At 46.9% G+C, this 144179-nt stretch overlaps 1 protein-coding gene across 1 annotated transcript; it reads left to right on the top strand.

The window, feature by feature from the left end:
- The first annotated feature begins 28076 nt into the window (after positions 1 to 28076).
- Positions 28077 to 129381, top strand: PCMTD1 (protein-L-isoaspartate (D-aspartate) O-methyltransferase domain containing 1). Its single transcript, XM_063923705.1, has 6 exons — positions 28077 to 28253; positions 61450 to 61880; positions 93864 to 93966; positions 108110 to 108281; positions 110109 to 110232; positions 128650 to 129381. Exons 2-6 carry the CDS (start codon positions 61574 to 61576, stop codon positions 129015 to 129017), a joined length of 1074 nt encoding a protein of 357 aa, XP_063779775.1. The 5' UTR covers positions 28077 to 28253; positions 61450 to 61573; the 3' UTR covers positions 129018 to 129381.
- The last annotated feature ends 14798 nt before the right edge of the window (positions 129382 to 144179 follow it).

The following is a 144179-nucleotide window of genomic DNA, read 5'->3' as shown; positions in this document are numbered from 1 at the left end:
ACAACCGCCATGCCGTCAAACGCAGCCGCGGTAAGTCTTGGAACAGGCAGGGCCCCTGTTGCAACAGGTCCTGTCTGAGAGGCAGAGGCCATGGGTCCTCTGTGAGCATTTCTTGCAGTTCCGGGTACCAAGGCCTTCGTGGCCAATCTGGAACAATGAGTATTGTTCTCACTCCTTTTCTTCTTACGATTCTCAGCACCTTGGGTATGAGAGGAAGAGGAGGAAACACATAGACCGATTGGAACACCCACGGTGTTACCAGGGCGTCCACAGCTATCACCTGAGGGTCTCTTGACCTGGCGCAATACCGTTGTAGCTTTTTGTTGAGACGGAACGCCATCATGTCTACCTGTGGCAGTTCCCATCGATTTGTAATCTGAATGAAGACTTCGTGATGAAGTCCCCACTCTCCCGGGTGAAGGTCGTGCCTGCTGAGGAAGTCTGCTTCCCAGTTGTCCACCCCCGGAATGAACACTGCTGACAGTGCTTGTACATGATTCTCCGCCCACCGAAGAATCCTGGTGGCTTCCGCCATCGCGACTCTGCTTCTTGTGCCACCCTGGCGGTTTACATGAGCCACCGCGGTGATGTTGTCTGACTGAATCAGCACCGGTTGGTTGCGAAGCAGGGGCTCCGCTTGACTCAGGGCGTTGAATATGGCCCATAGTTCGAGGATATTGATGTGCAGACAAGCCTCCTGACTTGACCACAACCCTTGGAAGTTTCTTCCCTGAGTGACTGCCCCCCACCCTCGGAGGCTCGCATCCGTAGTCACCAGGACCCAGTCCTGTATGCCGAACCTACAGCCCTCGAGAAGGTGAGCACTCTGTAGCCACCACAGAAGAGAGACCCTGGCCCTGGGGGACAGGGTGATCAGCCGATGCATCTGAAGATGCGATCCGGACCATTTGTCCAACAGATCCCATTGAAAGATCCTCGCATGGATCCTGCCGAAGGGAATGGCTTCGTACGATGCCACCATCTTTCCCAGGACTCGCGTGCAGTGATGCACCGACACCTGTTTTGGTTTTAAGAGGTCTCTGACTAGAGTCACAAGCTCTTGAGCCTTCTCCGTCGGGAGAAACACCTTCTTCTGGTCTGTGTCCAGAATCATGCCCAGAAAGGGCAGACGCGTCGTAGGAATCAGCTGCGACTTTGGGATATTCAGAATCCAGCCATGCTGTTGCAACACTTCCTGAGAGTGCGCTACGCTGATCTGCAACTGCTCCATCGACCTTGCCTTTATGAGGAGATCGTCCAAGTATGGGATAACTGTGATTCCTTGCTTTCTCAGGATCACCATCATTTCTGCCATTACCTTGGTAAATATTCTCGGTGCCGTGGAGAGCCCAAACGGCAACGTCTGGAATTGGTAATGACAGTCCTGTACCACAAATCTGAGGTACTCCTGATAAGGCGGATAAATGGGGACATGCAAGTAAGCATCCTTGATGTCCAGAGACACCATAAAATCCCCCTCTTCCAGGCTTGCAAAGACCGCTCTGAGCGATTCCATTTTGAACTTGAATCTTTTCAGATAAATGTTCAGGGACTTTAAATTTAATATAGGTCTGACCGAACCGTCCGGTTTCGGTACCACAAACATTGTGGAATAGTATCCCTTTCCCTGTTGAAGAAGGGGAACCTTTACCACCACCTGCTGGAGAAATAGCTTGTGAATTGCCGCTACCACTACTTCCCTTTCTATGGGGGAAGCTGGCAGGGCCGATTTTAGGTAACGTTGAGGGGGCATCACCTCGAATTCCAGCTTGTATCCCTGAGACACAATCTGTATAGCCTGGGATCCACCTGTGAGCGAACCCACTGGTGGCTGAAATGTCGGAGACGCGCCCCCACCGCTCCTGGCTCCACCCGTGGAGCCCCAGCGTCATGCGGTGGATTTAGTGGAAGCCGGCGAGGACTTCTGTTCCTGGGAACTAGCTGTAAGGTGCAGTTTTTTTACTCTACCCCTGCCTCTAGCAAGAAAGGAGGCACCTCTGACCTTCTTGCTTCTTTGTGCGCGAAAGGACTGCATTTGGTAATATGGTGCTTTCTTAGGTTGTGAGGGAATATATGGCAAAAAGTTTGACTTCCCAGCAGTAGCTGTGGAAACCAGGTCCGAGAGACCGTCCCCAAACAATTCCTCACCATTGTAAGGTAACACCTCCATGTGTTTTTTGGAGTCTGCATCACCTGTCCACTGCCGAGTCCACAGGACCCTCCTGGCAGAAATTGACATTGCATTAATTCTAGAGCCCAGTAGGCAAATGTCCCTCTGGGCATCCCTCATATATAGGACAGTGTCTTTGATATGCCCCAGGGTCAGCATAATGGTATCCCTGTCCAAGGTATCCATTTCCTCAGACAGATTATCTGTCCACGCTGCTACAGCACTACACATCCACGCCGACGCAATTGCCGGCCTCAGTAGAGTCCCTGAATGTGTATAAACAGATTTCAGGATACTTTCCTGTTTTCTATCTGCAGGATCCTTTAGGGTGGCCGTATCCTGCGACGGCAGGGCCACCTTCTTAGATAAGCGTGTGAGAGCTTTATCTACCCTAGGGGAGGATTCCCAGCGCACCCTGTCCTCTGGCGGGAAAGGGTACGCCATAAGTAACCTTTTGGAAATCAGGACTTTCTTATCTGGGGAATCCCACGCTCTTTCACATAACTCATTTAACTCATGTGAAGGGGGAAAAGTCACCTCTTGCTTTTTCTCCCCATACATATAAACCCTCTTGTCAGGGACAGGGTTTACCTCTGATATGTGTAAAACATTCTTCATCGTAACGTATAGCTTTTGTCATTTTTGGTTGCAATTTTGCATCATCGTCGTCGACACTGGAGTCAGAATCCGTGTCGACATCTGTGTCAACCATTTTGGATAGTGGGCGCTTTTGAGACCCTGAGGGCCTATGCGCTGTAGGATCAGGCATGGGTTGAGACCCTGACTGGCCCGATGTATCAGCTTTATCCAACCTTTTATGTAAGGAGTTTACATTATCATTTAACACCTTCCACATATCCATCCAATCAGGTGTCGGCACCGTCGGCGGCGACACATCAGTCAACTGCACTTGCTCTGCCTCCACATAGCCCTCTTCGTCAAACATGTCGACACACGCGTACCGACACACCACACACACAGGGGAAGCTCTAAATGAGGACAGGACCCCCACAAGGCCTTTTGGAGAGACAGAGAGAGAGTATGCCAGCACACACCTCAGCGCTATATAACCCAGGGATTACACAGTAACTTAGTGTTTACCCAGTAGCTGCTGTAATATTATTAATGCGCCTAAATTTATGTGCCCCCCCCCTCTCTTTTTTACCCTTCTACCGTGATTCTGTAGGGGAGAGCCTGGGGAGCTTCCTCTCAGCGGAGCTGTGGAAGGAAAATGGCGCTGGTGAGTGCTGAGGAAGAAGGCCCCGCCCCCTCAGTGGCGGGCTTCTGTCCCGCGATTGTTTTTGTAAAATAAATGGCGGGGGCTCATACATATAACAGTGTCCCACTGTCTATATGCAGCTTTTGCCAGGAGGTATCAATTGCTGCCCAGGGCGCCCCCCCCTGCGCCCTGCACCCTACAGTGACCGGAGTGTGTGGGTTAGTGTGGGCGCAATGGCGCACAGCTGCAGTGCTGTGCGCTACCTCATGTGAAGACAGGAGTCTTCTGCCGCCGATTTCGATGTCTTCTCCGCTTCTGCCGGCTTCTGTCTTCTGGCTTTGCGAGGGGGACTGCGGCGCGGCTCCGGGAACGGACGACAAGGTCAGGTCCTGTGTTCGATCCCTCTGGAGCTAATGGTGTCCAGTAGCCTAAGAAGCGCAACCTAGCCGCAGTTAGTAGGTTTGCTTCTCTCCCCTCAGTCCCACGTAGCAGAGAGTCTGTTGCCAGCAGAAGCTCTCTGAAAATAAAAAAAAACCTAACTAAAATACTTTCTTATTAGCAAGCTCAGGAGAGCTCACTAAAAGCACCCAGCTCTGTCCAGGCACAGATTCTAACTGAGGTCTGGAGGAGGGGCATAGAGGGAGGAGCCAGTGCACACCAGATAGTACTAAATCTTTCTTTAGAGTGCCCAGTCTCCTGCGGAGCCCGCTATTCCCCATGGTCCTTACGGAGTTCCCAGCATCCACTAGGACGTTAGAGAAAATAGGATTTTAATTACCTACCGGTAAATCCTTTTCTCGTAGTCCGTAGAGGATGCTGGGCGCCCACCCAGTGCTCTTTTTTCCTGCATTATTTTTCTTTTCTTCTTACACAAGTTATCACGTGTTAGTAAGTTTTTATACAGCAGTTGCTGTAACGTTATTCATGCTCGTTGGCATGTTTTATGTTGTATGCCATGTTGTGCGGCATCGTTGAACGGTGTGTGAGCTGGTGTGAATCTCGCCACTAGCTTAATATTATCCTTCTCTCGAAGTTGTCCGTCTCCTCGGGCACAGTTCCTATACTAAGGTCTGGAGGAGGGGAATAGAGGGAGGAGCCAGTTCACACTGATAAAAAGTCTTAAAGTGCTTAAGGCTCCTGCGGACCCATCTATACCCCATGGTACTAAATTGGACCCCAGCATCCTCTACGGACTACAAGAAAAGGATTTACCGGTAGGTACAGTATATTAAAATCCTATTTTCTGCTTGATCAAGGGGGGCGGCGGTCAGTATGCTGCGCCCTTGCCCCGCGATGGGTGGCCCCCAGCATGCGACCACAAGGATTTCAAATTCTTATACGTAGCAGAATTTGCAATCCTTACTGAATCGGGCCCAATGATCTCTATAGCTACATGTATTTTAAATAAGGTTTCTCGTGGCCACTTACAGAATATGGAACCTCTTGTAAAACACAATGGCCCTCATTCCGAGTTGATCGCTAAGAGTCATCGCATCGCAAATGTACGAAATGTAAGTATCTGCGCATGCGCAAATGCGTGATTACGCATGCGCGACGACATACGTACGACAACTGTGCAAAATTACTTAGGAAAAAAAAAGCCGTAACTGCCAAACGAAAACGAGGAGTGGCGTGGGCGTGGCGGAGGCGAGACTTCGCAATGCTCCGACATGGGCGTGAAAGTGGGCGTACTGTGTGGGAGTATGCAACTAGCACTGGGCGTGGTTTTCGCAAATAAACATTGTCGCTGTTAAAACTAACATAGGAAACCGTAGCAACATTCACGCAGCAGCAGAGTAGGTCTGCAGTTACTCTACATTTGCGAAGTACTGGTACAAGTGTGTATGCAGTAATTAGCAGTTAATTGGAGAGCACATTCATCTGATGTCCAATTACTTGTTAATTACTGAGCACATGAAAGTTACCAACCACCAATTGACTGAACACACATTACATGTTTATTCTACTCACATATTAATCTCACACACTGTCAAATAAGGTTGTTATTTGTGTTTACCTTGGTGTGTAAGCATTTTGTAGAAATGTTTTAATGTGTGTTAGACTACTAAATACAAACAAGTTACATTTTTAGATAAAGTTAGAGAATTCTGCTACATTCTTATCAATTAACCAACACCCACATAATGCAGCATACACTATGATTTAGTTTTAAAAGTCACAATAATATATGTTTATAATATCTGTCAATGTTTTCAATGATGTCATGTTGACCAAAGATATTTAATCAAGTTGTCGTGTCTGTTTTATTAATATGGTCATTAAAGTGTGGTGCAAAGCATACCTTTTTTTTTAAATTATTTATAATTTTAAGGAGAATTAGCAGATTGGTCATCAAGTGTCTATATGTTGACCTAATCTTTTGGTAACTAAGATTTTGCTAATGCATTACCTTCAAGAAATTGCACACATTTGTAATAATTTTTTTTTATTACGGTAATAATATTACACAACATTTAAACATGGCTCCACATGAGTCTCACAGGCAGAGATAGACCAAGCACCAAGCAGATGGCACTGACAATAATTATATAGCAGAACTCAGTACTCTGCAAATTTCTGCTTCTGACAAAAGTATCTTTTAAATGCATAAATTAAACATATTACACACCCTGCCACACACAAATTTGATACCAAATGAAAAAGAATTAGTATCCACCACACAAACACAACAATACACAGCACACTAGTGAGAGGAAGATGGCTCTGTTGTTTGTTCAAAGAAACTCACAGGCTACAATTCCTCCAAACAGAAAAAAGACATTTCACTAAGAGGGAGTGATCCATTCTGGCCACACAAGCCAACTCCAAAATAACATAGAGGCAACTACAAAAACATGGGTGCTGCCCATCTGGAGAGACATCACTTTCTTCTTTTTCTCCCCGCCTGAGGCTGATCTTCTTTGCTTGGTCTGCGGAGTGACCTTCGTTGGGCCTGCCCAGTGGCCTGTTCTTCCTGGGCAGGGGCAGGGGAGGGAGCCGATGTGGTTGGCTCTCTGCCACTGTGGGCAAGGGAGACAGCGATGGCCTGGAGCCCTTGCAAGATGTTATTTGCAAGGCTTTGGTTTGAGGAGGCCAGTTGTTCTTGGGCCTGCCTGATCTCTGCCAGACCTTGGCAGAGTTGAGCAACACCTTGCTCAACACAGGTTCGGATCTCAGTGAGCCGGACAGCTATCTGGCTTACCTCCCGGATGACCCCGTCTTGAAATGTGTTTAGGCTCTCACCATACCTAGCAATTTCAAGCAGGATCTCCGGGATAGCAGAGGGTTGGGTGGGGGGGCCAGTAGGAACCTGCATAGGTGGGTTTTGTTGGCCCACACTGCCAGACCCACTAGGTCCCTCCACCTCAGCCTCAACCACATAACCGGCCTGTGACTCAAACTGTTCACCACCCTGTGCTGTGTTTTGTGCCAAGCAAATAGAAGAATGTGTGGGGAAAAAGTTGGAGTATAAATTAGTAAAAGATTCTAAATACAGTTCAAATTACAGACAAATAAATGTGTAAACTTACCTTCCAAGTCATGTCCCGTCAGAATCTCAGGCAGGTCCGTGTCCATATGAGACACCCCTTGGCCCTCCTCATAACTGACACAGTCCATCGCCATCTCCTCCAAGTCAGTATACTCCACAGCGACAGGTGGTCCACCCCCTGTAGCCCTTGAGGCATTCCACTCCGCAGCCCTCTTTGCCTTCAGGCGGGATTTGAAGTCGGCCCACCTACATATGTATTGTGAAAGAGGGACAAAGTTGAGTATTATTATTGGTTGTAGAAAATATATAGCACACATGTTCTGCTTGTGTTTGCTAGACAGAACATGATATGTAACTATATTTTTTGATCAACTTAGCACAGAAAATGGATTGTCAAGATGCACTTACCGTCGTCTCACTTCCTGTGATGTTCTGACGACAGAGCCAACTTCATTCACAGATTTTGTGATGTCTCTCCAGATGCGTTCTTTTGAAGCAGCACCCATGTTTTTTGGCCCTCTATGTATTTTGGCCATGGCCTGCGTGACCAAGACACGCAACTCCCTCTTAGTGAATGCAGGCTGTCTTTTTTTCCGTCTGGAGGTAGCCTGTGAGGTTTCTTCTGGTTGGTCATCTCCATCTTCCTCCTCACTAGCAGCTTCTGTCTGCTGTGTTTGTGTGGCTAAAGTCAATTCTCCCTCAGTTTGCTCACTATGTGTGTGTGGCAGGGTATCCCCACTCAATTGTTGAGGTTCAGAAGCAGAAATTTGCAGAGTACTAGGTCCTGCCTCAACATCCGCAGAGGCGGATTCTAACAAGTGCCTTTGCCACTCTAAGCGTTGTTTCTGCAATGCCATCTGCTGCTCTGCAATGCGGTCTATCTCTGCTGCGATTTGCTCACGAGAAGCCATGTTTGTGATGACGTGTGTACGCCGAGGTGTGTGCGCTTATATACCTACGTGCGAATCGTTAATTCACACAGGTGTACACTATTAATCTGGTGAATGATTGCACTGCTTATTTAAGGGCCGAGTTTGCACGCTGTGAGTGTAGGTAGTTTGGAGTTTCATTTGTTTGTTGGCTTGTGCGTGAAGGTGCTAGTGGAATTTGCAGAGTGAGTAATTGTCAAGCATACCTTTGTCCTTTCGTTTGCGTTTGGAATATAGACAGTGTTGCATTTTTTATGCAATTTTTCGTTTGTGAGTATTGTGGAAATGTTATTGTTAATTTTTGGAAGTCAAAGTGTTTTATTAATGTTTTTTTGTTTAATTATTTAATCCCATATATATTTGGCAAGTCCATTTGTGAAAATAAACCTGTGCTTATTATTTGTGACTATCATTTGTGTTCTCTTGTAGGTGCTTGTTTTTGGGTCATATAACCCTTTGATATTTCTTTGGATTGGTGTGCTAGGGAACACCAAGTTTTCCTTTCTTTTTGAGCAGGTAAGTGTCCTTGGCCTGTATTGGTGGCTGTTTGTTTTAATGGTCTGTATGTTATTTGTGACTATCATTTGTGTTCTCTTGTAGGTGCTTGTTTTTGGGTCATATAACCCTTTGATATTTCTTTGGATTGGTGTGCTAGGGAACACCAAGTTTTCCTTTCTTTTTGAGCAGGTAAGTGTCCTTGGCCTGTATTGGTGGCTGTTTGTTTTAATGGTCTGTATGTTATTTGTGACTATCATTTGTGTTCTCTTGTAGGTGCTTGTTTTTGGGTCATATAACCCTTTGATATTTCTTTGGATTGGTGTGCTAGGGAACACCAAGTTTTCCTTTCTTTTTGAGCAGGTAAGTGTCCTTGGCCTGTATTGGTGGCTGTTTGTTTTAATGGTCTGTATGTTATTTGTGACTATCATTTGTGTTCTCTTGTAGGTGCTTGTTTTTGGGTCATATAACCCTTTGATATTTCTTTGGATTGGTGTGCTAGGGAACACCAAGTTTTCCTTTCTTTTTGAGCAGGTAAGTGTCCTTGGCCTGTATTGGTGGCTGTTTGTTTTAATGGTCTGTATGTTATTTGTGACTATCATTTGTGTTCTCTTGTAGGTGCTTGTTTTTGGGTCATATAACCCTTTGATATTTCTTTGGATTGGTGTGCTAGGGAACACCAAGTTTTCCTTTCTTTTTGAGCAGGTAAGTGTCCTTGGCCTGTATTGGTGGCTGTTTGTTTTAATGGTCTGTATGTTATTTGTGACTATCATTTGTGTTCTCTTGTAGGTGCTTGTTTTTGGGTCATATAACCCTTTGATATTTCTTTGGATTGGTGTGCTAGGGAACACCAAGTTTTCCTTTCTTTTTGAGCAGGTAAGTGTCCTTGGCCTGTATTGGTGGCTGTTTGTTTTAATGGTCTGTATGTTATTTGTGACTATCATTTGTGTTCTCTTGTAGGTGCTTGTTTTTGGGTCATATAACCCTTTGATATTTCTTTGGATTGGTGTGCTAGGGAACACCAAGTTTTCCTTTCTTTTTGAGCAGGTAAGTGTCCTTGGCCTGTGTTGGTGCCTGTTTGTGTTTTTTAAAATTGTTGAGCTTATGTTTTTTTTCCTTTTGGCTAAACCAAATTTTTTTTTACCAGGATTGATCTGCAAAGTAGTGTTTGTCTTTCCTGGTCTAGCTACTAAATGCCTATTTTTTTTTGTTTGTGGTTTTTTATTGGTGTTTGTGAAGTTTTTTATGCAGAGAAATGTACCCAAAAATTTTTTTTGGGAATTGTAAAAATAACATATGTATTTTTAATTAAATTTGTTCTTTATTTTTTATTTGCAAAATTGTTTTACATTTTGGACATGAATTCAACACAGAAAAAATGTACGCTCCTGCAGTAAGTTGACACCACATTTGTAAAAACATTTTATTGTAGTATATTTGTCAAACTTTAGTTTTGTATTCTTCATCTTTGTTTTTTTTGTTTTTTAAAAAGTGTGTGATGTCAATATATATTGCAGCAGAAGCCCTACCTCCCCAACCCACGCCAGCACTCCCACCCCAACCGCAAGCCCCACAACCACAGCCGGCTCCTCATCAACCAAGGCAACGGAGGCGTGCTAGGCCACCAATTTTCCGAACCCGTGTCCTACTTTTTGGGATGCCAGATGATGTGGTGGTGCGTAGATACCGGCTGCCACCACATCTAATCCTAGACACTCTCTCCATAATAGAGAGTGATCTGGAGTCTGAAATTCGGTATCCTACAGCAATACCACCATTGACACAATTCCTTGCAGTGTTACATTTTTTGGCTACAGCCTCATATCAGCATGTTGTGGGAGACCTGGTTGGCATGTCGCAGGGCCAGTTCAGTAAGGTCCTGCGGCGTGTCTGCCAGGCTTTCCTAAAGCGGGTGAAGCAGTTCATTGATATGCCTTTGGATGTTGGTGCCCTAGATGTGGTGAAGCGGCAATTTGCGGAAGGTGGTAGTCGCTTCCCACATGTTATTGGGGTTGTGGATGGCACACATGTTGCTATTCAGCCACCAAGACATAATGAAGAAATTTATAGAAACAGGAAACTGTTTCATTCTCTGAATGTAATGGTTGTTTGTGGGCCATCCCTCCAGATCCTTTCCCTGAATGCAAAGTTTACTGGAAGTTCCCATGATGCATATGTCATTAGACAATCAGGGATATGGCAGAGATTAAGATCAAGTCAACGAGCAGACATGTGGTTATTGGGTGAGTTTTTGCTTTAATTTTTTAAACAAACAAAAATAACTTGACAAATATACTATTTTGAAATATTGGATTATCTACCAACAGGAGACCGTGGATATCCTTGCACCCCCTGGCTCATGACTCCTTACCGTAATCCCAGGCCAGGACCACAGATGGCATTTAACTCCGCGCTTACTGCCACTAGGCAGCTGGTGGAGCGCACAATTGGTGTCCTTAAAGGGCGGTTTCGTGTGCTCCACCGCACTGGTGGCGACATCATGTATTCGCCGGAGATGGCAAGTAAAATAGTGGTCCTGTGCGCAATACTACATAATATCGCGGTAAGGAGTAGTGTAGAGCTTCCTCAGGCAGAGGAATTGCCTGATGAGGAGCCAGGGGTTGGTCCACGCTTCGGTGGGGGGAGTGTGACACGGAGGGGGAGCCAAGTGAGGGCAAGAATTGTTGCAGAATATTTCAGGTATAGTGTTTTTATATTTTATATTTGCACAAATAATACAACACAGTATGCTTATGTTTTTTAAACCATGATTGCATTTTGTATGATCTTGTAAAGTGATTGGGTAAGGCTTTTGTTGTGTTGGAATGGGTAATTGTTTTTTTTAACAAAAACCAAAAACACGTTAAGCTTACAATGTTTATTTAGAAATTTAAATACTGTAATGTTAATAAATAGTGTCCTTATTTATTTTATATCCTCAAATCCTGATTATGTAACCAAACACACAAACAAATGATACTCAATGTTTCACACTTTGTGACTGTCCAGCTGAATGATCACACGAACTGTGGTGAGTACACAGATATGTATAGTAATTTTATCTAAAGTCTGTGTCTCTGTGTGTGTTTTGTTTTCTTAAATTTGTGTTCAAAACATTTTCGCTTCTGCTAATGCGAATTTCCGCTCGTGCCAAATAACACTCTGCTCTTCACAGCATTGCAAAGATCAATAAAGTTATTAGAAATGACAACATAGATTTTTGACCAATCACATGCTAACAGACACTATAAATATATGCCCAAATAAGGAAAACGCCATTGCCATGATGCGTGCAGCACCGTTCACCAGGCGGGAGCTCCGCGTGCTGGTTGCGGTGATGGACCGCCGCGTAGGCCGCGTTGGGCGCTTCATCCCCAATCGGGTGAAGCGCGAGGCCTACGCGGAGGTCCGCCGCCTGCTGCGGACTCGCGTCCGCAGCAGGCGGACAATCATCCAGCTTGAAAGGAGGTGGAGTGATCTCCGTAGGCGGACTCCCGATTTGTTGGCGGAGATCCGCCAGCAAATTCGTGCGCTGCATACACGAAGTAAGTTACCTTACATAAGTTTTTAGTCCTAAATTGTGCTAATGTGTGATTTTCCAAGTTTTGGGCTTCCGGAATTTATGTAACAATTGTTCAATACAATGAGCACTGCAGGGGAAGCATATGTAACATGTGCAGAGAGAGTAAGTTTTGGGTGGGGTGTGTTAAATCAGGTACAAAAATTTGCATTGCTAAAATAAAGCAGCATGTATTTACCCAGCCCATAATTTAAAAAACATACAAAATCTAACTCTCTCGGCACATGTTATATCTGCCACCCCTGCACTGCACATGCTTTTGGCCAATTGCAAACTAAATTCCTGCTGTAATCCCCTTGGATTTGCAGACATTTTACAGTAAGTGGTAGGCTAATTGCAACCTGCAGTGCCCTTTTATGGAAATTAGGACACTGTGTGTGGTTAGGTAAAACAGTACTGACTGTAGCAAAGTAACACCAAACAAGTGCATGTTTACAAAAAATAAGAAGCAGGCAGGAAAATATTCCAAAATACTTGATCAGTGCTGGCTATCTAATAAGGTGCCTTGAATAGTAATCTGGTGATGTTGCCTAGACCAATCACTATGACTCAATTGCCTAGATTAAGGAATGAGCTTCAAAGTAAAAGTTTGGACTCATTTTTTTTTGCTGTGGCCAACATGAAGAGGATCTTAACATGTTTGCTTTTCTTTGAAACAAAACAAAGAATTTAACAATGAACAGAACATTGAGAAAACAAATTGATTACTATGTAATTTCTCATGTTTAAACAATTTGTACAATATTATCATTCTAGGACAACAACAACGGCAAAACTCCCCACCCCCTTCCCCTTCTCACTCCCCCTCCCCTTCTCACTCCCCCTCCCCTTCTCACTCCCCCTCCCCTTCACAGTCCCCCTCAGCTTCCCAGTCCCCCTCAGCTTCCCAGTCCCCCTCAGCTTCCCAGTCCACCTCAGCTTCCCAGTCCACCTCATCTTCCCAGTCCCCCTCATCTTCCCAGGCCCCATCAGCTTCCCTGGCCCACTCCACTTTCCATTCCCCTTCTCACCACACCTCTCCATCTCTTTCTGGGACCCCTTCTCCTCCTTCCCATACCCCTTCTCCTTCAAATTCAACATCCCAATCTGAACCCCCCTCACCCTCTATTGCTTTAACTTTTTCTCCGCCCCCCTCGCCCTCTCAATCAGACCCCCCCTCTGAAATTGGCAAACAAATCCAGCCTCCTTCCCCCATCCAGCCTCCTGCCCCAATCCCTCCTCCTTCCCCAATCCCTCCTCCTTCCCCAATCCCTCCTCCTTCCCCCATCCAGCCGCCTTCCCCCATCCAGCCAACATCCCCACCCAGTGAATGGGCAGAGGAAGCCCCTGCAGACCGTTCCGGGAGTCTGGATGTTGCCGTGGAAAGTAAGTTTATTTAAATTTATAAAAAAATGATTACCCACTTACACTTACAATGCCAAAACATGCAGTGTTGTAGTGTTTGAATTCTTGGACCCTGGACAAATATTTGAAAATTTCAGCATGGTGTACATGTTGCCTTTACATATTTGTGAGTGTCATTATATGTACAGTGTGTATGTGTGCAATGTTTTGTGTGTCCACTCTAGGTTGACACTCATTAGGTAGCCAGGGTTGGCAGGACAACAGGGTTTATATGTGTTATTTTGTATGGTAAACAGTTAGACCTGAGTGGACTTTAGTATGTTGTTGGGCTTTTACACTTGGGCCTGTGTAGTCTGAATATTTACACTTACAAATCACATGCTTCACTTTGTTATGCAGCCTAATGACACACTGATTTGTTGTGTGAAAGTGACATTCTCAAAATTACTAATTGTTCTAGTCAAACCGGTTTGCACTTATTTAGTAAGGGCAGCTTTCATGGAGTGTGGGAATGCTATGATATGTTGGCCTTCTGAAGATGTTGATATGCAGTGTGAGGAGGCAGGACCAAACCCCTTTAAAATAATCTAAAAACATAAAAAAGGTAATGAATGCCAACATGGTGTAACAGTGACGAAGATAGAACATAACTTTAACATGGGATGTCGCCCATAACAACCAATACAAAAAATCTTTAGAATTGTGGAACCACTTCTACAAGATATTAATTATTTTTTGGCTTGTTTGCTATGGGCAACGCTACTTCTTAAAATGAACTCACATAGTAGCAAATGTAGCCCATGGTCTTTAAAATTGGACTAAGTAACCAAAAAAGACTGAGCAGGCTTGCCTTTTTTTAAGCTAATGATTGTACCATAAAACAGTCATGATGTATCAACTTTGCCATTAAGCAGGCCTGTCCAAACTGCGCAACTGCAACTGTTGATAAACTACACATCCCAGCATGCCCTTACACAGGTTTGGCATTCCCTGGCCCCAAAACTGAGTCAACGCATGCTGGTATATGTAGTTTCACACAAGCAGGAGGAATGCAGTTTGGACCTGCATGCATTAAAGTGTGCTTTGTGCCTTGCTTGGATAATAAGCAATGTGAGTAAGTTATTAATGTTTATGTTATCTCTTAATTTCAGATGTTGCCGTTGGAGATCCAACATCAATACAGTACATTTGTACACATATGAGGCAGCATCTCCAGGCCTTGTTGGAACTTGTTGGGGACCTGGAAAAGTTATGTTAAATTTTATTTAGACAACAAAAAAAAACAAAAAAAAAAACAAACAAAAAAAAAAAACTTTGTTAAAAAAATAAAAAAAACATTCTTATACTTTTGCGGCTCCTTATTATTTATTAATGCAATAAAGGAACACCAGATTGCATAACAAACATTTCTTACCTTAAACATTTCAAACATCTAACGTAACTTATTTTAAAAGACCAACTAAAACATGTTATTGGCAAAATAAACATGCAAACACCTTCATTCACAAACAAAAACTCAACTTTAATAAATTCAGAAAACACATTAGAACAAGCACATTGCAAACATCTATATTTATATTAAACATGTTAATAAAAGGAGGCTCTTTTATGGCTACAAAGTGTTCTTCAGGTATTTAAACAAATACTTAATTGATCATGAACATTTCCATTCATTCAATAATTGTATTTGTGATTGATGAGGGCTTGTGGACTTTTAATTGGAAGGTGTTAGTCCACGAAATAGTAAAAAAACAAATTCTGCTGCGTTTCTCTGCAAAAGTGAGCACTTTAACAGAAAAATGTGTAAATCTACTACAACTTAGTATTTTTACGAATAAGTATGTGTTAATGCGATGGGTTCGCATTGCTGCGACGATTTTGCATTGCTGCGATGTCATTTGGCGTACGCCCACTTTGTGTAATAATACGTGCGAATTAGCAAAAATAAGTTGGGGGCGGATGTTCGCACATTTACTACATTAACGCAACTTTAATAATAAGTTGTGCGAACGAAAAACTTAGCGATCAACTCGGAATGAGGGCCCATACACCAACAAATCCTGAAAAATATCAGTGTCTTTTCTTCAACAAGTAGATCTTACAAACTTTGGGGCTCATTTACATTTGAATGTAAGTCATTTTCATGACACGCCTCTCAGATGTAGCGGTATGTGTCCGCGATTATAGGGGTTACTTTCACAATCTCCATGAAATGCTTTTTCAAAGTTATCTGTCAATTTTATCATACTTTGATAAATACTGCATGTGATCCCAATAACTGGAATCTACAACCAATCCCCACCCCCTAGAATGCCAAGCAATAAAATACCTTAAACAAGCAAGGCATACCACATAGCTAACAACTGGGTCTATACATTTCAAAACTAAAGAAAGCACATCACAATGTGATACTGTACTATGCAGCAATGTTTCAATTTGCATTACCTAGGCTGGCCTATAGTAGTATAAGGCAGGAGAATATGTTGGGAGCTGTAGACAAATTACCTAGGAGTTTCAGGCTGGCCTACTGAAGGGGTTGCAGTTAAAATACCAGCTGTCGGGATCTTGATGTTCAGGATACCAACGCAGAAGTCCCGGCGAAACAGGGCTTTTCCAACTCCTGGGTGTCTACGACACCCACAGAGCGGGAATAGATTCTGTGGTAAGCGCAGTGATCCACCGAGCACGCATGGTGACTCTTAGCGCTCGCCCCATTACCGGCATTCTGACGGACGGAATGCCACTGTCGGGATTTTGACAGCAGGCATCCCCTCCACTGGTAAATAGTGTGTATTCCTACAGAAGTATAAGACAGCAGAATAAGTTGGGACAAATTGCTTACTCTCCTGACCCCCCCCCCGGAAAGGCAGGCAAGTCTACCAACATTTGTGCCACCCCAGACCTAGCCGCCCACCTTGCGAGTAAAGTGGGTGGTCTGGGTGGCCGATGACGCGATTCTTGCTGAATCGTGTCATACTAGCCACGCCCCCTTGCTTTATAATGCTGGTAATCTCGGCATTATACAGCAGGACATGGCTTCAGTGACGTGTATCAGCAACCATGCCCCAGTACTGCCCCTTGTCTCCACTCCACCCCCTGTGACACGTCATTGTCCCCGCACCGCCCCACTCACTGAGCCGCCCTGGCTGGTCTTTCCCGCAGAGAGCAGCCAGGAAGTTGGCAAGTACTGTATTCAGAGGCGTAACTAGGGTTTTTGGAGCCAGTGCAAGATGAAGCGTGCACCTCCCCCTTCCCCTCTCCCCCCCCAAAAAAAGATAATACCCATAAAATCAACCATGTGAAAAAATGGGCGTGGCCACACACCAGAAGGGTCGTGGCCACGCACCAGAAGGATCATGGCCACGCATCAGAAGGGACCATGACTATAACCTACCCCCTGTGTTGCCTCTCAGCACACTATCTCCTCCCCCTGCGTCATCTCTCAGCACACTATCACCTACAGTACCCCTTGTGTCATCTCTCAGCACAATATCACCTACCCATTGTGTCATCTCTCAGCACACCTTCATTCAATTTTTGCACATTACGGCAGTAGAGTTCCCTTTTTACACAGTACGCAGGCAGAGTCCCCTTTTTACACAGTACGCAGGCAGAGTCCCCTTTTAACACAGTACACAAAGTGCCAGATACACATTGACCCACAGTGCCAAATACAAATTGCCCCACAGTGCCAGATACACATTGCCCCACAGTGCCAGATACACATAGCCCCACAGTGCCAGATACATATTACCCCACAGTGCCAGATACACATAGCCCCACAGTGCCAGATACACATTGCCCCACAGTGCCAGATACACATTGCCCCACAGTGCCAGATACACATTGCCCCACAGTGCCAGATACACATAGCCCCACAGTGCCAGATACACATTGCCCCAAAATGCTAGATATACATAGCCCCATAGTGCCAGATACACAGTGCTTCGTCCCCGCTCACTGCTGCTATCTGCTATGTGAGGGGAGGAAAGTGCAGCGCAGCACCTCTCCTGCCCCCCAATGCTTCATTAAGTCCGGTCTCCGGCGGTGGGTATCTTGACGGTTCATTAGCCAATTAGAGCTCGTGGACCGGCAGCCAATCAGGAGCCGGTCTGCGAGCTCTGATTGGCTAACAAACCAAACCAATGAGACTCGCCCCGCCGCCGCCGCTGGAGACCAGACACTGAGCATCATTGAGGGGCAGGAGAGGCGCTGCACTCTCCTCCCCTCACATAGCAGCGGGATGGGGGACGGCCCGGGGGCAGCGCAATAGTAGCGGGGGCGAGTGGGCATGATGCCCTCACCGCCCGTGGTGCCCCCCTCTGCTGAGCGTGCCCTGCTCGACCCCCCTTAGTTACACCTCTGACTGTATGTGTTGGGAGGTGTAGCCAAATTACCTAGGAGTTTCAGGCTGGTCTACAGAAGTATAAGGCAGCAGAATATGTTGGGAGCTGTAGTCAAATTACCTGTAGATGACAAGAAGAGAAGAGGCATTAATTCACAATCGATATCAGCTGAAGATAAATGAATGCTGGAAGAACGCTGCAGTTATGTGTCAATTTTATCACACATTTCGATAATATATGCACAGCCTACCGGCTTTGCACAGCCTACAGGATGGAATTTAAAACTTAAAAGGATGTGGGATTCTCGAGGGAGGGGGCCTGTGGCCCATGCCCCCTATGCCTAAAGTCTCCAACCCTTAATCTGGCTCTAGTCCTAATTTGAAGTCACTGTCCTGCCTTCCTGTGTAGTTACTGAGATAAACTAAATAACATACAAAGCAGAGCAGCAGTGAACATGGGATGCGCATGCCAGTCTTGATGTGTGCAGCATTCAAGGGGCTAGGGAGTTGTACTTAGGAGGGCCCTGTAATACACAGTTATGCCAGCTAATATCTGCATTAATACTGGACCATGTATGATGCATACTCAGTGGCGCACCCAGAAACCCCCCCCCCTCCATCAAAAAAAAAAAAATTATATTTTTTTGTTGCATTTTGCGAGCCGAATATTATTAATGGCTGTCTAGCTGCCTCTGCAGCCTGCTGTCTTCCTGGTGGCACTTGTATGTGCTTAATAAAAGTTTACTTTATTTTAACTATAGTACATATATATCCATGTGCATACATATATACACATGTATATACATACATATAAACACACACACATATGATATATATACATGTGTATATATACGTGTACTGTATGTACATATACTGTATATATATATATATATATATATATGCATGTTTAATATGGTGTGTGTGTGTGTGTGTGTGTGTGTGTGTGTGTGTGTGTGTTGGTATATATACGTGTAGATATGTATTGCAAATATTCCGGCGGCACTCAAGCAGTCTGGACAAGAAGGTAAATGCTGAGATCTTTATTAGACCATCCAACGGCGTTTCGGGGTTTTACCCCGTCGTCAGGGACAAAGTGTTCACAATAAACACAACACAGAATACACTTATATACATACACCGACATCTGAGACTAATTACAATTAAAATCAACAGTTCTCTCTCTCTCTGTGTAGATATGTATATATAATATAAAAAATAAGGTGGAGAGCCATACTGTTTCTAGACACTTTACATCGCACCATCACTCCAACCCTGAGGACCTCACATTTAAAGCGATTGAGCATGTGCGTCTGGGAGAGAGAGGAGGAGACCTCGCGAACAAACTCTCGAGAAGGGAGATGTACTGGATATTCCAGCTACAGACCCTGCAACCCATGGGTCTGAACGAGAGCTATGAAATCGCACCCTTTTTATGAGGTGCTGTATCCTCCATTATTCCCATCACCTCATTTGCTACGTTGTTTCTTCTTTTTGCACATCCCTCCTCACCACTCACTCCCCTTAGATCTCTGTGTCATACCAATAAAATAATTTAACACATCAGGAGTCGTGTGTTTATGTGCGATCGGGTCCATGTGATAAGATGTTTACCGTTAAGTACAGTCAAACCACACTGGTACGCCAAATCTCGTTCGATCTTGGAAGCTAAGCAGTGTTTGGGCCTGATCAGTACCAGGGAGGGGGACTGCCTGGGAATATCAGGTACTGTAAGGACTGACAAATAACGTCGAGCTAACCAGGGACCTAATCATTACCACACGGTATTAACCAGGTGACTCCTGTAAGACTCACCATTTAGGTCAAAACACTAGTGTAAAACCCTTAAAATATCACTGGTGCACTGTTCTAATCGCTCACAGTGTATATATTATGTGTTCCCACCACATATGTTCCTCTCACCGCGAGACTGCAACTACCTGCAACCTTTTTCCACCCATTTAAATTTCTGACACCAGTTATCTATAGTTATGAATCTGACGTGACCTTACACACTAAGATCTATGTGTGTCACCTTCTTCCTCTTTATATACATTTCTATATTTATATATATGTCCTTATATGTACAAAATTTTCAGTTTATTAGTTTATTTGTTTATTCCCTTTTAGTACTGGTTCTCAGCTTGTTTTATCTGTTATATACCCTGAAAATACCAGTGCATAGCTTTCACCATATCCTTTCTGCTTTTTACATGGTCCTGTTGTCATGGATACCGATGCAATGTGAATCTGGGTCTCCAAGGACTCCTTAAAGATGGCCACCATTCTCCTGTATTTCCTATGGAGCCTGTCATCAACAACATGGCCGCCGCAGTATCTAATACTAAGGGACATATAGAGCATGGAGACCTGGACCAGAACTGTTATCAACTGAACAGACTACAGGCACCTGCGCAATGAACGGCTGGCGCCGCCGGCGCATGCGCACTAATGTAACCGGAAGTGGGGCGGAAATACCCGGAGTCACGTGACGCGTCCCCTCAGTCACCGGAAGTGTGGCGGAAGTGCCGCAAATCAATACAAATAAACAGTTCTGGACGTTCCTAACGCTACTACAGTCCTGTAACCACTAGTTTTCCACATATATAATATTATATTACCCTCTATAGCCTTAGGCTATGTCCCAAATAAGTGACTTTGATGTTCTATGTAGTATATATTTTAATTACATCACATGACTAATTATGACATCACCAACCCTGAGCCTGTCCATCAGGGGTATAAATAGGCATAGTATCTCATTCTGTCCTCACCCTTTGAAGAAGTCAGCTGTGACGAAACGCGTTTGGCTCCCTGTGGTGACTCCCTTGCCTATTTTAAAAGCTAAGTTAGAAGTCCTTACTTTTTACTAAGACCTTTTATGCTTATAAGATTTTATCAGTGTTTTCATGTTTTGATCCGCTTTTATGTGATATTAAAGCTTGTTTGTATTATTACATAGTTTTTGGCTTTTAAATCTATCTTTTTACCTACTGCATTTTAAACAACACCTGTCGCCGGTACCCTTATTCCCCCACTTTCAGATACAAAATATATATATATTTATATATATATATATACACACACACACACACACACACACACACACACACACACACACACACACACACATACACACTAGTTTTACGGACCCATCATATACTGGGTCACCACAGTCCCACCCCCGTGCTTCGCTCCACCCAGTTCTGGAAACCCCCCCATTGCAAATCCTGCGTTTGCCACTGATACTGTACATTTCCTGGTTGTGTAATATAGTATAAAGTCTGCCTCTAGAAAAGGGGAGTGTATATCAATGACGCATTACATCAGAGGCAAATGTTCATGACGACAAGCCAATAATAGGGAGGTGTAGCATAGCCGACAGTGCAGCAAAAAAAGTAGGAAGTTCAGTGAACCCAAATGCTTCAACACTATCGAGCTAATGCAGAGTTGGACAGGCACAAAGAAACTCTGCAAACAGGCGTGCCTTTAACATTGCATCAGCCTCAAAATGTTCCGGTTTACAGTAGGAACATCTTGATAGCAGCTGATTAGGGTTTTATGTAGTCCCAGGAAGTCTGTTTTCTACATTCAAACTAGGGACCCTATTCACCATCAGTCGCGGTTTCTGCAATCTTAGCAGAAACTGCAACTGAAAAAATCTTAGCTGGGGCCACCCAATGCACGGCAAGACCGCCCAGCAGGGCTGGTCCTAGAGCTTGCGGCACCCAGGGCAAAAGTTTCCATTGGCATCCCCCTCCATGTAAAATAAGGTTAGCGTGCACTGAAGAAATAGGGGCGTGGCTTCACGGGGAAGGGGCATGGCCACAGAATAGTACCAGTTCACATTACACTGCAAAGTAGTGTCCGTCAGTCACATTACACCACACAGTAGTACCCTTATACACATTACGCCAGGTAGAGCCCCTTATACAAAACAGGAAAAACAAAAACACATGAAAAAAAAATCTTGATTCATGCCCTTTACATTATTTGTAATTTTTTCCTTCCTATAGTAATGCCCCTTACACATTATGCCACACACTGTAATGCCCATTACACATTATTCAACACACCGTAATACCCATTCCACGTTATGCCACACACTGTAACATCCATTACACGTTATGCCACACACCATAACGTCAATTACACGTTATACCACATTGTAATGCCTGTTACAACTTATGCTACACACCGTAACACATATTACACATTATGCCACACACCGTAATGCCCATTACACATTATGCCACACACCGTATTGCCTCTTACACATTGTGCCACACACTATAATGCCCATAACTTATGCCACACACTGTAATGCCCATTACATCTTATGCCACAAACCGTAATGCGTATTACATGTTATGCCACAAACCATAATGCCCATGTAATGGGCATTATGGTGTATGATGTAATGTGTAATGGACGTTACATCACACACCATAATGCCCATTACATGTTACGCCACACATTATGCCATACACCGTAATGCCCATTACACATTATGCCACATACAGGTATGCCCCTAACACCATTTTATGCCCCCCACACAATAATGTCCTTTACAAATTATGCCCCACGGTAATGCCCATTACACATTATTCAACACACCGTAATACCCATTCCACGTTATGCCACACACTGTAACGTCCATTACACATTATGCCACACATCGTAACATCAATTACACGTTATACCACACTGTAATGCCTGTTACAACTTATGCTACACACCGTAACCCATATTACACATTATGCCACACACCGTAATGCCCGTTACACATTATGCCACACACCGTATTGCCTCTTACACATTATCCCACACACTATAATGCCCATAACTTATGCCACACACTGTAATGCCCATTACATCTTATGCCACACACCGTAATGCATATTACATGTTATGCCACAAACCATAATGCCCATGTAATGGGCATTATGGTGTATGATGTAATGTGTAATGGACGTTACATCACACACCATAATGCCCATTACATGTTACGCCACACATTATGCCATACACCGTAATGCCCATTACACATTATGCCACATACAGGTATTCCCCTGACACCATTTTATGCCCCCCACACAATAATGTCCTTTACAAACTATGCCCCACGGTAAGGCTTCTAATTATTTTTAAATTACTTGCTTGTTTTCAGGGGTCTCATTCTTATTGCCAGGGGTCTCATGCTCATTCTCAGGGGTTTATGCTTGTTCCCAGGGGTCTCATGCTTGTTGCCGAGGTTTTCATGCTCATTGCCAGGGGTTTTATGCTCGCTGCCAGGGGTCTCATGCTCACTGCCAGGGGTCTCATGCTCATTTCCAGGGGTCCTATGTTTGTTGCCAAAGGTTTCATGGTCATTGCCAAGGGAATTACACTCACTGCCAGGGGTCTCATGCTCACTGGCAGGGATCTCATGCTCGTTGCCATGGGGTTGCCACCCGCCCACCCACTGCAGTAGGTGCTGTGGGCTGAGTAAGAGCCCGCTGCATCCGATACTTTAGAGGGAAACACTCAGACGCTAGAGGTCCTACTTGACCTCTAGCGTCTGTCTCCCTTCTCTGCTCAAGACGCTAGAGGTTATGTAGTTTCCTTCAATGGTATTGGCTGCAGCGGGCACCCATGCAGCCCGCGGCACCTGCAGCAGCTGGTATGCAGAGTGCGGGCGCATGCTGTGTGATTATTGCCGTGCCCTCAGGCAGCAGCACCCCAGGTGACAGCTCCTGCCGCACAGCATGAGGTCTACCCCACTATACAATCGCAATCTCATTGCGAACACACAGCAATTAGATTGCGATCACATGAAACTATGGACAACTCCTGCCTGTGCAGCCTAGCTGCAAAGGCAGGTGCTCCGCCGCCGTTTTTTTTTATCGGAGCAGCTGCCTGTGACGGCACGCAGCCACCCCAAAATGGCTCCGACCCTGTTTTAATTGTCTTGCCCCACGAATGCCTCTGCCTGTCAGTTTCTATGCAATGCGCTTGCATTGGCTGACCCACACAAGCCCAGATCGGGACCTGTGTGTGCGTGATGGATGGGAAACTGGCATAATGTGATCGATGATGAATGAAGGCCTAATTTTGGTTCAATATTCACTTCACGAAAAAAATCAGCTTTCAAATTGCAATTTGCTTTAATTCACTCCATTTAGCAGGTCCCAGCTCCAATTTGCCCTGCATACTTCTTATAAGCTACCTTTAATCTCAGTGGGTGCAGCAGCAATACAGTGTGAAAAGATATTATTTTCTAGCTTTGGTTTATAAAACAGGCACAACTTGAAAAATATTGGCAACCATATTCTGTACTTCACATCTCCGTTCTATACAAGACATCAATTCTGAAATGAGGCAGATTCAACAAAACTGAAAGCTATAGTTTCTAGAGCTATCATTTTCCTAACTATCCCCTTGTGATTTTTACCTCTGTCCATAACTTTCAGCAGTGATAGTGGTAACAGCTTGGTAGTACATCTTCAATCTTATCTGAAGACCTTCAGAATGGGGCAAGAGTAAATATTCATCCTCATTATCCACTGAGTATGACTATAAGTTGGCATTACTAAGATCTCATCATGCTCACTCTCCAACCATTGGGATTAGTTATGGGAACTCTTCTGTCATTTTAGTTGTAATTTATTTTCATCACTGCTTGGACCTAATATATTGGGGGTAATTCAGAGCTGATCATAGATGTGCGAAAAAACGCACATCTACGATCTACTTCTTTGACATGCGTGGGGACGCCCAGCACATGGCAAGTCCGCCCTGCATGCCTGGTCTTGTCCCCCACGGTAGACAGGCGGAAGCGTTCCATGACGGTGATGCTTTTGCATGTTTCGAGTAGCCCTCTACGTACGCAGACTAGCTGCAAAGGCAGACAGCTACGCGCTATGTTTTTGGTCGCATCGGCTGCGTGTGACATCACGCAGCCGACGCGACCTGCCCCAGCAACAGTCCGGACATGCCTCCGTTATCCGGACTGTGCACATTAAACGGCGCGTCGATGCCTCCAGGTCTTAAACTGCATTCTGCAAAGAACGCAGTTTAGGATCTTGCACATGCGCATACCCGCGTACACACATGTGCAGATGTGCAAAAATCACTTCATAGCGATTTTAACACATCAGCAACGGGGTCTGCATTAGGCCCATTGTCCACAAAGGGGCTGATGCAATGTAAGCAGGGCTACCATCAGAAATACAACCACGGCTCTGTCCCTCCGTGGCTGCATGCCAATGCGCAGGAAGGCAGCTGACCTGACTCCTGATGACTGCAGCCATCCAGGACCTATATCAGTCCGGGCCCTGGACTGGAGTCCCACCGTGAGGTTTGTTGCCTAATAGTGAATACATATTTCGCAAGCAAAATTAATTATTAAAATATAGGCATGAGTGTATGTGACATATGCCTGGCAGCTGGTGGTGACCTGCATACAGTGGTGGCACCGGGATCAGAGACACAGAGTGCGGCTAACAGCCTCCTTCCAGCGCACATCAAAGGTGTGCGTACCCAAAATGGGGGTGTAGCCTTGCAGAAAGAGGGTGTGGTCTCACATGAAGTGGGCATGGCCTCAGGGGAATTTTACCATTTATATTACTCTGGGTGCGTGCCCTGCATTCTTTGAGATGCTGGGCTGCCCCTGGAGACTCTGCCTACACTGCCAGCTGCTCCTCACTCCCCCCGTCACTGCCCCCCCCCCCGCCCCTCGCCGCCGGGTCGCCCCTCAGCCTTGTCAGGCAGCTCGGCGGCGGGTCTTTATATGTGTAGGGCCCATTAGATTTGGGTGGGGTGTGTACAAACTGAAATCTAAATTGCAGTGTAAAAATAAAGCAGCCAGTATTTACCCTGCACAGAAACAATATAACCCACCCAAATCTAATAGGCCCTACACACATGCCGATTTGTTTGAAAGATATGAACGATCTCGTTCATAAATGAACGAGAACTCGTTCATATCTTTCAGTGTGGAGGCTCCAGCGATGAACGATGCGCGGCCCCGCGCTCGTTCATCGCTGGTCCCCCGTCGGCTGTACATGCAGGCCAATATGGACGATCTCGTCCATATTTGCCTGCAGTTCTATGGAGCCGGGTGACGGGGGGAGTGAAGAAACTTAACTCCCCCCGTCACTGCCCCCCCGCCGCCGGGACGTCCGTCGGCCGTATCCACCGTCGGGCAGCTCGGCGGCGGATCGGCATGTCTGTAGGGCCCTTTACTCTCTCTGCAAATGTTATATCTGGCCCACATGCAGTGCACATGGTTTTGCCCAACTGCCAACAAATATGCTGCTGCGATCAACTCTGAATTACCCTCCAAGTCTGCAATGGGTGTCTAAGCAAAAATAGTTGATAAAGGGGATGATAGTCACCAACTATTCCAGGTCAACCCTAAATGGAAAATCGTAAGGTCCGCCTGTAGAGCATACTTGCTTGCAATTCTGAATAAGGCCCAATACAACAATCTATAAGGAATGAGTGTTGTATGCTCCTGTTATAATGTTCATGACGTGTGACATTTTTTATTCCTTGCTGACTGGCTTCTTTATGTTCTATGCAGTGTGATTGGCCTGATCCAGTCATTTGAGGGTTAATCTGGTCCAGATTCTGATTTAATGCATCAGGTTGAATTACACAAGTGATGATTAGATTTACCCACCTTGTTGAAGCAATAATTACAAACACTTAACCCTTAAAACGCTCCTGCAGCGGTCAGATCGGGCGGTCGCATCTTATGTGCAGTTTAATATTTCATATGCCTGACTTCCCAATTCCACAGAAGAACTGAAGTATTTCTAGCTCTCTTTGTATGGGGGGGGGGTCACACTGATTGAATAAACACTCCAGGGATGGGATTGTTTGATCCAGTGGTTCCCAAACATTTTTGAATCAGGTCGCCCTATTTTTTTTTCACGGCACCCCTAGGCAAAAAGTTTCTTATTGAGAAACTTTGAAAGAAATATTAAATTAAATAAATTGTGTAAATAGTTTAAGTTATGTGGAGAGGGTCAGGATTTGCTTCTGTTTGTCCATATATTTTATGATTGGCAGCCACAAGCACAGATTTTGCCTATTACAGTGACCATAAATAATTTAAATTGGTCCTGGACCACCAACTCAGGGCACCCCTGCAAGTGTCCTGAGGCACCCCAGGGTGACACGGCACACAGTTTGAGAACCTCTGGTTTAATCCGATCAGCCAAGTGATCTGCACAGTGTGTACCCAGCATAAGAGTATTGCTACAGCACGGGTTCCATGTGACAGCGTACAATAATTGCTGACATTTGAAAATATTTTTCATGGACACATTGCTGCCAAGTTTGTGCATCTAAGCACATGTGCATACTGCATTGGCAGACTCTGGGGGTCTGCAATCCCCATCGTTTCACACTTAATGAATGTGATTATGGGACTCACAATATTTATCAAAGCTATCTGCCCTGCCCTGTTAATCATACGGAAACTGCAGTTTCTGATGAACAGTCCCGAAATGAGTTTCCAAATTGGTGCAAATAAAATGTTAGATCGCTGTTTAATAAATAAATAATCTCCTATAAATAATCTAAATGCCCCCATTCACTAGTATGATGTGGCCCTTTTCTACACAATTTCGACCAATCGGGCCGAAAAATCGTGTGAAAAGTATGAAATCGTGTGTCATTAACTTCCGATTCCGATTCGATGCACGGTCCCGTGCGTATCGGATCGGATTCGGAGATTGTCACTGCTGCACCAAGGATACATCGTATCTCGGAGCAGTGAATGGGATTCATGCAAAACATTGTATGCAGAATGATCTCATACGATGTATCATATGCAATATAGCTGCCGCCGGGGAGTTGCCGAGGTATCGCATGCAATACCTCGACTTAATGTATGGCCACCTTTACTTTAATGCATTTGAAGTACTTATTTTCAAGAAACTGTAACTGTGATACCGCCAGGAGGAATTTAGGGGCAGATGTATTAAGCCTGGACAAGTGATAAAGCAGTGATAAGTACAAGTGCCCCAATATTACAGTTGATCAATTATGAAAATTGGAAACTACAGTACCTCTAAGGATGAATTTTAAAAAAACACAGTTGGCAACCACGGCTTATTTGCTGGAAGCTGAAAAGTACAATACCCATAGCAACTAATCAGCAAATATCTGCTGATACATTGCTTTGTAGTGTTGTCCAGATACTGTAAATGCCTGATGGGGTTAGAGCACATTGTATCCAATATTAGAACTTATGTTACATGCGTTTGGCTTGCCCAAGAGGGCCCTGTGGTCCCTAGTTACACACATGTTGTACTGTACATGTACATGTGCTGCCAGGTGACATGTACATACATAGAACGAGTGCACCACTCAGACACCGCTAAATACTACGTCACTACAGATACAGACAGACTCCTAGAGATACGTTATATAAAGCCCCTGCCAACCCGCTGACGTCACCGCAACCAGCCGCGGCTCTGATTGGACAGCACGGTAGCCGGTCACGTTGCCACACTGTTTACATCCTCTCAGCTGTTCCCCACCGCCTCCTCCCAGAATGCACCGCACACATCACAACAAATAACGAGTCTGGGCTGCACGCACAGGCCTCTCCGGTACCGGGCTCCCCTCTCCCCGCCCCGCACCAGGACACGGCGCGCTGTACACTGCTGCCCGGCCTCTCTCTCTCATGGTGAGTTGTTGGGGGAGGCAGCTGCTCTAGCTGGCTCGGTGCCGATGTAGGAATATAAGGAGGTGTCTATTCTGCCCCATCGCCCTCGCCCAGTGACCAGAGGCTGATGCCCGGGCTATGGCGCTGTTATATAGCCTGCTTGGTGTCTGTAGTGCGGGCACAGGGCTCCCTGTGGGCCGCTCTGGCCTGGTCTGTCGTCTGCATTACATTCACGCGTCTCTCTCCGCACAGATTCCCGACTGTTAAAGTAGTAAGAGGAAAGTCGCTGCGACTTCTCGGCCACTTGCCTTCCTGGCTGCGTTACTGTCGCCCGCACCTGTGTTTGTGATGGGCAGATATATCGCAGTGACCCCACTGATCCGGCATGTAGTGTACACCGGGCGCTAGTACCTGTGGCCCATATACAGGAGGTGCGGGACTCCCTGAGCTAGGCTCTGACAGCTGAGCACAGACTAAGCAGCTGCCTTTTGTCTGAGTGAAAAGCAGAACAGTGAGTGGAGGATGGGCGACTGCAGGAGCGCCACCTACTGGCAGAATAGCCATAGGGAATGTGCCTTGTATCTTGCAGTGTCTAGTCTTTCACAACTACATAAATGATGCTTTGTCATGCTGGAAGGTGAACACTAGCCTGTATTAGCAGGTAAAGGAGCTCCCTGTGACTGTCTGCTACCCTCAGGTGAGCCCTGCCTGCATCCCTGCTGCAAGATTCTATAGAAGCCTTCTGGCGACCTATATTATGCACCGCTGAGGGTGGTGTGACCTGCGGTATCCTGAACTTGTTCCAGATTTGTTTCATAGAGCTGACATAGGTGGTCATTCCGAGTTGCTAGCTACTTTTAGCAGCAATGCAAACGCAAAACCGCTGCCCTCTGGGAGTGTATCTTAGCATAGTAGAATTGCTAACAAAAGATTAGCAACTCTGCTATTAAGTATTTCCTTGCAGTTTCTGAGTAGCTTCAGACTTACTCCTAGATTGCAATCACCTCAGTCTGTTTAGTTCCTGGTTTGACGTCACAAACACGTCCAGCCAGCCACTCCCCCGTTTCTCCAGCCACTCCTGCGTTTTCTGCTGGCACGCCTGCGTTTTTTAGCACACTCCCGGAAAACGCTCAGTTACCACCCAGAAACACCCACTTCCTGTCAATCATTCTCTGATGAACAGAGCGACTGAAAAGCTTTGTTCGCCCGTGAGTAAAATAGTATAGTTTTGTGTGAAATTGCTTAGCGCGTGCTTCCTGCGGTGCATGCGCAGAACTGCCGGATTTTAGCCTATTAGCAATTCTGCTAAAAATAGCAGCGAGTGAACAACTCTGAATGACCACCATAGTTTCTTCATTTACACACCACAGTACACTTAAGAATATGCCAAAGTAGGGACACAGGGCTGACTCGGTGGCACGCAATTCTAAATGCCAGCGAATCTCATAATTTTTATATTTTAGCAACTTAGATCAATTACAAGCAGTTATGAATTGATCGCATCCCGGTCGCTATGAGAGATATGGCTGAAGGGGCATTATTAGCTGGCAAGAAGGCATTCACATGTAAGATACAGATCTCAAGGGTGTGTGTTGTAGTCGTGTACACAGAGGTGAATGGGAGCAGATGCAAAGGTCCATCCCATTTCATTCAGATCTGCACTGAGGATGGTAGCGTCTAGTTTACCTTCATGGAGATGACCTTTCCCATAACCCCCTGGGTCCATGTCACAATCTATTTGGAATAGTAAAGTGTGGCGAGCGGAGCGAGACACCGAGCCCGAAGCGTGGCAAACGTCGAATGCTGCATAGAAATTTTTTTTTGCCCCAAACGAACGGAGAACGAAGAAAACATTTAGGAGCTGTAAGGGCGGAAGTTCTCTCCTGCCCTCTCGTTTTGTCACTTCCAGGTCCTGAGCACGAAGGTAACATAGACACAACCCACTGAGGATGGGGCTGGTGCAGATGCAGGTGATGTTGATGACAGCAGCTCTTGCAAGTGGAGGGCTGGGGGCGGAAAGGTCTCGCATATATCTGACTCAGAACACAGGCGGATGGGATTTCCTAACGCTGGAAGCATCAAGAATTGCAACCGCATTATGTGTGGCTCAGACTTTGGTACATACTGGGACGATGGGTACCCAGCCAAAATGTTGGCCCAGCGGGCTGAAATATTGGATCCTGGGTACACTGTGATGTAATGAAGGCCGGAGCGACATATTGCTCCTTCCTTCATTACACATGCTTTAGTCACTAGCATTATTGCCCAGTTGGCTGTGCAGCAGGGCCTAGTGGGTGACGTTGTAAGCGGGCACCTGCAAATCGGGCATATACACTGAGTGATATGAACAATTTGTTGTTCAGATTCATCCGGAAACTACAAATCTGGTCGATATCGTCTCAGTGGGTAGCCGGCATTACTGTATCTCAAACTACGCTTCTACACCTGACGCTACATATTGCCACAAGTAGTTAAATTAAAGTATCATATTTTTCAGTTACCAAAGACTTTCCAAGATTTGGTAAAACATGTTGGTAAATATTGATTCCATTTTATTTGACATATAGGGCCAGATTTAATGAAGTCCGAGTTTGCTGGAGGTGCAGGACCCTGGCCGATGTCTTTAAAGTGGCAATCATGTTCAAGGCAAATCATGCCTTGTACATGATTGACGCTTTAAAAAAAATGCCAGCGTTTTGCCGGGAACCCGCACCTCGGACTTCATTACACCCGGCTCATAATCTTTGCAAAATGATATTGACTTCTGAAAGATCTAAAATAAGATGCATTTACTTAAGTGCACTGAGTAAAGTGCATAGGTCTCCCATGTGTTCTGTTTTTCTAATATCGGTACCTTTTTTTGCTTCCCAAAATTTTTACTAAGACTTGTTTTTTTGTAATGTGAAGTCCTTATAAATCCACATTTAAGTTCACTACTACCCAAAGTGATGAACTGTTTTACTCTCTAAATGGCTACAGAATGGGGGTGTGAGTGGAAGCCACTGAGAAGCAGCAGAGATTGGGACTTTTGATTGGTCCTTGCACTTAAGGCCCGTACACACTGGTCGATGTATCGGCCGTTCTCTTGAACCGCCGATACATCGCGGGACCGTCGGCCAGTGTGTACGGGCGATACGTCTGTGAACTCCGTTGTTCACAGACGTATCGCGTCGGCCGCGCAGCACAGCCGACAGCCAATATATCTAACGATATATTGGCGCGTCGCTGTGTGTGTACGGGGCGGTCGTCCGACCGCCCGTACACATGCTGCGGCGGCCGGCGGTGATTGACAGGTGAACTGGGCGGGCGCGAGCGCCCGTCCGCCCAGTTAATGACGTCAGTCCCCCGACGGATCGGGCTGTGTGTATGCACAGCACACTGCCCGATCCGTACATAGATATATCTGCAGATCAATTGATCTGCAGATATATCTAATAGTGTGTACCCACCTTTACTCTCCACATGCAACAGTCATGGTTTTCAGCCATTACTATGAGACTAACCACAGATGCCTGGTGAAGTAACTGCTGCATAGAGAAGACTCCAGGTATATTATAAACCTCCAGGTAGCAATATACAGTAGTTTTAACAAGACAACTTAAAAAGAGTCCCTATACATTTTTAAGAGAAAAATGGGGTGCATCATATTGCCTGAGCAGATTTGGGGTCTCAGGTTTCACATTTTTAATTCAAGTTTATGGGAGGTCTCATTCTTGTCATTGTAGATGGAGGCCATTGATGGTTCAATGTTTTGATGTGAGAAATAGGGGGAAATGTGTGGTCAATCACTATATTCATTATAAGGTGGCTTTTTTTTTTTTTTTTTTAACCAAACATACCCTTATATGGAGCAAAGTTAATTCATCCAATTTGTTAAAGTGGTTAGACACTGCAGAAATGGTATGAACATTGTGGATCCATACATGAGATGGAAAAACAGTTTTTATACAAAAGTTCCATTTATAATCTGTGTTCATATTTAATTAGTTTAATAAAAGTATTATTTAACGCTAAACTGATATACAGTACTTGGTGGCTCAATAAGTAAGGTAATGACCTCTTGTGTGTAGTGTTCTTTATTGCTGCTTCCCTCATGGCCATTATACTGCGCTTCATATCAGTCATACTGTCACAACATCTGTTGTAAGATGGCATGAGCCTGCCACTCACAGTCATACTGCACAGCATATTAAAGAAGGGCCCCCGCCACACCGCAGAGGCCACATAAGCCCAGCACAATTGTGCCCATATGCCAGGCCCCCCTCCCAGAGGCAGGAGATATGAGTGCCCCCCCCAGTGGTAAAATGTTTGTTGAGGCGTGTCAGTGGCGTACCTACTGTGGGTGCTAGAGGAGGGACTCCACCACACCCCAGTGGTTACAGGCTATCAGCACATTATTACATGATGCCAGAAATCTTAGCAGCAGCCCTCCAGCAGCCCTGGCACCCTCCCTAATCCAGCAGTTATGCCATGGAGGTGAAGCTGAGGGTCGGCCTTCCGTTTCCGGCACAATCCCCCTAGTATGAAATAGAGAACATTAAACACGTGAGGAGTCTAGTTGCCTTACTAATTGATCCACCCTCGTACACTTCCTGATAAACTACCTTCTGAGCAGCAAGTTTGTATTACTAGACATTTACAGAACACATTTATGAGTTGCTGAGTCTGCTATGAAACCTAATTTTTTACTGGGTGTTTTCATTTATGTAAATTTGCTAGTATCCCTTTAATGTAATATACATATACACTTACATACACATATTTCCATAAGGCTAACTGTAGTTTAAGTGATTTTAGTTATTACTTTAAGCTAATACACATAGCAGACTAGTGTGTCAGCTCGCTTCTGGTATCCAATGCTATGTTTCCTCCAAATACTTCTTTTGTTTCTACCAAACTTTGATGACTAGTTTTCCCTGATGGACGTTGTTTGTACTTTTGCAATAAAAGCTGCTTCATTGTATTTCTAAGTAGTGGTACAAAGTGCTGTCTTTGTTTTCATGTCATACGTTATCTGCAGTTATGTGCATAGCTGTATGGTTTGATGAAGAGTGTAATTGTCAGTCACAGCTAGGGCCTTCTGTATAGCTGGGCGTCCAGTTAAGTAGGTCAAAGAAGATCTGGTAAGTCTGCCAGTACAGGGGTGTGAAGGTGTTTTTTGAAGGCAGGACAAATTAATGCCACAGTGTGGTATTTTTGTACTTTGCTATATAAACTTTGTGACAGGGACAGTTTCTATATAGAAAATAACCTTTCCCTGATTTTACGCATTATTTATGTATTTTTAGATGCTGTCACTGTTTTATACAGATTTATATCCATATTGTAATTATGTAGAGATGGGTGGTATCTTGCCCTGGGTTTGCTGAGGAGACAGGTTTAGTAAGCATGAGAAAAGATGAGCACTTTAGAGAGAACTCATTATTCTAGTTTGTATTATACAAGAATGAACAGACGGTAAGGTTTGGTACACACTTGGCGATATGCACGCAATATATCGTCCAGTGTTCACTATATTGTCAACGATGCGTGCTCTCGTGGGTCGTTAACGATGTACCTTGAAATCTAAAGATATTGTAAAAGACTAGTGGGTCCATGCCAGCACTAACGAGACGTAAACGACTGGGGGAATCTTGCACGATGTCACATCTGATGTGCCCTCGGCAAGTGTGTACCCAGCCTAAGCCTTATTTTATAATTTACAAAATATTCTTTTTGGCATTAGCATAGGCTTTTAACACGTTACTGAACTATTTATTGCTTCAGCTTCCAAAAAATAGACATTTATGTGCTCTGTGTATGAAGGCAGATATGAAGGAAAGACTGGAAATTTCCACACTTTCCTCCTTATTTGTCTTTTGGTAACCTTTGTTTGCTATAAACTGGTGCGTGGCCCAGAATGGTAACCAAAGTGGTGGTTTTGTTGGTTTATGGCATACTCTAGCCATCGACCAACTGATACTTGCCTGCGACACATTTAGGAGTAGGTAGCAATACAAAGTTACACTAATTAAATGGAGGTAATATAGCAATTAATGTTTCTACTAAATGATCAATTAAATTATATTTCTCTGACGTCCTAGTGGATGCTGGGGACTCCGTAAGGACCATGGGGAATAGACGGGCTCCGCAGGAGACTGGGCACTCTATAGAAAGATTTAGGACTATCTGGTGTGCACTGGCTCCTCCCCCCCTGACCCTCCTCCAAGCCTCAGTTAGATTTCTGTGCCCGGCTGAGCTGGATGCACACTAGGGGCTCTCCTGAGCTCCTAGCAGAAAGTATAGTTTAGGTTTTTTATTTTCAGTGAGACCTGCTGGCAACAGGCTCACTGCAACGAGGGACTAAGGGGAGAAGAAGCGAACCTACCTAAGTGGTGGTAGCTTGGGCTTCTTAGGCTACTGGACACCATTAGCTCCAGAGGGATCGAACACAGGACCCGACCTCGTCGTCCGTTCCCGGAGCCGCGCCGCCGTCCCCCTTACAGAGCCAGAAACAAGAAGGTGGTCCGGAAAATCGGCGGCTGAAGACTTCTGTCTTCTCCAAGGTAGCGCACAGCACTGCAGCTGTGCGCCATTGCTCCTCATGCACACCACACACTGCGGTCGCTGATGGGTGCAGGGCGCTGGGGGGGTGGGGGGGGTGGGGGGGGGCCCTGAGCAGCAATAATAACACCTTGGCTGGCAAAACTAACACCATATATAGCCCCAGAGGCTATATAGGTGTATATTAACCCTTGCCAGAAACGATAAAATAGCGGGAGAAAGCCAGCCGAAAAAGGGGCGGAGCCAACTCCCTCAGCACACTTGCGCCATTATTCCCTCACAGTTCCGCTGGAAGGAAGCTCCCTGGCTCTCCCCTGCAGTCCTGCACTACAGAAAGGGTAAAAAAGAGAGGGGGGGCACAATTTAGGCGCAGTGTATATGTGTATATATATATATAGGCAGCTATAGGGGAAAACACTCTGTATAGTGATATCCCTGTGTTATATAGCGCCCTGGTGTGTGCTGGCATACTCTCCCTCTGTCTCCCCAAAGGGCTTTGTGGGGTCCTGTCCTCTGTAAGAGCATTCCCTGTGTGTCTGCTGTGTGTCGGTACTGCTGTGTCGACATGTATGATGAGGATAATGATGTGGAGGCGGAGCAAATGCCTGTGAATGTGATGTCACCCCCTGCGGGGTCGACACCAGTGTGGATGGACTTATGGAAGGAATTACGTGACAGTGTCAGATCCTTACATAAAAGGTTTGACGACATAGGACAGCCGGCTACTCAGCTTGTGCCTGTCCAAGCGTCTCAAATGTCATCAGGGGCTGTAAAACGCCCGCTACCTCAGATGACAGATACAGATGTCGACACGGATACCGACTCCAGTGTCGACGATGATGAGACGAGTGTACCCTCCAATAGATCCACCCGTTATATGATTGAGGCTATGAAAAATGTATTACACATTTCTGATGATACCCCAGGTTCCACAAAAAAAGGGTATTATGTTTGGTGAGAAAAAACTACCAGTAGTTTTTCCTGCATCTGACGAACTAAATGAGGTGTGGACTTCCCCAGATAAGAAATTGATCATTTCTAAACGGTTAATGGCTGCGTACCCTTTCCCGCCAGAGGATAGGTCACGCTGGGAAACACCCCCTAGGGTAGATAAAGTGCTGACACGCTTATCAAAGAAGGTGGCACTACCGTCTCCGGATACGGCCGCCCTAAAAGAACCTGCTGATAGAAAGCAGGAAAGTACCCTAAAAGCTATATACACACACACTGGCATTATATTGAGACCCGCTATTGCATCAGCTTGGATGTGCAGTGCTGCTGCTGCGTGGTCAGACTCCCTGTCGGAAAACATTGATACCATGGATAGGGACAATATTTTGCTAACGATTGACCATATAAAAGACGCGGTCTTATACATGCGTAATGCACAGAGGGATATTTGCCGGCTGGCATCAAAAATAAGCGCTATGTCCATTGCCGCCAGACGGGGGTTATGGACTAGGCAATGGGCAGGTGATGCCGACTCCAAGCGACACATGGAAGTTTTACCCTATAAAGGGGTGGAACTTTTTGGGGAAGGTCTTTCAGACCTCGTTTCCACAGCTACTGCTGGGAAATCGACCTTTTTGCCACAGGCTACCCCACAGCAAAAGAAGGCACCGTATTATCAAGTACAGTCCTTTCGGCCCCAGAAAAATAAGCGGGCTAGAGGCTCATCCTTTCTGCCGAGGGGCAGAGGAAGGGGGAAAAAGCTGCAGCACACAGCTAGTTCCCAGGAGCAGAAGTCCTCCCCTGCGTCCGGTAAGTCCACAGCATGACGCTGGGGCTGCTCAGGTGGAATCGGGAACGGTGGGGGCACGTCTCAGGTTTTTCAGCACACAGTGGGCTCTCTCACAAGTGGATCCCTGGGTCCTTCAAGTAGTATCTCAGGGGTACAGGCTGGAATTCGAGACGTCTCCCCCCCGCCGTTAACTAAAATCTGCCTTGCCGGCAACTCCCTCTGCCAGGGAGGCAGTGTTGGTGGCTATTCAAAAACTGTATTCACAGAAGGTGATTGTCAAGGTACCCCTCCTTCAGCAAGGAAAGGGTTACTACTCCACAATGTTTGTGGTACCGAAACCGGACGGTTCGGTGAGACCCATCTTATATTTAAAAGCCTTGAACACTTATATCAAAAGGTTCAAGTTCAAGATGGAATCGCTCAGGGCGGTTATTGCGAGCCTGGAGGAGGGGGATTACATGGTATCCCTGGACATCAAGGATGCGTACCTGCATGTCCCCATTTACCCTCCGCACCAGGAGTACCTCAGATTTGTGGTACAGGACTGTCACTATCCGTTCCAGACGCTGCCGTTTGGGTTATCCACGGCACCGAGGGTCTTTACCAAGGTAATGGCCAAAATGATGATACTCCTTCGCAAGAAGGGAGTTTTAATTATCCCATACTTGGACGATCTCCTGATAAAGGCGAGGTCCAAAGAACAGTTGATAGTGGGGGTGGCACTTTCTCAGGAAGTGCTACAACAGCACGGCTGGATTCTAAACATTCCAAAGTCACAGCTGGTCCCGACGACACGTCTTCTGTTCCTGGGAATGATTCTGGACACAGACCAGAAAAGAGTGTTTCTTCCACTGGAAAAAGCCGAGGAATTGTCATCTCTGGTCAGAGACATCCTAAAACCAGGAAAAGTGTCGGTACATCAATGCACACGAGTCCTGGGAAAAATGGTAGCTTCATACGAAGCAATTCCATTCGGAAGGTTCCACGCAAGGACGTTCCAGTGGGACCTGTTGGACAAATGGTCCGGGTCCCATCTCCAGATGCAATAGCGGATAACCCTATCGGCCAGAACCAGGGTGTCGCTGCTGTGGTGGCTGCAGAGGGCTCATCTACTAGAGGGCCGCAGATTCGGAATACAGGACTGGGTCCTGGTGACCACGGATGCCAGCCTTCGGGGCTGGGGGGCAGTCACAAAGGGAAGAAATTTCCAAGGACTGTGGTCAAATCAGGAGATTTCTCTTCACATAAATATCCTGGAGCTAAGGGCCATTTACAATGCCCTAAGCCAGGCAAGACCCCTGCTTCAAAACCAGCCGGTACTGATCCAGTCAGACAACATCACGGCGGTCGCCCATGTAAACAGACAGGGTGGCACGAGAAGCAGGATGGCGATGGCAGAAGCCACAAGGATTCTCAGATGGGCAGAGAATCATGTGTTAGCACTGACGGCAGTGTTCATTCCGGGAGTGGACAACTGGGAAGCAGACTTCCTCAGCAGGCACGACCTCCACCCGGGAGAATGGGGACTTCATCCAGAAGTCTTCCAAATGCTGGTCAACCGGTGGGAAAAACCACAGGTAGACATGATGGCGTCCCGCCTCAACAAGAAGTTGAAAAGATATTGCGCCCGGACAAGAGACCCTCAGGCGATAGCGGTGGACGCTCTAGTGACACCATGGGTGTACCAGTCGGTTTATGTGTTTCCTCCTCTACCTCTCATACCCAAGGTACTGAGAATAATAAGAAGGCGAGGAGTGAAAACCATACTCGTGGTTCCGGATTGGCCAAGAAGAGCTTGGTACCCGGAACTTCAAGAGATGCTTACAGAGGACCCTTGGCCTCTGCTGCTCAGACAAGACCTGCTGCAGCAGGGACCCTGTCTGTTCCAAGACTTACCGCGGCTGCGTTTGATGGCATGGCGGTTGAACACCGGATCCTGAAGGAAAAGGGTATTCCGGAGGTAGTCATCCCTACCCTGATCAAAGCCAGGAAGGATGTCACCGCAAGACATTATCACCGCATTTGGCGAAAATATGTTGCTTGGTGTGAGGCCATGAAGGCCCCGACGGAGGAATTTCAACTGGGTCGATTCCTGCACTTCCTGCAAGCAGGGGTGACGTTGGGCCTCAAATTGGGGTCCATAAAGGTCCAGATTTCGGCTCTGTCGATTTTCTTCCAAAAAGAACTGGCTTCACTGCCCGAAGTTCAGACTTTTGTCAAAGGAGTACTGCATATTCAGCCTCCTTTTATGCCCCCAGTGGCAACTTGGGATCTCAATGTGGTTTTGGCATTCCTGAAATCACATTGGTTCGAACCACTTAAGACTGTGGATTTAAAATATCTCACGTGGAAAGTGGTCATGCTGTTGGCCCTGGCGTCGGCCAGGCGGGTTTCAGAATTGGTGGCTTTGTCTTGTAAAAGCCCTTATCTGATTTTCCATATGGATAGGGCAGAATTGAGGACTCGTCCACAGTTTCTCCCAAAGGTGGTCTCAGCTTTTCACTTGAACCAACCTATTGTGGTGCCTGCGGCTACTAGGGACTTGGAGGATTCCAAGTTGCTGGACGTAGTCAGGGCCCTAAAAATTTATATTTCCAGGACGGCTGGAGTCAGAAAGACTGACTCGCTGTTTATCCTGTATGCACCCACCAAGCTGGGTGCTCCTGCTTCTAAGCAGTCTATTGCGTGCTGGATTTGTAGCACTATTCAGCTTGCGCATTCTGCGGTAGGCTTACCGCAGCCTAAATCTGTAAAAGCCCATTCCTCACGGAAGGTGGGCTCATCTTGGGCGGCTGCCCGAGGGGTCTCGGCTTTACAACTTTGCCGAGCAGCTACTTGGTCGGGGGCAAACACGTTTGCAAAATTCTACAAATTTGATACCCTGGCTGAGGAGGACCTGGAATTCTCTCATTTGGTGCTGCAGAGTCATCCGCACTCTCCCGCCCGTTTGGGAGCTTTGGTATAATCCCCATGGTCCTTACGGAGTCCCCAGCATCCACTAGGACGTCAGAGAAAATAAGAATTTACTCACCGGTAATTCTATTTCTCGTAGTCCGTAGTGGATGCTGGGCGCCCATCCCAAGTGCGGATTGTCTGCAATACCTGTACATAGTTATTGTTACAAATATCGGGTTTTGTTGTGAGCCATCTCTTCAGAGGCTCCATTTGTTATCATACTGTTAACCGGGGTTCCTATCACGTGTTACATGGTGTGATTGGTGTGGCTGGTATGAGTCTTACCCGGGATTCAAAAATCCTTCCTTATTGTGTCAGCTCTTCCGGGCACAGTTCCTAACTGAGGCTTGGAGGAGGGTCATGGGGGGAGGAGCCAGTGCACACCAGATAGTCCTAAATCTTTCTATAGAGTGCCCAGTCTCCTGCGGAGCCCGTCTATTCCCCATGGTCCTTACGGAGTCCCCAGCATCCACTACGGACTACGAGAAATAGAATTACCGGTGAGTAAATTCTTATTTTTTTCCACCAAAAGGAGTGCAGTAAATGTAAAAATGTACATGCAGAGAAGCAGAAATCCCAGAGGGAGGTACCTTTTAGAATGTGAGTCTCTGTAGGTACACCTTAGGAAATTGACACCTGATTATATTTAAAGGAAGTATGGTAAAGATTGGGTGAGTTCTGTTCATGATTTCTCTAGTCTTCTGGGAGTATACAGTTTTAGGACAACCCAATTTCTCTTACGTCCTAGAGGATGCTGGGGTCCATATTAGTACCATGGGGTTTAGACTGGTCCGCCAGGAGCCATTGGCACTTTAAGAGTTTAAGAGTGTGGGCTGGCTCCTCCCTCTATGACCCTCCTACCAGACTCAGTTTAGAAAATGTTCCCGGAGGAGCCGGTCACAGCTAGCGGAGCTCTACAGAGTTCTTTTAGGAAAAGTTGTATTTTCTTTATTTCAGAGTTTATTTTTTTACAGGGAGGCTGCTGACGACAGCCTCCCTGCAGCGTGGGACTGAGGGGGGGGGGGGGGGGGGGGACTGTTGGGGGGCAGTGTCCGCCCTGCGGGGTCTTGAGCCACTGCCCCCGCTGACTGGACGTTGAGCTCCAGAGGGGTCTGATCGCGCCCCGCCGCAGGGCAACGCTCGCCCCTGCAGCCAGCCGCCACCCCCTCAGGGAGCTGAAGTGGGGCGAGTGAGTCACTGTGTCCCCCCTTGCAAGCAGGGGGACAGTGTGAAGAAGGCGGCTAGAGGGTAGGAGCGCGGTCTTAACCGCGCTCCTGGAAGGCTCAGCGGTACGGCGCAGGGGTGGGGGACCCTGGGTCAACTCCGGACCCCACACTGACCACAAGCAGCCTGTCTGGGTCTGTGGATCCAGGCCAGCATAAATTCCTCCGGCCAGTATAATCTTCATTGACACAGCGACATTGAGGGGGCGGAGCTTCTCAGAGTGGACCCAGCAGCGTTCAGCGCCATTTTCCAGCCTGCAACTCACTGCCAGTGGATGCCAGGTCCCTCCTGAACGACTCCAGCTATCTGTACGGTACCAGGGGGTTGTGGAAAGGGGGGGGGGGGGGAGGAGACTGTGTTAAGGCTGTGTCACCTATTAAGGGACACAGTCAGCGCGGGTTTAGGGTCTCCGTATACTCTAACAGCGCTGTGTGTGGGTTGGCTCCAATCTCTGTGTCTCTGCCATTCTTGGGGGGAAACTCTGTCTGCCCAGTACCCTGTGTGTTTGTGGGGTGTTTGAGGGTGTGTGACAACATGTCTAGGGACACTGCTTTATATGCTGCAGAGGATTTGTCTTCCCAGGAAGTCTCCGTTGCATGTAATCAGGATTGCACTGTTTTAGCACAGATCCCAGCTAGAGAGCCAGAATGGTTAGTCTCTCTAAGGGGGACTATTTCTCAGATTTCCGATAGGGTTGCTAGGACAGAGCATGCCACTCAGGTCCTCCAGTCCTCTATGGTTGTATGGTCTGATACTGCCTCATCGGGGTCCCATGCGGTGCGTTCTCACAAACGTGCACTTGCAATTATGCAGGATGACACAGACACAGACTCTTGACGCTGCAGAGGTGACGGGGATGTGTTGAGGAGGACAGCATCACTTGCCAAGGAGGTGCAGTTGATGATTGAGGCTGTTAGGGATGTTTTAGACATTTCGGACATTGCTCCGGAACAGGTGGAGGAGGCCTTCTTTACATATAATAAGAAGCCCCCCCTCACCTTCCCAGCATCCAAAGAATTAAATGCTATCTTTGAAAAGGCATGGGAAACTCTGGAAAAGAAATTCCAGATTCCCAAGAGTGTCTTGGTGGCTTTTCCCTTCCCAGAGGAAGATAGGAAGAGATGGGAGTCCCCGCCGATAGTTGACGCCTCTGTCTCCAGGCTGTCCAAACAGGTGGTATTACTGGTCCCGGGATCTACCGCGTTAAAGGACCCGGCAGATCGCAAGGTGGGTGCTACACTGAAATCCATTTACACGGCTTCAGGGGCTATATTGCGACATACTATAGCCTGTGCTTGGATTGCTAAAGCTATTGCCAGGTGGTCAATCACTCTGCAGGAGGAATCGACTACGTTGGACAAAGGTGACGTTGATTTATTTTTACGTAATATGCAGGATTCTGCAGGGTTCCTGGTGGATTCCATGAAAGACCTGGGTTCCATGGCTGCGGGGATCTCCTCCATGTCTGTCTCGGCTTGCAGGGGTCTCTGGCTGCGCAACTGGTCTGCGGACGCGGAATCCAGGAAGTGTGTGGAGGGCCTACCATACAAAGGTCAGGCTCTTTTTGGGGAGGCGCTGGATGCGTGGATTGCCACGACTACCGCGGGTAAGTCTCCTTTTCTCCCCTCAGCTGCACTGGCTACGAAGAAGCCTTTTTCATTTACCACGTCACAGTCCTTTCGGCCTGTGAGGCCTAGAAAGAATAAGCCTTCAAACATCTTCTTCAGAGGTAGTCATGCCAAAGGAATGAAGCCTGCTCCCACAGGTTCCCAGACCCAGAAGCCCGCATCTGATACCCCTAAGTCCTCCGCATGACGGTGGACAGCTAGGCCTGGAGGAGGGTCAGGTGGGGGCAAGGCTCTGGCAGTTCAGCCACGTCTGGGTGTCGTCGGGTCTGGACCCCTGGGTACTGGATATAGTGTCCAGAGGGTACAGACTGGAGTTTCAAGATCCCCCGCCTCACCGTTTCTTCAAGTCAGGCTTGCCAGCCCTGCTGGCAGACAGGACAATTCTTCTGGAGGCCATCAGAAAAATTGGTGGTATCAGAGGTCATTGTTCCTGTCCCACTTCAGCAGTGGAACAAGGGTTATTATTTGAACCTTTTTGTGTTACCAAAACCGGATGGTTCGGTACGGCCTATTCTAAACTTAGTCTTTGAACCTTTATCTCAGGGAGTTCAAATTTAAGATGGAATCTCTGAGAGCTGTCATCTCAGGACTGACGGAGGGGGAGTTCCTGGTGTCTCTGGACATCAAGGATGCTTATCTCAACATTCCCATTTGGGCGCCGCATCAAGCATGTCTCAGGTTTGCACTGATGGACGATCACTATCGGTTCCAGGCGCTGCCGTTTGGTCTCTCCACAGCACCGAGGATCTTCACCAAGGTGATGGCGGAGATGATGGTTCTCCTCCGCAAACGGGGTGAACATAATTCCATATCTGGATGATCTCCTGATCAAGGCGTCGTCCAGGGAGAGGTTGTTGCGGTCCATTGCGCTCACGAAACAACTGCTCAGGAGGAACGGTTGGATCCTAAACCTTCCAAAGTCTCATCTGGAACCGACAAGGCGGCTGTCTTTCCTGGGAATGATCCTCGACATGGAAGTGCAGAGGGTATTTCTCCCAGTGGAGAAAGCGTTGGTGATTCAAGCAATGGTCCGGGATGTCCTAGAGCCTACCCGGGTATCTGTTCATCAATGCATATGCCTTCTGGGGAAGATGGTTGCCGCCTACGAGGCTCTGCAGTACGACAGGTTTCATGCTCGACGTTTTCAGCTGGACCTATTGGACCAGTGGTCGGGCTCTCACCTACACATGCACAAGAGGATACTCCTGTTTCCAAAAGCCAGGATTTCACTCCTCTGGTGGCTACAACTTCCTCACCTTCTGGAAGGCCGAAGGTTCGGAATTCAGGACTGGATCCTTTTAACCACAGATGCAAGTCTAAGAGGTTGGGGAGCAGTCGCTCTAGGGGAAACCCTCCAAGGAAGGTGGTCGAATCAAGAATCTCTTCTCCCAATAAACATCCTGGAGCTACAACATCCTTCTGCAAGCAGCACACCTTCTACAGGATCGGGCTGCTCAGGTACAGTCGGACAACGTGACCACATTAGCCTACATAAACCGACAAGGTGGAATGAAGAGCAGGACTGCCATGTCAGAGGTGTCAAGAATCCTCCTCTGGGCAGAAAGGCACGCTGTAGCGATGTCTGCAATCTTCATTCCGGGAGTAGACAACTGGGAAGCAGACTTCCTCAGCAGACACGATCTCCATACAGGGGAGTGGGGCCTCCATCCGGAGGTGTTCAAGGAGGTAACCGGTTGGTAGGGGGTTCCTCACATAGACATGATGGCCTCCCACCTCAACAAGAAGCTGGGGAGGTACTGTTCCAGGTCGAGGGACCCGCAGGCAGTGGCGGTGGACGCACTGGTAACACCGTGGGCGTTCACGTCAGTGTATGTGTTCCCTCCACTTCCTCTGATTCCAAAGGTCCTTCGGCTGGTAAGAAGAACTAAGGTTCTGGCAATCCTCATTGCTCCGGACTGGCCAAGGAGGGCTTGGTATGCGGATCTACTGGATCTTCTGCTGAAAGATCCAAGGCCCTTACCTCTCCGGGAGGATCTGCTGCTGCAGGGGCCGTTCGCCTATCAAGACTTACCACGGTTATGTTTGACTGTATGGCGGTTGAACGCCAGATCTTAGCTTGGAAAGGTATTCCGAGTGAGGTCATTCCTACCCTGATTCAGGCTAGGAAGTGGGTGACGTCTAAACATTACCACCGTATTTGGAAGAAATATGTTTCTTGGTGTGAAGCCAGGAAGTTTCCTGCGGTGGAGTTTCAACTTGGACGTTTTCCCCTTTTCCTGCAGGCGGGAGTGGATATGGGCCTGAGATTGGGATCCATCAAGGTCCAAATCTCTGCTTTGTCCATCTTCTTCTTTCAAAAACAATTGGCTGTCCTCACGGAGGTTCAGACCTTTTTGAAAGGGGTTCTGCACATCCAGCCTCCCTTTGTGGCGCCAAAGGCACCCTGGGATCTAGATGTGGTATTGCAGTTCCTACAATCAGCATGGTTTTGAGCCTCTACTGGAGGCTGACATCAAGTTTCTCACGTGGAAGACGGTCACTCTGTTGGCCTTGGCTTCTGCCCGACGCATGTCCGAATTGGGGGCTTTATCTTGCAAAAGTCCTTATCTGATCTTCCATGAAGACAGGGCGGAACTTAAGAATCGTCCACAGTTCCTGCCTAAGGTTGTATCTGCTTTCCATATCAACCAACCTATTGTGGTGCCAGTGGCTACTGACTCCTCAATTGCTTTAAAGGCCTTGGTTGTTGTACGGGCTTTGAAGATCTATGTGAAGAGGACTGCTCGTCATAGGAAATCTGACTCTCTATTTGTCCTCTACGATCCCAAGAAAATTGGGTGTTCTGCTTCTAAGCAATCGATTTCGCGCTGGATCAGGTTCACTGTCCAGCATGCGTATTCTACGGCAAGATTGCTGTGTCCAAAATCGGTTAAGGCCCATTCTACTCGTAAAGTGGGTTCTTCCTGGGTGGCTGCCCGGGGTGTCTCGGCCTTACAGCTGGGCCGAGCTGCTACATTGTCTGGTTCGAACACGTTTGCCAAGTTTTACAAGTTCGATACTCTGGCCTCTGATGAACTCAAGTTTGGTCAGGCAGTATTGCAGGAGCCTCTGCACTCTCCCTCACGTACTGGGAGCTTTGGTGCATCCCCATGGTACTAATATGGACCCCAGCATCCTCTAGGACACAGGTTCTCAAACTCGGTACTCAGGACCCCACACGGTTCATGTTTTGCTGGTCACCTGTAGATTTTTTTTTTAAATGTGACAGCTGGTGATACACAGTGCAGCTGCCGGGTGACATGGAACACGTGAACCGTGTGGGGTCCTGAGGACTGAGTTTGAGAACCACTGCTCTAGGATGTAAGAGAAAATAGGATTTGAATTACCTGCCGGTAAATCCTTTTCTCGTAGTCCGTAGAGGATGCTGGGCACACGCCCAGCGCTCCGTTTTCCTGCATTGGTTTTATGGTTCAGTGTTACCTGGTTACTAGGTAAGTTCTGCATTATTTATGTTTCAGCTGTTGCTGAGTTGTTCCAGCATGTTGGCCGGATTCGCATGTTTGTGTGAGCTGGTATGAATCTCTCCACTATCTGTGTAATTCCTTCTCTCGAAGTATGTCGTCTCTTCTGGCACAGTTTGTAGACTGAGTCTGGGAGGAGGGTCATAGAGGGAGGAGCCAACCCACACTCTTAAACTCTTAAAGTGCCAATGGCTCCTGGTGGACCCGTCTACACCCCATGGTACTAATATGGACCCCAGCATCCTCTACGGACTACGAGAAAAGGATTTACCGGCAGGTAATTCAAATCTTATTTTGTCCAGTTTACTGTATATTGAAAGGTAAGCAATTCAAGTCATGTGAATAACCTAAAATGGTACAAAGGTACGTGGTAAACTGCTAGAGTTTAAAAGTTTAGGGGTAGCAAAAATTGAAAAATGATTGTCAGTGTAAAAAAAAAAAAATCCTTTTTCAGGAAACAAGTAAAGCTTTCCTTCAGTAGTGGACTACTGAAAATTGGAAGAAGGTTTTATGGATTACATAGTATCTGAGGTTGAAAAAAGACAATTGTCCATCGAGTTCAACCTAATTTGTGGTGTTCTATGCATGATGATTTGACTAAAATTTCTGACTGATGCTGCTGTCAGCCATTGCATTTTATCCCTATTTATAGTAACTATAATGCATGACTATGCACCATACCCCTGGATATCCTTATCCAATGATGAGACAAAAGGATGGTATTGTGATTAATAGAAAAACAACCTATGTTTCTCTTACGTCCTGGAGGATACTGGGAATCCATTTAGTACCATGGTGTATAGACGGGTCCACTAGGAGCCGTGGGCACTTTAAGAATTTGATAGTGTGCACTGGCTCCTCCCTCTATGCCCCTCCTATCATACTCTGTTTAGAAAATGTACCCGGAGGAGTTGGTCACGCTTATGGAAGCTCCTGAAGAGTGTTCTGCATTTATTTTACTGTATATGTTATTTTCAAGCAGCCTGCCTGCTTCGTGGTACTTAGGGTAGGGGGGGACGGCCCAACCTCTTGAAGGGTTAATGGTCCCGTTCCCCGCTGATGGGACACTAGCTCCTGAGGGAACTATTCGCAAGCCCCACCACGGTGAGCGTACATTCCCGCAGCACGCCGCCACCCCAAACAGAGCCAGTAGAGTGGTGAGTACTAAGCCGGTGTCCCGGTTAGCGGGTCGCCTGCCATTATGGCGGCATTAGGGTACAGAGACGCTCAGCTTCTGAGGGGCGAACTGAGTCTCAGTACACTGTACACAGTACTCACACTGGCAAACACAGACTTAAAACAGCTCTGACGCCATTTTAAGCACTAGATTACCTCAGCCAGTATAAAAAGAGGAAAGACCGCCTATGGAGGGGGCGGGGCTTCACTATGAGCTGATCCAGCACTCACCAGCGCCATTTTCCCTCTGCAGTGGACACAGACGCTGACTGACAGGGACATGCAGCTCCTCCAGAGGGACTCCAGATTACCTCATTGGTACCAGGGGGTCATAGCAGGGGAGGAGCGATTATTAGTGTACTAAATCCCCCATCTGGGGAGTTAGTCTGTGACCCGGCTAAGCTTGGCATTAGCGATAAGGGCACTGTGTGCTGGCTCCATAATATCTCTGTCTCCCTGGAAGGGCTCTTTGTGGGTTAATTGTGCTTTTAACCTTTTCCTGTGTGTGTGTGTGTGTGTGTGTGTGTGTGTGCTCTCACATTTACATTCTGTCAGGCAAAGAGTGTGTTTCATGTACGGCAGACTGTTCCTCTTCCCCAGGGGGCTCACTACTGTGTACTCAGTGTAGTGCACCTTCCCAGGCTAGCTGGGCTGAACCAGCATGGCTGGATTCCATTGAAAGCAGGGCTGGCCAAATCGGTCTTTGAGATCTACCAACAGGTCATGTTTTGTAGGCCTCCTGGAGATCTGTAGATTTGTCAGTTAGGAATGTATGGAGCACATCTTAATTAGTAATGACTACACCTGTGCACCAGCTAGGTGGTCTGGAAAATGTGAACTGTTGGTAGATCTCGAGGACTGGTTTGGCGAGCCCTGAATTAAAGGAATAATGTCCACTATTTCTACTAAATTGTCCCGCAATGAGAAAGAGACGCAATACTTAAGTTAGTCTGTTGATGAGTTTATGAACCGAAAATCAGTCCCCATACCAGCGTCTCAGACCCCTACCATTTGTCCGCAAAAAACGTACTCTGGCCCAAATCCTGCAGTCTGACTCTGATGAAGGGTCAGACATGGAAGAGGGGGAGGTGGACTCAGAGGGAGGGGGGGGGGGGATGCTGCTCTGTCACAAGGAATAGAGGCTCTTCTACAAGCTATCAGAGACGTTCTGCAAATTCCTGATAAGGTGACAGAGGGGTGTGAGGAATCATATTTTAAGGTAAAAAATAAATCTTCAGTCACTTTTCCTGTGTCAAAGGAGCGGAATACCCTGTTTGAAGAACCGTGGGTTAATCCTGATAGGAAATTTCAAATCCCTAAAAGGTTACTCTCATCCTTTTCCTCCTGAGGATAGGAAAAAATGGGAAAATCCACCGATAGTGGATGCATCAGTATCTAGGCTGTCATGGAAAATAGTATTGCCTGTCCCTGGTGCAGCCTCCCTGAAAGACACGGCTGATCGTAGAATTGAGACCACACTCAAATCCTTGTACACAGCTGCTGGGGTGGCCCAGAGACCCACTATAGCATGTGCGTGGATCACTAAAGCCATTGCTAAATGGTCAGGTAACCTAATTGAGGGGTTAGATTCCTTATCTAATGGGGAGATTGTTTTACTCCTGCAACATATACAGGATTCTGCGAACTCTATGGTGGAAGCTATAAAAGAAATAGGCTTGCTTAATGCATGCACCACTGCTATGGCCGTGTCAACACACAGGGGCATGTGGCTACGCCAGTGGACCGCTGATGCAGACTCCAGGAAAGGCGTTGAAGGCCTACTATTTACAGGAGAGGCCTTATTTGGAGATAAACTGGATAAATGGATCTCCAAAGCTACTGCGGGTAAGTCCACATAACCTCCTTACGCAGCTCCCCCAGCCAGGAAGGCCTACTCCGCTTCCAATTTGCAGTCCTTTCGGACAGACAAATTTAAGGGCAAAACCGGAGGTTCTTCTACATCCACCAGAGGTGCTAGATGTTAACCATGCAAACCAGCAACTGCCGGTTCTCATGAACAGAGTTCAAGCTCTGCTTCCTCAAAGCCTTCAGTATGACGGTGGACCGCTATGCCTGGAATACTGGCGGGAGAGAGCCCGGACAAAATTCTTCAGTCACATCTGGACAAGTTCATGCCAGGATCCCTGGGTCATAAATCTTATTTTCCAGTGCTGCAAACTGGAGTTCCAAGAGCTCCCACCTCACAGATTCTTCAAATTTAGGCTTACCAGTTTCACTGGAGACAAGTATAACTTTACAGGACGCCATTCAGAAACTTGTGCAGACTCAGGTCATTGTTCCTGTTCCACCTCATCTGCAAAACAAGGGGTATTATTCCAACTTGTTTGTAGTACCAAAACCGGACGGTTTGGTAAGACCAATTTTGAACCTCAAGTCGAACCCGTACTTATGAGTGTTCAAATTCAAGATGGAGTCTCTGAGAGCCAGGATCTCGGGTCTGGAGGAAGGGGAATTCCTAGTGTCTCTCTGGATATCAAGGATGCGTACCTTTTACATTCCCATCAGGCTCATCTACGGTTTGCACTGCAGGACTATCACTACCAGTTCCAGGCCCTGCCATTTGGTCTCTCCACGGCACCGAGGGTGTTCACCAGGGTGGTGGCAGAGATGAGGTTTCTCCTCCGCAAACCGGGAGTGAACATAATTCCGTACCTGGACGATCTTCTGATAAAGGCGCTGTCCAGGTAGAGCTTGTTGGACAGCATTTCCCTCTCAACCCAACTATTCCGGGATCACGGGTGGATTCTGAACCTTCCAAAATCTCAACCTAGAGCAAACATGGAGGCTTCCATTCCTGGGGATGATACTGGACACAGAGTTGCAGAAGGTGTTCCTTCCATTGAAAAAGGCATTGGTAATCCAGTCGATGGCTCAGGATGTCCTGCAGCCAATCCGGATATCGGTGCAGCTATGCATTCGCCTTCTGAGGAAAATAGTAGCCTCTTAAGAGGCGCTTCAGTACTGGAGGTTTCACGCAAGATCTTTCCAACTCGATCTGTTGGACAAATGGTCCGGATCGCATCTTCACATGCACCAGAGGTTCCGTCTGTCGCCAAGAGCCAGGATTTCTCTTCTATGGTGGCTTCAGACTTGTCACCTAATTGAGGGTCGACAGTTCGGGATTCAGAATTAGAATCTGCTAACCACAGACGCAAGCCTCAGAGGTTGGGGAGCAGTCACCCAGGGGGTGCAGTTTCAGGGAAGATGGTCAAGTCAGGAAGTTGTCCTTCCAGTCAACATTCTGGAACTCAGGGCTATATGCAACACCCTTCTGCAGGCCTCATATCATCTTTGAGATCAGGCCATTCAGGTCCAGTCGAACTATAACGGCGGTAACGTACATAAACCGATAGGGCGGAACGAAAAGTAGAGCAACAATGTCAGAAGGGACAATAATTCTCCTCTGTGGCGTTGTCAGCGGTCTTCATTACGGTATTAGACAGCTGGAAAGCAGACTTCCTCAGCAGACATGACCTGCACCCGAGGGGGTTGGGCCTTCAACCGGAAGTGTTCAGGTGCTTGACACGTCGGTGGGGATATACACAAATCGACATGATGGCCTCTCGTCTCAACAAGAAGCTCAAGCGGTTTTGTTCCAGGTTGAGATACCCACAGGCAGTGGCGGTGGACGCTCTGGTGACACTCCACGGGTCTATCAGATGGTGTACGTGTTTCCTCTACTTCCTCTGATCCCAAGAATTCTCAAAAGAATAAAAAGGGAAAAGGTTCAAGCAATACTCATTGCTCCGGACTGGCCAAGAAGGGCCTGGTACGCGGACCTTCTGGAGATGCTACTTGAAGATCCGTGGCCTCTACCTCTTCGCAAGGATATTCTGCAACAGGGCCTTTTCGTCTATCAAGACTTACTGTGGCTACATTTGACGGCATGGAAGTTGAACAGCTGATTCTAGCCTGGAAAGAAATCCCGGACAGGGTCATCCCGACTATGATCCAAGCCAGAAAGGGGGTAACGTCTAAACATTACCACCGTATTTGGAAGAAATACGTCTCTTGGAGAGCAGAAAATTTGCTGCAGTGGAATTTCATCTGGGACGTTGACTGCTTTTTCTGCATTCGGGTGTGGATGTGGCCTACGTCTGGGCCCCATAAAAGTCCAGATTCCGGCCTTATCTATTTTCTTTCAGAAACAATTGGCTTCTCTCCCTGAGGTCCAGACGTTCTTGAAAGGTGTTCTGCACATCCAACCTCTCACGGCAGCTTGGGATCTCAATTTGGTGCTGCTGTTCCTCCAATCGGACTGGTTTCAAACGTTATAGGAGGTAGACTTAAAATATTTTACGTGGAAGGCCGTCACACTGTTGGCCTTGGCTTCAGCAAGACGTTTGTCGAAGCTGGGGGCGTTGTCTCACAAGAGCCCCCTATTTAATTTTCCATGAAGGCAGAGCTGAACTCGGAACTCGTCAGCAATTTCTTCCTAAAGTGGTGTCTGCGTTTCACATCACCAACCTATTGTGTATCCGGTTGTTACCGACACGTCTGCTACTTCAAAGTTTTTGGACGTTGGGAGGGCTTTGAAGGTGTGTATGTAAAGCGAAAAGCTCGTCACAGAAATTCTGACTCACTGTTTGTTCTTTATGACCCCAATAAAATTGGGTGTCCTGCTTCGAAGCAGTCCATTGCATGCTGGATCAGGTTCACTATCCAGCATGCTTATTCCACGGCAGGATTGCCGGTTCCAAGATCTGTACAGACCCACTCTACTATGTCGGTGGGTTCTTCTTGGGCGGCTGCCCGGGGTGTCTCTGCTTTACAGCTCTGCCGAGCAGCTACTTGGTCAGGTTCGAACATGTTTACTAAGTTCTACAAGTTCGATACTTTGGCCAAACTGAAGGTCCTCAGAGGCCAATCAGTTCTGCAGGAACCTTTGTACTCTCCCACCCGGTTTGGTACTTCCCCATGGTACGAAATGGATTCCCAGTATCCTCTAGGATGTAAGAGAAAATAGGATTTAATTACCTACCGGTAAATCCTTTTCTCGTAGTCCGTAGAGGATACTGGGCGCCCGCCCAGTGTTTCATACTTCCTGCAGTGTTACTTGGTTAAGTATTGTTGTTTGGTTCAGCTGTTGCTGTTCCTGGTTTCAAGTTTGGGTAGCATGGCTTTCCTCTTGTTTGTGTGTGCTGGTTCGGAATCTCACCACTATACTTTTTATATCCTTCTCCTCAAAGTATGTCCGTCTCCTCGGGCACAGTTTCCTAGACTGAGTCTGGTAGGAGGGGTATAGAGGCAGGCGCCAGCGCACATTATTCATTTCTTAAAGTGCCCATGGCTCCTAGTGTACCCGTCTATACCCCATGGTACAAAATGGATTCCCAGTATCCTCTACGAACTACGAGAAAAGGATTTACCGGTAGGTAATTAAAATCCTATTTTTTCTATTAAGGGCATTGCCCTTTTTAAATTTTGGGCTTCAACACATCAGGATGCAGCTGCTTGTCTTAATACATGAATGCATGTGACACCAGCTGTCAAACATGGAAGTGGAAGTGTGATGGGATCCAGCAAGAGAGTCCAAAACCAAGTGGTGACTAGTACACAGTGATTGTCACCGTCAACCAAAAGTGTAACCACAGCATTTTGCAGCACTATGCAAAACCCCCTAGTGTACACTTACGTGAATACAGGTTATACTACAGCAAGATAATGACCCAAAACACACCTCCAGGCTATATTAGAACCTTACCTTTTGAGGTTTAGAGCAAAACAGTAGGCTTCAAATCATGGAACAGCCAGCAAGTGTGGTTATATGCGATTGCTCCGCACTCACTGTTTATTTTTGGTAACAGCCTTATAGGGCTGTGCATAAACCACCGTGAGTCCAGGGAGAGATTAGCCCGCAAGTTAATTGAATTCACCCCATGATGTCAGGGGAGGGAGCAGATGTAAGCCAGATGTCATAGACTTGGAATTACGTAGTGTAAGGTCATTAAATAGTAGTGTGTGAGATTGTAATCAAACTGATATGACATTGGGGGTCATTCTGACCTGATCGCTCGCTGCAGTTTATCGCAGCGATCAGGTCAGAACTGCGCATGCGCCGGCGCCACAGTGCACCGGCGCATGGCTGACAACTGATGGCTGTTGTTGCCTAGCGATTGCCTCTGCCTGATTGACTGACAGGCAGAGGCGGTAACTGGGCCGGAGGGGGTGGCACGGCGGCGTTTGGCCGCCATTTTGTGGGCGCGGTCTGGCCAATGCAGGCGTGGGTGGACCGTGCGGGGGGCGGACCACGGCGGCTGCGTGACGTCACACGCTACCGCTGCGAGCCGGGTAGCGACTAGCTCCCTAAAAAAAAATATTTAGGAATAATTTGTGCGCAATATTCCAGCAGCTGGTAATGTCTCAAAGATCCTAGAGGTTTCCTTCACCCCTCACCAACACAGTGCACAACAGAAAAAGATAATGGAAACTGAGGCTTAACTAGCGGTTCTTATTCCCGCTGATGCTTGTTTTCCACAAACTTCCGTCACTCACAGGTGCGCTGGCCGGGAGCTACTCTTTGAAGTACAAAAGCATCGCCGCTGTGTGATGCTTTTGTACTTCAGCGACGGGGCAGGGACTGACATGCGGGGCGAGCTAGCCCTGTGCTGTGCATCCCCCTGCATGTCAGTGTGGCTGATCATAGCTGTGCTAAATTTAGCACAGCTACGATCAACTCGGAATGACCACCATTGTGCGCTTGTCTTTCATCATACCAAAAAACTGATTGCGCAGGCCCTGTCTTGCTGGAGTGGCCTAACAGCGTTTTGGGCTGCTGCGGCCAACAAATATACCCGTTTGCAGTAAACTTGCCTACTTTTGAGAAATCATTTTGGGCAGATTGTGAATGCCTCTCCTATGAGTGCATTGTTAAAGTGGATGTGTATTGCTGCACTGGAGCATTGTTCAGTAAGATCTGCTTGTTGATGAAAAGACACTGATACATTTCAGGGCTTGATCTTGTATTGTGTTCTACTCGCATATAAAACCTTATTTAAATGTAAACTTGCTGATCCTGAATATATTCTCCTTTCAGGGTAATGAATGTTGCAGACATATGCTCTTGCAGTAACTTAGAAGATCACACTAGTTTAGGACTTCACTCCACTTCTGGTCCATTCCACTGTCTCATACAGGATATTTGTTCAAGTTTTACTAAATATTTTTGTTTAAACTTAACACAAGGAAGTTTTTATTTTAAAAAGATGGATGTAATATAAAAGTGCCAGACTAGGCTTAGTTTTTGGTAGGAAAAAAAAGAAATATCCATTATACCCAGCACAATATCACAAAATTTAGTTGTCACATATAGGACAAGCCAAGTCCCCCCCCCCCCCCACCCCCCCCATCGTTTTGAAAACTTCTACTTGATAATTCAGGTCAACAATTTGAATTAGGAGCCTGTGTTATTTTTTTCTGAAAACCTATGAGACTGAACTATAATTTTTTTTTTTTTAACCTCAACCTATAGTATGTTGAAAACGCAAAAGATACACAGCTAGAGTTTTTGTCGCGTATGGGAAATTTATATTCCTTTTCATGGAATGGGCCCTTCTCTTATTGCAAAGGCTCATATGGAAAATCAAATATTAGAAAGCAGAAGTGCAGTAATTGCAGTGTTTTTTTTAATTTTATTTTTTTCTGGCCAAGAAAAGCATGGTTTCATCCTGCAGTAAAGATGTGGAAGTTTTAGTTCTTCTGCTCCTGGGGGTTCACTAGTGTGTACTCAGTGTAGTGTCCCTTCTCAGACAAATGGGGCGGAGCCAGCATGGCTGGGCTCCATTAGGGGAATAATCTCCACCATCTCTATTAAAATATCTCGGAATGAGAAAGAGACGCAATACTTAAAGTCTGTGGCTGAGTTTATGCAAAATGACTCAGTGCTCAGACCAGTATCTCAGTCCTCTGCCATTTGTCCATAAAAACAGATGCATAATGACTCTGATAATGATGAGTCAGAAGTGGAGGAAGGGGAAGTGGACATAGACGCAGGGGTGGGTACCCTGTCCCAAGGTATTGAGGCGCTCATAGACGCCATCAGGGTGTCACGATCCGGGTATCTGGACGCCATTACTTGCCTTTTAGATGCCTTCTGAAGCTGGCTCAGCGTTCCAGGGCCGGATCTCATCTGTGTTCCTGATGTCCACACTTTGCATATCCCTCCTGTCACTCTGAGACGCTGTCACAGCGGCGCCATGTTTGAACCTAGTGTGGCGTCTTCCGTCCTCCGCGGCCTCCGCCGCCGTTCCTGTGTTCCAGTATGCAGGTTGTCAGAGTGGTGCCCCATGTCTGCCGCGGCCTCCGCTGTCATCCATGTGTCTCAGTGTGCAGTTGTCAGTTTGGCGTCTCCTGTCCTCCGCGGCCGGCGCCGCCATTGCTGCTATGTTTCCACATGGTTTTCAAAACCAACTTTCCCTCCAAGTACTAACATGGGCGCAGCCATGTTTGTTCCAGTCACATGTTCAGTCTCCACCAATCTGCTGCACTGTGAACCTGCATGATTGGCTAGCCAATGCCTGCCCTGCAGCAGGTATAAGTATCCTGTGCCTGAACTAGGAAATGGTCAGTGCTTTGAATGTCAAACCTTGTTCCAGTGTCTCTCTCCTGTGGTTGTTTCTCCAGGTTCCAGCTCCTGTCTCCAGCATCCACTACGAGACCCGCACCTGCCTTCCATCCTGCGGTGCAGCCTGACTCTGCAGCCCTCCGTGGCTATTCCAGCTTCCAGCTATTAACCCATCTGCTTCCAGCGGTCAGCTTCCAGCAGTATCCAGTTCCTTTAAAGTGCCGGTGTTATTCCAGCGGATCCCTACTTACCAGCAGTATCCAATCCACTACCACCGGTAACCTCTTTTCAACTCTTCTGTTTCCACGCTCCCTAACATCTTCCAGCATCCACTCCGTGTCTTCATCACCTGTCTGGTTCCATCCAGCATCCACTCCGTGTCTTCATCACCTGTCTGGTTCCATCCAGCATCCACTCCGTGTCTTCATCACCTGGCTGATTCCATTCAGCATCCACTCCGTGTCTCTACCACCTGGCTGGTTCCATCCAATATCTACAACAGTCTGTTCAAGTTACCAACTACATCTATACTTCTACTGGCGTGTTCCTCGGCTATCTTCACTACTACAGCCAGGCCTGGTAAGGTTATTCCATCAAAGGACTTTAACATCTATTCCTCAACCTACCAGTGCTCTGTGATACCTCCCATGGTTAAAGTGATCCAGGAACTGTTTTATATGCCATTTGGTTTTATCAACTGTGAATACTGTTGTTTATACACGGAGTCTGTTAATAAAACATTTTATTGACTTTTAACCTGGTTGTCATGGTCACACCTTCGGGTAATCCTTCTACACTTACATGTCCAGGGGTCTGATTAAACCTTCCAAGTTTAATTTCATTTCAGCCCCTACAACTGAGGCTTCCTCTTGTCAGCCTAAATCCTCAGTTGTGACACAGGGAAGTCCTGAATGTTCCTGATAAGGTGACAGAGGTATGTGAGGAATCTTGCTTTAATGTACAGCAAAAATCATCAGCCACTTTCCTTTGTCAAAGGAATTAAATACCCTGTTTGAACGACTATGGGTTAATCCAGTTAAAAAATTCCAAATTCCCAAGTGGTTATTGTAATATTTTCCCTCTGAGGATAAGAAAAAATGGAAAAATCCACCGATAGGGGATATATCAGTCCCCAGGCTCTCACGTAAAATTGTTTTACCTGTTCCTGGTGCAGCCTCCCTAAAGGATACTGCTGATCGTAAGATTGAGACTACCCTCAAATCTTTGTATACAGCTGCAGGGGTGGCTCAAAGACCCACTATAGCATGTGGGTGGATTACACATTGCACAATGTTCTGGTAATTTAATGGAGGGTTTAGACACCTTAACTCGAGAGGAAATTATTTGACTCCTGCAACACATACAAGACTGCGAACTTTATGGTTGAAGCCATTAAGAAGAAAGGTTTGCTTAATGCACACACCACAGCTATGGCTGGGTCGACATGCAGGGGATTATGGCTATGTAGGTGGACTGCTGACGCGGACTCCAAAAAAGGTGCGGAAGGCCTGCCTTTCTCAGGTGAGGCCTTATTTGGCGAAGAACTTAATTAGTGGATTTCACAAGCTACTGCGGGTAAATCTACCTATCTTCCTTCTGCAGCTCTGCTGTCTAGAAAGGCCTACTCAGGACAACTTACAGTCCTTTCTGATGGCAAAGTTTTGGTGCAGGGCCAGAGTTTCCTCTAGTGCCGCCAGAGGTGCTAGAGGAAAACCACGCAGACCAACCTCTGTTGGTTATCAGGAACAGAGCTCCAGCTCTGTTGCCTCGAAGCCTTCCGCATGACGGGGGTGCCAACATGCCTGGAAGAAAGGAAGGTGGGAGCCCGGCTAAAATTCTTCAGTCACGCCTGGACGAGATCTTGCCAGGCTCCCTGGGTCATAGACCTAATATCCCAGGGCTGCAGGCTGGAGTTCCAGGATCTCCCACCTCACAGATTCTTCAAATCAGGCTTACCAACTTCACAGGACACAAGTATAACCTTACAAGAAGCCATTTAGAAACTGTTACTGACTCAGGTCATTTTTCCAGTTCCACCTCATCTACAAAACTATTCCAGCTTGTTTGTAGTTGCGAAACCGGATGGTTCAGTAAGACCGATTCTAAATCTCAAGTCATTGAAGCCATACTTACGAGTGTTCAAGTTTGAGATGGAGTCTCTAAAGAGCGGCGCTACGGTTTGCACTGCAGGACTGTCACTACCAGTTTCAGGCCCTGCCTTTTGGTCTCTCCATGGCACTGAGGGGTGAAGGTGATGGCAGAGATGAGGATGCTACTCCGCAAACTTGGAGTGAACATAATTCCTTACCTGGACGATCTTCTGATAAAGACTATGTCCAGGGAACAGTTGTTGGAGAACATTGGTCTCACAACCAGATTACTCCTGGACCATGGGTGGATTCTAGACCTGCCAAAATCTCACCTAGTACCAATGCAGAAGCTCAATTTCCTGGCAATGATCCTGGACACAAAGTCTCAGAAGGTGTTCCTTCCCTCGGAAAAAGGCAATGGTAATGGTTCTGGCTGTCTTGAAGCCGACCAGAATCTCAGTACATCGGTGCATCAGTCTTGAACATGGTGGCCTCTTATGAGGCAATTCAGTATGGAAGGTATCATGCAAGGCCCTTCCTGCTGGATCTGTTGGACAAATGGCCCGGACCGCATCTACACATGCATCAGAGGATTCGTCTGGGCCAAAGGACAGGATCTCTCTCCTGTGGTAGTTACAAACTTTTCACCTGGTGAAGGGTCGGAGGTCCGGGATTCAGAATTGGATTCTGTTAACTACTGACGCAAGCCTCAGAGGTTGGGGAGCAGTCACCCAGGGGGTGCAGTTTCAAGGAAGGTTGTCAAGTCATGACGTCATCCTTCCCATAAACATCCTGGAGCTCAGGGCAATCTACAATGTGCTTCTACAGGCCTCTTCTTCAGAATCGGGCCATTCAGGTTCATTCGGATAATGTGACGTACATAAACCGACAAGGCGGAAAGAAAAGCAGAGCGGCAATGTCAGAAGTGTCCAGGATCCTTCTCTAGGTGGAAAACCACGCTGTGGCGTTGTCGGCAAACTTCGTTCCAGGAGTAGTCAGCTGGCAATTGACATGATGGCCTCTCGTCTAAACAAGAAGATAAGGCGATATTGTTCCAGGTCGAGGGTCCCACAGGCTATGGTGGTTGACACACTGACAACTAAGTGGTTATACCAACTGGTATACTTATTTCCTCCAATTTCTCTGATACCAAGAGTTCTCAAAAGAATAAAGGGAAAGAGTTCAAGCAATCCTGATTGCTCCGGAGTGGCCAAGAAGGGCCTAGTTTGCAGATCTTCTAATGAAGCTAAGCGAAGATCTGTAGCCTCTATCTCTTTGAGAGGACCTTCTGCAACAATTCCCGTTCGTTTATCAAGATTTACCACTGAAGTTGAGCGGCTGATTCTAGGCCAGAAAGGGATTCCCGACAAGTTCATCCCAACTATTATCCAAGCCGGGAAGGTGGTAACATCGAAACATTACCATCGTAGTTGGAAGAATTATGTCCCTTGGTGTGTGAGTAAGATATTCGGTGGTGGAAATTCATCTGAGATGTTTACTGCTGTTCCTGCAGTCGGCTGTGGACATGGGTCTGCGCCTAGGTTTCATAAAAGTTCAGATTTCGGCCTTGTCTGTTTTCTTTCAGAAACCATTTTCTTCTCTACCGGAAGTACAATTGTTCTTGAAGGGCATCCTTCATATCCAACTTCCCTTTGTGCCTCTTACAGCACCTTGGGATCTCCAGTTGGTTCTGCGGTTTCTTCAAACAGGACTGGTTTAAACCTTTACTGGAGGTTGAAGGATAGTGTCTTACGTGGAAGACGTCACGCTTTTGGCCTTGCAGGGACTGGAGTCACAGGTGTGGACAGAGAGGTTGGCCCACCCATGGCTACTGCAACAGCCTATGCAACAACAGTGCAGCCTGCCTATTTTGTCAGTCCTGGGCTCAACAATTTCTGATGGCAGCCCTGATTGTGCCATGCACACGGTCATTAAACACCCCACCCCAGTACACTAGTCCAGGGGTTCTCAACCCCCAGTCCTCAAGTACCGCCAACAGTTCATGCTCTATGTATGTATTTATTTAGTCATGCACAGGTGATTTAATCTATTTTGGTGGGTCAGTAATTATCCCACCTGCTTCCACAGACAAAAATAAAACATGACTTGTTGGGGAAAACATGGGTTGAGGGCACTTCACTGCATAAAACACTATGAAGTCTAGGGAATGGGGAATATCTCTCCCATCCTGGTTTGCATAAACATTTATCAAATGGGAAGTCTCCTCTATCAAATTATGTGAACCTTTAGAGTCCGACAATATCACTGTGCACTACAGAAATACTGGTAGAGCCATATGAGGACACGTAATGTGCACAATCTTCCTCATGCTGGCACCTGCAAACCAGGGACGTGCGGTGAGCTAAACTACAAACCTACAGAAAAGTTTCCTCTTAGTAAATATTGTCTGGTGTTCAATCAAATTATTGCTGCTCTGATTTAATGCGGTAGGTTGTCTATTTTGATAAATCTTTTATGCTTTGTTTTGCTACTATATTTTATCTACACATTTCTTGAGTTCCATTAAAACTAGTCAAAAGAAAAAAACTATTACAATTTTCAAGTTCAGATGATATTATGAAACCTATGTCTTTAATCTTGCTGCTTTGAAAGGTGGCTTAATGCTGATGCAAGAACCACAAAGTATTGTTAAACGCTGGATTTGCCTATTACATTGACAAATAGTTTGAATTGGTCCTGAACCACCAACCTGAGGCACCCCTGCAAGTGTCCCACGGCACCCTAGGGTGCCACGGCACACAATTTGAGAACCACTGAGTTAAGGTGTTAAATAGCATTTCCTAGTCTGCATTAACTCCTTTCCCTTACCATTTCCTCATTATTTAATGACATCTCTGCAAGTAGATGTGTTAACCACATCATGATTGTTAAAACTAATATTGTAATTTTATCTTTTAATATTTACAGATGTACAAAAGTTAAAAAACATGGTTAGTGTGCATTTAAAACTTGATTAGAAATTTAGTATTAAATCAAATGGTAACACACGTGGTTTGCTAGGAGATGATCATTTTGACCCAGCTCAATGGTACGCCCTCTTCTAAAGCGTTAACATATAGCATATTTTTTCTAAATTTCATTTAAAATGTAATAGTACTTAAATGTCTTAATAGATGGGTCTGAGTCCATCTCCTCACATGCTGGGGGCCGCCCAGCATGTGTAGTGCCGCCTCATGATGCATCCGCAATTAAATTGTGGACGCATCGAACTAAGGTTGCCCCCCAGGCTGCGCTGTCCAGTGGCCCACCACAATTTGTTTTTAAAATCGGAGCGGCTGTTTGCGACGTCACGCAGCCACCCTGAAAATGCTCCCGGAATGCCCTAGTTCAGCTCGCCATGCCCTCACCCGCTGCTGCCCCGTGAACGCCCACAGCTGTCACACACACTGTATGCAACGTGTAAGGTCACGCACTGTGGCCAGTGCGTGTGTGCAGACCACCCGAATGTAGCCGCTTCATACAGACACGCAGCTGTGTTTGGGTCTTAATGACACCCTAGGTATGGGGTCTGTGCTGGTATGGATAAAAAAACTTTTGCAACTTTATGAATATTCCTTGTTAACATGTATTAGCTTTTGAGCTGGCTGTTTGAAATTTGTCATTAGCATATGCTTTGTACTGATTTTTCTCCGCACACTATTCAAATCATATATGTAAAAACATGAATTTATGTTTACAGTTCTGTGAGTAAGGTTTTTCCCCTCTGTTATAGTATGATGCTGGTCTATTTATGTCGGTGAAACTCAAATCTTTTCATTCTGTTTCCTCCTCAGGATAGATATGGCAGGTGAACTGACGACCTGCTAGAAGGGCACAGACGCAAGTTGGTGATCTTTTGTTACTTTCCATTTTCCTTAGCGAATGTATTTTCAAATAAATTAAAACTATTCACGTATCATGGGAGGAGCAGTGAGCGCTGGGGAAGACAATGATGATTTAATTGATAATCTAAAGGAGGCACAATATATACGTACTGAAAAGGTAGAACAGGCATTCCGAGCAATTGATCGAGGGGAGTATTACCTGGAAGGATACAGGGACAATGCTTATAAAGACCTGGCTTGGAAACATGGGAATATACATTTGTCTGCACCTTGCATCTATTCTGAAGTTATGGAGGCACTAAAACTTCAACCGGGATTGTCTTTCCTTAATCTTGGAAGTGGAACCGGATATTTAAGTACAATGGTGGGCTTAATTTTAGGTAAATGATTTGTTTTTCTTAAAATATATAAATCCGTAATGATGCTGTGATAATTGTTTTTTGGTTATAAGCTATTTTTCAAAATCCCTATACAGCATTTTATAGAAGCTGCTTCATAAACTGTAGTCTAATTATGTTGCTGAAAGAAGAAAAATCTGCTTTTTAAAATGTTATATTGTTTTGATTAATAATGAAACCATATTTAAAGGAAATTATAGTAAGTGTTTGCATACTAACTTAATAACGAAGAGCTGTAGGTAGTACAGTAATTGGAAATTTTACTGGCATGTTAAAACTACAATAGACCATAGCAATCATGAAGTAAACACATCTCAATGCTTTATAACAATGACTGACAGGCTGACATACTTCAAGGGCTGTATGTGCTTTGTAAGCAATACATTAAAAATCACATTTAGTGTATCTGAAGATATGCCATATCCCTTTCAAATAAGTCCCACATGTGGCAAAAAAACATTCAGGTTTCACCACATAGACGGTCTGATTCCCACTTACTCAAAGTCAGCAGAGCCCACACAATGCCCAAACGCAGCCATATGAATTTAGAAACTTATTTACCCTCAAACCTCTCGTATCTACCACTTGACATTAACTCAAAACCAATGATTGTCAGACGCCACGTACAATCTCTGTCATGCCTGAGATTTGGATCTAGCTTGGGTAGGCATGGGGTACTGAAGCGGGAGCACAAGGTGTGTGGATAGCTGAAGACGTGTATATAACTGAAAATAGCTTAATTGTACAGGAAACTGGAACCAGATGGTGGCTGGACTGGAACCAGATGGTGACTTGAGTAGAACCGGACTAATAATTAGAGCCAGAATACTAACTGGAGCCGAACTGGAACCAGAATAGTAACTGGAGCCAGACTGCAACAGGGAGATAACTGGACTGTACCCGGGACAGTAACCGGAACAGGCAGGTGACTAGAAGCAAGTCTTTTAACAGGACAGACTGGAATATAGTGGTAACTGGAGATTAGCATTAACCAGACTGGAACTGGAATTGAGCGGACTGGGTCCATACAGATACAGAGTACCAGGGAGCTCAGCACAAAGCTGTAACTTCAACAGAAGCGATGTTGTACTAGCGTTTTGAGCCAGTCAGGAAGTGGACCTTATAGGGCTGAGCATTAGGTTATTGGATGCTGTGGTCAGCTGGTATTAGAGCAGCGTCTAGATTGGCTATGGAGAGTCAGCTGGCTGAATCCAACATGGCTGTGTCCAGGATACAGAGTGAAGTGGAGCTCTGTGAAGAGAATCACTCATACACTAAATGCTGAGAGCACTGTGCAGGGACAGCATGTACAGACTTCACTGACAGCTAGGCACAATGGGTAGTGAGACCAGCTGCTGAACACAGGATCCTGCAGATTAGCCACCTCAGTGAGTACTCCCCTGTGTGAGTAATCAGGAGTTTCAGCAGCAAGTAACACAGACTGCAGCTTGTATTCTGAACAGACGTCTCGGGTAATGAACTTGGCAAAGCAGAACATACTTGGAACTGGTGTGCTGGCCTTAACCCAGCATGCAGGATAGACTGAACTGCAGGAGTGATGGCAGAGGTAAGTCACAAGACATGAGGAATTTAGTCAGGATTGTGATAATCTCCTCCTATCCTCCAGTATTAAATTCATCATCCTCTGAGTTATGCAATCGGATCCAGTTCTAAGTCAATAACCTTTGGGCAATGGGTGAAGCTTAGTGAAGAATAAAAGTAAAGTGCTTTAGCTAAAAAGGTCATAAACCAGGAGGGATCGGGGGGCTGCAGGGGAAGGCCTATCTTCCTGTTTTCAATCACTATTAATATACTAATTTAATAATGTTTTTTATTTACATAGAACTTTTTTTTTTTAAAGGACACATTGCTTTTAATTTTCACAATATTAACCATGTTCCATACCAGGTCCGGCAGCGCTGGGGTCCTGGTCGGCAGTGGAAAAGGAGTCTCCGGCGCCCACTGCTGAGGCCACAGATTTGTCCTCAGGCTGTAGCTTTTTTTTTTTTTTTTTCAGGGGGGGACTACGGTTCCCATAGGGACACATGGCGTTCTGTGAAAATTTAAAGGGATAGACCAGTCAAACGTGACATCACATTCGGCGCACGTTTTCAATCTCCTCCCTATAAAAGGGATTCGCTGAGCACTGAACAATGCAAGAGTATAGGCTCTAATACCGTACTTCAGTGTTTAGCCTTGTGCGTCCAGAGTTGTGCTTGTGCATCTAATTCCTGGATCCTGCCTTCCCCGTGCTCCTTTCCCGGTTTCGCCATCCCATTTGTGCCCTTGACTCCATACCTGTTCCTTACTTATCCGTCCAGTTCCAACCCTGTTTGTTGTCAGTTGCCTGCGTGTTAAACACCCCGTGGCATATTTCTACACTAGCCCCAGTGTATATCAGCCCCGTAATTAGGAACCCAGACAGAGGGACACAACCTTTGGGTCGCCGCAGCGAAGCCCAAACCTTCTTGACGGGGTCTCTGATAAACACCCCCGGCACGGTAGAGACTGTCCTTTGTACAGGTTTGGCAAATCCTACAGTATGAGTTGCTCCTCGGATCCATGTGCGTATTTGTTATAGTAGGGAGCCACTTTAGGTGCACTTCAGTAGTCAAAGTAGGTGAATAAAACGTGTAATATAAATGTCATTGTACCCACAGAATAATTTCTCCCCATCCACAAAATTACAAGGCAAGGCACCCTTCTTGGATGCACTGTAAAGATTACAATGAGTGGGATGAGCAACACACAGAGCTGTGATTACACTTTGGGGATATACAAGATACATACAGGCTAAAAAGCTGTATTGGGTACACTACATAGATCACAGTGGGTGCCATGAGCAATGCATGGAGATGTAGTCAGTTTACCGGCTGTCGGGATCCTGCCGTTCAGGATGCCACCACCAGAATCCTGACCTGTGGCGAGCGCTGCAAGTCCCTAGGCCCGATACACCGCGAGCTCGCTTTCGGGATTTTCAGCAGATGGAATGCCGCTGTCAGTATAGTGACAGCCGGCATCCTGTCAACCGGGATTTCGTATGTATCCCAAATTAACATAGTTACAATTAAAAATACACAAACAGGTTGCCCAGCTTGATCCACAGTTTGTTCATCACTCCCATAAGAGTACCAGGTGAGGCAGCCCTCTGGCCCAATACATACTGTAGGATTACAAAGGGTTTGGTAAGCAGTAAGTGGAGATACTGTATGATAAACTGTCACAACTGAGGGTTTAGGTTGACAGGAGGAAGCCTCAGTTGTAGGGGCTGAAATGAAATTAAACTTGGGAGGTTTAATCAGACCCCTGGGCATGTAAGTGTAGAAGGATTACCCGAAGGTGTGACCATGACAACCAGGTTAAAAGTTAATAAAAGTTTTATTAACAGACTCCGTGTAGAAACAACAGTATTCACAGTTGATAAAAGCAAATGGCAAATAATACAGTTCCTGGATCACTTATAACCATGAGAGGTATCACAGAGCACTGGTAGGTGGAGGAATAGATGTTAAAGTCCTTTGATGGAATAACCTTACCAGGCTTGGCTGTAGTAGTGAAGATAGCCGAGGAACACGCCAGTAGAAGTATAGATGTAGTTGGTAACTTGAACAGACTGTTGTAGATACTGGATGGAATCAGCCAGGTGGTAGAGACACGGAGTAGATGCTGAATGGAACCAGCCAGGTGATGAAGACACGGAGTGGATGCTGGGTGGAACCAGCCAGGTGATGAAGACATGGAGTGGATGCTGGATGGAACCAGCCAGGTGATGAAGACACGGAGTGGATACTGTAAGATGCTAGGGAGCGTAGAAACAGAAGAGTTGACAAGAGGTTACCGGTGGTAGTGGATACTGCTGGGAAGTAGGGATCTGCTGGAATAACACCGGCACTTTAAGGAAACTGGATACTACTGGAAGCAGATAGGTTAATAGCTGGAAGCTGGAATAGCCACGAGGGCTGCAGAGTCAGGCTGCACCGCAGGATGGAAGGCAGGTGCGGGTCTCGTAGTGGCTGCTGGAGACAGGAGCTGGAACCTGGAGAAACAACCACAGGAGAGAGAGACTGGAACAAGGTTTGACATTCAAAGCACTGACCATTTCCTGGTTCAGGCACAGGATACTTATACCTGCTGCAAGGCAGGCATTGGCTGGCCAACCATGCAGATTCACAGTGCAGCGGATTGGTGGAGATTGAACATGTGATTGGAACAAACATGGCTGCGCCCATGTTAGTACTGGAGGGAAAGTTGGTTTGGAAAACCATGTGGAAACATAGCAGCAATGGCGGCGCCGGCCGCGGAGGACAGGAGACGCCAAACTGACAACTGCACACTGAGACACATGGACGACAACGGAGGCCGCGGCAGGCATGGGGCACCACTCTGACAACCTCATACTGGAACACAGGAGCGGCGGCGGAGGCCGCGGAGGACGGGAGACGCCACACTAGGTTCAAACATGGCGCCATTTTGACAGCATCTCAGAGTGACAGGAGGGATATGCAGAGTGTGGACATCAGGAACACAGATGAGATCCGGCCCTGGAACGCTGAGCCAGCTTCAGAAGGCATCTAAAAGGCAAGTAATGGTGTCCAGATACCCGGATCGTGACATAAAGCTTGCACTACAACATATGAAATTGTAGGTACCGCAGGTAATATACGATGTACAAACCACATTAAATTCGTGATACACAGCTGGTGAGTTAGCCATCTTGGTCCCACAGGATGCTTATGGGGCCAGGCATTTTGCAGATGAAATCCTGGGCAGGCTGGGTATCAAGAGGAGATAATCTCTTTACTAATATGCTGCTTTATTAAATTGTTTTAAACATTTTGATTAAAATCAATAGCAGACCTAAAACGTGTATTTGCAGAATACAACTCAACCCATACAGGCTAATTTGAATAAATGGCTGCAAAGGGCAATTCCCTGGATTATGTATAGGGGAGACCATTACAGTACACATGCAAGGGCTTGTGGCTACGCCAGTGGACTGCGGATGCAGACTCCAGGAAAGGCGTGGAAAGCCTGCCTTTCACAGGTGAAGCCCTTTTTGGAGATGAACTGGATACCTGGATATCCAAGGCTACGGCGGGTAAGTCTACATACCTTCCTTCCACAGCTCTCCCAGCTAGAAAATCCTACTGCTCCAACTCTGCAGTCCTTTCGGACAGCGAAGTTTAAAAACAAACCCAAAGTTTCCTTTTACGGCCTTCAAAGGCAATAGAGGTAAACCCAGAAAACCAGCAACTGCAGGTTCACAGGAACAGAACCCCGGTTCTGCTTCCTCTAAGACAAGAACAAAAGAAAAGGAGAGAAGACTTTTGGTTGGTGCACTCTTAGAAGAAAGACGTATGTCAGTGTGTATATAGTAGAGATCGTAAAATATAACTTTTCTCTAACGTCCTAAGTGGATGCTGGCGACTCCGTAAGGACCATGGGGAATAGCGGCTCCGCAGGAGACTGGGCACATCTAAAGAAAGCTTTAGGACTATCTGGTGTGCACTGGCTCCTCCCCCTATGACCCTCCTCCAAGCCTCAGTTAGATCTTTGTGCCCGAACGAGAAGGGTGCACACTAGGGGCTCTCCTGAGCTTCTTAGTGAAAGTTTTAGTTTAGGTTTTTTATTTTCAGTGAGACCTGCTGGCAACAGGCTCACTGCATCGAGGGACTAAGGGGAGAAGAAGCGAACTCACCTGCATGCAGAGTGGATTGGGCTTCTTAGGCTACTGGACATTAGCTCCAGAGGGACGATCACAGGCCCAGCCTGGATGGGTCCCAGAGCCGCGCCACCGGCCCCCTTACAGAGCCAGAAGGCAGAAGAGGTCCGGAAAATCGGCGGCAGAAGACGTCCTGTCTTCTACAAGGTAGCGCACAGCACTGCAGCTGTGCGCCATTGCTCTCAGCACACTTCACACTCCGGTCACTGAGGGTGCAGGGCGCTGGGGGGGGCGCCCTGAGACGCAATAAAAAACACCTTGGATGGCAAAAAAATGCATCACATATAGCTCCTGGGCTATATGGATGCATTTAACCCCTGCCAGAATACGTAGAAAAACGGGAGATAAGGCCGCCGAAAAGGGGGCGGAGCCTATCTCCTCAGCACACTGGCGCCATTTTCCCTCACAGCTCTGTTGGAGGGAAGCTCCCTGTCTCTCCCCTGCAGTCACTACACTACAGAAAGGGTTAAAAAAGAGAGGGGGGGCACAAATTACGCGCAGTATTAAACATACAGCAGCTATAAAGGGAAAAACACTTATATAAGGTTATCCCTGTATATATATATATATATATATATATATATATATAGCGCTCTGGTGTGTGCTGGCAAACTCTCCCTCTGTCTCCCCAAAGGGCTAGTGGGGTCCTGTCCTCTATCAGAGCATTCCCTGTGTGTGTGCTGTATGTCGGTACGTTTGTGTCGACATGTATGAGGAGAAAAATGATGTGGAGACGGAGCAGATTGCCTGTAATAGTGATGTCACCCCCTAGGGGGTCGACACCTGAGTGGATGAACTGTTGGAAGAATACGTGACAGTGTCAGCTCTGTATAAAAGACAGTGGTTGACATGAGACAGCCGGCTACTCAGCTTGTGCCTGTCCAGACGTCTCATAGGCCGTCAGGGGCTCTAAAGCGCCCGTTACCTCAGATGGCAGATATAGACGCCGACACGGATACTGACTCCAGTGTCGACGGTGAAGAGACAAATGTAACTTCCAGTAGGGCCACACGTTACATGATTGAGGCAATGAAAAATGTTTTACACATTTCTGAAATACGAGTACCACCAAAAAGGGGTATTATGTTCGGTGAGGAAAAACTACCTGTAGTTTTCCTGAATCTGAGAAATTAAATGAGGTGTGTGATGATGCGTGGTTTCCCCCCGATAACAACTGATAATTTCTAAAATGTTATTGGCATTATATCCTTTCCCGCCAGAGGTTAGGGTGCGTTGGGAAACACCCCCTAGGGTGGATAAAGCGCTCACACGCTTGTAAGGGCTCTACCCTCTCCTGAGATGGCCGCCCTTAAGGATCCTGCTGATAGAGAGCAGGAGGGTATCCTAAAATGTATTTACACACATACTGGTGTTATACTGCGACCAGCAATCGCCTCAGCCTGGATGTGCAGTGCTGGCTTGGCGTGGTCGGATTCCCTGACTGAAAATATTGATACCCTAGATAGGGACAGTATATTTTTGCCTATAGAGCATTTAAAAGATGCATTCTATATATGCGTGATGCACAGCGGAATATTTGCCGACTGGCATCAAGTTTAAGTGTGTTGTCCATTTCTACCAGTAGAGGGTTATGGACACGTCAGTGGTCAGGTGATGCGTATTCCAAACGGCATTTGGAAGTATTGCCTTATTAAGGGGAGGAGTTATTTGGGGTCTGTCTTTCAGACCTGGTGGCCACGGCAACAGCTGGGAAATCCACGTTTGTACCCCAGGTCGCCTCTCAACATGAGAAGACGCCGTATTATCAGGCGCAGTCTTTTCGTGGACAAGCGGGCAAAAGGTTTCTCATTTCTGCCCCGTGACAGAGGGAGAGGAAAAAGGCTGCAGAAATCAGCCAGTTCCCAGGAACAGAAACCCTCTCCCGCCTCTGCCAAGCCCTCAGTATGACGCTGGGGCTTTACAAGCAGAATCAGGCACGGTGGGGGGCCCGTCTCAATGAATTTCAGCGCGCAGTGGGCTTACTCGCAAGTAGACCCCTGGATCCTTCAGGTGATATCTCAGGGGTGCAAATTAGAATTCGAGACGTCTCCCCCTCGCCGTTTCCTAAAGTCGGCTTTACCGATGTCTCCTTCTGACAGGGAGACAGTTTTGGAAGCCATTCACAAGCTGTATTCCCAGCAGGTGATAATCAAGGTACCCCTCCTGCAACAGGGTACGGGGTATTATTCCACACTGTTGTGGTACCGAAGCCGGACGGCTCGGTGAGACCGATTCTAAATCTAAAATCTTTGAACACTTACATACAGAGGTTCAAATTCAAGATTGAGTCACTCAGAGCAGTGATTGCGAACCTGGAAGAAGGGGACTACATGATGTCTCGGGACATCAAGGATGCTTACCTTCATGTCAAAATTTACCCTTCTCACCAAGGGTACCTCAGGTTTATGGTACAGAACTGTCACTATCAGTTCAGACGCTGCCGTATGGATGGTCCACGGCACCCCGGGTCTTTACCAAGGTAATGGCCGAAATGATGATATTCCTTCGAAGGAAGGGAATTTTAGTTATCCCTTACTTGGACGATTCCCTGATAAGGGTAAGATCCAGGGAACAGTTGGAGGTCGGTGTAGCACTATCGCAGGTAGTGTTGCGGCAGCACGATTGGATTCTCAATATTCCAAAATCGCAGCTGGTTCCGACGACTTGTCTTCTGTTCCTAGGGATGATCCTGGACACAGTCCAGAAAAAGGTGTTTCTCCCGGAGGAGAAAGCCAGGGAGTTATCCGAGCTAGTCAGGAACCTCCTAAAACCGAACAAAGTCTCAGTACATCAATGCACAAGGGTTCTGGGTAAAATGGTGGCTTCCTACGAAGCAATCCTATTCGGCAGATTCCACGCAAGAACTTTCCAGTGGGACCTGCTGGACAAATGGTCCGGGTTGCATCTTCAGATGCATCAGCGGATAACCCTGTCACCAAGGACAAGGGTGTCCCTCCTGTGGTGGTTGCAGAGTGCTCATCTTCTAGAGGGCCGCAGATTCGGCATTCAGGACTGGGTCCTGATGACCACGGATGCCAGCCTGCGAGGCTGGGGAGCAGTCACACAGGGAAGGAATATCCAGGGCTTATGGTCAAGCCTGGAGACATCACTTCACATAAATATCCTGAAGCTAAGGGCCATTTACAATGCTCTAAGCTTAGCAAGACCTCTGCTTCAAGGTCAGCCGGTGTTGATCCAGTTGGACAACATCACGGCAGTCACCCACGTAAACAGACAGGGTGGCACAAGAAGCAGGAGGGCAATGGCAGAAGCTGCAAGGATTCTTCGCTGGGCGGAAAATCATGTGATAGCACTGTCAGCAGTATTCATTCCGGGAGTGGACAACTGGGAAGCAGACTTCCTCAGCACGACCTCCACCCGGGAGAGCGGAGACTTCACCCAGAAGTCTTCCACATGATTATAAACCGTTGGGAAAAACTCGACAGGTATTGCGCCAGGTCAAGGGACCCTCAGGCAATAGCTGTAGACGCTCTGGTAACACCGTGGGTGTACCAGTCAGTGTATGTGCTCCCTCCTCTGCCTCTCATACCCAAGGTACTGAGATTGATAAGATGGAGAGGAGTAAGCACTATATTCGTGGCTCCGGATTGGCCAAGAAGGACTTGGTAACCGGAACTTCAAGAGATGCTCACGGAGGATCCGTGGCCTCTAACTCTAAGAAGGGACCTGCTCCAGCAAGGACCCTGTCTGTTCCAAGACTTACCGCGGCTGCGTTTGACGGCATGGCGGTTGAACGCCGGATCCTGAAGGAAAAAAGGCATTCCGGATGAAGTCATCCCTATCCTGATCAAAGCCAGGAAGGATGTAACCGCAAAACATTATCACCGCATTTGGCGAAAATATGTTGCGTGGTGCGAGGCCAGTAAGGCCAGACGGAGGAAATTTCAACTGGGTCGATTCCTACATTTCCTGCAAACAGGAGTGTCTATGGGCCTGAAATTGGGGTCCATTAAGGTTCAAATTTCGGCCTGTCAATTTTCTTCCAAAAAGAACTAGCTTCAGTCCCTGAAGTTCAGACGTTTGTAAAAGGGGTACTGCATATACAGCCTCCTTTTGTGCCTCCAGTGGCACTTTGGGATCTCAATGTAGTTTTTGGGTTCCAAAAGTCACATTGGTTTGAACCACTTAAATCTGTGGAGTTAAGATATCTCACATGGAAAGTGGTCATGCTGTTGGCCCTGGCCTGGGCCAGGCGCGTGTCAGAATTGGCGGCTTTATCCTGTAAAAGCCCTTATCTGATTTTCCATTCGGACAGGGCGGAATTGAGGACTCGTCCTCAGTTTCTCCCTAAGGTGGTTTCAGCGTTTCACCTGAACCAACCTATTGTGGTGCCTGCGGCTACTAGGGACTTGGAGGACTCCAAGTTGCTAGACGTTGTCAGGGCCCTGAAAATATGTTTCCAGGACGGCTGGAGTCAGGAAAACTGACTCGCTGTTTATCCTGTATGCACCCAACAAGCTGGGTGCTCCTGCTTCTAAGCAGACTATTGCTCGTTGGATTTGTAGTACAATTCAGCTTGCACATTCTGTGGCAGGCCTGCCACAGCCAAAAATCTGTAAATGCCCACTCCACAAGGAAGGTGGGCTCATCTTGGGCGGCTGCCCGAGGGGTCTCGGCTTTACAACTTTGCCGAGCAGCTACTTGGTCAGGAGCAAATACGTTTGTAAAATTCTACAAAATTGATACCCTGGCTGAGGAGGACCTGGAGTTCTCTCATTTGGTGCTGCAGAGTCATCCGCACTCTCCCGCCCGTTTGGGAGCTTTGGTATAATCCCCATGGTCCTTACGGAGTCCCCAGCATCCACTTAGGTCGTTAGAGAAAATAAGAATTTACTTACCGATAATTCTATTTCTCGTAGTCCGTAGTGGATGCTGGGCGCCCATCCCAAGTGCGGATTGTCTGCAATACTGGTACATAGTTATTGTTACCAAAAAATCGGGTTATTGCTGTAGTGAGCCATCTTTTCTAGAGGCTCCTCTGTTATCATGCTGTTAACTGGGTTCAGATCACAAGTTGTACAGTGTGATTGGTGTGGCTGGTATGAGTCTTACCCGGGATTCAAAATCCTTCCTTATTGTGTACGCTCGTCCGGGCACAGTATCCTAACTGAGGCTTGGAGGAGGGTCATAGGGGGAGGAGCCAGTGCACACCAGATAGTCCTAAAGCTTTCTTTAGATGTGCCCAGTCTCCTGCGGAGCCGCTATTCCCCATGGTCCTTACGGAGTCCCCAGCATCCACTACGGACTACGAGAAATAGAATTATCGGTAAGTAAATTCTTATTTTATTATTAACAATAAAATATAGTCCCTTAATAAGAAGAAAATGAATTAGTTATAAATTAACCAGTTACTGATGAATGTCAGTGTGAAAAAAAGGGGGCAGCAGTGGTGACTGTAATGAAATCCCCTAGTGAAAGTCCTCAAATTGATTGTATGCGCAACCAATATATACTATATCTTGTTTTAATGCTTCGCCACTATCCCAGATATACTGAGTCAGAGTCGGTACTAATCACCCGCACCTTACAATCCCTCTCTACAATTCCAGTTATTCTTTTCCCTCACTCCCCTCTTTTCCTTTTTTCTTTTCTAATACCTACTTATGGTACTAACCCAATGTCTCACCGATTTACCCCTAGCTCACTCACTATCATTCCAGCTTCTCCAGATTCACCACCCCTTTGAGGGTTTTAGTATTTTTCGTATTTAGCTAAATTTTTGGGATTTATTACAATCTACAATTAGCTATAGATGCTCAAGGGTGCCTCCACAGGCACCAATATAAGAATATATCCTTTTTTCTAAAACCTGTTCCCATTCTCTGTACACATAGGTTATAGGTATCCTAGGGTGCCCCCTCAGGCACCAATATAATAAGTAACCCTTTTTCTATAATCTGTTTCCAATCTCTGGGTATATAGCAACCCTACTGTCCCCTGGTCTGGTTAATTTATAACTAATTAACTGGTTAATTTATAACTAATTTTCTTCTTATTAAGGGACTATATTTTATTGTTAATAATTTATAAAAAGTTATAATTTACGATCTCTACTATATACCCATTGACATACGTCTTTCTTCTAAGAGTGCACCAACCAAAAGTAGTCTTTTTTTTTCTTTTCTTTTTGTTTCATATCTTCAATTGATTACTGACTTTTTTGGTGCACCACCAGCAGACTGAACCAATGAGCAATCAGGCATACAATTTGTGAATGCTGGTTTCATTCTATTACCTGTATCCAATTTTGACTGATGCGGAGTCATCCCTGCTTTCCTCTAAGACAGGCCTGTCCAAACTGGGGTGTGGCCACTGAAAGTGCCGCACAGTGCCAGTTACATTGCACCACAGTGCCAGTTACATTGTCCCACAGTGCCAGTTACACAACTCTCCTCCCCCCCCCCCCCCCCGTCAGTCACTCACTCACCACTGCTATGTGAGGGGAGGAGAGCGCAGCGCAGGGCCTCTCCTGCCCCTCACCGCTCCATGTCTCCGGCGGCTGTGTGGCGCCGGTTCGCTAGCCAATCAGGAGCCGGTCCGCAAGCTCTGATTGGCTAACGCCGCCGGAGACCGGACACAGCGTCGGTGAGGGGAGGGAGAGACGCTGCGCTCTCCTCCCCTCACATTTCGGCGTGACAGGGGCGAGTGGGGCATGATGCCCTGGCCGCCGCCGACGCCCCCATCTCCTGGGCCTGCCAAGGCGCCCAGGGCACGTGCCCCACTCGCCCTACCCTAGTTACGTCTCTAGTCTGGTAGGAGGGGCATTGAGGGGGGAGCCAGCCTACACTACCAAATTCTTAAAGTGCCCATGGCTCCTAGTGGACCAGTCTATACCCTATGGTACTATTGTGGACCCCAGTATCCTCCTACGGACTACGAGAATAGGATTTACCGGTAGGTAATTAAAATCCTATTATATCTCACTTCTCATCATGTTGACATATTTTTGTCTGATGCCAGAAGCAATTTTACCATCATCTCAGACTTTCACAGGGACTCGCACTAATAAGGTGTAAGATATAAACCTATGTGGTTTCTTGGTATTTGCAGACTCGCAGTCCCTATAGTAGATGCTTATTTTGATTATGTTACACAGCCATCAGGAGCAGTTTTAAGTGTGGGTAAGCAGGTGATTGCCTGGTGTGCCGCGGCCTGTGGGCCTGTCCCCAACCCGCACACCGGCTGCAGCAGGAGCCGTGGGCTGCGTGGGCACCTGCTGCAGCCGACACCAAAGAGGGAGACAGATGCTAGAGGTTCTACTTGACCTCTAGCATCTGGAGGAGAGCAACGGAGACAGACGCTAGAGGTCATTTATTACCTCTAGCGTCGGAAAGCTCAGGAAATGCTGGCGGCAGGAGAAGATGCAGAAATGCATTTTCTCCCATGTAAACCCCTAGCAATGAGCATGGAACCCACAGCATGAAACCTTTGGTATTGAGCAGGAAACCCCTGGCATTGAGCTTGGAACCCAGAGCATGAAACGCCTGATAACGAGCTTAAAACCCTTGGTAACGAGCATTAAACCCCTGGCAACGAGAAAGTAATTTAAAAGTAATTAGAATCCTTTATGCGGGGCATAATTTGTAGGGGACCTTATTGTGTGTGGAGAAAAAATTGTGTCTGGCATAACTGTATGTGGCATAATGTCTAATGGGCATTACAGTGTATGGCATAATGTGTAGTGGGTGTTACTGTGTGTGGCATAACGTGTAATGGGCATTACGGTGTGGAATAATGTGTAAGCGGCATCACGGTGTGTTGCATAATGTGTAAGAGGCATTATTATAAGGAGGGAAAATGCCAAAAATTGTAAAGGGCATGAATCAGGGTTTTGTGGTGGTTGTTGGTTTTTTTTTTTTTCCCTCTTACGTCCTAGAGGATGCTGGGGACTCCGTAAGGACCATGGGGTATAGACGGGCTCCGCAGGAGATAGGGCACCTAAAAAGAACTTTGATTATGAGTGTGCACTGGCTCCTTCCTCTATGCCCCTCCTCCAGACCTCAGTTAGATTCTGTGCCCAGAGGAGAAAGGGTACACTGCATAGAGCTCTCCAGAGTTTTCTGTTTTAAAAGAATTTTGTTAGTTTTTTTATTTTCAGGGAGTCCTGTTGGCAACAGGCTCCCTGCATCGTGGGACTGAGGAGAGAGAAGCAGGGCTGGCTTTTACGGTTGGGCTCTGTTTCTAGGCTACTGGTCACCATTAGCTCCAGAGGGTGCCGGAACACAGGTGTCACCTGGGGTTCGTCCCGGAGCCGCGCCGCGCCGCCGTCCTCACAGATGCCGAAGATAGAAGCCGGGTGAGTATGAGAAGGCAGAAGACATCAGGCGGCAGAAGACATCAGATCTTCATGAGGTAAGGCGCGCAGCAGTAAGCTGCGCGCCATTGCTCCCACTATACACACACAGAGCAGCACTGAAGGGTGCAGGGCGCTGGGGGGGCGCCCTGGGCAGCAATATTCCTCACTTCTGGGCATGTTAAGATGGATTAGGCTGCGGAGGCAAGAATCCCCCGCCATTTTAATTAAAAAAGCACTGGGATCGAAGCCCGCCGTCGGGTGGGCGGGGCTTGATCCTCAGCACTAACCAGCGCCATTTTCTCCACAGAAGCTGCATGCTGAACGCTGGCTCCCTGGTCTCTCCCCAGCTGAACTTCACAGGCTGGAAAAAAGAGGAGGGGGGCACATTGGCGACGCAGTGAGTGGGAATTGGAATATTATTATATAAAAAAGCGCTATCTGGTCATATTTTTCCACAGTGTTATTAAGTGCTGGCATACCCTCTCTCTGTCTCTTCTAAGGGCCTGGTTGGGGTTTTGTCCCCTTGTAGGTTAATCCCTGTGTATGTGGGGTGTCGGTACGTGGTGTCGACATGTCTGAAGCGGAAGGCTTCTCCAAGGAGGAGGTGGAGCAAATGAGTGGTGTGTCCCCGTCTGTTGTGCCGACTCCGGAATGGATGGACATGTGGCATATGTTGAATGCAAGTGTGGCATCTTTACATAAAATGCTTGATAAGGCTGAATTAGGGGGGGACATCAGGGGGTCAATCCTCTGATTGGACCGACTCACAAGGCCCGTCGGGGTCTCAAAAGCGTCCCTTAACACAAGACACTACTACCGACACGGATTCTGATTCCAGTGTCGACTATGACGAAGTAAAATTGCACCCTAGGGTGACTAAAACCATTCAGTGTATGATTGTGGCAATAAGGGATGTGTTGCATATTGAGGATGAACTCTCGGTCCCCGACACAAGGGTACACATGTTTAAGGGAAAGAAACATATTATTAATTTTCCCACATCTCATGAATTAAATGATTTCTTTGGAAAAGCTTGGGAGACTCCGGAAAAGAGACCGCAGATCCCCAAAAGAATTTATATGGCATACCCCTTCCCTAAGCAGGACAGGGAGATTTGGGAATCACCCCCCACTGTGGACAAGGCCCTGACGCGCTTGTCCAAGAAAGTGGCGCTGTCTCCTGACACAGCGGCCCTTAAGGACCCTGCAGATCGCAGGCAAGAAACTACCTTAAAGTGTATTTATTCTCATACAATTGCGTCGGCATGGGTGTGTAGCGCAATTGCAGCTTGGACAGATGAGCTGACAGATCAATTTGATAATATGGATAAGGATACTATATTCTTAACTCTAGCCCATATTAAAGATGCAGTCTTATTTATGAGGGACTGCTAGCTTCTAGGGCCAATGCCATGTCTATCTCGGCGAGAAGATCCTTATGGACTCGCCAATGGACGGGTGATGCGGATTCCAAAAAACATATGGAAGTACTACCCTATAAGGGTGAGGTATTGTTTGGGGATGGGCTGACGGACCTGGTTTCCACAGCTACAGCAGGTAAATCAAATTTTTTACCATATATTCCCCAACAGCAAAAAAAAGTAACACCCTATCAGATGCAGTCCTTTCGGTCGCACAAGTCCAGAAGAGGTCGGGGATCCTCTTTCCTCGCCAGAGGTAAGGGCAGAGGCAAAAGAGCACCTGCTTCAGCAGGCGCCCAGGACCAAAAGTCCTCCCCGGCTGCTCCAAAACCCACAGCATGACGCTGGGGCTCCCCTGTGGGAGTCCGCACCGGTGGGGGCACGTCTTCGACTTTTCAGTCAGACCTGGGTCAGATCAGACCTGAATCCCTGGGTGTTGGAAATAGTTTCCCAGGGTTACAAACTGGAATTCGAGGAGGTGCCCCCGCGCCAATTTTTCAAATCGGCCCTACCAGCTTCCACATCGGAAAGGGATGTAGTGTTAGCTGCAATTCAAACGCTGTGTATACAGCAAGTGATAATCAAGGTTCCCCTGCACCAGCAGGGAAGAGGTTACTACTCAACCCTATTTGTGATCCCGAAACCGGACGGTTCGGTCAGACCTATTTTGAATCTGAAATCCCTAAACCTGTACATAAAAAGATTCAAATTCAAAATGGAATCACTCAGAGCGATAACAGCCAACATGGAGGAGGGGGAGTTTATGGTGTCTCTGGACATAAAGGATGCTTACCTTCATGTCCCCGTATATGCCCCCCATCAGGAATACCTGAGATTCGCTGTACAGGATTGTCATTAGCAATTTCAGACGTTGCCGTTTGGACTTTCCACGGCCCCGAGGATTTTCGCCAAGATAATGGCGGAAATGATGGTGGTCCTGCGCAAGCATGGAGTCACAATTATCCCATACTTGGACGATCTCCTGATAAAAGCGAGATCAAGGGAGAAATTGCTGAGCAGTGTGGTGCTCTCTCTGAGAGTGCTCCAGCAACACGGTTGGATTTTAAATCTACCGAAGTCACAGTTGATTGTGACAACTCGACTACCGTTCCTAGGTATGATACTGGATACGGAACAAATGAAGGTCTTCCTCCCAATAGAGAAAGCCCAGGACATCCAGAACATGGTCAGAGACCTGCTAAAACCGAAAAGGGTGTCAGTTCACCAATGAACTCGAGTTCTGGGAAAAATGGTGGCGGCCTACGAGGCCATTCCCTTCGGAAGGTTCCATGCAAGGACTTTTCAATGGGACCTTCTGGACAAGTGGTCCGGGTACCATCTGCACTTAAATCGGAATATAACTCTGTCCCCAGGGGCCAGAGTGTCTCTCCTGTGGTGGTTGCAAAGTGCTCACCTGCTGGAGGGTCGCCGGTTCGGAATTCAGGACTGGATCCTGGTTACCACGGACGTGAGCCTCCGAGGATGGGGAGCGGTCACACAGGGAAACATTTTTCAGGGACTTTGGTCAGACCATGAGTCCTGTCTACACATCAATGTGTTGGAACTCAGGGCCATTTACAACGGCCTTCGACAAGCGGAGAGTCTTCTTCGAAACCTACCGGTTCTGATTCAATCAGACAATGTCACAGCAGTGGCTCATGTGAACCGCCAAGGCGGGACAAGAAGCAGAGTCGCGATGGCGGAAGCCACCAGGATTCTTTGCTGGGCGGAAAATCATGTAAGCGCTCTGTCGGCTGTCTTCATTCCGTGAGTGGACAACTGGGAAGCAGACTTCCTCAGCAGACACGATCTCCATCCAGGAGAGTGGGGACTTCATCAAGAAGTCTTTGAAGACATAACACGTCTTTGGGGAACTCCTCAAATAGACATGATGGCGTCACGCCTCAACAAAAAGCTTCGGAGGTATTGTGCCAGGTCTCGGGACCCTCAGGCAGTGGCAGTAGACGCTCTGATAACACCGTGGGTGTTCAAATCGGTCTACGTGTTTCCTCCTATTCCTCTCATCACAAAAGTGTTGAGGATCATAAGGCAAAGAAGAGTACAGACGATACTCGTTGTCCCAGACAGACTGGCCTCGAAGGGCCTGGTACTCAGATCTACAAGAGATGCTCACAGGAGATCCCTGGCCTCTTCCTCTGAGGGAAGACCTGTTGCAACAGGGCCCTGTGTATTTCAGGACTTACCGCGGTTAAGTTTGACGGCATGGCGGTTGACCGCCGAATCCTAGCGAAAAAGGGGATTCCGGAAGAGGTCATTCCTACTTTAATAAAGGCTAGGAAGGAGGTGACAGTTAAGCATTATCACCGTATCTGGCGAAAGTATGTGTCTTGGTGTGAGACCAAGAATGCACCTACGGAAGATTTTCATCTGGGTCGTTTTCTCCACTTCCTACAGACAGGAGTGGATATGGGCCTGAAATTAGGCTCTGTTAAGGTACAGATTTCGTCCCTCGATTTTCTTTCAGAATGAATTGGCTTCTCTTCCAAAAGTCCAGATGTTTGTAAAGGGAGTGCTACACATCCAGCCTCCTTTTGTGCCTCCAGTGGCACCGTGGGACCTCAACGTGGGGTTGCAGTTCCTAAAATCACACTGGTTTGAACCGCTTAACAAGGTTGAGTTGAAATTTCTTACTTGGAAGGTGGTCATGTTGTTGGCCTTGGCATCAGCAAGGCGAGTATCATAATTGGCGGCTTTGTCACACAAAAGCCCCTACTTGATTTTTCATGTGGATCGAGCTGAATTGAGGACACGTCCGCAATTTTTGCCTAAGGTGATTTCTTCATTCCATGTGAATCAACCTATTGTGGTGCCTGTGGCTACAAGTGACCTGGAGGATTCCAGATTCCTGGACGTAGTCAGGGCCTTAAAGATTTATGTAGCCAGGACGGCTAGAATTAGGAAAACAGAGGCTCTGTTTGTCCTGTATGCGGCCAATAAGATTGGCGCACCTGCTTCGAAGCAGACTATTGCTCGCTGGATCTGTAATACGATTCAGCAGGCTCACTCTACGGCTGGATTGCCAGTACCAAATTCGGTTAAGGCCCATTCCACTAGGAAGGTGGGCTCTTCTAGGGCGGCTGCCCGAGGCATCTCGGCATTACAACTTTGCCGAGCGGCGACTTGGTCGGGGTCAAACACTTTTGCTAAATTCTACAAGTTTGATACCCTGGCTGATGAGGACCTAGCGTTTGCTCAGTCGGTGCTGCAGAGTCATACGCACTCTCCTGCCCGATTTGGATGCTTTGGTATAAACCCCATGGTCCTTACGGAGTCCCCAGCATCCTCTAGGACGTAAGAGAAAATAAGATTTTAAACCTACCGGTAAATCTATTTCTCCTAGTCCGTAGAGGATGCTGGGCGCCCGTCCCAGTGCGGAAACTCTGCAAGACTTGTATATAGTTGTTGCTTACATAAGGGTTATGTTACAGTTGAAATTGATCTTGGACCGTTACTGTTGTTGTTCATACGGTTAACTGGTTATGCATGATCCAGGTTACATGGTATGATTGGTGTGGGCTGGTATGAATCTTGCCCTTGGATTTCTAAATCCTGCCTTGTATTGTCCATCTCCTCTGGGCACAGTTCTCTAACTGAGGTCTGGAGGAGGGGCATAGAGGGAGGAGCCAGTGCACACCCATAGTCAAAGTTCTTTTTAGGTGCCCTATCTCCTGCGGAGCCCGTCTATACCCCATGGTCCTTACGGACGGAGTCCCCAGCATCCTCTAAGGACTAGGAGAAATAGATTTACCGGTAGGTTTAAAATCTTATTTCTCTGACGTCCTAGTGGATGCTGGGTACTCCGTAAGGACCATGGGGAATAGACGGGCTCCGCAGGAGACTGGGCACTCTAAAAGAAAGATTATGTACTATCTGGTGTGCACTGGCTCCTCCCTCTATGCCCCTCCTCCAGACCTCAGTTAGAATCTGTGCCCGGCTCGAGCTGGTTGCACACTAGGGGCTCTCCTGAGCTTCTAGTAAATAAGTATTTGTTAGGTTTTTTATTTTCAGTGAGATCTGCTGGCAACAGACTCACTGCTACGAGGGACTTAGGGGAGAGAAGCGAACCTACCTGCTTGCAGCTAGCTTGGGCTTCTAGGCTACTGGACACCATTAGCTCCAGAGGGATCGAACACAGGCCCAGCCTCGGTCGTCCGGTCCCGGAGCCGCGCCGCCGTCCCCCTTGCAGAGCCAGAAGCAAGAAGAACATCCTGGAAATCGGCGGCTGAAGACTCCGGTCTTCATTAAGGTAGCGCACAGCACTGCAGCTGTGCGCCATTGCTCCCTATGCACACCACATACTCCGGTCACTGATGGGTGCAGGGCGCTGGGGGGGGGCGCCCTGGGCTGCAATTAGAGTACCTTACATTGGCAAACAGCACATAATATAGTCTAAAAACTCTATATGTGCAAAAATCCCCTGCCATAATATAAATATAAGAGCGGGAGAAGTCCGCCGAGAAGGGGGCGGGGCTATCTCCCTCAGCACACTGGCGCCATTTCCTCTTCACAGCTCCGCTGGAAGACAGCTCCCCAGGCTCTCCCCTGCAGTTTCCAGGCTCAAGGGGTAAAAAAGAGAGGGGGGGCACTAAATTTAGGCGCAAACTGTATATGTAAAGCAGCTATAGGGAAAAATCACTTTGTGTTAGTGTAAATCCCTGATTATATAGCGCTGTGGTGTGTGCTGGCATACTCTCTCTCTGTCTCCCCAAAGGACTTTGTGGGGTCCTGTCCTCAGTCAGAGCATTCCCTGTGTGTGTGCGGTGTGTCGGTACGGCTGTGTCGACATGTTTGATGAGGAGGCTTATGTGGAGGCGGAGCAGGTGCCGATAAGTGTGATGTCAGCCCCTGCGGGGTCGACACCAGAGTGGATGGATATGTGGAAGGTTTTACACGACAGTGTCAACTCCTTGCATAAAAGGTTCGATGACATAACAGCTGTGGGACAGCCGGCTTCTCAGCCAGTGCCTGCCCAGGCGTCTCAAAGGCCATCAGGAGCTCAAAAACGCCTGCTACCGCAGATGGCAGACACAGATGTCGACACAGAGTCTGACTCCAGTGTCGACGAGGACGAGACTAATGTACATTCCACTAGGGCCATCCGTTGCATGATTACGGCAATGAAAAATGTGTTGCACATTTCTGACATTAACCCAGGTACCACTAAAAAGGGTATTATGTTTGGGGAGAAAAAGCAACCAGTGGTTTTTCCCCCATCAGATGAGTTGAATGAAGTGTGTGAAGAAGCGTGGGCTTCCCCCGATAAGAAACTAGTGATTTCTAAAAAGTTACTGATGGCGTACCCTTTCCCGCCAGAGGACAGGTTACGTTGGGAGACATCCCCGAGGGTGGATAAGGCGCTCACACGCTTGTCAAAAAAGGTGGCACTGCCGTCTCAGGATACGGCCGCCTTAAAGGAGCCTGCGGATAGAAAGCAGGAGGCTATCCTGAAGTCTGTATATACACACTCAGGTACTATACTGAGACCTGCAATTTCTTCAGCTTGGATGTGTAGTGCTGCAGCAGCTTGGTCCGATACCCTGTCAGAAAATATTGATACCCTCGACAGGGATACGATTTTGCTAACCATAGAGCATATTAAAGACGTAGTCTTATATATGAGAGATGCACAGAGGGATATTTGCCGGCTGGCATCTAGAATTAATGCAATGTCCATTTCTGCCAGGAGAGTATTATGGACTCGGCAGTGGACAGGTGATGCGGATTCTAAAAGGCACATGGAGGTTTTGCCTTACAAGGGTGAGGAATTGTTTGGGGATGGTCTCTCTGACCTCGTTTCCACAGCAACAGCTGGGAAGTCGACATTTTTACCTCAGGTTCCCTCACAGCCTAAGAAAGCACCGTATTATCAGGTTCAGTCCTTTCGGCCCCAGAAAGGCAAGCGGGTTAAAGGCGCGTCCTTTCTGCCCAGAGGCAGGGGTAGAGGGAAAAAGCTGCACCATACAGCCAGTTCCCAAGAACAAAAATCCTCCCGTGCTTCCACTAAGTCCACCACATGACGCTGGGGCTCCACTGGTGGAGCCAGGTGCGGTGGGGGCCCGTCTCCGGAACTTTAGCGACCGGTGGGTTCGCTCACAGGTGGATCTCTGGGTTCTACAAGTGGTATCTCAGGGATACAAGCTGGAATTCGAGACGTCTCCCCCTCGCCGTTACCTCAAATCAGCCTTGCCAGCTACTCCCCAGGACAGGGAGGTAGTACTGGCGGCAATTCACAAGCTGTACCTCCAGCAGGTGATAATAAAAGTTCCCCTCCTTCAACAGGGACGGGGTTACTATTCCACAATGTTTGTGGTACCGAAACCAGACGGTTCGGTGAGACCCATTCTAAATTTGAAATCCTTGAACACTTATATAAGGAAGTTCAAGTTCAAAATGGAATCGCTCAGGGCGGTTATTGCAAGCCTGGAAGAGGGGGATTACATGGTATCACTGGACATCAAGGATGCTTACCTACATGTCCCCATTTACCCACCTCACCAGGTGTACCTCCGTTTTGTGGTACAGGACTGCCATTACCAATTCCAGACGTTGCCGTTTGGTCTGTCCACGGCACAGAGGGTATTTACCAAAGTAATGGCCGAAATGATGATACTCCTTCGAAAGAAGGGAGTTATAATTATCCCGTACTTGGACGATCTCCTTATAAAGGCGAGGTCCAGGGAGCAGTTGTTGGTCGGAGTAGCACTATCTCAGGAAGTGCTGCAACAGCACGGCTGGATTCTGAATATCCCGAAGTCGCAGCTGGTTCCTACGACGCGTCTGCTGTTCCTGGGTATGATTCTGGACACCGAACAGAAGAAGGTGTTTCTCCCGGAGGAGAAGGCCAAGGAGTTGTCTTCTCTGGTCAGAGACCTCCTAAAACCAAAACAGGTGTCGGTGCATCACTGCACGCGAGTCCTGGGAAAGATGGTAGCTTCTTACGAGGCAATTCCATTCGGCAGATTCCATGCACGGATCTTTCAGTGGGATCTGTTAGACAAGTGGTCCGGATCGCATCTTCAGATGCATCGGCTGATCACCCTGTCCCCGAGGGCCAGGGTGTCTCTGCTGTGGTGGCTGCAGAGTGCTCATCTACTCGAGGGCCGCAGATTCGGCATACAGGACTGGGTCCTGGTGACCACGGATGCAAGCCTCCGAGGTTGGGGGGCAGTCACTCAGGGAAGAAACTTCCAAGGACAATGGTCGAGTCAGGAAGCTTCCCTACACATAAATATTCTGGAACTAAGGGCTATTTACAATGCCCCAAGTCAGGCAAGACCCCTGCTTCAAAACCAGCCGGTGCTGATTCAGTCAGACAACATCACGGCGGTCGCCCATGTAAACCGATAGGGCGGCACAAGAAGCAGGATGGCAATGGCAGAAGCCACAAGGATTCTCCGATGGGCGGAAAATCACGTGATAGCACTGTCAGCAGTGTTCATTCCGGGAGTGGACAACTGGGAAGCAGACTTCCTCAGCAGGCACGACCTCCACCCGGGAGAGTGGGGACTTCATCCAGAAGTCTTCCAACTGATTGTAAATCGTTGGGAAAGGCCACAGGTGGACATGATGGCGCCCCGCCTCAACAAAAAGCTAAAAAGATATTGCGCCAGGTCAAGGGACCCTCAGGCGATAGCTGTGGACGCTCTAGTGACACCGTGGGTGTACCAGTCGGTTTATGTGTTCCCTCCTCTTCCTCTCATACCAAAGGTACTGAGGATAATAAGAAAGAGAGGAGTAAGAACTATACTCATCGTTCCGGATTGGCCAAGAAGGACTTGGTACCCGGAACTACAAGAAATGATCTCAGAGGACCCTTGGCCTCTGCCTCTCAGACAGGACCTGCTACAGCAGGGGCCCTGTCTGTTCCAAGACTTACCGCGGCTGCGTTTGACGGCATGGCGGTTGAACGCCGGATCCTGATGGAAAAGGGCATTCCGGTTGAAGTCATTCCTACGCTGATAAAAGCTAGGAAGGATGTGACAGCAAAACATTATCACCGCATATGGCGAAAATATGTTGCTTGGTGTGAGGCTATGAAGGCCCCAACAGAAGAATTTCAGCTGGGTCGATTTCTGCACTTCCTACAGTCAGGAGTGACTATGGGCCTAAAATTGGGATCCATTAAAGTCCAGATTTTGGCCCTGTCTATTTTCTTTCAAAAAGAACTGGCTTCACTGCCTGAAGTTCAGACGTTTGTTAAGGGAGTGCTGCATATTCAGCCCCCGTTTGTGCCCCCAGTGGCACCTTGGGATCTCAACGTTGTGTTGGATTTCCTAAAATCACATTGGTTTGAGCCACTTCAGACCGTGGAGTTGAAATATCTCGCGTGGAAAGTGGTCATGCTTTTGGCCTTGGCTTTGGCTAGGCGTGTGTCAGAATTGGCGGCTTTGTCTTGTAAAAGCCCCTATCTGATCTTCCATATGGACAGGGCAGAATTGAGGACTCGTCCTCAATTTCTCCCTAAGGTGGTATCAGCGTTTCATTTGAACCAACCTATTGTGGTGCCTGCGGCTACTCGGGACTTGGAGGCTTCCAAGTTGTTGGACGTAGTCCGGGCCCTGAAAATCTATGTTTCCAGGACGGCTAGAGTCAGAAAGACCGACTCGCTGTTTATCCTGCAGGCACCCAACAAGCTGGGTGCTCCTGCTTCTAAGCTGACTATTGCTCGTTGGATCTGTTGCACGATTCAACTTGCACATTCTGTGGCTGGACTGCCGCATCCTAAATCAGTCAAAGCCCATTCCACGAGGAAGGTGGGCTCTTCTTGGGCGGCTGCCCGAGGGGTCTCTGCTTTACAACTTTGCTGAGCTGCTGCCTGGTCGGGATCAAACACGTTAGCAGAATTCTACAAGTTTGATACCCTGGCTGAGGAGGACTTTGAGTTTGCTCATTCGGTGCTGCAGAGTCATCCGCACTCTCCCGCCCGTTTGGGAGCTTTGGTATAATCCCCATGGTCCTTACGGAGTACCCAGCATCCACTAGGACGTCAGAGAAAATAAGAATTTACTCACCGGTAATTCTATTTCTCGTAGTCCGTAGTGGAAGCTGGGAGCCCGTCCCAAGTGCGGATTGTCTGCAATACTTGTATATAGTTATTGCTTAACTAAAGGGTTATTGTTATGAGCCATCTGTTCAGTGAGGCTCAGTTGTTATTCATACTGTTAACTGGGTATAGTTATCACGAGTTGTACGGTGTGATTGGTGTGGCTGGTATGAGTCTTACCCTGGATTCCAAATCCTTTCCTTGTAGTGTCAGCTCTTCCGGGCACAGTTTCCCTAACTGAGGTCTGGAGGAGGGGCATAGAGGGAGGAGCCAGTGCACACCAGATAGTACCTAATCTTTTTTTTAGAGTGCCCAGTCTCCTGCGGAGCCCGTCTATTCCCCATGGTCCTTATGGAGTCCCCAGCATCCACTACGGACTACGAGAAATAGAATTACCGGTGAGTAAATTTTTTTTTTTTTTCTACTGTGGCGTAATATGTTGACACACATCTGTGTAGTGTTTTGTGAATTGGTACTATGCAGTGGCCACGCCCCTTCCCCATGAAGCTACGCCCCTATTCTTTGCCGCGCACTAACCCCATTTTGCATGGGGAACGGTGGTTGGGTGGGGGGGCCTTGGGCAAAGGAAACTGCCAGCCATGCATTCCACAAAGTATCATAGTTTAGAGCTCCATTTACTTGTTTCCACATCTGTAATTTGAGCTCTTCTTAAAAAATGTGCAGCCTTGTATTCACCGTATAGATGCATCCAGATCAAAAATATGACCCTCTTCTGCAAAACTAACTTATTTCAAGAACTATTTTATTAAAAAGGAGTGTTTGTTTGCACACCCTGACTGACTACTTTTATTTTGTTTTTTTATTTTTCCTATTTGATTATGGGGTATGTTCAATTGAAGTCGAAAGCTGCCATCTGTCGAAAAGACTGCAGTTTTCGCCTTTTTTTTCGGTCGTAAGGGGTTGAGGAATTTGACTTGTCGAAAAGCACGTGTATTGGCGGAATAGCTGCCGATCCGCGTGCTGTTTTCGACCATCTCAATTCGACTTTAAAAAAAAAGTCGAAATGAGATGCGGGAGCAGAGCTTGCGGGCAGCCAGACGGGGAGCTTGCGGGCAGCCAGACGGGGAGAGCAGCGCCGGAGGATGTCATAGCCGCCGCCCACAACAGCGGCCACCCTGCTCCAGCAAGCGAGACCTCGCTTGCTGGAGCCGGGTGGACGCTGCCATGAGCGGCGGCTGTTATGCGGTGACGGGGAGAGGCAGAGAGAGGGGGGGGCAGATGGGGGAGAGCAGCGATACAGCAACGGCTATTATAGCCGCTGCTGTAGCGTGGCTCTCCCCCGTCTAAGCTCCCACGTTTCAGTTCGACTTTTTTTAAAGTCGAATTGAGAATGCATTGAATAGCCAAGGTCGGATCCATTTCGACAAATGAATGTCGGAATGGATCCGACTTCAATTGAATATACTCCTGTGTCTTCTCTTGTCAAATTTTTTTTTTTTTTTTTATTATTTTGTGAGCTTACCGATAACAGAAATTATGTATCAAGACCGTTAATATTTGGCAAGGGATATGATATATAAAAAGTTGTTGTTGATTATTATTATTGTTATTTATTATTGTTATTATTGTTATTATTGTTGTTATTATTATTATTATTATTATTATTATTATTATTATTTAAAGAATATATATATTGGGAAACCAATGAAGTCCCGCTGGGATTTCAAACCCGACACTTAATAAGTACACCACCAAGGTCCATTTTAAAAGCTGCATGCAACAGATGACAGCTACTTTTCATAGACATGGGTCAACTCTGAAAACAGACAGAGATCCAAATTGTTATTTCCAGAGTATTTCCACACAGAAAAAAAGAAAATGCAGATGCACACTATAGCACTAAGTAGAGATGAGCGGGTTCGGTTCTCAGAGAACCGAACCCTACCGGACTTCACTTCCTGAGCCCGGCTCGGGTTTTCCCGCCTGACTCGGAAACCAGAATGTGGCAAAACATCATCATCCCGCTGTCGGATTCTCACAGGTTTTGGTTTCCATATAAGTCGCCACCATTTTCACTCCGGCATTGGAGAGTGTAGAGAGGGGACGTGTCGACGTCCTCAGTGTCCTGCATCAGTTCAGTGTTAGTGTCTTGTGCTGCATCAGTCCAGTCACAGTGGTGGTATTCTCTGCTGTCATGGGTTGGGTCCAGTGCTGCTGTATAAGTCCAGTCCAGTGGTGCTGTGTTGCATCACTCCAGTTATTGTGCTGCATCAGTCCAGTCACAGTGGTGGTATTCTCTGCTACCATATGCCCAGTGCTACTGTATAAGTCCAGTCCATTGCAGTGGTGCTGTGTTGTCCTGCATCAGTCCAGTAGTGGTGTCCCTGTGCTGCTGTATATGTCCGTTGATACTGCTGTATATGTCCACGGTATTGCCATATAATTCCAGTGCTACTGGCGTATACGTTCAGTCCAGTGGTACTGCCATATAGGTCCAGTGGTACTGCCGTATAGGTCCAGTGGTACTGCCGTATAGGTCCAGCGGTACTGACGTATAATTCCATGTAATTCCGTATAAGTCCAGTCCAGTGGTGCTGCTCTGTGCTGTATATTATTTATGCCAAATAAAGGGGTTATTAATATTTATACAAATAATTTTCACAGGGTTTGCCCTGTGTGGTGTAGAGGTACGCTCTCCTGCACCGCATATTGTTATGTAACTCCAGAAAAATAATGGAGAACAAAAATTTGGAGGATAAAATAGGGAAAGATCAGGAACCACTTCCTCTTAGTGCTGAAGCTGCTGCCACTAGTCATGACATAGACGATAAAATTCCATCAACGTCGTCTGCCAAGGCTGATGCCCAATGTCATAGTAGAGGGCATGTAAAATCCAAAAAGCTCAGTAAAAAGACCCAAAAAGAAAGTTAAATAGTCTGAGGAGAAACATAAACTTGCCAATATGCCATTTACGACACGGAGTGGCAAGGAACGGCTAAGACCCTGGCCTATGTTCACGACTAGTGGTTCAGCTTCACATGACAATGGAAGCCCTCATCCTCCCACTAGAAAAATGATAAGTTAAGCTGCCAAAAGCACAGCAAAGAACTGTGCGTCCTGAGATGGTATCACAAACCCCCAAGCAAAGTCCAAGTGTGTCGGTGGTTGCGATGCCAGGCCTTCCCAACACTGGATGGGAAGAGGTGGCTCCTTCCACCATTTGCACACCCTCTGCAAGTGCTGGAAGGATCACCCACAGTCCAGTTTCTGATTTTCAAATTGAAGATGTCACTGTTGAAGTACACCACGATGAGGATATGGGTGTTGCTGGCGCTGAGGAGGAAGTTGACGATGAGGATTCTAATGGTGATGTGGTTTGTTTAAATCGGGCACCAGTTGTCCATGGGATGAATAAGCCCATTGTGATGCCTGGGCAAAATACCAAAAAAGTCACCTCTTCAGTGTGGAATTATTTCTCCACAAATCCGGACAACAGGTGTCAAGCCGTGTATGTGGACTCTATCAATCTGTAATAAGTAGGGGTAAGGACGTTAACCACCTAGGAATATCCTCCCTTATAAGTCGCCTGCAGCGCGTTCATCAGAAGTCAGTGTCAAGTTGTGAAACTTTGGGTAAGAGCGTAAGCCGTCCACTGACGCCTAAATCCCTTCTTCCTCTTGTACCCAAGCTCCTGCAAGCCACACCATCAACTCCCTCAATGTCAACTTCCTCTCCTAACCGGGATTCCTCCGGAGGATCCTTGAGTGGTACGCCTACTGCTGTTGCTGCCGCTGCTGTCGTTGCTGCTGGGAGTCGATCGTCATCCCAGAGGGGAAGTCGGAATACCACTTGTAGTACTTCAAGTAAGCACTTGACTGTCCAACAGTCCTTTGTGTGGAAGATGAAATATGACAGTAGTCATCCTTTTGCAAAGCGGATAACTGAGGGCTTGACAGCTATGTTGTTGTTAGATGTGCGTCCGGTATCCGCCATTAGCTCAGTGGGACTTAGAGAATTCTTTGAGGTATTGTGTCCCTGGTATTAAATCCCATCTAGGTTCCACTTCACTAGGCAGGCGATACCGAGAATGTACAGAGACGTCAGAAAAAATGTCCTCAGTGTCCTAAAAAATGCAGTTGTACCCACTGTCCACTTAACCACGGACAAGTGGAGCAGGGCAGACTAAGGACTATATGACTGTGACAGCCCACTGGGTAGATGTATGACCTCCCGCAGCAACAACATCAGCGGCACCAGTAGCAGCATCTCATAAACGCCAACTCCTTCCTAGGCAGGCTACACTATGTAGCACCGCTTTCCGTAAGAGGCACACCGCTGACAACCTCTTACGGAAACTGAGGGACATCATTGCACAGTGGCTTACCCCAGTTAGACTCTCCTGGGGATTTGTGATATCGGACAACGCCACTAATATTGTGCATGCATTACATCTGGGCAAATTCCGAAAAATTGCGGGCCACTTTTGGGATTCAGCCTCCGCGTGCAGAAGACTGGAGCGCCATTAAACACTCCTGAACCTGCCCTGCCATCATCTGAAGCAAGAGGTGGTAACAAGGTGAAATTCAACACTGGATATGCTTCAGAGGTTGGAAGAGCAGCAAAAGGCCATTCAAGCCTATACATCCACCTACGATATAGGCAATGGAGGGTGAATGCACCTGACTCAAGCGCAATGGAGAATGATTTCCATCTTGTGCAATGTTCTCCAAACCCTTCGAACTTGCCACATGCAAAGTCAGTTCAAACACTGCCAGCTTGAGTCAGGTCATTCCCCTCATCAGACTTTTGCAGAAGCAGATGGAGAAATTGAAGGAGGAGCCAAGACGGAGCGATTCCGCAAAGTATGTAGGACTTGTGGATTGAGCCCTTCATTCGCTTTGCGAGGATTAAAGGGTGGTCAATCTATTGAAATCAGAGCATTACATTTTGGCCACCGTGCTCGTTCCTAGGTTTAAAGCCTACGTTGTATCTCTCTTTCCGGCAGACACAAGTCTGCAGAGGTTCAAAGACATGCTGGTGAGAAAATGGTCAAACCAAGCAGAACGTGACCAGTCAACAGCTCCTCCTTCATTTTCTCCCGCAACTGAGGCTGTGAGGAAAAGGATAACATTTCCTAGCCCACCCGCTGGTGGTGATGCAGGGCAGTCAGGAGCGAGTGCTGACATCTGGTCCGGACTGAAGGACCTGCCAACGATTACGGACATGTCTACTTTCACTTCATATGATTCTGTCACCATTGAAAGAATGGTGGAGGATTATATGAGTGAAAGCATCCAAGTAGGCATGTCAGACAGTCCATACGTATACTGGAAGGAAAAAGAGGCAATTTGGATGCCCTAGCACAAACTGGCTTTATTTTACCTAAGTTGCCCCTCCCCCCCCCCCCCCCCCCCCCCTCCCTTCCAGTGTATACTCTGAAAGAGTGTTTAGTGCAGCCGGTAACCTTGTCAGCGATCGGCGTAGGAGGTTACTTCCACAAAATGTGGAGAAGATGATGATGTTCATCAAAATGAACTTTCCTCCGGGAAGACCTTTTACCAGCAATTGCCTGCAGAAAGTACACAGGGACCTGTGATGGTGGATTCCAGTGGGGACAAATTAATACTCTGTGAGGAGGAGGATGTACACAGTGAAAGGGGTGAGGAATCTGAGGATGAGGTCGACATCTTGCCTCTGTAGAGCCAGTTTGTGCAAGGAGAGATTGATTTCTTTTTTGGTGGGGGCCCAAACAAACCAGTCATTTCAGTCACAGTCGTGTGGCATACCCTGTCGCTGAAAAGATTGGTTTTGTTAAAGTGTGCATGTCCTGTTTATACAACATAAGGGTGGGTGGGACAGTTCCATCTTGCACCTCTTTTTCTTCATTGCATCATGTGCTGTTTGGGGCCTAGTTTTTTAAGTGCCATCCTGTCTGCCACTGCAGTGCCACTCCTAGATGGGCCAGGTGTTTGTGCCGCACACTTGTGCCGCTTAGCTTAGTCATACGGCCACCTTGGTGCAGCCTTTTGGCCTAAAAACAATATTGTGAGGTGTTCAGAATAGACTGGAAATGAGTGGAAATGAATGTTATTGAGGTTAATAATTCCGTAGGAGCAAAATTATCCCCAAATTCTGTGATTTTAGCTATTTTCATGGGATTTTTTTTTTTTTTCCAAATATCATCCAGATCCAAAACCAAAACACGAAAGGGTGGTTTTTTCAAAACCAATCCAAAACACGAGTGGGGAATTAGAACCAAAACACGAAAAGTGCCCGCCACACATCTCTAGTACTAACCACTGCCAATCAGAATAATTATAATAAACTCTGAAATCTAACCTAGAGCAAAATTGAGATTCTTAGCATAGTTTTTGCCCAAAAATATATTGGCCCACCAACCGTGACTAAGTGACCTCATTTGGTGTGTCCCTAACACTAAGGTTCAAGTCCAGAGCATGGGACCCTCCCCCAAGTCTGCACAGGCCAAAGTGTACATACTGTAAGTAGTAAAATAATTAGGTGCTTACATTTTTTTCCTGAGTATGCAATGCGGCCAAGTTGCATGATACTGTGAATTGACCCATAATTCTCACAAGTACACAAAGATCTTGCCAAATCCATGGTCAAGTCAGCAAAATTCCCCAGATCCACACGTGGGGCCCTATTCAGTAGTGAACACTTCTGAGATGCGTTCGCATTTCTACGGACCCTGTGGTAGTGCGCAAGGACAGGACCCACACTGCGCTGGGCAGGGATATGCGATCGCATCTCAGTAATGCAAACGCCTCTGCCTGATTAACAGCAGAAGCGTTGGCAGGGTGGCAACGCGTCGTTGGTGCGGGGAAAATGTGGGAGGGTCGGAACCGTTTTCTGTGACGTGGAAAATGGCGGCCCGACAGCCTTCGCAGCCAGGCTGTGGTGACAGGGGCCTTCACTTAATGAGCAATTGAAATGCAGTTACATCACTCGTCGCCATTAACATGCTGGGATGTTTTGCCCTGTGCTGGGCGGCCCCCAGTATACGAATGATAGCAGTTGCAGTTGTGCTATTTTAGCAAAACTGCAACTAAAGCTGAATAAGGCCCTTTATTCACACAAATACGACCAGATTTTGCTAAGTCTACACTAAATTCACACACACACACACACACACACACACACACACACACACACACACACACACACACACACACACACACACACACACACACACTTTACCATGCTAAAAACAATGCTAGTGTGAACTAAGGTTCAAAAAGGGTTGTGATTACCTAAAGGATAAAAAAAAAATGGGCAGACTAGATGGGCCAAGTGGTTCTTATCTGCCGTCAAATTCTATGTTTCTATACATGCTTGGGATAGGCATATGAATATCCTTATAAAGAACATGATCTTTTTGAAAATGTTAAATACACTATAATGCTTTTAGCTGCTGCTTTTAAACTTTCCTGTGTTAACCAGATCATTTCTTTATATTGTAGGTCCATTTGGCATAAATCATGGAGTTGAGCTTCATTCTGATGTGGTGGAATATGCCAAAGAGAAATTGGAAGCATTCATTAAGTATAGTGATAGCTTTGACAAGTGAGTTTCCTTAAATTCAATTAGCTTAGTAATTCATCGTTATTGCTGCTGGAGACTAGCACATTGACCACATTCATGTACAGGAGTCCATGGTAATCTGTCTGCTCTGAGATGCTGCAGGGAGCCTATAAACTTGATTACTTGAGTGGAGGCACTATCCTGTATTGGTTTACAATTGTGATGTCCACCAGTTCCCTCTAAAAAATCAATTATATACAGTGCATCCGGAAAGTATTCACAGCGCTTCACTTTTTCCACATTGTGTTATGTTACAGCCTTATTCCAAAATGGAATAAATTCATTCACACAATACCCCATAATGACAATGTGAGAGAGTTTTTTTGAGATTTTTGTAAATTTATTAAAAATAAAAAAACTAAGAAATAACTTGTACATAAATATTCACAGCCTTTGCTCAGTACTTTGTTGATGCACCTTTGCCAGCAAGTACAGCCTCAAATGTTTTTGAATATGATGCCACAAGCTTGGCACACCTATCTTTGGGCAGTTTCGCCCATTCCTCTTTGCAGCACCTCTCAAGCTCAAGTTTTCTTAAGGGAAAAAAGGGGTAAAGTGGAAAGGATGGTGTACTTCTGCACAAGTTTTACATTTTTCGATAAATCCCCAATTATTTATGTCGTCACTAATATGATATACAAAATGGGGGTGCTGCCCAAGACAATAATACTGAAGAACAAAAAAAAACAAAAGAACAGGACTGTCATTTTTATTTATTTATTTTTTGGCGCACTTAAAGAGAGAAATATTTTAATATCCATATAAGTATTTTCTCTGACGTCCTAGTGGATGCTGGGAACTCCGAAAGGACCATGGGGAATAGCGGCTCCGCAGGAGACTGGGCACAACTAAAGAAAGCTTTTAGGTCACCTGGTGTGCACTGGCTCCTCCCACTATGACCCTCCTCCAAGCCTCAGTTAGATTTTGTGCCCGGCCGAGGTTGGATGCACACTAGGGGCTCTCCTGAGCTTCTAGAAAGAAAGTATATAATTAGGTTTTTTATTTTACAGTGAGACCTGCTGGCAACAGGCTCACTGCAGCGAGGGACTAAGGGGAGAAGAAGCGAACCTACCTGCTTGCAGCTAACTTGGGCTTCTTAGGCTACTGGACACCATTAGCTCCAGAGGGATCGACCGCATGGAACTGGCCTTGGTGTTCGGTCCCGGAGCCGCGCCGCCGTCCCCCTTACAGAGCCAGAAGTAAGAAGAGGTCCGGAAAATCGGCGGCAGAAGACATCAGTCTTCACCAAGGTAGCGCACAGCACTGCAGCTGTGCGCCATTGCTCCTCATTCACACTTCACACTCCGGTCACTGAGGGTGCAGGGCGCTAGGGGGGGGGGGGGGCGCCCTGAGCAGCAATAAAAACACCTTGGCTGGCAAAAATACCACAATATATAGCCCCAGAGGCTATATATGTGATAATTACCCCTGCCAGAATCCATAAAAAAGCGGGAGAATAGTCCGCGAAAAAGGGGCGGAGCTATCTCCTTCAGCACACTGGCGCCATTTCTCCCTCACAGCTCCGCTGGAAGGAAGCTCCCTGGCTCTCCCCTGCAGTCTACACTACAGAAAAGGGTAAAAAAGAGAGGGGGGGGCACTAAATTTAGGCGCAGTATATATAACAGCAGCTATAGGGGACATAATTCAGTTAGTCCCTGCATTATATAGCGCTCTGGTGTGTGCTGGCATACTCTCACTCTGTCTCCCCAAAGGGCTTTTGTGGGTCCTGTCCTCTGTTAGAGCATTCCCTGTGTGTGTGCGGTGTGTCGGTACGGCTGTGTCGACATGTTTGATGAGGATAATGATGTGGAGGCGGAGCAGATGCCTATAGAAGGGATGTCACCCCCTGCGGGGCAGACACCTGAGTGGATGGACTTATGGAAGGAATTGCGTGCACGTGTCGACTCCTTACACAAAAAATTTGACGACATGCCAAATGCGGGACAGCCGGCTTCTCAGCTCGTGCCTGTCCAGGCGTCTCAAAGGCCATCGGGGGCTCTAAAACGCCCGCTACCTCAGATGGCAGACGCGGATGTCGACACGGATACTGACACCAGTGTCGACGACGATGAGTCTAGTCTAATGTCCACTAAGGCCATTCGTTGCATGATTGAAGCAATGAAAGAGGTGTTACAAATTTCTGATATAAACCCAGGTACCACTAAAAAGGGTATTATGTTTGGGGAGAAAAAACTACCCGTAGTTTTTCCCCCATCAGAAGAATTAAATGAAGTGTGTGAAGAAGCGTGGGCTTTCCCTGATAAAAGATTGGTAATCTCTAAGAAGTTACTAATGACGTTCCCTTTCCCGCCAGAGGATAGGTCACGTTGGGAGACACCACCTAGGGTGGATAAAGCGCTCACACGTTTGTCTAAAAAGGTGGCACTACCGTCTCCGGATACGGCCGCCCTCAAGGAACCTGCTGATAGAAAGCAGGAGGCGATCCTGAAGTCTGTATATACACACTCAGGCATTATACTTAGACCAGCTATTGCGTCAGCATGGATGTGCAGTGCTGCCGCTGCGTGGTCAGATTCCCTGTCAGAAAATATTGACACCCTAGACAGGGACACTATTCTGCTAACCATAGAGCATATAAAAGACTCAGTCTTATACATGAGAGATGCACAGAGGGAGATCTGCCGGCTGGCATCTAAAATAAGTGCATTGTCCATTTCTGCTAGGAGAGGCTTATGGACTCGGCAGTGGACAGGGGATGCAGATTCTAAAAGGCACATGGAAGTTTTGCCTTATAAGGGTGAGGAGTTATTCGGGGATGGTCTCTCAGACCTAGTTTCCACAGCAACTGCTCGGAAGTCAGCATTTTTACCCCATGTTCCCTCACAGCCTAAAAAGGCGCCGTTTTATCAGGTACAGTCCTTTCGGACTCAGAAAAACAGGCGTGGAAAAGGCGGGTTCTTTCTGTCCAGAGGCAGAGGTAGGGGAAAAAGGCTGCAACAAACAGCAGGTTCCCAGGAGCAAAAGTCCTCCCCCGCTTCTTCCAAGTCCGCCGCATGACGGTGGGGCTCCACAGGCGGAGCCAGGTACGTTGGGGGGCCGCCTCAAAAATTTCTGCGATCAGTGGGCTCGCTCACAGGTGGATCCCTGGATCCTGCAAATAGTATCTCAAGGGTACAAACTGGAATTCGAGGCGTCTCCACCCCACCGGTTCCTAAAATCTGCCTTGCCGACAACTCCCTCAGGCAGGGAGGCTGTGCTAGAGGCAATTCACAAGCTGTATTCCCAGCAGGTGATAGTCAAGTTGCCCCTACTTCAACAAGGACGGGGTTACTGTTCCACACTGTTTGTGGTACCGAAACCGGACGGTTCTGTGAGACCCATTTTAAATTTGAAATCCTTGAACACATACATAAAAAAATTCAAGTTCAAGATGGAATCGCTCAGGGCGGTTATTGCAAGCCTGGACGAGGGGGATTACATGGTATCCCTGGACATCAAGGATGCTTACCTGCATGTCCCCATTTACTATCCTCACCAGGAGTACCTCAGATTTGTGGTACAGGATTGCCATTACCAATTCCAGACGCTGCCGTTTGGACTCTCCACGGCACCAAGGGTGTTTACCAAAGTAATGGCGGAAATGATGATACTCCTTCGAAGAAAGGGAGTTTTAATTATCCCGTACTTGGACGATCTCCTAATAAAGGCGAGGTCCAAGGAGCAGTTGTTGGTGGGAGTAGCACTATCTCAGGAGGTGCTACACCAGCACGGTTGGATTCTGAATATTCCAAAATCACAGCTGGTTCCGACGACACGTCTACTGTTCCTGGGTATGATTCTGGATACAGTCCAGAAAAAAGTGTTTCTCCCGGAGGAGAAAGCCAAGGAGCTGTCATCTCTAGTCAGAGACCTCCTGAAACCGAAACAGGTATCGGTGCATCACTGCACGCGGGTCCTGGGAAAGATGGTGGCTTCTTACGAAGCAATTCCTTTCGGCAGGTTCCATGCCAGAATCTTTCAGTGGGACCTGTTGGACCAATGGTCCGGATCGCATCTTCAGATGCATCGCCTAATAACCCTGTCTCCAAGAACCAGGGTGTCTCTGCTGTGGTGGCTGCAGAGTGCTCATCTTCTAGAGGGCCGCAGATTCGGCATACAGGACTGGGTCCTGGTGACCACGGATGCCAGCCTTCGAGGCTGGGGGGCAGTCACACAGGGAAGAAACTTCCAAGGACTATGGTCGAGTCAGGAGACTTCCCTACACATAAATATTCTGGAACTAAGGGCCATTTACAATGCCCTAAGTCAGGCAAAATCCCTGCTTCTACACCAGCCGGTACTGATCCAGTCAGACAACATCACGGCAGTCGCCCATGTAAATCGACAGGGCGGCACAAGAAGCAGGATGGCAATGGCAGAAGCCACAAGGATTCTCCGATGGGCGGAAAATCACGTACTAGCACTGTCAGCAGTGTTCATTCCGGGAGTGGACAACTGGGAAGCAGACTTTCTCAGCAGGCACGACCTCCACCCGGGAGAGTGGGGACTTCATCCAGAAGTCTTCACGCTGATTGTAAATCGATGGGAACTGCCACAGGTGGACATGATGGCGTCCCGCTTAAACAAAAAACTAGAGAGATATTGCGCCAGGTCAAGGGACCCTCAGGCGATAGCTGTGGACGCCCTAGTGACACCGTGGGTGTACCAGTCAGTTTATGTGTTCCCTCCTCTGCCTCTCATACCAAAGGTACTGAGGATAATAAGAAAACGAGGAGTAAGAACAATACTCGTGGTTCCGGATTGGCCAAGACGAGCGTGGTACCCGGAACTTCAAGAGATGATCTCAGAGGACCCATGGCCTCTGCCGCTCAGACAGGACCTGCTGCAGCAGGGGCCCTGTCTGTTCCAAGACTTGCCGCGGCTGCGTTTGACGGCATGGCGGTTGAACGCCGGATCCTGAAGGAAAAGGGCATTCCGGAGGAAGTCATTCCTACGCTGATTAAAGCCAGGAAAGATGTAACTGCAAAGCATTATCACCGCATATGGCGGAAATATGTTGCTTGGTGTGAGGCCAAAAAGGCCCCAACAGAGAAATTTCAACTAGGTCGATTTCTGCATTTCCTACAAGCAGGAGTGACTATGGGCCTGAAATTAGGCTCCATTAAGGTACAGATCTCGGCTCTGTCGATTTTCTTCCAGAAAGAGCTAGCTTCACTACCTGAAGTTCAGACGTTTGTGAAAGGAGTGCTGCATATTCAGCCCCCGTTTGTGCCTCCAGTGGCACCTTGGGATCTCAACGTGGTGTTGAGTTTCTTAAAATCACATTGGTTTGAGCCACTTAAAACCGTGGATCTAAAATATCTCACGTGGAAAGTGGTCATGTTATTGGCCTTGGCTTCAGCCAGGCGTGTGTCAGAATTGGCGGCTTTGTCATGTAAAAGCCCTTATCTGATTTTCCATATGGATAGGGCGGAATTGAGGACTCGTCCCCAGTTTCTCCCTAAGGTTTTATCAGCTTTTCACTTGAACCAACCTATTGTGGTGCCTGCGGCTACTAGGGACTTGGAGGATTCCAAGTTGCTGGACGTAGTCAGGGCCTTGAAAATTTATGTTTCCAGGACGGCTGGAGTCAGGAAAACTGACTCGCTATTTATCCTGTATGCACCCAACAAGCTGGGTGCTCCTGCTTCTAAGCAGACTATTGCTCGCTGGATTTGTAGCACAATTCAGCTGGCGCATTCTGCGGCTGGACTGCCGCATCCTAAATCAGTAAAAGCCCATTCCACAAGGAAGGTGGGCTCTTCTTGGGCGGCTGCCCGAGGGGTCTCGGCTTTACAACTTTGCCGAGCTGCTACTTGGTCAGGGGCAAACACGTTTGCAAAATTCTACAAATTTGATACCCTGGCTGAGGAGGACCTTGAGTTCTCTCATTCGGTGCTGCAGAGTCATCCGCACTCTCCCGCCCGTTTGGGAGCTTTGGTATAATCCCCATGGTCCTTTCGGAGTTCCCAGCATCCACTAGGACGTCAGAGAAAATAAGATTTTACTCACCGGTAAATCTATTTCTCGTAGTCCGTAGTGGATGCTGGGCGCCCGTCCCAAGTGCGGATTGTCTGCAATACTTGTACATAGTTATTGTTAACTAAAGGGTTATTGTTGAGCCATCTGTTGAGAGGCTCAATTGTTTTCATACTGTTAAACTGGGTATAGTATCACGAGTTATACGGTGTGATTGGTGTGGCTGGTATGAGTCTTACCCGGGATTCAAAATCCTTCCTTATTATGTCAGCTCGTCCGGGCACAGTGTCCTAACTGAGGCTTGGAGGAGGGTCATAGTGGGAGGAGCCAGTGCACACCAGGTGACCTAAAAGCTTTCTTTAGTTGTGCCCAGTCTCCTGCGGAGCCGCTAATCCCCATGGTCCTTTCGGAGTTCCCAGCATCCAAGTATTGCAGACAATCCGCACTTGGGACGGGCGCCCAGCATCCACTACGGACTACGAGAAATAGATTTACCGGTGAGTAAAATCTTATTATTTCTTTAAAATTTTACTTTTATTCCATGTTTTCTAAAAGGTCCTGTTTTGTGAAATGTAGACATACATATACAAAAAAAAATAATTAATAAAAGTAATAATTAAAATGTTGTTTGGGCTCACTGTGTTATTCCTTCAATATAATTAGTTATTTAATGTTAAAACGGTATTTCTCTGACGTCCTAGTGGATGCTGGGACTCCGTAAGGACCATGGGGAATAGCGGCTCCGCAGGAGACAGGGGCACAAAATAAAAGCTTAAGGATCAGGTGGTGTGCACTGGCTCCTCCCCCTATGACCCTCCTCCAAGCCCCAGTTAGATTTTTGTGCCCGGCCGAGAAGGGTGCAATCTAGGTGGCTCTCCTGAGCTGCTTAGAATAAAAGTTTAGTTTAGGATTTTTTATTTTCAGTGAGTCCTGCTGGCAACAGGCTCACTGCATCGTGGGACTAAGGGGAGAAGAAACGGACTCACCTGAGTGCAGAGTGGATCGGGTTTCTTAGGCTACTGGACATTAGCTCCAGAGGGACGATCACAGGTTCAGCCTGGATGGGTCACCGGAGCCGCGCCGCCGTCCCCCTTACAGAGCCAGAAGAGATGAAGAGGTCCGGTGAAATCGGCGGCAGAAGACGATCCTGTCTTCAGACTAAGGTAGCGCACAGCACCGCAGCTGTGCGCCATTGCTCTCAGCACACTTCACACTCCGGTCACTGAGGGTGCAGGGCGCTTGGGGGGGAGCGCCCTGAGACGCAATATTACAGTATATACCTTAGGTGGCTAAAAAGAATACATCACATATAGCTCCTGGGCTATATGGATGTATTTTACCCCTGCCATTTTACACAGAAAAAGCGGGAGATAAGGACGTCGTGAAGGGGCGGAGCCTATCTCCTCAGCACACAAGTGCCATTTTCCCTCACAGCTCCGCTGGAAGGACGGCTCCCTGACTCTCCCCTGCAGTCCTGCTTCAGAATCAGGGTAAAAAAGAGAAGGGGGGGCACGTTTGGCAGCAAATAAATATATTAACAGCAGCTATAAGGGAGTAACACTTATATAAGGTTATCCCTGTATATATATATAGCGCTGGGTGTGTGCTGGCAGACTCTCCCTCTGTCTCTCCAAAGGGCTAAGTGGGGTCCTGTCCTCTATCAGAGCATTCCCGGTGTGTGTGCTGTGTGTCGGTACGCGTGTGTCGACATGTATGAGGAGGAAAATGATGTGGAGGCGGAGCAGTTGCCTGTGTTGGTGATGTCACCCCCTAGGGAGTCGACACCTGACTGGATGATTGTATTTAAACAATTAAGTGATAATGTCAGCAATTTGCAAAAAACTGTTGACGACATGAGACAGCCGGCAAATCAATTAGTGCCTGTCCAGGCGTCTCAGACACCGTCAGGGGCGCTAAAACGCCCGTTACCTCAGTGGGTCGACACAGACCCTGACACAGATACTGAGTCTAGTGTCGACGGTGATGAGACAAACGTAATGTCCAGTAGGGCCACACGTTACATGATCACGGCAATGAAAGAGGCATTGAACCTTTCTGACACTACAAGTACCACAAAGAAGGGTATTATGTGGGGTGAGAAAAAACTACCAATAGTTTTTCATGAGTCAGAGGAAATAAATGAGGTGTGTGAAAAAGCGTGGGTTTCCCCCGATAAAAAACAGCTAATTTCTAAAAAATTATTAGCATTATATCCTTTCCCGCCAGAGGTTAGGGCGCGTTGGGAAACACCCCCTAGGGTAGATAAGGCGCTCACACGTTTATCTAAACAAGTAGCGTTACCGTCTCCTGATACGGCCACCCTCAAAGAACCAGCTGATAGAAGGCTGGAAAATATCCTAAAAAGTATATACACACATACTGGTGTTATACTGCGACCAGCAATCGCCTCAGCCTGGATGTGCAGTGCTGGAGTCGCATGGTCGGATTCCCTGACTGAGAATATTGATACCCTGGATAGGGACAATATTTTGTTAACTATAGAACATTTAAAGGATGCATTACTATATATGCGTGATGCACAGAGGGATATTTGCACCCTGGCATCAAGAGTAAGTGCTATGTCCATCTCTGCCAGAAGAGCGTTATGGACGCGACAGTGGTCAGGGGATGCGGATTCCAAACGGCACATGGAAGTATTGCCGTATAAAGGGGAGGAGTTATTTGGGGCTGGTCTATCGGACCTGGTGGCCACGGCAACGGCTGGAAAATCCACCTTTTTACCCCAGGTCACTCCACATCAGCAGAAAAAGACACCGTCTTTTCAAACTCAGTCCTTTCGTTCCCATAAGTACAAGCGAGCAAAAGGCCACTCTTTTCTGCCCCGGGGCAGAGGAAGAGGAAAAAGACTGCACCATGCAGCCGCTTCCCAGGAGCAGAAGCCCTCCCCTGCTTCTGCCAAGTCTTCAGCATGACGCTGGGGCTTTACAAGCAGACTCAGATATGGTGGGGGCCCGTCTCAAGAATTTCAACGCGCAGTGGGCTCACTCGCAAGTGGATCCCTGGATTCTACAGGTAGTATCGCAGGGGTACAAACTGGAATTCGAGGCGTTTCCCCCTCGTCGGTTCCTGAAGTCTGCTTTACCAAAGTCTCCCTCCGACAGGGAGGCAGTTTTGGAAGCCATTCACAAGCTGTATTCCCAGCAGGTGATAATCAAGGTACCCCTCCTGCAACAAGGAAAGGGGTATTATTCCACGCTGTTTGTGGTACCGAAGCCGGACGGCTCGGTGAGACCAATTTTAAATCTGAAATCCTTGAACACTTACATAAAAAGGTTCAAATTCAAGATGGAGTCACTCAGAGCAGTGATAGCGAACCTGGAAGAAGGGGACTATATGGTGTCTCTGGACATCAAAGATGCTTATCTCCACGTCCCAATATACCCTTCTCACCAAGGGTACCTCAGGTTTGTAGTACAAAACTGTCATTATCAGTTTCAGACGCTGCCGTTTGGATTGTCCACGGCACCTCGGGTCTTTACCAAGGTAATGGCCGAAATGATGATTCTTCTACGAAGAAAAGGCATTTTAATTATCCCTTACTTGGACGATCTCCTGATAAGGGCAAGATCCAGGGAACAGTTAGAAGTCTGAGTAGCACTATCTCAGGTAGTGTTACGTCAGCACGGGTGGATTCTAAATATTCCAAAATCGCAGCTGATTCCAACGACACGTCTACTGTTCCTAGGAATGATTCTGGACACAGTCCAGAAGAAGGTGTTTCTCCCGGAGGAGAAGGCCAGGGAGTTATCCGAGCTAGTCAGGTACCTCCTAAAACCAGGCCAGGTCTCAGTGCATCAGTGCACGAGGGTCCTGGGAAAAATGGTGGCTTCTTACGAAGCGATTCCATTCGGAAGATTCCATGCAAGAACATTTCAGTGGGATCTACTGGACAAATGGTCCGGATCGCATCTGCAGATGCATCAGCGGATAACCCTGTCGCCAAGGACAAGGGTGTCTCTCCTGTGGTGGCTGCAGAGTGCTCATCTACTAGAGGGCCGCAGATTTGGCATTCAGGATTGGATCCTGGTAACCACGGATGCCAGCCTGAGAGGCTGGGGAGCAGTCACACAGGGAAGGAATTTCCAGGGCCTGTGGTCAAGCATGGAAACATCTCTTCATATAAACATTCTGTAACTAAGGGCCATTTACAATGCCCTAAGTCAAGCAAAACCTCTGCTTCAGGGTCAGGCGGTGTTGATCCAATCGGACAACATCACGTCAGTCGCCCACGTAAACAGACAGGGCGGCACGAGAAGCAGGAGGGCAATGGCAGAAGCTGCAAGGATTCTTCGCTGGGCGGAAAATCATGTGATAGCACTGTCAGCAGTTTTCATTCCGGGAGTGGACAACTGGGAAGCAGACTTCCTCAGCAGACACGACCTTCACCCGGGAGAGTGGGGACTTCACCCAGAAGTCTTCCACCTGATTGTAAACCGTTGGGAAAAACCAAAGGTGGACATGATGGCGTCACGTCTAAACAAAAAACTGGACAGATATTGCGCCAGGTCAAGGGACCCTCAGGCAATAGCAGTGGACGCTCTGGTAACGCCGTGGGTGTACCAGTCAGTGTATGTGTTCCCTCCTCTGCCTCTCATACCAAAAGTACTGAGAATCATAAGAAGGAGAGGAGTAAGAACTATACTCGTGGTCCCGGATTGGCCAAGAAGGACTTGGTACCCGGAACTTCAAGAGATGCTCACGGACGAACCGTGGCCTCTACCTCTAAGAAAGGACCTGCTACTGCTGGGGCCTTGTCTGTTCCAAGACTTACCGCGACTGCGTTTGACGGCATGGCGGTTGAACGCCGGATCCTGAGGGAAAAAGGCATTCCAGAAGAAGTCATTCCTACTCTGGTCAAAGCCAGGAAGGACGTAACCGCAAAACATTATCACCGCATTTGGCGTAAATATGTTGCGTGGTGTGAGGCCAAGAGGGCCCCTACAGAGGAATTTCAACTGGGTCGTTTCCTTCATTTCCTGCAAACAGGACTGTCTATGGGCCTAAAATTAGGGTCCATTAAGGTTCAAATTTCGGCCCTGTCGATTTTCTTCCAGAAAGAACTGGCTTCAGTACCTGAAGTTCAGACATTTGTAAAAGGGGTGCTGCACATACAGCCTCCTTTTTGTGCCTCCAGTGGCACCTTGGGATCTCAACGTGGTGTTGAGTTTTCTAAAGTCACATTGGTTTGAACCACTTTCCACTGTGGACTTGAAATATCTCACATGGAAGGTGTCGATGCTGTTAGCCTTGGCTTCAGCCAGGCGTGTGTCAGAATTGGCGGCTTTATCATATAAAAGCCCTTACTTAATTTTTCATTCTGACAGGGCGGAATTGAGGACTCGTCCTCAATTTCTACCTAAGGTGGTTTCTGCATTTCACATGAACCAACCTATTGTGGTACCTGCGGCTACCAGGGACTTAGAGGACTCTAAGTTGCTTGACGTTGTCAGGGCCTTAAAAATATATGTTTCCAGGACGGCTGGAGTCAGAAAATCTGACTCGCTGTTTATCCTGTATGCACCCAACAAGCTGGGTGCCCCTGCTTCTAAGCAGACGATTGCTCGTTGGATTTGTAGTACAATTCAGCTTGCACATTCTGTGGCAGGCCTGCCACAGCCAAAATCAATAAAAGCCCATTCCACAAGGAAAGTGGGCTCATCTTGGGCGGCTGCCCGAGGGGTCTCGGCTTTACAACTTTGCCGAGCAGCTACTTGGTCAGGGGCAAACACGTTTGCTAAATTCTACAAATTTGATACCCTGGCTGAGGAGGACCTGGAGTTCTCTCATTCGGTGCTGCAGAGTCATCCGCACTCTCCCGCCCGTTTGGGAGCTTTGGTATAATCCCCATGGTCCTTACGGAGTCCCAGCATCCACTAGGACGTCAGAGAAAATAAGATTTTACTTACCGATAAATCTATTTCTCGTAGTCCGTAGTGGATGCTGGGCGCCCATCCCTAGTGCGGATTGTCTGCAATACTTGTACATAGTTATTGTTACAAAAATTCGGGTTATTATTGTTGTGAGCCATCTTTTCAGAGGCTCCCTTGCGTTTATCATACTGTTAACTGGGTTCAGATCACAAGTTGTACGGTGTGATTGGTGTGGCTGGTATGAGTCTTACCCGGGATTCAATATCCTTCCTTATTATGTACGCTCGTCCGGGCACAGTATCCTAACTGAGGCTTGGAGGAGGGTCATAAGGGGAGGAGCCAGTGCACACCACCTGATCCTTAAGCTTTTATTTTGTGCCCTGTCTCCTGCGGAGCCGCTATTCCCCATGGTCCTTACGGAGTCCCAGCATCCACTACGGACTACGAGAAATAGATTTATCGGTAAGTAAAATCATATTATATGTTTGATGGCTCATATCCTTCCCATCAAATCATTTCATGATGGGAAGGATATGATCCATCAAACATGTATACCGTTATAACATTAAATAACTAATTATATTGAAGGAATAACACACTGAGCCCAAACAACATTTTAATTATTACTTTTATTAATTAATTTTTTTTGTATATGTATGTCTATATTACACAAAACAGGACATTTTAGAAAACATGGAATAAAAGTTAAAGTTGAAAGAAATAATACTTATACGGATATTAAATATTTCTTTCTCTTTAAGTGCGCCAACAAAAAAGACAATCCTGTTCTTTTGTTTTTTTTGTTCCTCTCAAGCTCCATCAGGTTGGATGAGAAGCGTCGGTGCACAGCCATTTTCAGATCCCTCCAGAGATGTTTAATCAGATTCAAGTCTAAGCTTTGGCTGGGCCACTGAAGCACATTCAGAGTTGTCCTGAAGCCACTCCTTTGATATTATGGCTGTGTGCTTAGGGTCGTTGTCCTGCTGAAAGATGAATCGTTGCCCCAGTCTGAGGTCAACAGCACTCTGCAGCAGGTTTTCATCCAAGATGTCTGTGTACATTGCTGCATTCATCTTTCCCTCTATCCTGACTAGTCTCCCAGTTCCTGCCACTGAAAATAATCCCCACAGCATGATGCTGCCACCACCATGCTTCACTGTAGGGATGGTATTGGCCTAGTGATGAGCCAGTGCCTGGTTTCCTCCAAACATGACGCCTGGCATTCACGCCAAAGAGTTCAATCTTCGTCTCATCAGACCAGAGAATTTTGTTTCTCATGGTCTGAGAGTCCTTCAGGTGCATTTTGGCAAACTCCAGACGGGCTTCCATGAGCTTTTTTACGAAGGAGTGGCCTCCATCTGGCCACTCTACCATACAGGCCTGATTGGTGGATTGATGCAGAGATGGTTGTCCTTCTGGAAGGTTCTCCTCTCTCCACAAAGGAATGCTGTAGCTCTGACAGAGTGACCATCGGATTCTTGGTCACCTCCCTGAATAAGGCCCTTCTCCCCCGATCCCTCAATTTAGATGGCCGGCGAGCTCTCGGAAGAGCCCTGGTGGTTCCGAACTTCTTCCATTTACGGATGATGGAGGCCACTATGCTCATTGGGACCGTCAAAGCAGCAGATATTTTTCTGTACCCTTCCCCAGATTTGTGCCTCAAGACAATCCTGTCTCTGAAGTCTACAGACCATTCCTTTGACTTCGTGATTGGTTTGTGCTCAGACATGCACTGTCAAGTGTGGGACCTTATAGGTGTGTGCCTATCCAAATCATGTCCAAACAACTGAATTTACCACAGGTGGACTCCAATTAAGCTGCAAGACCGTCTCAAGGATGATCAGTGGAAACAGGATGCACCCGAGTTCAATTTTGAGCTTCATCGCAAAGGCTGTGAATATTTATGTACATGTGATTTCTTAGTTTTTTATTTTTAATAATTTTGCAAATAATTTTGCAAAAATCATTAATTTGTTAGCTACTCCCCTTTATTTGTAAGGTTGACGTGTATGCATTCAAAACACATGCCCAAAGATGATATTCTGTCTGCTCAGCATCAGCTGGATTAAATTCCACAATGTAAATCATTCTACAAATGTTGGCTGCACAGTGATAGCAGTTTGTATAATTACCATTAGCGGTATACTCTAGTGGGCAAAGGTTTTTTTTTGTCTGAGGTTAACGTTTTCTTTAGCTCTAAGATTGTACTTTTTAATTTGTCAAATGCGATATAATTTTTTTTTTTATTATTTTAGATTTGAATTTTGTGAGCCGGCTTTTGTAGTTGGTAATTGTTTGGAGATAGCATCAGACAGTCCACAGTACGACCGGATTTATTGTGGTGCTGGCGTACAGAAAGACCATGAAAACTACATGAAAATTTTACTGAAAATCGGTGGGCTATTAGTAATGCCTATTGAAGACCAGGTGATACCTTGTTTACTCTTCATGCTGTCTTCAGTGTTCATACATAATGCAATTAAACCAATTACAGCTCTTTTACCTTGTAAAATGTACATATTAGCAATATAATTATTGTGAATGCTAGGAGGAGAGGATGATGAACTCAGAGATTATGTATTCAGGGACACCACTGAGAAGAAGACAGAGAAATAATATAAAGAATTCTATAGTCAAATGAGAACAGACTTAAAGAAATGGTGCAAGCCACGTGTAGTTGGGGAACGGAGTCCTGGAACATGGTCAGTGTCACTGAGCAATATTAAAGTCAGACAGGTCTTGGTTATAGTAAACTAAAGCTTACCACAAATTAGAATGATTTTGTTCCAACCTTCCAACTAGTTAGTGACTTGGTACTATGGGGGTCATTCTGAACTGATAGCACGCTGCCGTTCATCGCAGCGATCAGGTCAGAAGTGCGCATGCACCGGCCCATGCCAGACAGCTGACGGCTGTCATAGCCCAGCGATAGCCTCTGCCTGATTGACAGTCAGAGGCGTGAGGGGGCAGCACGGCAGTGTTTGGCCACCATTTTGTGGGCGCAGTCCGGCCAAAGCAGGCGTGGCTGGACCGTGCGGCAGGCGGGGCGCAGCAGCTGCATGATGTCACACGCAGCCGCTGCGACCATCACAACGACGAGTAACTCCCGGCCAGCACGCAGGAGTTGCGCTGGCAGGGAGTTACTCTTCAAGTACAAAAGCATCGCCGCTGTGCGATGCTTTTGTACTTGTGCGGTGGGGCCGGGCCTGACGTGGGGCAGACTAGCCCTGTGCTGGGCGCCCCCCCTCCCCCCGCATGTCAGTGTGGATGATTGTAGCTGTGCTAAATTTAGCACAGCTACGATCAGGTCTAAATCACCCCCTATAAGCGGGTAGTTTGTGGGAGCAAAACGTTAATCTGCCATTTCATGCCATTCCAACTTGCTGAAGAATACGCATTTGATTTCTCCCAACTAGTTGAACAACTATGGTTTTAGTGTAGAGAGAAATGGGACCCTTTATTTCTAACTGAATGATATTAACTCTGCCAAATCACGGTACTTACCTGCAGTGCAGCAACTCGCTCACAGCTGGTCCTGGCTCATTGCTATGCCTTTCCTGGCTTCCGTTGATACAGAGATAGTTGTCCCACCATCAGAAGCTTGTAGCTTACCAGGCAGTCTGCTCACTCTAACACTGCCTTCTCCTGCCAGGATCTCCATAGCCCAGGCTCCTCCCTGCATCTTAGCCATATCCTCCAGGACAGAGACAGCCTCATTTTCAATCCAAGATTGCATATGTGAAACTGCACCAGTCAGATAGTGTGTCAATCTGGTGTTCAAGGGTAACTGATGTGCACTTATTTACTGTGTGCATTTGAATGTGTGCTATACATGTACTGTAGATGGGCATAAGTCATTACTTGTGCATTATTCTTCTACTGTGAAAAGCCTCTTATTGTTACAGACTGAATATATTTATAGTGAGCAGTAGGTAGTACTGGGTGATAATTTATGGGCTTGCTTTTGCAGATGTTGACTGAACCCTTTATGAGATTGAAGGTAACAAGAACAGTGTTCTGTATTCCTATTTTGTTAATAGTGCTTGTGATTTATGGGCAGGATACATCATCAAACGTTTTCTTATGTCTGTCTTCTGGGGTCTACCTAGACACTGTTGACCTAATGAACCAAACCCATTTTAAAGTATAGCAAATTGAAAATTTGTTGCGGTAATGAAGAGGGAGAAACTCTGCAATTATAAATTGGTTAAATAAGTTTATTTAATAGAACCAACTTGTTCTGTTTCACTTCAGCTCACTCAGATCCAGAGAACAGGACAAAATACTTGGGAAAGCAAAAACATTTTAGCAGTTTCTTTTGCTCCCTTGATGCAACCAAGTAAGAATGACAACCACAAATCTGAAACTGTGAGATTGCGTAAGTATTTATTTATATGTGCCTTGTATCTCAAGAAGAAGTAAAGAAGAGAATGCTTATAAAGTTCACCTACACTTGTTATGTTAACAAAGATGATCAGTATCAGAAGCTTGTCAATGCTATACAAAAAATACTATGTAGTTTAGTCTGCCATATTTTGAAAGGTGCTGCTCAAAGTACATCCTTTTTTATTTTCAGTTCTCAGTACATTTGTACTTGTGGTACTGTAGTTTATAAATGCTTCTCACAAAGTTTTACTGGGTCTTCTATATGCCAAATTAACAGCAATTATACTGCGCTGGGGAATAATCTGAGAGATGATTCTGTAATATCCGTATGAATTCATTGATTCATTTTTTTCTCTAACGTCCTAAGTGGATGCTGGGGACTCCGTAAGGACCATGGGGAATAGCGGCTCCGCAGGAGACTGGGCACAAAAGTAAAGCTTTAGAACTACCTGGTGTGCACTGGCTCCTCCCCCTATGACCCTCCTCCAAAGCCTCAGTTAGATTTTTGTGCCCGAACGAGAAGGGTGCACACTAGGTGGCTCTCCTGAGCTGCTTAGTGAAAAGTTTAGTTTTAGGAATTACGTGACAGTGTCAGCTCTGTATAAAAGACAGTGGTTGACATGAGACAGCCGGCTACTCAGCTTGTGCCTGTCCAGACGTCTCATAGGCCGTCAGGGGCTCTAAAGCGCCCGTTACCTCAGATGGCAGATATAGACGCCGACACGGATACTGACTCCAGTGTCGACGGTGAAGAGACAAATGTGACTTCCTGTAGGGCCACACGTTACATGATTGAGGCAATGAAAAATGTTTTACACATTTCTGATAATACGAGTACCACCAAAAAGGGGTATTATGTTCGGTGAGGAAAAACTACCTGTAGTTTTCCTGAATCTGAGAAATTAAATGAGGTGTGTGATGATGCGTGGGTTTCCCCCGATAACAACTGATAATTTCTAAAATGTTATTGGCATTATATCCTTTCCCGCCAGAGGTTAGGGTGCGTTGGGAAACACCCCCTAGGGTGGATAAAGCGCTCACACGCTTGTAAGAACAAGGGCTCTACCCTCTCCTGAGATGGCCGCCCTTAAGGATCCTGCTGATAGAAAGCAGGAGGATATCCTAAAATGTATTTACACACATACTGGTGTTATACTGCGACCAGCAATCGCCTCGCCTGGATGTGCAGTGCTGGGTTGGCGTGGTCGGATTCCCTGACTGAAAATATTGATACCCTAGATAGGGACAGTATATTATTGCCTATAGAGCATTTAAAAGATGCATTTCTATATATGTGTGATGCACAGCGGAATATTTGCCGACTGGCATCAAGTCTAAGTGCGTTGTCCATTTCTGCCAGTAGAGGGTTATGGACACGACAGTGGTCAGGTGATGCGGATTCCAAACGGCATTTGGAAGTATTGCCTTATTAAGGGGAGGAGTTATTTGGGGTCGGTCTTTCAGACCTGGTGGCCACGGCAACAGCTGGGAAATCCACATTTGTACCCCAGGTCGCCTCTCAACATAAGAAGACGCCGTATTATCAGGCGCAGTCTTTTCGTGGGCAAGCGGGCAAAAGGTTCCTCATTTCTGCCCCGTGACAGAGGGAGAGGAAAAAGGCTGCAGAAATCAGCCAGTTCCCAGGAACAGAAGCCCTCTCCCGCCTCTGCCAAGCCCTCAGTATGACGCTGGGGCTTTACAAGCAGAATCAGGCATGGTGGGGGCCCGTCTCAATGAATTTCAGCGCGCAGTGGGCTCACTCGCAAGTAGACCCCTGGATCCTTCAGGTGATATCTCAGGGGTACAAATTGGAATTCGAGACATCTCCCCCTCGCCGTTTCCTAAAGTCGGCTTTACCGATGTCTCCTTCTGACAGGGAGGCAGTTTTGGAAGCCATTCACAAGCTGTATTCCCAGCAGGTGATAATCAAGGTACCCCTCCTGCAACAGGGAACGGGGTATTATTCCACACTGTTGTGGTACCGAAGCCGGACGGCTCGGTGAGACCGATTCTAAATCTAAAATCTTGAACACTTACATACGGAAGTTCAAATTCAAGATTGAGTCACTCAGAGCAGTGATTGCGAACCTGGAAGAAGGGGACTACATGATGTCTCGGGACATCAAGGATGCTTACCTTCATGTCCCAATTTACCCTTCTCACCAAGGGTACCTCAGGTTTATGGTACAGAACTGTCACTATCCGTTTCAGACGCTGCCGTATGGATGGTCCACGGCACCCCGGGTCTTTACCAAGGTAGTGGCCGAAATGATGATACTCCTTCGAAGGAAGGGAATTTTAGTTATCCCTTACTTGGACGATTCCCTGATAAGGGTAAGATCCAGGGAACAGTTGGAGGTCGGTATAGCACTATCTCAGGTAGTGTTGCGGCAGCACGATTGGATTCTCAATATTCCAAAATTGCAGCTGATTCCGACGACTCGTCTTCTGTTCCTAGGGATGATCCTGGACACAGTCCAGAAAAAGGTGTTTCTCCCGGAGGAGAAAGTCAGGGAGTTATCCGAGCTAGTCGGGAACCTCCTATAACCGAGCCAAGTCTCAGTACATCAATGAAATGGTTCTGGGAAAAATGGTGGCTTCCTACAAAGCAATCCCATTCGGCAGATTCCACGCGAGAACTTTCCAGTGGGACCTGCTGGACAAATGGTCCGGGTCGCATCTTCAGATGCATCAGCGGATAACCCTGTCACCAAGCACAAGGGTGTCTCTCCTGTGGTGGTTGCAGAGTGCTCATCTTCTAGAGGGCCGCACATTCAGGACTGGGTCCTGGTGACCACGGATGCCAGCCTGCGAGGCTGGGGAGCAGTCACACAGGGAAGGAATTTCCAGAGCTTATGGTCAAGCCTGGAGACATCACTTCACATAAATATCCTGAAGCTAAGGGCCATTTACAATGCTCTAAGCTCAGCAAGACCTCTGCTTCAAGGTCACCCGGAGTTGATCCATTCGGACAACATCACGGCAGTCACCCACGTAAACAGACAGGGTGACACAAGAAGCAGGAGGGCAATGGCAGAAGCTGCAAGGATTCTTCGCTGGGCGGAAAATCATGTGATAGCACTGTCAGCAGTATTCATTCCGGGAGTGGACAACTGGGAAGCAGACTTCCTCAGCAGACACGACCTCCACCCGGGAGAGTGGGGACTTCACCCAGAAGTCTTCCACATGTTTATAAAACTCGACAAGTATTGCGCCAGGTCAAGGGACCCTCAGGCAATAGTTGTGGACGCTCTGGTAACACAGTGGGTGTACCAGTCAGTGTATGTGTTCCCTCCTCTGCCTCTCATACCCAAGGTACTGAGAATTATAAGATGGAGAGGAGTAAGCACTATATTCGTGGCTCTGGATTGGCCAAGAAGGACTTGGTAACCGGAACTTCAAGAGATACTCACGGAGGATCCGTGGCCTCTACCTCTAAGAAGGGACCTGCTCCAGCAAGGACCCTGTCTGTTCCAAGACTTACCGCGGCTGCGTTTGACGGCATGGCGGTTGAACGCCGGATCCTGAAGGAGAAAGGCATTCCGGATGAAGTCATTCCTATCCTGATCAAAGCCAGGAAAGATATAACCGCAAAACATTATCACCGCATTTGGCGAAAATATGTTGCGTGGTGCGAGGCCAGTAAGGCCCCGACGGAGAAATTTTCAACTAGGTCGATTCCTACATTTCCTGCAAACAGGAGTGTCTATGGGCCTGAAATGGGGGTCCATTAAGGTTAAAATTTCGGCCCTGTCAATTTTCTTCCAAAAAGAACTAGCTTCAGTCCCTGAAGTTCAGACGTTTGTGAAAGGGGTACTGTATATACAGCCTCCTTTTGTGCCTCCAGTGGCACCTTGGGATCTAAATGTAGTTTTTGGGTTCCAAAAGTCACATTGGTTTGAACCACTTAAATAAGTGGAGTTAAAATATCTCGCATGGAAAGTGGTCATGCTGTTGGCCCTGGCCTGGGCCAGGTGCGTGTCAGAATTGGCGGCTTTATCCTGTAACAGCCCTCATCTGATTTTCCATTCGGACAGGGCGGAATTGAGGACTTGTCCTCAGTTTCTCCCTAAGGTGGTTTTCAGCGTTTCACCTGAATCAACCTATTGTGGTGCCTGCGGCTACTAGGGACTTGGAGGACTCCAAGTTGCTAGACGTTGTCAGAGCCCTGGAAATATAGGTTTCCAGGACGGCTGGAGTCAGAAAATCTGACTCGTTGTTTATTTTGTATGCACCCAACAAGCTGGGTGCTCCTGCTTCTAAGCAGACTATTGCTCGTTGGATTTGTAGTACAATTCAGCTTGCACATTCTGTGGCAGGCCTGCCACAGCCAAAATCTGTAAAAGCCCATTCCACAAGGAAGGTGGGCTCATCTTGGGCGGCTGCCCGAGGGGTCTCGGCTTTACAACTTTGCCGAGCAGCTACTTGGTCAGGAGCAAATACGTTTGTAAAATTCTACAAATTTGATACCCTGGCTGAGGAGGACCTGGAGTTCTCTCATTTGGTGCTGCAGAGTCATCCACACTCTCCCACCCGTTTGGGAGCTTTGGTATAATCCCCATGGTCCTTACGGAGTCCCCAGCATCCACTTAGGACGTTAGAGAAAATAAGAATTTACTTACCGATAATTCTATTTCTCGTAGTCCGTAGTGGATGCTGGGCGCCCATCCCAAGTGCGGATTGTCTGCAATACTGGTACATAGTTATTGTTACCAAAAAATCGGGTTATTGCTGTAGTGAGCCATCTTTTCTAGAGGCTCCTCTGTTATCATGCTGTTAACTGGGTTTAGATCACAAGTTATATGGTGTGATTGGTGTGGCTGGTATGAGTCTTACCCGGGATTCAAAATCCTTCCTTATTGTGTACGCTCGTCCGGGCACAGTATCCTAACTGAGGCTTTGGAGGAGGGTCATAGGGGGAGGAGCCAGTGCACACCAGGTAGTTCTAAAGCTTTACTTTTGTGCCCAGTCTCCTGCGGAGCCGCTATTCCCCATGGTCCTTACGGAGTCCCCAGCATCCACTACGGACTACGAGAAATAGAATTATCGGTAAGTAAATTCTTATTATTTCTTTAGTTAAGTAATTAATCTGGAGGATTGATACATTTAGACAAGTAGAACATAAATACAATATTAAGACACCTCATATTAAAATATAGCATCTATTTTCTGTAATAGACTGTGTTTGTGTACACACTAAGATAAGTTTCATTTTTAGCCTTAGAATAGCTTAATAGCTTAATAGAATAGCTTAAGCTTATGTGCATATATAAAGTACAGTTACTCAAATGAAGTGTTTGAAACAGTAGGTTTGTAATTGCTCCTAAGTAAGATCAAGTATTCCTTAAATATCTCTAATATTGTTGGTAGTTGCTTGAGGCGAATCCAATAAGTGATCCCAGGAGCAATAAGAGTTTGAATTTGCAGAAGCGCTCCTTCACTGTGTCATATCCTTTATGGGGTATATGCAATTCACGGCGAATCGCGGCAAATTATCGCCGTTTTTTAATTCGACACAATTCGACAGGTGAATTCCGGCAGGTGGCTGCCGGAATTCACCATATTCCATGAAAAACGGATTCGACAGTCCCGCGGGCGAAAAACGGCCGATTTGCCGGATTTTGCCGCGATTTAAAAAAACGGGAAAAACCAGAAAAAAAAATGGCGTGGGGTCCCCCCTTCAAAGCATAACCAGCCTCGGGCTCTTCGAGCTGGTCCTGGTTCTAAAAATGCGGGGAAAAATTGGGCAGGGATCCCCTGTATTTTTAAAACCAGCACCGGGCTCTGCGCCTTTTGCAAAAAATACGGGGGACAAAAAGAGTAGGGGTCCCCCGTATTTTATACACCAGCATCGGGCTCCACTAGCTGAACAGATAATGCCACAGCCGGGGGTCACTTTTATACAGTGCCCTGCGGCCGTGGCATTAAATATCCAACTAGTCACCCCTGGCCGGGGTACCCTGGGGGAGTGGGGACCCCTTCAATCAAGGGGTCCCCCCCACCCAGCCACCCAAGGGCCAGGGGTGAAGCCCGAGGCTGTCCCCCCCCCATCCAATGGCTGCGGATGGGAGGCTGATAGCCTTGAGAAAAATGACAAGAATATTGTTTTTTCCAGCAGTACTAAGTCCCAGCAAGCCTCCCCCGCAAGCTGGTACTTGGAGAACCACAAGTACCAGCATGCAGGAGAAAAACGGGCCCGCTGGTACCTGTAGTTCTACTGGAAAAAAAATACCCAAATAAAAACAGTACACAGACACAGTGACCGTAAAACTTTATTACACACTGCCGACACACACATACTTACCTATGTTGACACGCCGACTGCCACGGTCTCCGACGATCCGAGGGTACCTGTGAAAAAAATTATACTCACCTTCCAGCGTCCAGAGGTACATCCACGTCCAGAGATACATCCACGTACTTGTTAAAAAAACAAAACGAACACCCGTGCCATGCCGGACTGAAAGGGGTCCCATGCTTTCACATCAGACCCCTTTCCCCGAATGCCGGGACACCACGTGACTCCTGTCACTGAAGTCCCTTCAGCCAATCAGGAAGCGCTACTTCCGTGGCGCTCACCTGATTGGCTGTGCGCTGTCTGAGCTGTCAGACAGCGCATCGCAAAGCCTCTCCATTACTTTCAATGGTGAGAACTTTGCCGTCTGCGGGGGTTACCCGCGGTCAGCCGCTGACCGGCGGGTGACCGCACCGCTAGCCGCTAAGTTCCCACCATTGAAAGTAATGGACGGAGCTGTGCGATGCGCTGTCTGACAGCTCAGACAACGCACAGCCAATCAGGTGAGCGCAACGAAGTTGCGCTTCCTGATTGGCTTTAGAGACCTTTCTGTGACAGCTGTCACTCTGAGAGGTCTCTTTGCATTCGGGGATAGGGGTCCCATGTGTAAGCATGGGACCCCTTTCAGTCCGGCATGGTACGGGTGTCCGTTTTTTTTTTTTTTAACAAGTACGTGGATTTATCTCTGGACCCTGGTGAGTATATTGATCTTTTCTTTTCAGGTATCCGTGGATTCTACTTGGAGAAGAGGACCGATGTCGGCGTGTGAACATAGGTAAGTATGTGTGTGTCGACGTATGAAATAAAGTTTCTCTGACGTCCTAAGTGGATGCTGGGGACTCCGTCAGGACCATGGGGAATAGCGGCTCCGCAGGAGACAGGGCACAAAAGTAAAAGCTTTAGGATCAGGTGGTGTGCACTGGCTCCTCCCCCTATGACCCTCCTCCAAGCCTCAGTTAGGTTTTTGTGCCCGGCCGAGAAGGGTGCAATCTAGGTGGCTCTCCTAAAGAGCTGCTTAGAGTAAAAGTTTTGTTAGGTTTTTTATTTTCAGTGAGTCCTGCTGGCAACAGGCTCACTGCAACGAGGGACTTAGGGGAGAAGAAGTGAACTCACCTGCGTGCAGGATGGATTGGCTTCTTAGGCTACTGGACACTAGCTCCAGAGGGACGATCACAGGTACAGCCTGGATGGGTCACCGGAGCCGCGCCGCCGACCCCCTTGCAGATGCTGAAGAAAGAAGAGGTCCAGAAATCGGCGGCTGAAGACTTCTCAGTCTTCATGAGGTAGTGCACAGCACTGCAGCTGTGCGCCATTGCTCTCAGCACACTTCACACCAACGGTCACTGAGGGTGCAGGGCGCTTGGGGGGGCGCCCTGGGCAGCAATGAAAGTACCTATGCTGGCTAAAAATACATCACATATAGCCCCTGGGGCTATATGGATGTATTTAACCCCTGCCAGGTTGTCAGAAAAACGGGAGAAGAAGCCCGCCGAAAAGGGGGCGGGGCCTATTCTCCTCAGCACACAGCACCATTTTCCTACACAGCTCCGCTGCTAGGAAGGCTCCCAGGCTCTCCCCTGCACTGCACTACAGAAACAGGGTTAAAACAGAGAGGGGGGGCACTTATTTGGCGATATTATTATATATTAAGATGCTATAAGGGAAAACACTTATATAAGGTTGTCCCTGTATAATATAGCGTTTTGGTGTGTGCTGGCAAACTCTCCCTCTGTCTCCCCAAAGGGCTAGTGGGGTCCTGTCCTCTATCAGAGCATTCCCTGTGTGTGTGCTGTGTGTCGGTACGTGTGTGTCGACATGTATGAGGACGATGTTGGTGAGGAGGCGGAGCAATTGCCTGTAATGGTGATGTCACTCTCTAGGGAGTCGACACCGGAATGGATGGCTTATTTAGGGAATTACGTGATAATGTCAACACGCTGCAAGGTCGGTTGACGACATGAGACGGCCGGCAAACCAATTAGTACCTGTCCAGGCGTCTCAAACACCGTCAGGGGCTTTAAAACGCCCATTTACCTCAGTCGGTCGACACAGACACAGACACGGACACTGACTCCAGTGTCGACGGTGAAGAAACAAACGTATTTTCCATTTGGGCCACACGTTACATGTTAAGGGCAATGAAGGAGGTGTTACATATTTCTGATACTACAAGTACCACAAAAGAGGGTATTATGTGGGGTGTGAAAAAACTACCTGTAGTTTTTCCTGAATCAGATAAATTAAATGAAGTGTGTGATGATGCGTGGGTTTCCCCCGATAGAAAATTATTGGCGTTATACCCTTTCCCGCCAGAAGTTAGGGCGCGTTGGGAAACACCCCTTAGGGTGGATAAGGCGCTCACACGCTTATCAAAACAAGTGGCGTTACCGTCTCCAGATACGGCCGCCCTCAAGGAGCCAGCTGATAGGAGGCTGGAAAATATCCTAAAAAGTATATACACACATACTGGTGTTATACTGCGACCAGCGATCGCCTCAGCCTGGATGTGCAGCGCTGGGGTGGCTTGGTCGGATTCCCTGACTGAAAATATTGATACCCTTGACAGGGACAGTATTTTATTGACTATAGAGCATTTAAAGGATGCATTTCTATATATGCGAGATGCACAGAGGGATATTTGCACTCTGGCATCAAGAGTAAGTGCGATGTCCATATCTGCCAGAAGATGTTTATGGACACGACAGTGGTCAGGTGATGCAGATTCCAAACGGCACATGGAAGTATTGCCGTATAAAGGGGAGAAGTTATTTGGGGTCGGTCCATCGGACCTGGTGGCCACGGCAACAGCTGAAAAATCCACCTTTTTTACCCCAAGTCACATCTCAGCAGAAAAAGACACCGTCTTTTCAGCCGCAGTCCTTTCGTCCCCATAAGGGCAAGCAGGCAAAAGGCCAGTCATATCTGCCCAGGGATAGAGGAAAGGGAAGAAGACTGCAGCAGGCAGCCCATTCCCAGGAACAGAAGCCCTCCACCGCTTTTGCCAAGTCCTCAGCATGACGCTGGGGCCGTACAAGCGGACTCAGGTGCGGTGGGGGGTCGTCTCAAGAGTTTCAGCGCGCAGTGGGCTCACTCGCAAGTGGACCCCTGGATCCTACAAGTAGTATCCCAGGGGTACAGATTGGAATTCGAGACGTCTCCCCCTCGCAGGTTCCTGAAGTCTGCTTTACCAACGTCTCCCTCCGACAGGGAGGCAGTATTGGAAACAATTCACAAGCTGTATTCCCAGCAGGTGATAATCAAAGTACCCCTCCTACAACAAGGAAAGGGGTATTATTCCACACTATATTGTGGTACTGAAGCCAGACGGCTCGGTGAGACCTATTCTAAATCTGAAATATTTGAACATTTACATACAAAGGTTCAAATCAAGATGGAGTCACTCGGAGCAGTGATAGCGAACCAGGAAGAAGGGGACTATATGGTGTCCCTGGACATCAAGGATGCTTACCTCCATGTCCCAATTTGCCCTTCTCACCAAGGGTACCTCAGGTTCGTGGTACAAAACTGTCACTATCAGTTTCAGACGCTGCCGTTTGGATTGTCCACGGCACCCCGGGTCTTTACCAAGGTAATGGCCGAAATGATGATTCTTCTTCAAAGAAAAGGCGTCTTAATTATCCCTTACTTGGACGATCTCCTGATAAGGGCAAGGTCCAGAGAACAGTTGGAGGTCGGAGTAGCACTATCTCAAGTAGTTCTACGACAGCACGGGTGGATTCTAAATATTCCAAAATCGCAGCTGTCTCCGACGACACGTCTGCTGTTCCTAGGGATGATTCTGGACACAGTCCAGAAAAAGGGGTTTCTCCCGGAGGAGAAAGCCAGGGAGTTATCCGAGCTAGTCAGGAACCTCCTAAAACCAGGAAAAGTGTCAGTGCATCATTGCACAAGGGTCCTGGGAAAAATGGTGGCTTCTTACGAAGCGATTCCATTCGGCAGATTTCACGCAAGAACTTTTCAGTGGGATCTGCTGGAAAAATGGTCCGGATCGCATCTTCAGATGCATCTGCGGATAACCCTGTCTCCAAGGACAAGGGTGTCTCTTCTGTGGTGGCTGCAGAGTGCTCATCTACTAAAGGGCCACAGATTCGACATTCAGGACTGGGTCCTGGTGACCACGGATGCCAGCCTGAAAGGCTGGGGAGCAGTCACACAAGGAAAAAGTTTCCAGGGAGTGTGATCAAGTCTGGAGACTTCTCTCCACATAAATATACTGGAGCTAAGAGCAATTTACAATGCTCTAAGCTTAGCAAGACCTCTGCTTCAAGGTCAGCCGGTATTGATCCAGTGGGACAACATCACGGCAGTCGCCCACGTAAACAGACAGGGCGGCACAAGAAGCAGGAGGGCAATGGCAGAAACTGCAAGGATTCTTCGCTGGGCGGAAAATCATGTGATAGCACTGTCAGCAGTGTTCATTCCGGGAGTGGACAACTGGGAAGCAGACTTCCTCAGCACGACCTCCACCCGGGAGAGTGGGGACTTCATCGGGAAGTCTTCCACATGATTGTGAACCGTTGGGAAAGACCAAAGGTGGACATGATGGCGTCCCGCCTGAACAAAAAACTGGACAGGTGTTGCGCCAGGTCAAGAGACCCTCAGGCAATAGCTGTGGACGTTCTGGTAACACCGTGGGTGTACCAGTCGGTGTATGTGTTCCCTCCTCTGCTTCTCATACCTAAGGTACTGAGAATTATAAGACGTAGAGGAGTAAGAACTATACTCGTGGCTCCGGATTGGCCAAGAAGGACTTGGTACCCGGAACTTCAAGAGATGCTCACAGAGGACTCATGGCCTCTGCCGCTAAGAAGGGACTTGCTTCAGCAAGTACCATGTCTGTTCCAAGACTTACCGCGGCTGCGTTTGACGGCATGGCGGTTGAACGCCGGATCCTAAGGGAAAAAGGCATTCCGGAAGAGGTCATTCCTACCCTGGTCAAAGCCAGGAAGGAGGTGACCGCACAACATTATCACCACATGTGGCGAAAATATGTTGCGTGGTGTGAGGCCAGGAAGGCCCCATGAAGAAATATCAACTCGGTCGATTCCTGCATTTCCTGCAAACAGGAGTGTCTATGGGCCTCAAATTGGGGTCCATTAAGGTTCAAATTTCGGCCCTGTCAATTTTCTTCCAGAAAGAATTGGCTTCAGTTCCTGAAGTCCAGAAGTTTGTCAAGGGAGTACTGCATATACAACCCCCTTTTGTGCCTCCAGTGGCACTGTGGGATCTCAACGTAGTTCTGGGATTCCTCAAATCACATTGGTTTAAACCGCTCAAATCTGTGGATTTGAAATATCTCACATGGAAAGTGACCATGATGTTGGCCCTGGCCTCGGCCAGGCGAGTGTCAGAATTGGCAGCTTTGTCTCACAAAAGCCCATATCTGATTGTCCATTCGGACAGGGCAGAGCTGCGGACTCGTCCCCAGTTTCTCTCTAAGGTGGTGTCAGCGTTTCACCTGAACCAGCTTATTGTGGTACCTGCGGCTACTAGGGACTTGGAGGACTCCAAGTTGCTAGATGTTGTCAGGGCCCTGAAAATATAGGTTTCCAGGACGGCTGGAGTCAGGAAAACTGACTTGCTGTTATCCTGTATGCACCCAACAAACTGGGTGCTCTTGCTTCTAAGCAGACGATTGCTAGTTGGATGTGTAGTACAATTCAGCTTGCACATTCTGTGGCAGGCCTGCCACAGCCAAAATATGTAAATGCCCATTCCACAAGGAAGGTGGGCTCATCTTGGGCGGCTGCCCGAGGGGTCTCGGCTTTACAACTTTGCCGAGCTGCTACTTGGTCAGGGGCACACCCTGGCTGAGGAGGACCTGGAGTTCTCTCACTCGGTGCTGCAGAGTCATCCGCACTCTCCCGCCCGTTTGGGAGCTTTGGTATAATCCCCATGGTCCTGACGGAGTCCCCAGCATCCACTTAGGACGTCAGAGAAAATAAGAATTTACTTACCGATAATTCTATTTCTCGTAGTCCGTAGTGGATGCTGGGCGCCCATCCCAAGTGCGGATTGTCTGCAATACTTGTACATAGTTATTGTTACAAAAATCGGGTTATTATTGTTGTGAGCCATCTTTTCAGAGGCTCCGCTGTTATCATGCTGTTAACTGGGTTCAGATCACAGGTTGTACAGTGTGATTGGTGTGGCTGGTATGAGTCTTACCCGGGATTCAAAATCCTTCCTTATTGTGTACGCTCGTCCGGGCACAGTATCCTAACTGAGGCTTGGAGGAGGGTCATAGGGGGAGGAGCCAGTGCACACCACCTGATCCTAAAGCTTTTACTTTTGTGCCCTGTCTCCTGCGGAGCCGCTATTCCCCATGGTCCTGACGGAGTCCCCAGCATCCACTACGGACTACGAGAAATAGAATTATCGGTAAGTAAATTCTTATTTTTCCTGTCGCTGTGTCTGTGTCCTGTTTTTATTTGGGTATTTTTTTTCCAGTAGAACTACAGGTACCAGCGGGCCCGTTTTTCTCCCGCATGCTGGTACTTGTGGTTCTCCAAGTACCAGCTTGCGGGGGAGGCTTGCTGGGACTTGTAGTTCTTCTGGAAAAAACAATATTCTTGACATTTTACCAAGGCTATCAGCCTCCCATCCGCAGCCCTTGGATGGGGGGGACAGCCTCGGGCTTCACCCCTGGCCCTTGGGTGGCTGGGTGGGGGGGACCCCTTGATTGAAGGGGTCCCCACTCCCCCAGGGTACCCCGGCCAGGGGTGACTAGTTGGATATTTAATGCCACGGCCGCAGGGCACTGTATAAAAGTGACCCCCGGCTGTGGCATTATCTGTCCAGCTCTAGTGGAGCCCGATGCTGGTGTAAAAAATACGGGGGACCCCTACTCGTTTTGTCCCCCGTATTTTTTGCACCAGCACCAGGCGCAGAGCCCGGTGCTGGTTTTAAAAATACGGGGGATCCCTTGTCAATTTTTTCCCCACATTTTTAGAACCAGGACCAGCTCGAAGAGCCCGAGGCTGGTTATGCTTTGGAGGGGGGACCCCACGCCATTTTTTTCAGGGATTTCACCATTCCATCTATAAAAAAAAAAAAAAATATTATTTTTAAAAATATATAAATAATACTTGTGCCTCCAAAAAAGACAAACCAAGTACCTAATCCCTTCTAATATAAATAGATCTGATCTTACCACGAAAAAAAAACACAAAAAAAACATGTTTTAATTTTTTTTTATTGGTTTCACCCTCCAAAGTGTGGCGGATTGAAAATGACGAATTTGCTGTCTAAAAGCACTGCTGTCGAATTTCCAAACTTGAATTGAATATGCTTTTGTCGAATTGCAGCACTTGTATCATTGCAGAAAAGTTGAATTTCCAAAAAGTCGAATTTCAAAAAGTCGAATTTTGAAAGTCCGTTTTTTTGACGGAAAGCACTGAATTGCATTGACAAATTTTTTTTTTTTGGCGAAAAATACCCGAAATTCGACAATTTCGGGAATTCGACCGCAATTGCATATACCCCCATATCTCCTGGTATGCGATAGAGGGACAAGTGAAAAAGGTGTAGGGAAAAAAGTTAATTCCGATCAAATTAGGAAGTGTTTTGTTGGTTTACTAGCCACTTGAAATGGGTGACCTAAGTGGAAATACCTACATAAGGGTGCATCACTAGGGTCTCTGACATAGGCCCTCATTCCGAGTTGTTCGCTCGCAAGGCGATTTTAGCAGAGTTGCTCACGCTAAGCCGCCGCCTACTGGGAGTGAATCTTAGCATCTTAAAAATGCGAACGATGTATTCGCAATATTGCGATTTACACACCTCGTAGCAGTTTCTGAGTAGCTTCAGACTTGGCATCTGCGATCAGTTCAGTGCTTGTCGTTCCTGGTTTGACGTCACAAACACTCCCAGCGTTCGCCCAGACACTCCTCCGTTTCTCCGGCCACTCCTGCGTTTTTTCCGGAAACGGTAGCGTTTTTTGCCACACGCCCATAAAACGGCCTGTTTCCGCCCAGTAACACCCATTTCCTGTCAATCACATTACGATCGCCAGAACGATGAAAAAGCCATGAGTAAAATTACTAAGTACATAGCAAATTTACTTGGCGCAGTCGCAGTGCGAACATTGCGCATGCGCATTAAGCGGAAAATCGCTGCGATGCGAAGATTTTTACCGAGCGAACAACTCGGAATGAGGGCCATAGGACCTTCTGTAATTCATGTTTGTACACAATGCTGATGGTTTTACAACAGAGAGATCAACAGCAGACTGTGCATGGGCCACGATCGCACTTCACACGTGCCAGGTACCTTTGCGCTCGCACTGACTTTTTTTACGCAGAGTGATTGACAGGAAGGGACCGTTTGGGGCAGTTAACACGGGAGTGGTGGCAAAGTTACAGTTGTCCTGGCCATTTTCGAAGTGTATATCTGCCTACAGCTGGGATCATAGAGAAACATGGTGGCAGCGTCTCTACTGCCGCAGTCAGTCTGCATCGCTATGTCAACTCTAGAAGTCTAGGTTCCTCATTATTGTGTCGGTGCTACGTATGAGTATGCAGTTGCGGAGGACTTTACAATGGCTCTGGTGGACGTCTATCTTCTTTGCTGGGCGGCAGCTTGACTTGTGGTGATTTGCAGTTCTGTAACCACAGCTGCGTATACATTTGCATACAAACATTAGGCCCATAGTGCAACTAGTCATGGTTAGTTGCATTAGAGACATGGAGGCAAACTTGTCTTTGTTTGTGGTCCTAGAACTGCCTCACAGCTTAAGCAAAGTGACCTATTTCTATCAAGAGCAAGATATTACATGAGTTTATGCATGTCTTTCTGTGATGACTGAGAGTTTTATAAAAAGTATAGCTGGATTTTCGCTTTTGTGAATATAAAACAAACATCTACATATTATTGGCAGTTGATGTTTATATATAAAATTATATGTATAATTTTACATTTTATATTTGAGGTGAGTTATTTAACATTGTGCATTATCATTCAACACCTTGTACAGTATGGGGTATATGCAATTGCGGTCGAATTCCCGAAAATGTCGAAAAACGGGACATTTTCGCCAAAAAAAAAAAAAAAATTGGACAATGCAATTCAGTACTTTCCGTCAAAAAATTTTTTTTAAATTCGACATTTGTCAAATTCTACATTTCTGCAATGGTACAAATGCGGCAATTCGACAAAAGTATATTCAATTGAAGTTTGGAAATTCGACAACAGTGCTTTTAGACAGTAAATTCGTCATTTTCAATCCGCCACACTTTGGTGGCGGAATCTAATAAAAAAATGTAAAAACATGTTTTTTTTGGTGTTTTTTTTATTGGTAATAGCATATCTATTTATATTAGAAGGGATTAGGTACTTGGTTTGTCTATTTTGGAGGCACAAGTATTATTTATATATTTTTTTAAAATATTTTTATTTTTTATTTTATTAAATGGAATGGTAAAAATCTGAAAAAAAATGGCGTGGGGTCCGCCCTCCTAAGCATAACCAGCCTCGGGCTCTTCGAGCCGGTCCTGGTTCTAAAAATCTGGGGGGGGAAATGACAGCGGATCCCCGGTATTTTTAAAACCAGCACCGGGCTCTGCGCCTGGTGCTGGTGCAAAAAATACGGGGGACAAAAAGAGTAGGGGTCCCCCGTATTTTTTACACCAGCATCGGGCTCCACTAGCTGGACAGATAATGCCACAGCCGTAGGTCACTTTTATACAGCGCCCTGCGGCCGTGGCATTAAATATCCAACTAGTCACCACTGGCCGGGGTACCCTGAGGGAGTGTGGACCCCTTCAATCAAGGGGGTCCCCCCCCCCAGCCACCCAAGGGCCAGGGGTGAAGCCCGAGGCTGCCCCCCCACCCATCCAAGGGCTGCGGATGGTGGGCTGATAGCCTTGAGAAAATTGAAAGAATATTGTTTTTTCCAGTAGTACTACAAGTCCCAGCAAGCCTCCCCTGCAAGCTGGTACTTTGGAGAACCACAAGTACCAGCATGCGGGAGAAAAAGGGGCCCGCTGGTACCTGTAGTTCTACTGAAAAAAAAATTCCCAAATAAAAACAGGACACGCACACCGTGAGAGTAAAACTTTATTTCACACATGTCGACACACACATACTTACCTATGTTCACACGCCGGCCTCTGTCCACTTGTCCAAGTAGAATCCACGTGTACCTGTGAATAAAATTATACTCACCTGATCCAGTGTCCAGATTATAATCCACGTACTTGGCAAAAAAAAAAAAAACGAACACCCGGACCAGGCGGACTGAAAGGGGTCCCATGTTTACACATGGGACCCCTTTCCCCGAATGCAGAGACCCCCCCGTGACTGCTGTCACAGAAAGGTCTCTTCAGCCAATCAGGAAGCGCCACTTCGTGGCACTCTCCTGATTGGCTGTATGCGCGTCTGCTGGCAGACAGCGCATCGCACAGCTCCCTCCATTAGTTTCAATGGTGGGAACTTTGCGGTCAGCGGTGGGGTTACCCGCGGTCAGCCGCTGACCGCGGGTGACCTCACCGCTGACCGCAAAGTTCCCACCATTGAATATAATGGAGAGGCTTTGCGATGCGCTGTCTGACAGCTCAGACGCGCATAGCCAATCAGCAGAGTGCCAGGACGTTGCGCTCGCTGATTGGCTGAAGAGACCTTTCTGTGACAGGAGTCACGGGGGGTCTCTGTATTCGGAGAAAGGGGTCCCATGTGTAAACATGGGACCCCTTTCAGTCCGCCTGGTCCGGGTGTTCGGGTTTTTTTTTGCCAAGTACGTGGATTATAATCTGGACACTGGATCAGGTGAGTATAATTTTATTCACAGGTACCCCGGATTCTTCAGTGACGAGGGGGGCGTGGCAGTCGGCGGGTCAACATAGGTAAGTATGTGTGTGTCGGCAGGTGTGAAATTTTTACTTTCACGGTGTGTCTGTCTCCTGTTTTTATTTGGGTATTTTTTTTCCAGTAGAACTACAGGTACCAGCGGGCCCGTTTTTCTCCCGCATGCTGGTACTTGTGGTTCTCCAAGTACCAGCTTGTGGGGGAGGCTTGCTGGGACTTGTAGTACTACAGGGAAAAACAATATTCTTTAAATTTTCTAAAGGCTATCAGCCCCCCATCCGCAGCCCTTGGATGGGGGGTGACAGCCTCGGGCTTCACCCCTGGCCCTTGGGTGGCTGGGGGGGGACCCCTTGATTGAAGGGGTCCCCACTCCCCCAGGGTACCCCGGCCAGGGGTGACTAGTTGGATATTTAATGCCACGGCCGCAGGGCGCTGTATAAAAGTGACCCCCGGCTGTGGCATTATCTGTCCAGCTAGTGGAGCCCGATGCTGGTGTAAAAAATACGGGGGACCCCTACTCTTTTTGTCCCCCATATTTTTTGCACCAGTACCAGGAGCAGAGCCCGGTGCTGGTTTTAAAAATACGGGGGATCCCTTGTCATTTTTCCCCCCGGATTTTTAGAACCAGGACCGGCTCGAAGAGCCTGAGGCTGGTTATGCTTTGGAGGGGGGACCCCACGCAATTTTTTTTCGGGTTTTTTCCCGTTTTTTTAAAAATCGGATCAAAATCCGTCAAATCGGCCGTTTTTCGACAGCGGGACTGTCGAATCCGTTTTTTATTGAATATGTTGAATTTCGGCACCCACTTGCCGGAATTCGACGGTCGAATTGTGTCGAATTAAAAAACGGGCGAAAAATTGCTGCGATTCGCCGACAATTGCATATACCCCTATATATTTAAATATTCTGGTTGAAGTGCTAATCTATTGTTTTGAAATATCAAGAATACAATATTGAGAAGGATGCTGGTCTTATTAATAGAGCTTTGTAGATTTAATAAAGCAGAAAATTGACAAACATTCTACTGTACTGTAAATACATCTAATGTTTCATACAATATGAATTGTATATATACACAAATTTATGGAAAATTATTTCTAAACCGAGCCAGCTAGACTTCTTAAAAGGCACTCAAATTTGCAGACTGCTTGTCTTGTTGCACCAAGCTGTATACTTCACTCCATTCCAATCTACTGTTCTGGTTGGACTAGTCTGAAATATGCAACTTTATGTTTATACAGTATATTTGACAAATATAATGTGACTTAGTACTGTACTTCTTTTTAACAGCTGCTTGTACTGTAAGGAGCCTTCAGGACTTGGCTCGCATCTATATTCGCCGTACACTTAGGAACTGCATAAATGATGAGATGCAGGCCAAAGGTGTTCCCCCGAAAGCGCCTCAAAAACGGAAAAGGAGGAGATGTCGTAGACGCCGCATTAACACCTATGTATTTGTAGGAAACCAACTAATTCCACAAGCCTTAGATAGTGATGAAGATGAAAAAAATGATGAGGACAGCAAAGATGAGGAAAAAGAGCATAATGAAGCTTTGAAAGCTGAGGAGCCCCCACAGAACCTACTTCGAGAGAAAATTCTGAGCTTACCTCTTCCTGAATCTTTAAAAGCATACTTGACCTATTACAGAGAGAAATGATGACACACTTGAATCTAAAACTTTATTGCCTGCTGATATTTCATTTTTTTTCTTGAAAATGTAGCATTTGTTAATAAAATAAAATAAAAAAATGTCTGTTAACTTTCATCAACAGATCCAGTGGACACCTATAATTGTCTTGAACGCCATTAACCAATTGAGTTTATTTTTTAAAACCTGTATATTTTCTCAACATTTTTGAGATATAATGTACACAAGTTTTTAGCTGTAACAAGTTACCACTTTGCGGTATGACTTGCAGTTTTGGAAAACAATTGTTCTATACCCTTATATACAGGTCACAGCATATTTAAGTCTGGTCAATTTGAATAGCTGTTGTCTTATTAAACTAATATCTATCATTCATCGTTGTGAACATTCCATTTTGTTTGTTTCATTTACTGTTTATACATCTGTTTAAAAGAATGAAAATGGCAAAGCTAGCTTTTTGTGAAAGCCATGGTTTTGTGATTATTAAGAAAAGGTGTTTAAATATGGATCATGTTGTCCTTTAAAAGAAATGTTGCTTTGTTACAATCCTATTTAAAATAATCAAACTTGTATATTTTCTTTATTACTAATGTGTTTAAAAGTGTTTCAATCTACTTTGGCTAGCTGAATAATCTGCCTTATAATTAGCAATTCATTCACTGCTGTCGAGGAGCTTTTCAGAATTTAAATACTGTTATGTGCTCCATTGAATTGTAATTCATTGGTTTTTCACAGTTATTTTTTATCTTTTTTGATATTTTATTATGCTTTAGAATACCTAGGCTGAAAAAGGAGCGTTGTTGCGTGTTTGTATTTTCCATCTAATAACTAGACTGAAGTTCATTGGATCCCTTGTTCTAACGATGAGCCCTGGTTTTGTTTTGTTTTTTGTTTTTTTTCCCCACTTTTTTCAATATTTTAATAGTAGACTATTACATTTTTTTTTATTAATTTGTTTAAATATTTGTTTGATAAGCCTTCAATTTCAGCACAAAGTATGGTAGCACAATTGCTACTAGATCTGCAGTCAATGCTTCTTTCCAATATGTACGGCCATGTTACAATGTTATGTAATTTACTCTACTATGATACAAGTGGTAAATTGTTAGGCATTTCCATATAATGAATGTTAGTTATCTCCTGCATGTGTAGGTAAGAGTTTATTTGATTCCTAGGTACAAGTTTAGACTTCATTATAGGATTTGTTGCTGGGCACAAATGTCAAACATTCCTTCTAAAATAACATCACCAGCTAAATAAAGTTAGATAAATATTCTATTTCTCTGTGCAGAAGCAATATAAACCAATAGATTTAAATATTTTAACAATACTATCAAAATATATTTCAGATACAGTAGACAATGTTATTTGTCCATTCATAATCTATTTTGAAATGATTTTAAATGTAAATACCAGGAGATTCCTCCACCCATGTCACCAGTTTTGAATAAAAGCACTACTGTGGACAAAAAAAATAAAAATCTATTTAAAAGTTTTACCGCATTTAAAATGTATCTTAATTTAAAGTCACTTTTTTATAATGTGTGGTATGCAGAGATATGCATAGCTGCTATATTGCGATAGGTGCCCTGAAACCTATATTTTTATTTCATGTTTCTGCTGAAGAATATTGTAAAGGTTAAAGTCAGGCTCCGCTCTTAGGTATGAGGTTTTTTTTTGTTTTGGATTTGTTTTTTATTAAGCATTTTCAAAAACTGTAGTGATATTTCTAACGTGTTAATTCTTTGGGCCTATTGAACATCTGAGGTAGTTGATAAATTGTATATGTAAAATGCTTTTGTAGAAAGATTGAATACAATATTTGATTGTACTCCTTGAAAGCGATTTAATAGATATGTTTGGTTTATATATGTATTTTCATAAAATGCTTGTCTCATCTTATTCACCAACTTTGATTTGCATTAAGTGAAATTAGAAAAGCAAGTAAAAACAAGTGGTTATTGGAACATTTTACATATGCTGTTGACAGGGATTATTGCAATAAAAAATTTCAAAAAAAGTGTTTTGTTTTTTTTATTGTAAGGCCATATGTAAAAATTAATGTATATTATACTCTCCCAGTTTAAATACCTACATGCATGGTATGTTTGCCAAATTTATTTTCTAGAACTATCACAAGCATTCTACTTCTTATTGCTGTTTTTAGGGCTCATTTAGACCATGTATTGACAGCATTCATAGAAACCGAATGGGAGCAAATTGCTCAAAAAATAATGTGCAAACTGTGATGATTGATACTGGTGTTTGTATGCCTTTCATTGTCACACATGTGGCATGGTACTCAGCCAGTTGGATCAAAACATTCTGCTCTGACCTGTTATACCTCCACTAATTGGAGCATTAGAGGCAGGCAGTTAGTAGACTTAATTTTCACTGAGAGAGAACTGTTGCCCTTTACTATATGAAACCAATCCAGTTGATTCAGTTTTCTTTCACATGAATAAGCCTTAATCATGCTTTTGAGATTGAAGACTAGAGTGGAGTAAGAATACTGGCACCTTTTTAGACTATTTCAGCCCTCTTATAAGTAAAATGGTCTATCCCAAAAAAGACCAAAATAGAATAACGTGAAAAAAGGAGATATTCACTTACTATATATATATATATATATATATATATATATATATATATCTGCAAACGGATCGGCACTCACCTAGCTGGTATTACTGTGCTCCGGTGCCATCTGGACATTCATTGTTATCAACCCCTGCATTCCATACAGCGGCACTCGGAGTCTTGAAGTAGATGTATAAAAAGTGCTTTTAATGTATCATAACATCAATTTGCATCCCAACGTTTCGGGGCATACGCCGCCCCTTTTTCAAGGTGAGCAAACAAGAAGTGTCACTTCTTGTTTGCTCACCTTGAAAAAGGGGCGGCGTATGCCCCGAAACGTTGGGATGCAAATTGATGTTATGATACATTAAAAGCACTTTTTATACATCTACTTCAAGACTCCGAGTGCCGCTGTATGGAATGCAGGGGTTGATATATATATTATGCGCAGTTGTCTATTAATCACCATGTGTGTTTCCCAGAGGTAGATACATTCAAATACTTATCCTTATTGGTATGTTATGTGGCCTCTGGATGGGTCTTTGTTCCTTAATCTTGTTTCTCCAGAGTGGAAGGGTATAGGAAATTAAATAAACTGTTTCAGTGGATTAATCCACAATCACGTCGGGGGAGAAAATGCTTAAGGTATTTATTTAATCTAAAACTAGTAACCACTTTTCAGCATACCTAAATTTACACAAATAATGTATGCAGTAATCGCATAAAGGTTTCTTTTTCATCAGACATATGCTTCATAATATGTACAGTAGATGTGTGAGCATACCTTTACTTATACTAGACAGTATTAGTATGTGCCCATAAAGGTATGTTTTTATCTGTAAAAGTAGTTCAGCATAGGGGTGTACCCGTACTCATGCTACACGTTGTTAAACCAGTCATATCAAGGTTTCTTTTCCTCGATCGATAACCAAATTGTAGTGAAGATAAAAAGCGATTGTATTAACAATAAAAATGTATGATTTTGCTGGATTATGACCTATCGAAAGCACAAAAAAAAATAGGTTGCCATACTTATTTTTTTAATATATATTTTTGTGTTTTTAATGTGTTTTCGATATGCAAAATCCAGCAATTATGTTAAAAATGGAATAAGACGTGACAATCAAAAATGTATGACGACATGATTTTGCATTTTTAGCTGCATTGTCGGTTTTAAGTAGAGATGAGTGGGTTCGGATTTACTCGGTTCTTAACGTCAGAATTATTGCAAAATCAGATTTTTCTCTAACGTCCTAGTGGATGCTGGGGACTCCGTCAGGACCATGGGGAATAGCGGCTCCGCAGGAGACAGGGCACAAAAGCAAGCTTTTAGGATCACATGGTGTGTACTGGCTCCTCCCCCTATGACCCTCCTCCAAGCCTCTGTTAGGTTTTTGTGCCCGTCCGAGAAGGGTGCAATCTAGGTGGCTCTCTTAAAGAGTTGCTTAGAAAAAGTTTTTAGGTTCTTTATTTTCAGTGAGTCCTGCTGGCAACAGGCTCACTGCATCGAGGGACTTAGGGGAGAGAATTTCAACTCACCTGCGTGCAGGATGGATTGGATTCTTAGGCTACTGGACACCATTAGCTTCAGAGGGAGTCGGAACACAGGTCTCGCCCTGGGGTTCGTCCCGGAGCCGCGCCGCCGAACCCCTTGCAGATGCTGAAGATTGAAGAGGTCCGGAACCAGGCGGCAGAAGACTTTTCAGTCTTCCTCAGGTAGCGCACAGCACTGCAGCTGTGCGCCATTGTCTGTCAGCACACTTCCCACAGCGATCACGGAGGGTGCAGGGCGCGGGGGGGGGCGCCCTGGCAGCAATGTAGAATACCTGTATGGCGAAAAATACATCACATATAGCCCTTGAGGCTATATGGATGTATTTAACCCCTGCCAGACTTCACAATCTCCGGAGAAGAAGCCCGCCGAAAAGGGGGCGGGGCCTATTCTCCTCAGCACACAGCGCCATTTTCCCTCACAGAAAGGCTGAGGGGAAGGCTCCCAGGCTCTCCCCTGCACTGCACTACAGAAACAGGGTTAAAACAGAGAGGGGGGGCACTGATTTGGCGATATACATATATATTAAATGCTATATGGGAGGAACACTTATATAAGGGTTGTCCCTGTATAATTATAGCATTTTGGTGTGTGCTGGCAAACTCTCCCTCTGTCTCCCCAAAGGGCTAGTGGGTCCTGTCCTCTATCAGAGCATTCCCTATGTGTGTGCTGTATGTCGGTACGTGTGTGTCGACATGTATGAGGAAAATGTTGGTGAGGAGGCGGAGCAAATTGCCTGTAATGGTGATGTCACTCTCTAGGGAGTCGACACCGGAATGGATGGCTTACTTATGGAATTACGTGATAATGTCAACACGCTGCAAGTGGGTTGACGACATGAGACGGCCGGCGAACAAATTAGTACCGGTCCAGGCGTCTCAGACACCGTCAGGGGCTTGTAAAAACGCCCATTTACCTCAGTCGGTCGACATAGACCCAGACACGGACACTGATTTCAGTGTCGACGGTGAAGAAACAAACGTATTTTCCTTTAGGGCCACACGTTAAGGGCAATGAAGGAGGTGTTACATATTTCTGATACTCCAAGTACCACAAAGAAGGGTATTATGTGTGAGGTGAAAAAACTACCTGTAGTTTTTCCTGAATCAGATAAATTTAAATGAAGTGTGTGATGATGCGTGGGTTTCCCCCGATAGAAAATTATTGGCGGTATACCCTTTCCCGCCAGAAGTTAAGGCGCATTGGGAAACACCCCTCAGGGTGGATAAGGCGCTCACATGCTTATCAGAAAAATATCCTAAAAAGTATACACACACATGCTGGTGTTATACTGTGACCAGCGATCGCCTCAGCCTGGATGTGCAGAGCTGAGGTGGCTTGGTCGGATTCCCTGACTAAAAATATTGATACCCTTGACAGGGACAGTATTTTATTGACTATAGAGCATTTAAAGGATGCATTTCTATATATACGAGATGCGCAGAGGGATATTTGCACTCTGGCATCAAGAGTAAATGCGATGTCCATATCTGCAAGAAGATGTTTATGGACACGACAGTGGTCAGGGGATGCAGATTCCAAACGGCACAAAGATGTATTGCCGTATAAAAGGGGAGGAGTTATTTGGGGTCGGTCCATGGGACCTGGTGGCCACGGCAACTGCTGGAAGATCCACCGTTTTTTACCCTAAGTCACATCTCTGCAGAAAAAGACACCGTCTTTTCAGCCTCAGTCTTTTCGTCCCTATAAGATATCTGCCCAGGGATAGAGGAAAGGGAAGAAGACTGCAGCAGGCAGTCCATTCCCAGTAACAGAAGCCCTCCACCGCTTCTACTAAGTTCTCAGCATGACGCTGGGACCGTACAGGACCCCTGGATCCTACAAGTAGTATCAAAGGGGCACAGATTGGAATGTCGAGGCGTTTCCCCCCTCGCAGGTTCCTGTAGTCTGCTGTACCAATGTCCCCCTCCGACAGGGAGGCAGTATTGAAAACAATTCACAAGCTGTATTCCCAGCAGGTGATAATAAAATTACCCCTCCTACAACAAGGAAAGGGGTATTGTTCCACACTATAGGGTGGTACTGAAGCCAGAAGGCTAGGTGAGACCGATTCTAAATCTGAAAAATTTGAACACTTACAAGGGTTCAAATCCAGATGGAGTCACTCAGAGCAGTGATAGCGAACTGGGAACAAGGGGACTATATGGTGTCCCGGGACATCAGGGATGCTTACCTCCATGTCCCAAAATTTGCTTTTCTCACCAAGGGTACCTCAGGTTCGTGGTACAGAACTGTCACTATCAGTTTCAGACGATGCCGTTGGAGTGTCCAAGGCACCCCGGGTCTTTACCAAGGTAATGACCGAAATGAGGATTCGTCTTCAAAGAAAATGGACGACCTCCTGATAAGAACAAGGTCCAGAGAACAGTTGGAGGTCGGAGTAGCACTATCTCAAGTAGTTCTACGACGGGTGGATTCTAAATATTCCAAAACCGCAGTTGTTCCGACGACACGTCTGCTGGTCCTAGGGATGATTCTGGACACAGTCCAGGAAAAGGGTGTTTCTCCCAGAGGAGAAAGCCAGGGAGTTATCCGAGCTAATCGGGATCCTCCTAAAACCAGGAAAAGTGTCAGTGCATCATTGCACAAGAGTCCTGGTAAAAAATGGTGCCTTATTACGAAGCGCTTCCATTCGGCAGATTTCACGCAAGAACTCTTCAGTGGGATCTGCTGGACAAATGGTCCGGATCGCATCTTCAGATGCATCAGCGGATAACCCTATATCCAAGGACAAGGGTGTCTCTCCTGTGGTGATTACAGAGTGCTCATCTTCTAGAGGGCCGCAGATTCGGCATTCAGGATTGGATGCTGGTAACCACGGAGGCCAGCCTGAGAGGCTGGGGAGCAGTCACACAGGGAAAAAATTTCCAGGGAGTGTGATCAAGTCTGGAGAATTCTCTCCACATAAATATACTGGAGCTAAGAGCAAATTTGTAATGCTATAAGCTTAGCAAGGCCTCTGCTTCAAGGTCAGCTGGTATTGATCCAGTGGGATAACATCACGGCAGTCGCCCACGTAAACAGATAGGGCGGCACAAGAAGCAGGAGGGCAGTGGTCAAAACTGCAAGGATTTTTCGCTAGACGGAAAATCATGTGATAGCACTGTCAGCAGTGTTCATTCCGGGAGTGGACGACTGGGAAGCAGACTTCCTCAGCAGGCACGACCTCCACCCGGGAGAGTGGGAACTTCATCGGGAAGTTTTCCGCATGATTGTGAACCGTTGGGAAAGACCAAAGGTGGAAATGATGGCGTCCCGCCCGAACAAAAAACGGGACAGGTATTGCGCCAGGTCACGAGACCTTCAGGCGATAGCTGTGGACGTCCTGGTAACACCGTGGGTGTAACAGTCGGTGTATGTGTTCCTTCTTCTGCTTCTCATAACCAAGGTATTGAGAATTATAAGACGTAGAGGAGTAAGAACTATACTCGTGGCTCCGGATTGGCCAAGAGGGACTTGGTACCCGGAACTTCAAGAGATGCTCACAGAGGACTAATGGCCTCGGGAGCTAAGATGGGATTTGCTTTCAGCAAGAACCATGTCTGTTCCAAGAGGAACCGTGGCATCTGCCTCTAAGAAAGGACCTGCTCCAGCAGGGACCTTGTCTGTTCCAAGACTTACCGCGACTGCGTTTGACGGCATGGCGGTTGAACACCGGATCTTAAGGGAAAAGGCATTCCGGAAGAGGTCATACCTACCCTGGTCAAAGCCAGGAAGGAGGTGACCGCACAACGTTATCACCACATGTGGTGAAAATATGTTGCGTGGGTGAGGCCAGGAAGGCCCCACGAAAAAATGTCAACTAGGTCGATGTCTGCACTTCCTGAAAACAGGAGTGTCTATGAGCCTCAAATTGGGGTCCATTAAGGTTCAAGTTTCGGCCCTGTAGATTTTCTTCCAGAAAAAATTGGCTTCAATTCCTGAAGTCCAGACGTTTGTCAAGGGAGTATTGCATATACAGCCCCTTGTGTGCCTCCAGTGGCACCGTGGGATCTCAACGTAGTGTTGGGATTCCTCAAATCATATTGGTTTGAACCGATCAAATCTGTGGATTTGAAATATCTCACATGGAAAGGGACCATGTTGTGGCCCTGGCCTCGGCCAGGCGATTGTCAGAATTGGGGGCTTTGTTTTAAAAAAAAAGCTCATATTTGTTTTTCCATTCGGACAGGGCAGAACTGCGGACTCGTCCCCAGTTTCTTCCTAAGGTGGTGTCAGCGTTTCGCCTGAAACAACATATTGTGGTGCCTGCGGCTACTAGGGACTTGGAGGACTCCAAGTTGCTAGACGTTGTCGGGGCCCTAAAAATAAATAAATATATATATATATATATATATATATTTATATTTATATTTCCAGGACGGCTGGAGTCAGAAAGTCTGACTTGCTGTTTATATTGTATGCACCCCAAAAGATGGGTGCTCCTGCTTCTAAGCAGACTATTGCTCGTTGGATTTGTAGTACAATTCAGCTTGCACATGCTGTGGCAGGCCTGCCACAGCCAAAATCTGTAAAAGCCCATTCCACAAGGAAGGTGGGCTCATCTTGGGCGGATGCCCGAGGGGGTCTCGGCTTTAAAATTTTGCCGAGCAGCTACGTGGTCAGGGGGGAACACGTTTGTAAAATTCTACAAATTTGATACCCTGGCTGAGGAGGACCTGGAGTTCTCTCATTCGGTGCTGCAGAGTCACCCGCACTCTCCCGCCCGTTTGGGAGCTTTGGTATAATCCCCATGGTCCTGACGGAGTCCCCAGCATCCACTAGGACGTTAGAGAAAATAAGATTTTACTTACCGATAAATCTATTTCTCGTAGTCCGTAGTGGATGCTGGGCGCCCATCCCAAGTGCGGATTGTCTGCATTACTTGTACATAGTTATTGTTACAAAAATCGGGTTATTATTGTTGTGAGCCATCTTTTTTAGAGGCTACTTCATTGTTATCATACTGTTAACTGGGTTCAGATCACAAGTTGTACGGTGTGATTGGTGTGGCTGGTTTGGGTCTTACCCGGGATTCAAGATCCTTCCTTATTGTGTACGCTCGTCCGGGCACAGTACCTAACTGAGGCTTGGAGGAGGGTCATAGGGGGAGGAGCCAGTACACACCATGTGATCCTAAAAGCTTGCTTTTGTGCCCTGTCTCCTGCGGAGCCGCTATTCCCCATGGTCCTGACGGAGTCCCCAGCATCCACTACGGACTACGAGAAATAGATTTATCGGTAAGTAAAATCTTATTTTCTTATTGTATAACCAAAACACGTGACATCCGAGAGCCAATAAGGAGATTTGAGTAAATTTGAGTGAAACCGAACCTGCTCATCTCTAGTTTTATGGATAGGCTACAACATTGACTGTCACAATGTTTTTCAGCTAATGTGCTACTCCCCCCCCCCCCCCCCCCCCCCCCCCCCCCTCAAACTGCTTACTTTTTTCTTTTCTTTTTTTAGCTACTTTTGTGCAAATTTTAACAACTCAAAGTACTATGGGCCTAATTCAGAGTAGTACACTTTACAGTGGTGGCTATTACTGCGACTTACACTAATGCTACAGGAGATGTCTTGTGTAAAATAGCTGGAGACGGAGTGTGAGTCCAAGTAGTTGGTAGGGCTACATGGCACTGTATGTTAGAGCAGCAAATAGAGAGGAGGGGAGGAGCTGCTACAGACACAGAGTGATGAAGACTATCCAGTGGCTAGCCTCTAAGATAAGATGGACTTACAGACAGTGCCCTCTTCATTTCTCTGACGTCCTAGTGGATGCTGGGGACTCCGTCAGGACCATGGGGATATAGCGGCTCCGCAGGAGACAGAGCACAATAATAAAAGCTTTAGGATCAGGTGGTGTGCACTGGCTCCTCCCCCTATGACCCTCCTCCAAGCCTCAGTTAGATTTTTGTGCCCGACGAGAAGGGTGCAATCTAGGTGGCTCTCCTGAGCTGCTTAGAATAAAAGTTTAAGTTAGGTTTTTTATTTTCAGTGAGTCCTGCTGGCAACAGGCTCACTGCTACGAGGGACTTAGGGGAGAGAAGAAAACTCACCTGCGTGCAGGATGGATTTGCTTCTTAGGCTACTGGACACCATTAGCTCCAGAGGGAGTCGGAACACAGGTCTCACCCTGGGGTTCGTCCCGGAGCCGTGCCGCCGACCCCCCTTGCAGATGCCGAAGTTGAAGAGGTCCAGAAACAGGCGGCAGAAGACTTTCAGTCTTCATAAGGTAGCGCACAGCACTGCAGCTGTGCGCCATTGTTGTCAGCACACTTCACCAACAGTCACCAACTGTCACTGAGGGTGCAGGGCGCTGGGGGGGGCGCCCTGGGCAGCAATGTATAATACCTTTTTATGGCTAAAATACATCACATATAGCCCTTGAGGCTATATGGATGTATTTAACCCCTGCCAGATCTCACAAACTCCGGGAGAAGAGCCCGCCGAAAAGGGGGCGGGGCCTATTCTCCTCAGCACACGGCGCCATTTTCCTGCTCAGCTCTGCTGTGAGGAAGGCTCCCAGGCTCTCCCCTGCACTGCACTACAGAAACAGGGTTAAAACAGAGAGGGGGGGCACTTATTTGGCGATATGATTACATATATAAAAATGCTATAAGGGAAAACACTTGTATAAGGGGTTGTCCCTGTATAATTATAGCGTTTTTGGTGTGTGCTGGCAAACTCTCCCTCTGTCTCCCCAAAGGGCTAGTGGGGTCCTGTCCTCTGTCAGAGCATTCCCTGTGTGTGTGCTGTGTGTCGGTACGTGTGTGTCGACATGTAGGAGGACGATGTTGGTGAGGAGGCGGAGCAAATTGCCTGTATTGGTGATGTCACTCTCTAGGGAGTCGACACTGGAATGGATGGCTTATTTAGGAATTACGTGATAATGTCAACACGCTGTAAGGTCGGTTGACGACATGAGACGGCCGGCAAACAAATTAGTACCTGTCCAGGCGTCTCAGACACCGTCAGGGGCTTGTAAAAACGCCCATTTACCTCAGTCGGTCGACACAGACACGGACACTGACTCCAGTGTCGACGGTGAAGAAACAAACGTATTTTCCTTTAGGGCCACACGTTTCATGTTAAGGGCAATGAAGGAGGTGTTACATATTTCTGATACTACAAGTACCACAAATAAGGGTATTATGTAGGGTGTGAATAAACTACTTATAGTTTTTCCTGAATCAGATAAATTAAATGAAGTGTGTGATGATACGTGGGTTTCCTCCGATAGAAAATTATTGGCGGTATACCCTTTCCCGCCAGAAGTTAGGGCGAGTTGGGAAACACACCTTAGGGTGAATAAGGCGCTCACACGCTTATAAAAACAAGTGGTGTTACCGTCTCCAGATACGGCAGCCCTCAAGGAGCCAGCTGATAGGAAGCTGAAAAAATATCCTAAAAGTATATACACATATACTGGTGTTATACTACGACCAGCAATCGCCTCAGCCTGGATGTGCAGCGCTGAGGGGGCTTGGTCGGATTTCCTGACTGAAAATATTGATACCCTTGACAGGGACAAGATTTTATTGACTATAGAGCATTTTAAGGATGCATTTCTATATATGCAAGATGCGCAGAGGGATATTTGCATTCTGGCATCAAGAGTAAATGTGATGTCCATATCTGCCAGACGACAGTGGTCAGGTGATGCAGATTCCAGACGGCACATGGAAGTATTGCCGTATAAAGGGGCGGTCCATCGGACCTGGTGGCCATGGCAACAGCTGAAAAATCCACCTTTTGTTACCCCAAGTCACATCTCAGCAGAAAAGGACACAGTCTTTTCAGTCTCAGTCCTTTCGTCCCCATAAGGGCAGGCGGGCAAAAGGGCCAGTCATATCTGCCCAGGGGTAGAGGAAAGGGAAGAAGACTGCAGCAGGCAGCCCATTCCCAGGAACAGAAGCCCTCCACAGCTTCTGCCAAGTCCGCAGCATGACGCTGGGGCCGTACAAGCGGACTCAGGTGCGGTAGGGGGTCATCTCAAGAGTTTCAGCACGCAGTGGGCTCACTCACAAGTGGACTCCTGGATCCTACACGTAGTATCCCAGGTGTACATTGGAAATTCGAGACGTCTCCCCCTCACAAGTTCCTGAAGTCTGCTTTACCAACGTCTCCCTCCGACAGGGAGGCAGTATTGGGAACAATTCACAGGCTGTATTCCCAGCAGGTGATAATCAAAGTACCCCTTCTACAACAAGGGAAGGGGTATTATTCCACACTATATTGTGGTACTGAAGCCAGACGGCTAGGTGAGATCTGAAATATTTGAACACTTACATACAAGCGTTCAAATCAAGATGGAGTCACTCAGAGCAGTGATAGCGAACCAGGAAGAAGGGGACGATATGGTGTCACTGGATATCAGGGACGCTTACCTACATGTCCAAATTTGCCCTTCTCACCAAGGGTACCTCAGGTTCGTGGTACAGAACTGTCACTATCAGTTCAGACGCTGCCGTTTGGATTGTCCACGGCACCCCGGGTCTTTACCAAGGTAATGGCCGAAATGATGATTCTTCTTAAAAGAAATATGGACGCTTTCCTGATAAGGGCAAGGTCCAGAGAACAGTTGGAGGTCGCAGTAGCACTATCTTAAGTAGTTCTACGACAGCACGAGTGGATTCTAAATATTCCAAAATCGCAGTTTTTTCCGACGATACGTCTACTGTTCCTAGGGATGATTCTGGACACAGTCCAGAAAAGGATGTTTTCTCCCGGAGAAGAAAGCCAGGGAGTTATCCGAGCTAGTCAGGAACCTCCTAAAACCAGGAAAAGTATCAGTGCATCATTGCACAAGGATCCTGTGAAAAATGGTGGTTTCTTACAAAGCGATCCCATTCGGTAGATTTCACGCAAGAACCTTTACGTGGGATCTGCTGGAAAAATGGTCCGGATCGCATCTTCAGATGCATCAGCGGATAACCCTGTCTCCAAGGACAAGGGTGTTTCTTCTGCGGTGGCTGCAGAGTGCTCATCTATGAAAGGGCCGCAGATTCGGCATTCAGGACTGGGTCCTGGTGACCACGGATGCCAGCCTGAGTGGCTGGGGAGCAGTCACACAAGGAAAAAATTTCCAGAGAGTGTGATCGAGTCTGGAGACTTCTCTCCACATAAATATACTGGAGCTAAGGGCAATTTACAATGCTCTAAGCTTAGCAAGACCTCTGCTTCAAGGTCAGCCGGTATTGATCCAGTGGGACAACATCACGGCAGTCGCCCACGTAAACAGACAGGGCGGCACAAGAAGCAGGAGGGAAATGGCAGAAACTGCAAGGATTCTTCGCTGGGCGAAAAATCATGTGATAACACTCTCAGCAGTGTTCATTCCGGGAGTGGAAAACTGGGAAGCAGACTTCCTCAGCAGGCATGACCTCCACCCGGGAGAGTGGGGACTTCATCGGGAAGTCTTCCACATGATTGTAAACCGTTGTGAAAAACCAAAGGTGGACATGATGGCGTCCCGCCTGAACAAAAAACTAGATATTGCGCCAGGTCAAGGGACCCTCAGGCAATAGCGGTGGACGCTCTGGTAACACTGTGGATGTACCAGTCAGAGTATGTGTTCCCTCCTATGCCTCTCATACAAAAAGTACTGAGAATCATAAGAGGGAGATGAGTAAGAATGATACTCGTGGTTCCGGATTGGCCAAGAAGGACTTGGTACCCGAAACTTCAAGAGATGTTCACGGAAGACCCGTGGCCTCTACCTTTAAGAAAGGACCTGCTCCAGCAGGGGCCTTGTCTGTTCCAAGACTTACCGCGGCCGCGTTTGACGGCATGGCGGTTGAACGCCGGATCCTGAAAGGGCATTCCAGATGAAGTCATCCCTACCCTGGTCGAAGACAGGAAGGATGTAACCGCAAAACATTTTCACCGCATTTGGCGAAGATATGTTGCGTGGTGTGAGGCCAAGAAGGCCCCTACAGAGGAATTCCAACTGGGTCGTTTCCTACATTTCCTGAAAACAGGACTGTCTATGGGCCTAAAATTAGGGTCCATTAAGGTTCAAATTTCGGCCCTGTCGAATTTCTTCCAGAAAGAACTGGTTTTAGTGCCTGACGTTCAGATGTTTGTAAAAGGGGTACTGCATATACAGCCTCCTTTTGTGCCCCAGTGGCACCTTGGGATCTCAATGTTGTTTTGAGTTTCCTAAAGTCACATTGGTTTGAACCACTCACCACTGTGGACTTAAAATATCTCACATGGAAGGTGACGATGCTATTAGCCCTGGCTTCAGCCAGGCGTGTGTCAGAATTGGCGGCTTTATCATATATAAAGCCCTTACTTAATTTTTCATTCTGACAGGGCAGAATTGAGGACTCGTCCTCAATTTCTCCTTAAGGTGTTTTCTGTTTTTCACATGAACCAACCTATTGTGGTACCTGCGGGTACTAGGGACTTGGAGGACTCCAAGTTACTTGACGTTGTCAGGGCCCTGAAAAATATGTTTCCAGGAAGGCTGGAGTCAGAAAATCTGACTCGCTGTTTAGCCTGTATGCACCCAACAAGATGGGTGCTCCTGCTTCTAAGCAGACGATTGCTCGCTGGATTTGTAATACAATTCAGTTTACACATTCTGTGGCAGGCCTGCCACAGCCAAAATCGGTAAAAGCCCATTCCAAAAGGAAGGGGGCTCATCTTGGGCGACTGCCCGAGGGGTCTCGGCTTTACAACTTTGCCGAGCAGTTACTTGGTCAGGGGAAAACACGTTTGCTAAATTCTACAAATTTGATACCCTGGCTGAGGAGGACATGGAGTTCTCTCATTCGGTGCTGCAGGGTCATCCGCACTCTCCCGCCCGTTTGGGAGCTTTGGTATAATCCCCATGGTCCTGACGGAGTCCCCAGCATCCACTAGGACGTCAGAGAAAATAAGATTTTACTTACCGATAAATCTATTTCTCGTAGTCCGTAGTGGATGCTGGGCGCCCATCCCAAGTGCGGATTGTCTGCAATACTTGTACATAGTTATTGTTACAAAAATCGGGTTATTCTTGTTGTGAGCCATCTTTTCAGAGGCTCCTTCGTT

Source organism: Pseudophryne corroboree, chromosome 5 (genome assembly GCF_028390025.1).
Source record: "Pseudophryne corroboree isolate aPseCor3 chromosome 5, aPseCor3.hap2, whole genome shotgun sequence".
Classification (NCBI taxonomy): domain Eukaryota; kingdom Metazoa; phylum Chordata; class Amphibia; order Anura; family Myobatrachidae; genus Pseudophryne; species Pseudophryne corroboree.
The sequence above is the reverse complement of the archived record's forward strand: the minus strand, read 5'-3'. Positions and strand labels throughout refer to the sequence as shown.

Excerpts from the sequence above, each read along its gene's own strand:
- PCMTD1 (XM_063923705.1), top strand. The coding sequence starts at position 61,574 with ATGGGAGGAGCAGTGAGCGCTGGGGAAGACAATGATGATTTAATTGAT. Across the intron at positions 108,282-110,108 it reads TAATGCCTATTGAAGACCAG|CTCACTCAGATCCAGAGAAC; the intron begins GTGATACCTTGT and ends GTTTCACTTCAG. Across the intron at positions 110,233-128,649 it reads ATCTGAAACTGTGAGATTGC|CTGCTTGTACTGTAAGGAGC; the intron begins GTAAGTATTTAT and ends TCTTTTTAACAG.